At 47.4% G+C, this 142588-nt stretch overlaps 3 protein-coding genes and 2 pseudogenes across 6 annotated transcripts in view; 3 read left to right on the plus strand and 2 right to left on the minus strand.

The window, feature by feature from the left end:
* Positions 1-4963: 4963 nt before the first annotated feature.
* On the plus strand, positions 4964-66735 carry ACSS1 (acyl-CoA synthetase short chain family member 1). 2 transcript variants are annotated; one of them, XM_079785005.1, is made up of 14 exons: positions 4964-5349; positions 18077-18173; positions 45725-45924; positions 48732-48907; positions 49285-49437; positions 52781-52928; positions 53405-53542; positions 57274-57366; positions 58519-58631; positions 59175-59301; positions 60009-60136; positions 60235-60298; positions 63849-63967; positions 65091-66735. In XM_079785005.1, exons 1-14 carry the CDS (start codon positions 5049-5051, stop codon positions 65268-65270), a joined length of 2037 nt encoding a protein of 678 aa, XP_079641131.1. In that variant the 5' UTR covers positions 4964-5048; the 3' UTR covers positions 65271-66735. The 2 variants fall into 2 exon arrangements, with proteins under 2 accessions (XP_079641131.1, XP_079641132.1); XM_079785006.1 differs by having other exon boundaries at positions 60009-60121.
* LOC307107392 (FMR1-interacting protein NUFIP2-like) lies at positions 28358-42354 on the plus strand (annotated as a pseudogene). The gene is made up of 3 exons: positions 28358-28399; positions 41257-42074; positions 42332-42354. The product of its transcript is annotated as an FMR1-interacting protein NUFIP2-like (transcript).
* A 23415-nt stretch (positions 66736-90150) lies between the features above and the next one.
* Positions 90151-91543, minus strand: LOC307107436 (cytochrome b-c1 complex subunit 2, mitochondrial-like; annotated as a pseudogene). The gene has a single exon. The product of its transcript is annotated as a cytochrome b-c1 complex subunit 2, mitochondrial-like (transcript).
* Positions 91544-95948: 4405 nt separating this feature from the next.
* On the plus strand, positions 95949-138765 carry APMAP (adipocyte plasma membrane associated protein). Its single transcript, XM_079784741.1, has 9 exons — positions 95949-96136; positions 113253-113369; positions 118682-118797; positions 126049-126141; positions 127820-127936; positions 129520-129694; positions 130265-130399; positions 130847-131039; positions 136309-138765. Exons 1-9 carry the CDS (start codon positions 96045-96047, stop codon positions 136516-136518), a joined length of 1248 nt encoding a protein of 415 aa, XP_079640867.1. The 5' UTR covers positions 95949-96044; the 3' UTR covers positions 136519-138765.
* A 3571-nt stretch (positions 138766-142336) lies between these two features.
* CST7 (cystatin F) overlaps positions 142337-142588 on the minus strand; it is a gene marked incomplete at its 5' end in the record, with an annotated part of 7712 nt that continues 7460 nt past the window's right edge. Inside the window, one exon of the mRNA XM_079784599.1 lies at positions 142337-142434. Coding sequence (XP_079640725.1) covers positions 142357-142434 — 78 coding nt within the window. The 3' untranslated portion in view covers positions 142337-142356. The remainder of the gene's footprint in view (positions 142435-142588) is intronic.

Here is a 142588-nt window from a genome sequence, read left to right on the forward strand (position 1 = left end):
GGGGTTGGGGCAGACTGCTGGTGGGCACTGGGACATTGGGCTCAGAGTGTATGGACTGTATAGGCTTCTACCAGATGATGAACCCATAGGATGGACCATGAGGGCAAGTGGCCTTTTTGGCATATGTGGGAAATCCACATGCTTTTCAAGATGACTCTGTCATCTTGCTTCTCTGAGTAGTGCTGAACTTAGCCATCCCATCCCATTTGCCCTTTGGTGTATAGGCATCCTCCTCTCACCTCCCCACTGGGACTCCTCATTCAAACTCAAATTAAAGGACACTCCAGGACCTAGCTGAGAGCACCTTTCCTAGCTGCTCACCCCCTTGATTTTTCTCATTTTATGTAAGTCAAAATACAAAGCTTTCAAGCCAGAACTGTATGACATTCTTGGAAGCATGGGACCAGAATTCCGCCAAACCATTGATTCTTGGTTGCATTGAAGTGAAGGATGAAGTCAGTTCTAGGTGGTCCAGCTTTAAAAGAAAACCACAGAGGGTATTCCTGACTGCCTCACTCAGCTGTGAGCTTGGGCCCAAAAGTCCTGTGAGAAACAGTGGCTGGTCTGGGGGACTGCACCCATCCAGGTGGGGTGGGGCAATCTACTGAATTGGAAACAAAGAAAGGCAAGGAATAGGGGAGGGGGTTGGGCTTGAGCTCTCCAAAGCTGAAGTGAAACACTCCTCAAACACATCCATGGAGCCCTCACACTGGCATTAGCTGTGATCTAGGGAAACAGAAGGGACTTGGGTATTTAGTTTGACATACCCTTATTGGTATGAATGCAGCACTTGGAATTTTAGAGCTAACGGATTCAGAATTTGGCTCACATTTGTTCATTATACAGATGAGAAAACAGAGGCTTGGAGATATTGAGGGACTTACCCTGTGGTGGGCTGGGTCAGAACCGAGTGTCTAGTCCAGGTCGCCTGGCTCCCTGTTCAGCACTCTGTCCACTCAGTTTTCTCAGGTTATAAAGACAGGGTTTTATCCATGTGTGATGGTGGCCACTTACATCAGGCCTAGGGTAACTTGTGTCTGTGTGATCATCACTAATAATGCCAGTCTGGCCTTGAGTGAGAGCAGGAATAGGAGGTGCTGTCTCCCCAGCAAGGGTGTCTATTCAAGAGACCAAGAAGAGGGGATATGGGCTGAGAGTCCTGGTTCCCCTTGGCCCTGTGCAGGGGCAGTTAGGAGACTGGGTTCTTCCAGGTGTCAGTGAATAGCAGTCATAGGAGATGCTGTTGTCTTCTCTGATCATTCTCTTGACCACTATTGGCTAAGGGCATTTCATGGAGGCCACAAGCGAATCCAAAAGTGGAAGCAAGTTAAGAGTTTACAGGATTTGGTTTGATGGAATTTAATTAGCATATTGCTAGAGCTAATGGACCCTGCCATGAGGTCTGGCTGCTCCACAGTCGCATTGCCCTCAGATGGGGTCCCCCAGCTCCAGGGACCCGTCTGAGCACACCCAGCTGCCAGCCTGGCACCACCTGGCGTTGGTCCTGCTTTTCACCTCCTGTGTCTTCCTGCTCTTTGGTGGTGAACCTGCTCATCCTGGAGTTGCTATGCATTGTGGGGTAAGCCCCACAAGGATCGAGCCTGCAACTTACAAGACAGAGGTTTTGCTGCAGCTCAACAGCCCCCTCCCCCGCCCCCGCCCCGCTGAAGCAGATTACATAGCCTCCCACATGTCATTGCTACCACTGAGTTCATGGAACATCAGGAAATGGGAACTGGAAGGGAAGGTGAGCCCTTCACTCTCAGGGAACTACTCCCACACTCCCAGCCAATTGTGTCCTCTCCTCCCTCCAAACCCTTTCAAGGCTCTACTTGTGGATTTTTGTTTTGGATTTGCTTTGAATCTCTGTTATTTGAGCTGGTGTGTGTCTCTCCGTTCCTCCTCACACTCCTCCCCCAATCATCATCTTGAGTTCAAGGGCAGTGTTGGGTTCATCCTTGTTGAGCCGACAGCCTTTGTGGGCTGTGCACACAGAATGGGCTCCACAGATACTGCTTGTGTGTCATTGAAAAGAAGAAATGGGGGAATGAAGAGAGCAGGAAAAGGAAAAATATAGGGAAGAAGAAGCAGAGTGCTTGACAGGTGCATTGAAGGCACCAGACTACAGTGAACAGATCTGGTGACTCGATGTTAGGTCTTGCTGACTGGGGGCCGATGGGTCTCCCAGGGGATCTGTTAAAGCAAAGACTGGCATCCAAGTGCTGCAACTCTCTAAGTAATATTGGTTGTAGGACCTATGAAGACAAACGGCAAAAGCTGTTACAACTAGAAGCTTTGGCCCTGGCCGGTCTGGTTCCACAGTTAAAGCATCAGCCCATGCACCAAAGGTTTGTGGGCTTGATTCGTGGTCAAGGGCTTGTACCTGGGTCTCAGGTTTGATCCCATCCCCAGTCAGGACTGGTCCAGGAGACAACCAATTGATGTGTCTCTCTCAGATCGATGTTTCTCCCTCTCTTTCTCTCTCCCTCCCTCCCTCTCTTCCTTCCACTCTCTCTAAAAATCAATGGCAAAAATATCCTCAGTGAGGATTAACAAAAAACAAACAAACAAATGAACAAAATAAACTAGAAGCTGTGGAGGCAGAAAGCTAAGGCTCTACCACTTGCTAGCTGTGTGGCCTTGAGCATCTATCCTCTCTGTGCTTGTTTTCTTATATGTAAAGTGATGATCAAAGCATCTATCTGTAAGGATGGTGAGGGTCAGCAATTGTGCCTGTACTACCATCTCCAGTTAAACCTCAGGTCTGAGACATAAGGTTCCTTCAGGTCTGAGATATAAGGTTCCTGGAAGGCCCCAGAGGAAGGAAGAGGGATAGAGAGCCAGAAACATTGATGAGAGAGAAACATCCATCAGCTGCGTCCTGCACCCCCCTCCCCCCGCCCTCACTGGGGATGCGCCCACAACCAAGGCACATACCATTGACCAGAATCAAACCCAAGGACCCTTCAGTCCGCAGGCTGATGCTCTATCCACTGAGCCAAACTGGTCAGGGCCAATGTGTTCTTTAGTAAGTCGATTGATTCATTTGGTCTCAGTCTCCTCATTCGTTCCGGTAGAAGTTTATGATGGGCAGGAGTTGACAGCACTAAATACCTTTAAACAGTAAAAAAAATGCAGATCAAGCGCGGCACAGGTCAGGGCACATGTCTAGTGCTAGCTATTATCACTGGTTTTCCAGCCTTAAAATCCTCTCTTCTGTGGCAGGAAGCAGGTATTCAACATGGCCAGGGGCTAAAGGACAGCAGAATCTCCTTGGAATGGCAGGGACATTCCCTCTGCAAATCTCACAGTTAAGCGGGCAGAATCTTGCCTAAACCCAAAGAACTCAACCAACCAGTTTTCAAAAATCCCCTTTCCCATGTGCTTGCCTTCTTTATTATATGCTTACCTCTTGGGTGTTGAAACATTTAGGAAGCTGGTTGAGACAAGTTTCTATGAGTTCCCTTCTATCCTTCCTGGGTTGACAAGAAAAACACCATCTCTGCTATTAAGCTCCCAGGTGCTGATTCCAGGTGTGGACCTGAGAAAGAAGATACCCAATAAGATGGGCTCCTGGTGGCTAACTGGATTCAAACAAACAAAGACAGAGCCTAGCAGCCATTTCCACGCAGGGGTCTCTCATGCAAATGGCACTTCAGGGAGAAGCCTGCAAAAAGCTCCTGCCTCCTGCACTCAACTGAACTGTGTTCCTGCCATCTGGTCCAGCCCTTTATAAAGGAATTCCTGGAACCCTATTTCAACCAATAGGACTGAGACTTCCCCTTTCCAATGGGATCTGCAGGGGCATAACTCCCTCAACATCTTCACTGACCAATCAGAGAGGAACCATTCTGACCAACCCAGTGCCTCTTGGACCAATCAAACTGAGAGGATTTGGAGTCCTCATTTGCATCAGGGACCAGAGGCAGGGGCTTCTGTTTATATGTCAGCTCTCCTCTAGCTCTGGGAGCGCACTGTCCCTTTCCACCTTAAGACTTCCTTTCCCCAGAGCTGAAACACCAAAGATGTCTCTCTGGAGAGGGAGCAGAGCTGTCTAGCTGGAGAGGTGCTGCTGTTGCATAGTTGTGCTGTTATCACAATTGAGCTGTTTGCATTGACTAGTTTCCCTCAACCTCAAACTGGGGATTCCTATTGGCCTTTGACGCTTCCGACACAATCTCGTTTATTCTTCACTGTAGCAGGGGAGGGAGATATGACTCTCGTTTTCTACAGAAGTAAAATGAGACACAGAGAAGTTCAGGAACTTGCCCAAGACCACAGAGCTAGGAAATCCAGGGTTTGAACCCAGGCCACGGAGACTGAGGCAATTGGAGAGAACCCCCAAAGTTACACAATTCCAGACCAGGCAGTTGGGTGATAAAAGCAATGGACCCCAGGTCCCCACAGCCTCCTGACGGGGTGGGGGGGGGGGGGGGGCGCCTGATCAGCCCATTTAGCCCACAGGGGCTATTTGAGTTTGTGCGCGGACGTACAGACCGGTCTGGCATGAGGGGCGTGGGGGAGGCGGTTCTCTCTGAACAGCACAGAGATGAACAGGTAGACTTCAGCCTGAGACACGAACCGACCTGACAACGGTTCTCACGCCCACCTGTGCACTTCGCTGCGTTAGTCGATTGTTCTACGAGGCTCCTTTCCTGGGACCCGGAAGTCCCGGGCGCGGGCCCAGCCTGGACGCACGTGTCTCCGCAGTTCTGTCCGAACCTGACACTCAAACTGAAACTAAAACGGCCAAAGCCCCGCGGCCGGGCCGGAGCGCAGGGAGCGCAGGCGAGGGGGCCCGCCCTCAGCCTCGCCGGGGCGGGGACTCCCCAGCGCCCCTCCTCGGGCCGCTGTCCCTCCTCCTCCGCGGTCCCTTCTCTAGGCGGGGAGGGGGGTTCTGAAGGCAGCTTCAAGCCAGGAGGGGTCCCAGGAGTGGGTGGCGGCGGGAGGGCGGAGACGGGGCGGGCCCTTGGAGAGAGCGACACCCCCCTCCTCCCCACCGACTGGTAGTCCGGCTAGGGGTGCCGAGGCCTTGGGGCGTTGGGGAGATGGCGGCGCGCAGTGTGGGCTGCGGCGTCCGGCGGCTCCGGAGCGTCCTGCAGGGGCGCGCGGGACCCCGGGGGTGGCCGCCCGGCGGAGGTTGCGCGCCGCGCAGGGCGGCCTCTGGGCCCCCGCTGCCCGCCTCGTACCCCGCGCTGAGAGCGCTGGCGGAGCGGCAGCCCGACGCCTTCTGGGGGCCGCTGGCGCGCGACACGCTGGTGTGGGACACCCCCTTCCACACCGTCTGGGACTGTGACTTAAGCAGCGGCAAGATCGGCTGGTTCCTGGGAGGCCAGCTAAACGTGTCTGGTGAGTGGGCTGCGGGGACCAGGGCGCCCCCAGCTCAGACGTCCAGAGGCGACTCAGAACGCAGCCGTCAGGGACGGGTCGCTGGCCCGTGGGCCGGCACCTCCGGACCCGGAGGCCCCAGCCTCCCTATCCGCTGTCACTCTGCGTCCCCCCCCTCTTCCCCCCAACTTCCCCGGCTTCAGCCCGCGCCCGGGTGTCAGCTCGGGTCGCCCAGCTGCTGGCCCTGCCCTGCTGCCTCCTCCAATGGTGGACTCTCAAGTGTAACCACGGGAGCAGCAGTTGACACCTGGGGCGGGCTGGGGTGGTGGGTGCCGGGTGCACAGGAGCGGGGACTTCCCCGTACTCTGTGTTACCACCAGCTGCCTGCCCGGCGACTGGCCTGGGGAGATATGCTGCCCAAGTAAACAAACGGAGCGGTGGGAGGAGGAAGCCCAGGGCCCGCAGCTGGAATCACTTATCTCCCTGCTCCCTGGCGGTGCCTGTGGGAGGGAAGGAAAGAACGGGGCCTCCCAGCTCTCGGTTTCAGATGACCGTGCTCCTCCCAAGTACCCCCTCCCTCCCGCCCCCCAAAACACCTACCCATGGCTTGCTTTAGACCTGGTTCTGTTTGAGGTCCCAGAAACCAGCACCACCAGCCACTGGGTCCTTTGGTATCTGCTGAGATTGAGTCTACTACAGTTAGGATTTGGGATTTGGGTGGTGGGGTGAGTACACTGTGCCTGGAGGCAGCAAGGAGAGAAGGCCCAGGAACTGGAGGCAGTGGCCATCCAGGCAGGGTAGACTGGGGTGTGGGTAGCCTGGGGAGCAGGGGATTTACAGCCAGCTGAGGTCCTCAGGGGGGCTGCATGGCGAGGGAGGATGGGGTACCCCGTTAGGTGGAAGTGGGGTCTAGGGGATGTTTCTGGCGGGGGTGGGGGTGGGGGGTTGGGGAGGTGGGGACATGTAGATCTTAATGGCAGGGTCAGGTCCTGGCCAAGACCTGAACTTCATGGTAGGGTCTGGTGTTTGCACAACTCCACCATTTACTGGGCCTGTGACTTCTCCTCTGAGCCTGTCGCCTCATTTGTAAACCCGGGGCAGTAAGCCCTCCTGAAGGTTGATTGTGAGGACAGAGTGCTGGAGGTGTGGAGCAGGCCCAGCACTTATTGGTGACCAGTAAGTAATAGCAATTTTATCATATTTAGAAATAGCCATACAATTATAGGTAGTGTCTTGCAGTTCTTTTTCTTTTTTTTAAAAAATATATTTTTTTGTTAATCCTCACCTGAGGATATTTTTCCATTGATCTTTTGGAGAGAGTGGAAGAGAGAGGGAAGGACGGAGGGAAACATCGATGTGAGAGAAACACATCGATTGGTTGCCTTCTGCACTCACCCTGACCAGGGCCTGGGCCGAGGAGGAGCCTGCAACCAAGGTATGTGCCCTTTGACCGGGATCGAACCCGGGACCCTTTGGTCTGGAGGCCAACGCTCTGTCCATTGAGCCAAACCAGCCAGTGCTCTTGCAATTATTTTTCAAACAAAGAAACTTAGGGAAGAACTTTGGGCCAGATTTTTTTTTTTTCATTTTGTATACTACTTTGATGGTTTAATTAAAATGAATCACGAGATAAGTGTTTTCTTTAAAATTGAGTCAGCAGCAAGTGTCCTTGAACTCGTGGGTAAAAGAAGCACAAAACAAACCCTTAGGTTTGCAGAGTTACCCTTGAAGGGAGGAGAGCACTTACAGGAGAGAGCAGGACATGTAACGTGCAGCTCTTGTGCAAGCGACTGGGACTGTGGAGGCCCGAGGCCACTGGGGATGGTCAGGGTTGGCTCATGCACGCTTGTATCCTCTCACTCCCAGATCAGTCACTGGGGATGGACCTCAGGGGACAGGCAGGAAGGGCCTCTTGAGCCTCACTCAGTCAGGCTCAACATGTGGTTGGCCAGCAGAAGTGCCTCTTTTTCCTTCACTTATTTTGCCAGAAATTGAGCTTCAGAAACTGCCTTGTGGAAAAGCAGGTTTTCAGCAGCATTCTCCCCTTGAATGTGTATGTCCACCCTTTCGTCTGTCAGGAATATCTCTGCCTTTTGACAGTGTCTGCAAACCACAGAGGTGATGGTATGAAAAAGACCAGGCCAGGCCGTAGCTGCTCTGGGAGCCCCTTAGAAAGTTGTGGAATGGTGGGGATGCTTTGGGCTGATCTGTCTGTATGATAGTCACTGTAATGATGGCTTATTCCAAAGGAGTATCACTTTTGAAACTCCCATTACCCCTTCAGGAAAATCTGTACCACTCGTTCTCGAGACATGTAAGTTCTCGGGCCTCATCCTAGACCCTGGAATCTGAAGCCCTGAGGGTGGCGCTCTGCCATCTGTGTTTATAAGCTCTCCGGGTGCTCCTGAGGGACACACACAAGGTGGAGAACCACTGAGCTATAGGCCCCAAACTAGGGCAGACAAGACACTTCTAAATGGGCAGAATTGGGATTCGTGTCCTGGCGATGACGCTAGTAAGCAAACAGAAATGGCAGATGGGCGGTGCAGTACAGCTTAGTGGTTCTGGGTATGTCTTGAGAATTCCACCTGGGTCTGCATCCTTGCTTTCCCCTTACTGTTCTCTACATGGATCTCCTTGTCTGCACAATAAGACAGTCTGAATTGTGTTCTAGTTACTATTGTTGCATATCAAACAGCCCCCAGGAGTCTGTAGTACTCTCACCGTTCTGTGGGTCAGGACTTTGGACAGGGCCCCATGGGCATGGCTTGCTTCTGCTCCCCATTGATCAGTGTCTGAGGCTGTCATCACAAGTCTGGGGCCTTGACTGGGAGGACTCAGGCTGGCTCAGCTGGAACTGTGTCCTAAACCACTTACACAGGCCCAGGGAACATCGACCAGAGGTCACAGACACTACAGCAGAAGCTGCTAGGTTTCTTCTGGCCCGAAGTGGATGGCCTGGGGACACCAAGGGCTGTTGTTAGCATTAAATGAGAAAACACTTATAAAGTTCTCTGACTGTTCTTGACTCACACCCAGTCACTGGCCTTTGTTATCAATGAATGAATCCTGTGGGAGTAGGGAGCTGGGGGTGGCTAGGGGGCTGTGACATTGAGCCCGACCTTCAGCAGTGCTGTGTTTCTTCTCAACAGGACCACATGCGCTTGCGTCTGATCAGTCTGGACTAGGCTGGAAACGGGTCAGGAGGGTACGCAGGTGGTCAACAGGGCTCCAAAGATCTAAAAAGGATTCCTCCCAGACTTTGAGATCTGGCTCTGTCCTCCATATGGCTCAACCGATGTTTTGCTCTGTGCTGTATAAACGCAAGATGTCAGGAAGGTGCAAATGCAGAACTGGAGGGTAATAACGTATGTTGCTTTCAAAACACACAACCATACTCTCTTTTCTAAATACCAAATTCTGAGTCTGATTTTTTTTTTTTAAATGTGTGTATTCTTACTTTCAAGCAAGGGTATAGAGAAACTATTTTTAACCAAGCATTGAACACAGAGATTTCTGGATGCTTTTGGGGACATTCATTGCGGCAATGGGAACCATTTTGCTGTACCTTTCTTTTCTTTATGACGTGCCTCCAATAATTCAGAAGGCGGATACACTGACAATCGCAAGACACTATAGTCCTGTGCTTTGCTTATTTCTCAGCAATTGAAGTAACTTGTGTAAGGTCCTCCAAGGAACTTGAAATGAAAATGTAAACCCAGGTCTTAGAAGAAAGGTCCTCCAGAAGGGACTGAATTGTCCGTAGTTTTCAGAGGCCTCTCTTACTTACTTACTTACTTACTTACTTACTTTATTTATTTATTTATTTATTTATTTATTTATTTATTTATTTATTTTTATTAAGGTATTATATGTGTACATATCTTACCATTGCCCCCCCCTACCCCACTCCCATATATGCCCTCACCCCCCAGAGTTTTGCGTCCATTGGTTATGCTTATATGCATGCATACAAGTCCTTCGGTTGATCTCTTATCTTCCCCACCTCTCCCTAACCTTCCTGCTGTAATTTGACAGACTGTTTGATGCTTTACTGCCTCTGTATCTATCTTTTTGTTCAACAGTTTATAATGTTCTTTATTATCCATAAATGAGTGAGGTCATGTGGTATTTTTCTTTCATTGACTGGCTTATTTCACTCAGCATAAGGCCTCTCTTACTTTAAAGGGCAGATGCTTCTGGAAAGTTGGCAGGTACAATTTTTGTGACTGATGTAATATCTTACATCGTGCCAGGGAGATTTTCTATTTAAGGAAAACCCATTGTGAATCCTTTTGTGAATATTAACTCCCTTGTTTCTTCTGATTAAAATAGAATTTCTATATGTGGGTTTACTTCAAGTTGGGGAGGGGAAGGATGTATTTAAACAACTGACAGGAGTTCTTGAAAATTCCTGCATAAGTGTGTGCCATCTTTATAATGGATATTATAACCTCTTTTTTTAAAAAACAAAAACAAAAACAAAAACCCAAACCTATGTACCATCAACAGTCATTTGCTGAACTATTTGCAGAGCTGTGTTAGGCTCAATGGTAGACCTGCCTTGAGGTGAACATGATGGAGCCTCTTCTCATCTCATTGTCATGACACCAGTGTGAAGTGGTTGGTGGTCCCATTGTACAGATGTGGAAATAAAGGTTCCAACTCATGTAGAGTGATGAGCAGTGCAGAAAATGCCCCAGTGCCACTGAGTGCATTCTGATGAGGAGATGGATCACAAATCAGTAAATGAGCAAATCCACTCTAGGGTTACTTCCTTAAGGCGTTTACAGTTACTAAGGGAAGAATTATGATGTCAGCCCCCAATCCACACCCCCATGATATATGAATCTTAGGGACATGGTCCCTGCTCTCAGGGACCTTATGAATTAGACGGAGGAGAGTTTAGCAGAGACAGCATTGTGTCCCAGAATGGGAACACTGGGCAGAATAACTAAGTGTTATACGTTGTGGGCCACTGGGTGCTGGAGAGAAAGAGAGATCATTGCTGGGAAATTTGAGTTAGGAGGTGGGGTTTGAGCTGAGCCTTAAATTGCATTAGGGTCTTGCCCAACTCTTCCTGGCAATGCTTGTAAGCGGAATTTTCTTGTCCCACTGCTCAGTTCTATGGGTGGAGATGCTTTTTAAAATGTGGAGGAGTGAGAATTTCTTCCTTTTATCCTTGCTCTCTCCCTTCCTTCTTTGCTTTTCTCCCTGAAGTTGGAGCAATAGCAGGAACCATATGTATGTGTTAAATGCCAACAGATCCCATGCTGTTTTAGGGCCACTGTCACTCAGACCCTGCACTGTGCTTTCTCTAGGTGCCCATGTCAAATGAGTGTAAACCATGGCAGCTGAGAAACTGCCTATCCCTGGGAACACTGCACACAACCTGACCCTGTGACGGGAAACACTCCAATGGCATCTAATTCCTATTGTCACACCAAGAGTTAGGAACTGTTACCGCCATTTTGGATTAAGAAAGTGACATTTAGATTAAATAACAAGTGTGTCCTTTCTGCTTGATGAGTGTTTGGACAGGGATGGACTCTGGAGGGTGGGTTTGACCTGTGATGTAGGTGAGGGCATGGTCAGATGGCACTGTTTTTTAAAAAAATTTATTATTTTATTGTTGGCAGTATTACAGATGTCTACCATTTTCCCTGCCTTTGCCCCTCTCAACCCAGCCCCTGTTCCACCCAGGCCTCCACCACACTGTTGTCTGTGTCCAGGGGCTGTGCATATATGCATATATGTACTTTGGTTAATCTTTTCCCATCCCCTTCCCCACCCTCCCTTCTGAGATCTGTCAGTCTGTTTCATGTATCCATGCCTCCTCTAAACCTATTTTGTTCATCACTTTATTTTGTTCTTTAGATTCCATATATAAGTGAGATCATGTGATATTTGTCTTTCTCTGACTGGCTTATTTTGCTTAGCATAATCATCTCCAGGTCCATCCATGCTGTTGCAAAGGATAACAGAAAGATCCTTCATTTTTATAGCTTTATAGTATTCCATTGTGTAAATGTACCATAGCTTTTTTATCCACTCATCTACTGATGGGCACTTGGGCTGTTTCCAGATCTTAGGTATTATAAATAATGCTTCTATGAACATAGGGGTGCATATATTCTTTCTGATTGTTATTTCAGAATTCTTAGGATATATTCCCAGACATGAGATCACTGGGTCAAATAGCAGTTCTGTTTTTAATTTTTTGAGGAAACTCCATACTGTTTTCCACAGTCTGCATTCCCACCAGCTGGCTCAGCTGGAACTGTGTCCTAAACCACTTACATAGGCCCAGGGAACATTGACCAGAGGTCAGTGTACTAGGTTTCCCTTTTCTCCACATCCTTGCCAGTACTCATTGTTTGTTGATTTGTTGCTGGTGGTCATCCTGACAGGTGTGAGGTGGTACCTCATTGTAGTTTTAATTTACATCTCCCTGGTGATTAGTGATGTTGAGCATTTTTTTCATGTGTTTCTTGGTCATCTGTATGTCCTCTTTGGAAAAGTGTCTATTCAGGTCTTTTGCCTATTTTTTAATTGTATTGTTGAGCTATACAAGTTCTTTATATATTTTAGAAATTAATCCCTTATCAGGTGTATTGTTGGCAAATATGTTATCCCATACAGTGGGTTCCCTTTTCATCTGTTGATTGTTTCTTTTGCTGTGCAGAACATTTTTAGTTTGACATAGTCTGTTTGTTTATTCTTTCCTTTGTTTTTCTGGCCCTAGGAGATGTATTGGCAAAAATACTGCTACATGAGATATATGAGATTTTGCTGCCTATTTTCTTCTCAGATTTTTATGGTTTTGCGAAGTATATTTAAGTTGCTTATCCATTTTGAGTATATTCTTGTATATGGTATAAGTTGGTGGTCTGGTTTTATTTTTTTTCATGTACCTGTCCAGTTTTCTCAATACCATTTATTGAAGAGACTCTCTTTATTCCATTGTATGTGCTTGCCTCCTTTGTCAAATATTAATTGATCATAATAGCATGGGACAATTTCTGAACAGTCTCTGTTCTGTTCCATTAATCTATATGCCTGTTCTTGTGCCAGTACCAGGCTGTATTGATGACAATGGCCTTGTAGTATAGTTTGATATCTAGTATTGTGATCCCTCCAATTTTGTTCTTCTTCCTCAAGATTGCTAAGGCTATTTGGGGCCTTTATTATGTTCAAGTATAATCCTTCTGTTTCCACTTTGCTTAGAGTTTTTCTCAAAAATGGGTGCTGGATTTTGGAAAGAGGTTCTCTCTCACTTGCTCACTTTCTTCTCCCTCTGGTATCCCTATCAATGTTGTTACATTTCACACTGTGCCAAACTATCCTTAAACTGTCCTCTTGCTTTTTAATTATTCTTTCTTTTGCTGCTCTGACTGAGTGACTTATTTTCTATCTCACTGACCAACTCTCTGCTTGGTTCAGCCTACTAGTTATTCTTTCCAGTGTATTCTGTATTTCAGATACGACATTCTTAATTTTCGACCTATTATTTTTCATGGTTTCTATGTCATTTTTCGTGCTTTTGAGTATCCTTATAACCATTATTTTGAACTCTGTCTCTGATAAATTGCTTGCCTCCATTTCATTTAGCTCTTTTACTGGAGATTCCTCCTGCTTTTTCATTTGGGGCCTGTTTCTTTGTCTCCCCATTTTGGTTTTCTTTTTGTGTTTGATTCTGTGTATTAGATAGGACTGCTATGACTCCCAGTCTTCATGGGGTGGCCTTCTGTAGTAGGTGTCCTGTGGGACCCAGTGGTGCAATCTCCTTGATCTCCTGAGCTGGGTGCTCTAGGAATGTCTCTTGTGTTCGTTATTTGGGCCCTCCTATTGTAATTGGGTCTTGATTGATGTTGGCCCATTTGTGGGTGGGATCGACCTTCAGGCTGGCCGAATATGAAGCTCAACCCCACCCCTGGCATGCAAAGTGCTGGGCAGATACCATCTCGAGGTGTCTTGATGGGCTCAGAGGCACAGTCGTTAACCTTTCAGGCTGGGTGTCTATCAAGGTAAACCTTGATCACCATGAATGAGATGCTGTGCAGGGGCTGCCCCCCAAGGTGGGATTATTCCCAGCAGGGTCTGGAGCCTGCCAGGATTCCCCTTTGGATATGCCGTTTGTGTGGCTAACTGGATTGGCGTCTTGTGTGATTTGAGCTCTGTTTCTGATAAATTCAAAGCCAAACTCCTCAGTCTCTGTCAGAGACTCCAACTCTAGCCCCCCCTCTGGGGTCTCACTGCAGGTTCAGGCTGGGTACAGCCTGCAGTCTCCTCTTCAGTACCAGGTTCAGCCACCCTGGGCTCAGCGGGAGAGGTCAAGAGTCAAGAGTCTCCTGTTGAGGATGTCTGGGGCCCAGCCTGCAGGTGGGGACTCACACTTTGAATGACCTGCTGTGAGCTGCTCTCCCATCCCCCACAGAACTTCACCCAGCGGGGATATCCAGAACTTCACAGGCTGAACCAGGCAGTCTCCTGTTGGGAGTGGTGTCCGCAGCCTGCAGGAGTGGACGGGCACTGCCTCTCCTTCCTGGGTCTGGAGGTGAAACTCACAGGAAGCTCAGATCTGCCTCTCCACAGTGTAGTCACAGAGCTCAGCACTCGCCTGCTTGTCTCCCTGACAGAAGCCTCCTTTGGGGGGGATACAGTCCCCAAACCCCAGCTCCTCTGTGCCACCAAACCATGGAGGAGGGGCCAGGAAATCAGCCCTGCGCAGGACTCTGATCTCTCTGGGCGGCTGGTCTCCGCAAAGTGGGGCAGAAATTCCCAGCTCTGATTGGGCTGTGAACCCCGTAGTATGGGCCTAAAATCCCAGACCTGCACTGCTCCCCTGTGACCAGGTGGCTCCCACAGGTGGGTGAGGGGCTCCGGCCCTGTGCTCAATGTGGAAGAGACGTTCCTTCCCCCCACAAGCCACACAGATTAGTCACTGACGGGGGCTCTCTGCCCAGTGCCTTTCCAGAAAGTAGAGGGTCCCTCAAAGTCACTGCTGGGTGCAGCCCACAGACCCCTCCGCTGGACCCAAACACAGCCGCACAACCTCTCCAGCAGTCAGAGTCTGGAGCAAACTTCTCCGGCTGCGGCTGCTAACAGTAGGTGCGGTCCGAGTCTCCCAGGTGGACAGATCCCCCTGAATCCCTCTGCCCAATGCTACACAGACTCTTCCCGTCCCTGTTGCTCTGGGTTGGGGATCTCTGTGTGGGGTTGAGCCTCCACACTCCCAGGGGGAGGGAGCTTTTCAGCGGCAATATCTGTCCGGCCTGTCAGCCGCCACACCTGCTCGAGGGGGACTTTCCCTTTCTGCATCTCCATTCCTTATCAGTCTCTACGTGGCTTCTTCAGTGCTACCTAGGCACAGTATTTCAGATCAGCTACACTTCAGTTGGTTTTCAAGTTGATTGCTCTGTAGTTTAGCTGTAGATCTGGTCCATGGTTGGAAGAAAGTGCATGCAGTCTCCACTTTCATCTCCCTGGCAGTGTTTTTGATCACACCTGTCCCCGTAGGGAAAAGAAAGCCCCCTGGAACCGGGAATATACATACAAAGTAGAATGCGTGTAGAGGTACCCACGCATGTCTGTCTATGAGAGCCTGGGCCTGAACCAGCAGCAACGGCGTCACTGGGATCTGTTCGAGGGGAAATCTCAGGCCCGCCCAGATCTGCTCGCTCAGACTTCCAGTAGTTGTGGGCTCATAATCTGTGTGCTAAGAAGTCCTTTGGAGGTTCTGGGGGGGGGGATTTAGAAGTGCTGACTTAGTCCAACAAGAGAACTTCTTGAGGAACAAAGCCATGAAGACAGGAAGAGGTCTGTTCCCTCCCCTGGGCATGGGGCCAGCCTCGTGCCATTTAGACTCCATCATTGTCCTTTAGCTCAAGGGCTTGAATGGTCTGCCCACATCCAGAGCTGAGGTGCTTCTCTGCTCTGTGCTCTGGCTTAGGCTGCATGTATGCAAATATGAAGAGGACATCTGGCCCCTGCCCACAGAGGGACAGCAAGTGCAGACACCTCAATGAGTTAGAGGTCCAAGGGACGTGAAGTGCTCACTGCGAGCGTGAGAACGTGTAGGTCGGGACCTGCAGGAGAGTGGGCAGTAGGTGAGAGGCTGGGACACTGTGCCACAGAAAGGAAGAACCATGTGAAAGTCCCGAGGCTGGAAGGTGCTCACCAGAATCGGCACTGCCCTAGGGAGAGGCCGATCACTCGGGGTCTTGGTGGCCACTTGTCCAGCACCTCCGTATTCAAGGAAGGTACCCAGGGACACTGCACCTGGGCTCAGTGCCTTCCTGCCATTTGTCAGCCCTGGGAAGAGATGGACACAGGGCTTGTCTCGCTGGCCAGCCAGCAACACTCTGGGTGCTGTCCATCATGGGGCATGTCTTTCCCCTCCACCTTCTGCACCTTTGCCCTCCTGCTTGGCATAAAGCAGGCACAGGATGCCCTTCTTGGCTCCGTGGCACTGAGGGTCTAGGTTCGAAGTTGGACGGTCATGTGTTGGCAACCTTGGCTGCCATGGGAGCAGGTGATGTGGGTAGATGAGCCCCGGGTAAGGTGTTTTGAGGCCCTTCCTGTTGCTTCCTTGGCTCGGCCTTGGGCAGGTCACTGGACCACCTGTAGACTGTTTCCTAAGCTATACCTGAGCTGGCCACTTTCCAGGGTGACTCAGAAGGTCCACCTCAGGGCGGGAGAAGGTGTGTTGGAGCAGATTTCTCGGATAAGAGTGCACACCTGTCACCTGCAGTCTTCTCAGCACTGATCTGGGGTGGGGTTAAGGGTTTGCATCTGTGATGCCTGGAGCAGCCAGGGTCCAGCAAACACTCGTACGCATGGAAGCAACGCCCTGCTGCCGGACTCCTGCTCCGTGCGCAGCTTTAACTCGCCCTGTTTCTCCTCCAGCCCTTTCTCAGCATCTGTCCTCAGGTCAAGGAGCTGGGCATCCGAGGCTTGTCGTGACCTTCTTAGAGTCACTGCTTCCCACTCCATCAGGGCCGGGCAGTGGAGGGGGGACAGGACGCGCCCTTCTGAGGCATGGCTCCCGCCTTAGCTCCCAGGGGAGAGTGTGTCCTCAGCTGCTAATTGTTCAAGAGAAGTCAGAGATCCCTACCTTTAGTGGGAAAATTTGATTTATCAACTTCAGACCATTCTTTCTCTCTCTCTCTCTCTCTCTCTCTCTCTCTCTCTCTCTCTCTCTCTCTCTCTCTCACATTGATTTGGGCTTATTGTATAAATCCAGGTTCTACCACCAAGCCCCTTATTCTCAGTTTCTCATATTGTTTTTCCTCTTTTCTGTTTTTTTTTTAATTTCTTCTCTTCTATTTTTCTAATAATTCAAATAACTTTTCTGCACCAGTAATAGTATTAGTAACTTTTTTCCATGACATCTACCTCTTACTTAAGATTTTTGACATATAATTTGTATACCTGTCAGGAGCCAGGAAATTGAAATGAAATTTTTTTTATAAGAATAAAATAGCCCAAGAGGGGAAAATGTAATTCACACACACACACACACACACACACACACACACACACGCACACACAAACTAAACTGTGTAATATTTTCAAGTGAGTTCACCCTCTCAAGAATTATAGGAATCATATGATCTTTTGGTATCTCCCATAACTTTTGTCAGAACGGTTATCCCATTTAAAAGTCTCTAACTCATAGTATGGTATTTATCATTTGGCAATGTAGTACCTTATATTTATATAATGGTACTTGAACATTCAGTATTTCATTTGTTTCTGGTCATGGCCTCTTGCATTAGAGATAATAGCTCCCAGTTACTAGGAGGAGATTGATTTGAAGAAGATAAGTAACTGCCCCGAAGAGAAAAAACTCACACATTTTTATGCCTGGACATTGGGGTGACCTGAAGAGCAGGTGGACAGATGGCTGCTACCCCCAACAGCTATTTGTGATGTTCATTTCCCCTGCTGTTGGGGAGGTGAGCAACGAAAGGCTGGCTTCAAAGGCTGGCATTCCCAGCCACAGCTAAGCTCACCTTGAACAGGATGTCAGCAAATGAACATGATTTTACCAATCTTCAGGTTTACAGTAAACCGGAGGAACTGACCTCTTCTCTTTATGGGAAGGCATGTGACCTGAGCTTGAGTAAGAGCTGGGGGAGGGGAGCAGAGCCTTCCAGCAAACCGGCATTGCATTTCCCCATCATTGCAACACTCCTTGGAGCAGAGGCAGGTTTTAGGGTGCTGGCTGGACACCTGAGAAGGCATGTGGCTCCTTGGCCTGGACTGTGTGCATCTCTACCACACACGAGAGCCCCTTGCATGAACCTTGTGTTGCATCAGGAGCATCCCATCTGCATGAAATATTCTTTCCAGCAGCTCAGGCTGTGGTGCTCAGCCCCAGCTGCCCATTAGCACCACCCAGGGAGCCTTGAAACCACAAGGTCAACTGGGTCAGGGTCCCTGGGGGAGGCCCAGGTAACACCAATGCGTGGCTGGGCTTGAGACTACTGGTGTGAAGTACCTGCCTCAGATTGTCCACAGGGGATCACCCTAAACCTGTGAGATCGAATGTGTGTAGTTATTGTCTTGTTTTTTCCGGCTCTGACAATCACCCTTCTCCTTGCAAGGAAGTAGACACCTCACCTTTGATGCGGGAAGGGTCCACCTCATCAGCGAGGAGTGCAGGTCACAGCAAACCAGACCCTCCCCTGATTCAGACTCTGAGAACACCATGTCTGATGTTTGTTTACCTGTTTTTGTGCAGTCAACTGCTTGGATCAGCATGTTCAGAAGTCCCCGGAGAGTGTTGCCTTGATCTGGGAGCGAGACGAACCCGGAACTGAAGTGAGGATCACCTACAGGTACTGTGTGCTCCCTGACGGCAGGCATCTCGGTGCCCCCCGCCCCCCACGGGTCTCCTGGGCCTCTGTGTCTGCTGTAGACGCTGGCACCAGGTGCCTCTGCTGAGCTGTTTTCCAGAATTGCCCAGTTTGGAGGAGGCCTGGCTTTCCTGTTCACTTGGCAATGCTCATTGTCTTCAGATTCCCATAGAAGGAACTGGCTCTTTGGGAACAGCGATGATGAATGTCCAGGGCATTGGGGAGGCGGTTGGCACGGGTCTGTGAATGTGTGTCTGGTCCTGGGCAGGTGTCCCGGTTGTCTGAATATGAAGGAACATTGGGCATGTTCTCGCATCCCAGGAAAAGTAAGCATGAACGCGAGCTGAATGAAATACACGCTGACATAATTATTATAATTACTCTCAGTGCGCTCATAAGAGTGGGACCAAAAATAAAATCAAGACTTTTAAAGAGGGGATACACATGACATTTGTATTCTTTGGCTCCTTAAATTCTTCACATTTTCTTTTTTTTTTTTTTTTAAATTTCTTTATTGATTAAGGTGTCACATATTTGTCCTCATCCCCCCATTCCCATCCCACACCCCTCCCCATGGATGCCCCAACCCTCTGTTGAACTTAAGCATTGGTTAGGCTCATATGCATGCACACAAGACCTTTGGTTGATCTCTTCCCGCTCCCCCCACCCTCCCCTATCCTCCCTCTGAGGCCCGATAGTCCGATCGATGCCTCCTTGTTTCTGGTTCTGTTCTTGTTCATCAGTCTATGTTGTTCATCATTTCCCCTAGATGAGCGAGATCATGTGTCACTAGAGATGTACTTATAAGAATTGAATGTGCGACGAGCAATAATAGTTATGCTGACAGGCAAATGAATCAGTCTGTAGTGAGTTTCTTTCTGGTCCAACAGTTCTTTTGAGACCCAATATCAATGTCCACCAGTTCCTTATGAGTACATGTCAGCACTGACCCCTCAGCTCTGGATGGTGGACAAATGGTGGTAATGCAGGTCCGACTCCCTCTGGTTTGGTCTCGGCCAGATCCAGGGGCACGGCTTCACCCGGATCCAGGGGCCCACGGCCTCACCCGGACCCGGGATCCAGCCTCACCCGGATCTAGGGGCCCACGGCCTCACCCGGACCCGGGATCCAGCCTCACCCGGATCTAGGGGCACACGGCCTCGCCCAGACCCAGGGGCGCGTGGCCTCTCCCAGACCCAGGGTCGCGTGGCCTCACCCGGATCCAGGGGCCCACGGCCTCACCCGGACCCGGGACCCAGGCTCACCCGGATCCAGAGGCCCACGGCCTCACCCGGACCCGGGGCCAGGCTCACCCGGATCCAGGGGCCCACGGCCTCACCCGGACCCGGGACCCAGGCTCACCCGGATCCAGGGGCCCACGGCCTCACCCGGACCCGGGACCCAGGCTCACCCGGATCCAGGGGCCCACGGCCTCACCCGGACCCGGGACCCAGGCTCACCCGGATCCAGGGGCCCACGGCCTCACCCGGACCCGGGACCCAGGCTCACCCGGATCCAGGGGCCCACGGCCTCACCCGGATCCAGGGGCACACGGCCTCGCCCAGACCCAGGATTCAGCCTCACCCGGACCCAGGGGCGCATGGCCTTGCCCGGACCCAGGGGCACGTGGCCTCACCCGGACCCGGGGCCCAGCCTCACCCTGACCCAGTTCCCAGCCTCATCCGGACCCAGGGGCACGCGGCTTCACCCGGATCCGGGACCCAGCGGGGTTTCATCTTCTTGATCCCAATTCCTGTTGGTCAATTCCCTCTCAGCAATTCCTTCGGCCATTTTCTCAGAGTTCCAGGGCAGCCACCGCAGAACTCGTTGGGCGGCGGGCTCGGCGAAGCTCCGGTGTGCCCGGTGTGCGGCGGCGGGCTGGTCCGGGGTGGCTGCGTTGGCCCTTGGGTCTGCAGCGGTGGCCGGTCGCCGAGCGTGCGCACCTGGCCGCTTCCGGGGTGTTGAGATTCTTGAAGGACTCGGAGGTCAGCAAGCGCGTAGTCTCCCACCCCATGTCTCCCAGGGGCTCGTCTGTCCGTGCTCGGCAGCGAGTGAAGCCTTCCCCTCAGCCGGAGACCGCTGGGGGAACTGCGCCGAGCACGATCCAGGCCACCATTGTGTCGCCTGAGCCGTAGTTTTTAAAGTGTGGTCTTTGGGTCACCGGCATCAGCTTCATCCCGCGTACCCCTCTCTTTTATTCTAGTTGTAGAGCATCTGCTCAGTCAGCCCTCCGGTGGTTCTGGATGGTGTCTGCTCTGCTCTCCCGTTGTAGTCTCAAAATTGTTGTGGTAGGCAGCAATCAGGCTTCTGCCCTATGCCTCCATCTTGGTCCTTGTTTGTATAGTTAAGTCTTGATTGTTGTTGGTGTCACTGGGAGGAATTGTCCTCCAGGCCAATTGGTCGTGCGGACCCTCTGTGTCTATAAAGGAAGAGTTGCTGTGCGGGAGACACGTTTTTGGGCCGGGTCATGGTGCAGCAAGGCTTTGGCGCTCACTGCGTCTGCCTCTTGAATGTGTCCCTTATGGGAGTGGTTGAAATCTGGTGTCATCTCACACCGACCACTAGAAGCCTTCGTTTCTGGGTCTCCAATGGAGTGTAGGTCAGCTACTGCCTGTGGCCCCTCAGCATGAATTACAGCATCCCTTATATTCGTGACCTGTTTCGGTGTCTTCCCCTTTTGGCTGCCTCCCTATCGCTCAGCTTCCCCACTCTCCCTAGGTGGTCGCTCTTGATACTCCCCTTTGTGGGCTGAGTGCAAAGTCTTGGTGTTGTTAAGCCTTGATTGCTGTTGGTACATTGGGAGGATGTGACCTCCAGTCCAATTGGCTGTGAGGATCAGCTGTGTCTATGCCGGGAGACAGCCCCATTCAACTAGACTTGCAAAATTGTAAAAGCCTCTGTGTTCAGCTTGGATGGGGCGGAGTTACAGGGCGGAGCCTACCGCCTTGGCTTCCCATCAGCCCCGCCCTATGAGGTTCCTGTGTCCCTCTGTACTCCCAGCAAACACCTCTGAGAGAAAAGCGCCCTGGAGTTTCGCGCGCTGTCAAACAGTCTAGTCTCTCCCCCAATGAATCTGGATTCCCAGATTCTCGCCCGGAGCTGGGTTTCCGTGTAGTCAGAATTGGGGCTCACCGCAGTCTGGCGCTTTTGTCTCCTTCCCTCCAGGGTGACTCAGCGGCACAGTCAGCAGCCCATCCTCCGCGCACAATCCCCTGCGCGCCTCCGGTGCTCTGCTCTTCGCCGCCTCTCTGCACCTCTGCCCCACAGCCCAGCTTTCCCCAGTATGAGCCTGGCTTCCCCGGGTCTTTCCCGGAACTGGGGTTCAGTGCAGTTGGAACTGGGGGTTCAGCACAGTCCGGAGCCCTTGTCTCCCTCCCGCTAGGGCAATCCAGCGGCACAGGCAACAGACCCTCCTCTGCGCACATTCCCGTGCGCGGCTCCGGCGCAACTCCTCCGTGTCTCCGCCCCACAGCCCAGACTCCCCCAGCATGAGCCCGGCTTCCCAGGGTTTCGCCCGGAACTGGGGTTCAGTGCAGTCGGAGCTGGGGTTCAGCACAATCTGGCGCTTTTATCTCCTTCCCGCCAGAGAACGCCAGCCAGGCCGTCAGCCGCCCCTTCCTCTCCGGCTCCGTCTTCCCCGCACGCGCGCGGGCTCGTGTCTCCGCCCGTGTCTCCATACCTCAAGCTTTTACGGCTTCCCTGATTTTCCTTGTGGTCCTCTCTTTCCTTCTAATTGTGGGCATTTCAGTCAGCCAGCTTTCCTGTGGTTCTGGATGATGTCCGTTTTGATTTTTAGTTGTGTTTTTGAAATTGTTGTGCCCGGCTGTAGGTTAGGTGTTTAACCTATGCCGCCATCTTGGTTTCTCCAAATTCTTCACATTTTCTAAGTGCCAAGCACCCTTCTGGATATTGTGTGTGTGTGTTGAGGAGTTTGAACAAACCCGCTGTCCAGGAAGAGTACTGGCCTCCTGACAGAGCTGCCTCCTGTGGGGACAGCCTTGCCTGGGGTCTTTGTCCGTCACTGCAGGGCACTGGCTCTCCTTTCCCCGGGGGTAAATCCCTTTGGCTAAAGTCTCGAGGTCCCTCGGGTTCCCTGTACAGTACCGACGATGAATCTAAGTTGTGTCCTTTAAATCACCCCCACTCTCCACTCCCCATCAAGGAGTCACGAGCACGATGATGGTCCTGGTGGGTGTCCTACGGCTTTTTAAAAAAATATATTTTATTGATTTTTTACAGAGAGGAAAGGAGAGGGACAGAGAGCTAGAAACATGGATGAGAGAGAAACATCGACCAGCTGCCTCTTGCACACCTCCTACCAGGGATGTGCCCGCAACCAATGTACATGCCCTTGACCGGAATCGAACCTGGGACCTTTCAGTCCGCAGACCGACGCTCTATCCACTGAGCCAAACCGGTTTCGGCTGTCCTATGGCTTTTTATGTGCAATCATTCAGCACATTTCATCGTGTGCCACTGTACCACACAGTCCCCAAGCACAGAGCGGTGTGGCTGGGCGGTCTGAGGAGGTGACATTTAAGCTGAGGTCTATTGATGAGAAGCAGCAGCCATGCCCAACTGGCATGGCTCAGTGGTCAGAGCATGAACCAGGAGGTCACAGTTTGATTTCTGGTCCGGGCACATGCTCGGGTTGTGGGCTCGATCCCCAGTCGGGGGCATGCAGGAGGCAGCCGATCGATGATTCTCATTATTGATGTTTCTCTCTCTCTCTCCCTCTCCCTTCCTCTCTGAAATCAATAAAAAAAATATTTTTTTTGAAAGAAGCAGCAGCCATGAGAAGAATGGGGTAAGAACTTCCCAGGCCAATTCAGAACCCTGGGGGTCCTTATTCAGCGTAGGTCCCCGGGAACAGAAAGAAGGTGGCTGGGGTGATGGGATGGGGGAATGGGGTGGGAGGAAGGTTCGGAGAAGCAGGTCCAGACCCAGGGGCCTGAGAACAGCAGTTCCTCTCCTGCCACTTGGGTGACTGAGCAGAGGGGTGGGGGGGAGGCACTGGGCACCTCTAGTTTCCCGTTTGTTTCTTGAACTGGGGACTTATCACCAAAGATGGTAACATTTGCCAAAAATGGGATAAAACTACTCAGGTTGACCTTTGGGTGCAGCAAACTGACGTTTGTTAATCTGCTGCAGCTTCCAGTGGGCACTGCCCTACGGGTCCTCTCCTGTTTTTTTACCAAGACCCTCAGCAGCCACAGCCCCTCATGGCCTTTCCAGCCTCTGCATCGACCTGTCTCCCACGGGCCGAGCCGAGAGCCTAAACAGATAAATCTCAGGCCCCATCAGACAACTGAGGCAGGTCCCAGGACACGTGTGCACACTAGAGATTAGAGAGCGCTGCTCCAGTAGACAGATCGGCTCCACTGTTCTTTACCATTATTGGCCCATCTCGAGGGATGTGCGATTTGTTAGTAAAAAGAGCAAGGCTCTGTGGGTGGGGGTGGAGGAGCCTACCATGTGGATGCTGGAGATAAAGTGGTTCAGCCACAGACTGAATTCCTTCCATCGCTGCCTGAGGCGTGCCTGGATCCTGGGGCAGGGGCGGGTGGGCGAGGGGTCACATCTCCTGGCTGGGCATCGCCTGTGCACACACCGAGTGGGTGTTCAGCAGTGTTCGACAGTCTGAGAGCTGGGCTCAGGCTGGCCTTTGGAGATGTGTGGTTTAATTGTAAACCTCGGGGAATTTTCAGGACCGCAGCCAGCGTGTTAAAGCTGAGGATAACTTTAGTTCCACTTCACCAAAGTAACCTTGGGCAAGTGGCAAACTTATAAGTGCAGGCCACCTATTCTCTCTCCAAAAATATGGAGATTTAGCCCAGAACAGCTTTATATACTTTAGCTATCTTAGCACCAGATGGCTATTACTATTTACTGTTTGAGTAAAAAGTGTATGTACAGGTTGTCTAAAAGTGCAGCTAGTTTTTGAGAGACTTGGGTTATTGTTTTCCTGGTCATTTTTGACATAGGTTTTCTTTCTGTCCCCTCGGAGTAAAGCCACCTAGACCCTGGTGCTGGCTGACCTGCCAGCGTAAAAACTGCCACTAAAATAAAGTGCTCCCCGTGGTGGCACCCAGATGCCCCAGGATGGCCACAAGCCCAAAGATCAAGTTCTGGATTCATAGCCTGGGCCCTTAAGGAAACACGTGGGGGTTGCTGGTGGCAGTGCAGTTTCTTGGGGACCATGCCCACTTGTCGGCCTCAAGCTTGGGCGAATGTCTCATTCCTCAGGTGCCCAAAGCCTCTCACTCCTGAATTTTTTGGACGAGGCACATTTCTGAAGAATCATTGTAGAGTTTGTTAACAAACCAACAGCTCCTGCCCCAATAACTATTGGCAACACCTTTTTCCCACTCACGAGAATTGCCACTGTTTTCCATATGTGTGGGCAGACATACATGTACATGCCCACGTGTGTGTGTGTACACACACCACTTGTACTTGCACATATACATTTTAATCGTGCTCATTCTCCATTCTCCAAGTATGTTTTTGTTGTTGTTGTTAATCCTCACCTAAGGATATTTTTCCCTTTTTTTTAGAGAGAGTGAAAGGGGAGAGAGAGAGAGAGAGAGAGAGAGAGAGAGAGAGAGAGAGAGAGAGAGAGACATCTATTGATTGCCTCCTGCACACACCCAGACTGGGGCCGGGGATTGAACCTGCAACCCAGGTACAGGCCCTTGACTGGGAATAGAACCACGACCCTTGGTGCCTGGGCTGACGCCCTAACCACTGAGCCACATCGGCCAGGACGCCAGGTGTTTTTATAAGCTGCTCTTTGTGTCGAATGATCTGTCCTGGAAACATTCTCCAGGTTTCAGGCACAGCCTCCTGCTCTGTTAGTATTGCCTGTGATTACTTAGCTGTTGCCTTCCACTGTCTACTATTCTGAAGACGGGTTGTATTTGTCACCTTATCTCCCTCGGGTGGGAGAGGCCTGGCAGGTCAGCTTTGGGAACCGACCTGCCAGGAGGCCCCGTGTCCTATTCCTGCCCCCACCCCTCCTGCCCGTCAGGCCCTGCTTTCTGGGACACCGGCTGGCACCGGTTCCGAGGCACACCCTGCCGATGGGCCAAGGCTGCAGGAGGGGTGCTCCTCAGCAGTGCGCTAGGCCTGTGCTGCCATCTGCCTCTGGTAGGAGAGCCCCTCTGGCTGTGGTTTTCCGCGCTCCCTCCTGGAGAAGTATAGTGCTCGCTTCATTTCTGAAGTGAAGGGGCAGGAAGGCGTTGCTTGGCAGGGATCAGCCTGGGATAGTCCGCACACATCTCTCCCTCTCCCAGGAAAGCAAACCCCTCTTGCACTGCCTGAGGCTGGCCACAGGAGCTCTCCAGCCTGTGCCTGTTTTACACGATTGCCCTTCACCTGTAGTTCTGGTTGGCAGATTTCAGAGGCCCTGGGGGATGGGGATGTGGAGAAACACAGATCCGTTTTCTTCAGATCCGTTTTCTTCAGGACAGTCGTGGCGGGGTCTCAGGTAGATTCAGACCCATGGTGTGCGTGGGTGCCCAGAAACAGGAGAGAGCAGGCTGTGGGTGCCACGCTGAGAGTATTTACCAAAGCTTTTAACCAGCTCATCTTTTGCCTGAGGTTCTTTATTTTTATTTTTTAACATATTTTTATTGATTTCAGAGAGGCAGGGAGATGGAGAGAGAGAGAGAGAGAGAGAGAGAGAGAGAGAGAGAGAGAGAGAGAGAGAACATCAATGATGAGAGAGACCATTGATTGGCTGCCTCCTGCATGCCCCCCACTGGGGATTGAGCCTGCACCCAGGCATGTGACCGGAATCGAACCTGGGACCCTTCAGTCTGCAGGCCAACGCTCTATCCACTGAGCCAAACCAGCTAGGGCAGCCTGAGGTTCTTTAAAGAGGGCTCTGAGCTTGAACCCGAGTCCAGATGTGACCCTTGTAATTAGCTGTAACAGGTTTTAACACAGCATCCTCATCTGTCACACAGGGATTAGAGACCAGTCCCGTTCCGATGCTAGTGGGTGTGGGGCAGCGCATAGCGTCATGCCCAGTGTTGTAAAACACAGAGTAGCAGAGCTGGGCATCTATGCTGCTCCAGGCAGGGCAGGCGTCCTCTCGTGTGTCTGCCCCTCCCACCGCAGCACCCTCTCCCCCCCCCCCCCCCGCCCCCCCCCCCCCCCCCGCCCTGTAGAGCTGAGTGTAGTTTTCACTGCGAGTCAAGCCCCTGGAGAGGAGGATTTCTGTGGTTGTTCCATCGGGGCCTTTTTATTGGGGAGGGCCTCTCCACAGTGAGGAGCTGGGGGGCATAGGGCCCTCCTCCACCCTGCCTGCCTCAGAGCTCAGGTGCCCGGGGATGGCTTTCTCCCTGGCTGTGCTGGGCCAAGCATTGGGCACCATTGAGACGTGATGCAGCCCAGGGCTTAGTGCGGGGAGGGCCCAGGAATATCAGATGGGGCCTGGCCCTGTGGAGCGCCCCTCTGTCCGAGGCAGCTAGACCAGCACACATGGGCAGAAGGAGTGAACAGGCTTGCAGCCTAGAAGCACCTCCCCCAGAGGCTGGTTTGTGACCTTCCTGGGTGTCTTCAAACTTGGCCACTTATTAAGGTCACAGAAGTGGCCGGTCCTTGTGGGCGCCAGGGGAAGGAAGCAGGAAGTCTCACCATGATTGAGAAGGCTCTGGGGAAGTCCTGTGGAGGGCTGGGTTTTGGGAGGCAGAGGAAGGGGAGGCGTGATGGTGGAGGCAGAGTGGGTAGTGATATGCGAGCACACTGTTGGCTGAGGCAGCCAGCGTGGGTGGAGATGGGAGGCCTGTGTTCCGCGCGCTCCGTCCCCTGGCTGTGTGTGTGACCTTAAGCAAATCACTCCAGCTTTTTGACCCTCAGTTTTCTCATCTGGAAAATGGAAACACACTTCTCCTCCACTAGGTGGCTGAGTGTTAGCAGGACATGGGGGCTCAAAGCCCAGAACAGTATCTGGGAGGATGAGGGTCCGTTTAGCTGTAGGTTGGGGCCAGTTGAAGGGAGGTCAGCAGAGGATTTCAGATTTGACATTGGGGAGGGGACAGGGTGGCCCCATGGCTGCTGGAGCTGGGAGGATAGGGCTGCATTTCCAGGGCGAGGACTTCAACTCAGGAGAACAAGCACGCCAGCTAACAGGCTTCCCCTCCACCTTCTCCTGTGCCTGACCCTTGCACCTTGCTCTTCTTCTCACCCCCAAATAATTACCTCAGTAAGCAGATCCTTTATTAAAATATTGGGGCAATTGAGGGGAGGATCATAAACTGGCATAATGAGGTTGATGGGTGTGGTGACTGGTCACTTGTCGCACAGGTCAAAGTTGGTGTGTTCACTGGGCTCCCCTGGGTAGGGCAGAGAGGCCAGGGCTTCCGTCCGTATGGTGTCCCAGCTTCTAGCCTGAGAGGAAGCTGACCACCAGAATCCCGTAGAAACCGGTGTTCCTTGGGTCCTGCTGGCTTTAAAGACTTTCCTTAAGACTTTGGCTCCTGGTGTTGAAGTGGAAGTGTTTGAACCTTTCTGAACATGACCACTTTTTTTTCTTTGTCCCTCTTTTGGGCAAGCTAAGACCCCTGGAGTTTCTTATTTTAGAATGACCCACACCGAGGGAGTCTGTCTGCACGTCCTGGGAAACCTCCTTGAGGGACTTTCTGAGCACAGGGGGAGAGGCTCACTTGGGGGGAGCACACATCCCTTGGAACTGGATGCTTGCTTCTGTGAACCCCCTTCTTCCATCCGGTGGTGTTGGGGGTTGGTTGGGCTGTGGGAGGTGAAGGTGCACAGCCTGGTGAGGGGAGAACGCAGACTCTCGGGGTTGTTGGTGAGGGCTGGTGCCAGCCTTTGGGGGGGGTGGGGGTAGGATTGCCTGTGCTCCGGGGTGGGTGGGGAAGGGCACACGCTGTGCTGCAGCTGGCACCGGGAGCTAAGGCTTCCGGGACGGTGCTCTGTTGTTCCTGTTTGTGTGTCCCCTCTGCTCTGGAGGCTCAAGACAGTGGGGTTAGCTGTGCTGTGGGCCTCACTGTGGGTCACACCACCATGCCCTGTGCCTGGTCCCCATCAGGACCTGCCCGGGACCAGGGCCACCGGGAACGAATCTGGGGAAGGCTGCAGTAAAAACCTCGCAGCCAGGCTGGGAATAGGGCAGCCCAGCCCTTGGTGCTCCTGTAGCCATGGCTGACCCATTGGCCTGGGGGCAGCCCCTGGTCACCTGGGTAGGTGCTCACACTGATGATCTTAGTTCATATTCATGGTGGCCCTTGGTTTTAAAGCCCAGGACCTGACACCCAATGAGCTTCGGGAAATCTCAAGCTCACCCAGCTGGAAGGGTGAGAAGTAGGGTTTGAACTCAGCCTTGCCTGGCTTGTTGGCTGTGCTGAGGAACCTGAGTCTCCCAAGGAGCACTAACTTGGTGACAGGCTCCGAGGCCTGTGTGCAGAGCCTGAACCTGCTGTGTGCAGATAAAATGCCCTTTCACTGATCAGGGCGATGTGTTCCAGATGTTGCCCTCCCCTTCTCCCTCCCCGCCCTCCCCCCTGGAGAAGCAGACACACATGAAGTGTTAATACCAGCTCAGGAGGAGGGGGCTCACCAGCACGAGGGGCTCCAGGTCGCTGGGAGGAGGGACAAGGCATAGTGTAAGGAGGAGGCTGGGCTGTGGAGTCCTGGTGTTATAGTGGGACAGGGAGAAAGCACACATGCTCGAGTGGCATTGCACTTCGGGGTGCTTTGGAGGCAAGGGGGCATCGCTGTGGGCACCAGAGGAAGGGACAGTGGTGGGTGCTGCGTGCTCCTCAGGACAGGTGCTGTCCCTCTCTCGCTCCTCGCCATCCTTCTCCTGGCCCTCCCTGTGGCGGTCTTGGATCCCATCTGCTGTGGTGACAGCAGGGGTGGGTGAGAGGCTTGACAATTTCCTGTCAACAAACCCAGTTAAACTTCCCCTTAGAAATTTGGAGCGAGGTTTCTGGGCCGCTGGCACATGAGAGGATCCGCATGCTCCCTGTCTGGGCTGTCACAGCCCCTTTCCCCCTGCTGGTTCTTCTTGGAAGGCGGCTTGCGGGGAAGCCTTGATCGAGTTTATGCAGTGTGGACATGGAATTTAGAAAAGGGTGTAAGGGTCTTGCTGATGCAAACGTTTTCAGGAGTTCCCTGTGGTCTCCAAACACGCCGGAGCCTGAGTGACGTGTCCGTTCGGCAGGATCTGAAGCAGTGTGATCCAGCCCAGGTGTGCCCGAGTCTGCAACACCCAGACCCTGCTTGGGCCCTGAGCCAGGATCTCCTGGTGGGGCCTGGGGATTCGCATGTGCAAATGCATCTCTGGTCACATGGCGAGAAAGTATTTGTCAGGATTTAGTTGCAGAAAAGGGAAGTCACTGCCACTCTTTTAAGCAGAAACAGCATTTATACCAGGTGCTTACAAACCCACCAAGGAGCAGCATCTGGCAGACTCCAGCCCTTCCCTCTGGGGCAATCAGAATGGACTCACGAGACCCACAGACACTGCTGAGCTTTCAAACACATTGTTACGGCTTTGGTCTAAGGGTCAGGAAACCACGAGTAATGCTGGCTCAGTTGCCTCTTGCAGCCAGTGGAACCTCTCCAGGCAAAGCCCAGCCTCTCCTGATCACACTGGGTGGCAGCAAGACAGCAGCCAACCATGCAACTGCTCCTGCATGCAGCTACCTGGGGCAACCCGAGGCACCTGCACAGCTGGATGTGAGGCATCTGAGGTGGCGGATGCACCCCTGGGAGGCTGGCCTGGATGTAGAGAGAAGGCCATGGCAGTTGCAGGCAGGGTGGGTTTGTGGACCAATTCCAGCTGATGCCTGGGTGGTTGATGGTTGCAGTGCGGGGAAACCTCCTCGAGGGACTTTCTGAGCACAGGGGGAGAGGCTCACTTGGGGGACTGGGCCTGTACCTGCTCCGGTCCCAGGCTGCTTGGCCGGGGTCTGGTCATCCCTCCTCCCAGTGCAAGTGACGAACCCCTCCTTTGTGCACCACAGCTGTTCAAGTTCTGTTCTAACTACTAGGCTCCAGGCTTTACCTGTAACTAAATGCTTCCACCCAGGGTGGGTCAGTCACGATTTATACTTGTTGTAGGTGCATTGGCTGTTTTCCAAAAGGATTGTTTTTTTTTCCTCACATTACAACACCCATTATTTTTCTAACCCTTACACCTAAATTATGGATAGTTTTCCAGTCTAATGTTTCACACGAGGAAGTCTTAGTCATGTTAGCAGCTGGTGCAAATGAGGGCACTTTTGTGGAACTGCAAAAGGGTGGTGCAAGGCCTGGGAGCGCTCTGGAGTACGGGGAGCTAGTGCCCTGGAACCGGGCTGACCGAGCTGCACAGCCAGCTACAGTGGCCCAGGTGAAAGCCTGGCAGGGAGTGTACCTGAGAGTGCTTTCTGCTTCTGACCTGGAAGATGGGAGTGGAGCCTGTGGAAGCCCAATTTCAGTGCCTTAAGCCCAGGGACAGGGCCATGTGGCCTGGAAAAGAAGGTGACTTGTTATATAAATGTCTAATCATGCTTTTGTACATCTACAACTAATACGATATTGTATGTCAACTATAATCAAAAGTAAATTAAAAAAAAAGGTGTGGTGACTGGGAGTGGAATAAAAGAGGTATGCATTATGTTTCTCTTATTCCTTCCAAGTGAACAGTTTTCTTTTTAAATATATTCTTATTGATTTCAGAGAGGAAAGGAGAGAGAGAGAGAGAGAGAGAGAGAGAGAGAGAGAGAGAGAGAGATATCAATGATGGGAGAGGATCATCAATTGGCTGCCTGCTGCATGCCCCCTACTAGGGATTGAGCCCGCAACCAGGCATGTTCCTGATCAGGAATCCAACTTTGACTTCCTGTTCATAGGTCAACACTCAACTACTGAGTCACACCAGCGAGGCCAGTTTTCTTTTCTTTTTTTAACTAATTTTTTATCTTTGAGTTACAGTTGACATACAATATTATATTAATTTCAGTTATACAACATAGTGATTAGACATGTATATAACTTATGAGTGATCACTATGATAAATCTGGTATCCATCTGACATCATACATAGTCATTACATATTGACTATAGTCTCTATGCTGTACTTTACATCCGATGTCTATTTTGTTAACTACCAATTTGTACTTCTCAATCCGTTCACCTTTTTACCCCTCTCTCTACCCTTTCCTTTCCAGAAGCTATCAAAATGTTCTCTGTATCGCCCTAGCTGGTTTGGCTCAGTAGTTAGAGTGTCAGCCGGTGGACTGAAGGGTTGTGGGTTCGATTCCTGGTCAAGGGCACGCACCTCAGTTGCAGGCTCAATCCCTGGCCCTAGTTGGGGCGTGTGCAGGGATGCAAACAATCGATGTGTCTCTCTCACATCGATGTTTCCCTCTCTTTCCCCCTTCTCCCTCCCCTCCACTCTCTCTCTCAAAAAAAAAATAAAAAAATAATAATAAATAAATGGAAAAAAAAAATCCTGGGTTGAGGATTAAAAAAAAAAGAGGCCCCCTGTCTCACTCAACCACAGTCTCTGCTGGTTTTACAGCCAGAAGCTGTGGAGACTTCTCTTTTCAGCACCGAAACCCTGGGCTGGGGAGCTTGGGGTGGGGCTGGGACTCTTCTATCCTCAGGGGGGACCTCCACAGCTGAGATATCCCTGATTTCTTTTTAACTGCCCATTCCACATCTCTGCCCCTCCTACCAGTCTCTATGTGGCTGCTTCTGTGTGTTTTTAGTTATAGGGCTGCTGTTCAGCTAGACTTCCGGCAGTTCTCAATGATAGTTGTTTTGTAGTTTAGTTGTAATTTTGATGTGCTCGTGGGAGGAGGCAAGTATAGCATTTACCTACTTCGCCATTTTGACTGGAAGCCCAAACAACTGTTTTTTTTTATTAGCAATTATGTATTTATTATTAAATGAGTAATTATTAAATAAAGTGAATTAAATAATTAACAATGATTGTTTTTGTGAAGGAAGACATTGGTTGTAATGGCCTTTAGGGCCAGTCTCAGTGGGGAGTCACAGGCTGTGTTGGGGGCGCTGAAGGCCCACAGGATTGGATCTGGTGTTATAGGGGCTCCTCTTCCCAAGTCCTGGCTCAGTCATTCAGGAAGTCATGCTGGTAGCTGGAAATCGAACGTAGTGGGACTATTTACACGACGATAATTGGCAAATGCTAGAAATCAGGGCTTTCTTCCCTGGGAATGTTGGTTGTTAAACATTTGCTGGCACAACAGTGGACTACATGAGTCATTCTTGTTAGCAGTGTTGTGTTTCTCCAGGCTGCGACCCAAAGGCCAGGAAAACAACCTGGGCCAGAGGCGGTCACACTGAGTGTGCCCTCTGGACCCCCACCCACGTGGCTGTGCCTGCCAGAGCAAACTGGCCCTACTTACTTTCCTTCGGGGGTTCACTTCGAAGGCTCTGTGAATTCCCCTTAAAGCCTGAGAAATAGAGCCACCCCCATCTGTGTCTGTTCTGAAACTTTCCGTGTGAACCTGGTATCAGACGAAATGGGGGATCCTCTTCCCCACTGTGTGTTGGCGGGGGGGGGGGGGGGGAGGGTGGGCGGAAAGAGGGGCTAGCACTTCTTACGATATTCTGAGAAAAGAATTTTCTGGGACTCGCATGGGAGAACGAGTGACTTTTATTTGTGTGGAATTAAATCCCTGCATTTCCAAAGACCCATATCCCTTAGGTCGTCATAGAAGAAGTGTAGCTGGGGTTTCAACAAAGCTAGAAGCCAAGCCATTGTCCAGAGTGTCCTTTGCATGTGGGAGCCAGGTCCAGTTCAGCATCAGGCTAGCTGCTGTCCATTAGTCCATTGTGTGTGGGCCAATGCAGGCGAACAGGAGCAAAGGAGCCCACAAGCCCAGAGTCACATGACTTCCAAGAGAGCCAAGAGCACAAGAGAGCAAACTCCTTTGTTGATGGGGTTATAGATCCTGAATCTTCACACACACCTCCCCCGTGTGATTGACAGCAAACGCCTTCTTTAGTCCCCCCAACTTTACTGGGCATTCGTCTGTCTTCCTTTTGTCCAGTCTCCTTCCCCCAGTGTTTTGCAGGGAACTTGCTCATGTCTGGCCTGCCCTTTGCTCCTTTCCTGTTGCTAATAACTAGTTGATTACAACGGCATCAAGCCCACTTGCTCTGTTTTGTCGTTGCTGGTGTGGCCCAGTGGACTTGCATGGAGCAGTAGAGACCCACCAGATCGCACGTGGGCATGTAAACCTGGAGAGGGACCCGGACAACATTCTGTGGCATGTTTTCCTTTAACCACAGGGAAAAGTGCATGTATTTATTAAGTTAAAACCAACATCCTCTCTCATTTTCTGCCCGGGAAAGACCATCACGTCTGTGGCTTTCCTGGAAGGTAAACAAGCCTGCCGGGCAGGGGGTGAATGTCCGGCCAGGACACCAGCTGTTTTCCGGGCCGGGTTCCAGGCCAAGGTCCACCAGTGTCTCTTGTCCAGGCTGCCAGCCTGCAGGCGCCCCTGGAGCATGGGAACCTGGCTCCTCCTTCAAGTGATACGAGCGGGCTTTGCTCTAGAAAGGAAAGCACGTCTTTTCAGGGGACAAGACTCTGGTTGAAGGCCAGTTGCTGGGGTCAGAGGGGCCATGGGCCCAGCCGGAAATTAGGCATTAATTAGGGAGGAGGACAGAGCTTTTCTGAAGTCTTATGGTTACTTCCATTCCACAAGGCTTGTCCAGAGGCCAGTGACATGCTAGGCTGTGTCAGAGTAGGAGAGAAAGACGTGCGATGTGGCATTTGACCTGGACACGCCCTGGGAGGCAACCCTAGGACAGGTGGTCCTGAGTGTGGAACCGAACACTGAGTTATGAAGGAAAAGGCTACCCCCACCCCAGTTCTCCTTCCTCCTGATTACAAGGAAGGCTGGATGTGACTGCAGTTAGCAGACTTTTAACACTTCCTGATTTCCGTTTTGAATGGGTCAGCCTCAGGTTCAGAGCCTTTAGTTTATTCTGAAAATAAATTTACACAGCCCGGCCAGCGTGGCTAGTGGTTGAGCATCGACCTATGAACCAGGAGGTCACGGTTCGATTCCCGGTCAGGGAATGTGCCGGGTTGCGGGCTTGATCCCGGGTAGGGGGCGTGCCGGAGGCAGCCGATCAATGATTCTCTCTCATCATTGATATTTCTATCTTTCTCTCCCTCTCCCTTCCTCTCTGAAATCAATAAAAACATATTAAAACATAAATTTACATAAAAATACCCCCTCCAAGAGATAAACCAAAGAACTTATATACTTACATGCATAGCCCATGGACACGGACAATAGGGTAGGGAAGACCTGGGGGTGGGAAATAGGGACTGGGAGGAGGATATTAAAGGGGGGGGGGGCGATTGGAGATATCTGTAATACTATCAACAATAAAAAATATATTTTAAAAATGTCCCCCCCACACACACATACAATGTTACATATATAACAGGGGTGGCAGATGGCAAAAATCCTGAAGTCCAGCACCTTTGCCATAGAAAGTGAGCAGTTCTGATGCTGAGGGTTATAGAGGAACTGGTTGAGACAAGATCCTTGGAGCCAGGCCTAACCCTTTCAGCTGAAGAGCTGTGAGAAAGCCTGTGTGCCTCATCTGGAAACTGAGGGTGGGGTGATGACAGGCTGTTGTGAGGGTTAAATGGATGTGCAAAGGATTCAGAGCAGCACTGGGCACAGGACATGCACTTAATAGCAGTTACTGTTGTCATCCCATGAGCAGGAATTATGATGGGGGGTAGGCCGATAGGAGGAGGGTGCTCTGGATAGTAACACATGGGGGCCAGGGACGGAGCCAGCCCCCTCGATGCTGAGGAGGCCTGGAGAGGAGGTTTCTTGTGCTTTAGTGGGTGGCAGCTGTGGCTGGAGGAGGTGGGGTTGCAGATGGAGACTGTGGGGTGATGTGGTGGGTGATGGATGGGTGGGGTGCACAGAGCAGGGAGGGGAGGGTCTGTCTGTCTTCCCTCCAGCCTCTCAGAATCACAGGCCACAGGCTGAGTGAGTGCCAGGAACCTGCAGGCTGTGGATGATGTACCCTTTTCAGATCCACGCCCTCCCCAAGGTGAGGACTTCCCAGTAGCCCCTGCCACAGGGACACAGCAGGTGGGCCATGTAGGTGAGGGCTTCACGCATGGCATTCACATGCTCGTGAGGCTCATTCACTCTGAGTCAGTGAATAGCACAGATACAGTACTTGCAACGTACACAAAACCAAATGGGCATTTTCATCCTCCTCCTGAGGACAGGCACTGGAGGTGCCCACCTTCTATGAAGGAGGCACCGATTTTCACTACACTTCTTTTTCTGCCACTCTCTGCAATAACTGTGCCGGGGACCTCATATTTGATCCCTGTCTTCAGTCGGTTCCAGCTGCTATAACAAAGCACCACAGACTGGGGTCCTGTAAGTAGGAGAAACTCATTCCTCACAGTAGTGGAGTCTGGAAGTCCACGTTCAGGCGCCAGCATGGTGACATTCTGAAGCTCTCCTCCTGAATCACAGCCAGCACCTTTTCACTGCGTCCTTGCATGGTGGAAGGGGTAGGGGAGCTCTGGGGGACCTCTTTTATGGGGGCACTAATCCCACTCCTGAGGGCTCCACCTTCATGCCTAATTGCCTCCCAAAGGCCCCTCCTCCTGGTACCATCATCTTTGGGGGTTAAGGTTTCCACATGTAAATTTGGGGGGACACAGCAATTCAGACCATAGCAGTCCTCACAATCCCTCTGGAAGTGGGCCTTATCCTGAGGCCATTCGGTAGATAAGACAGCTAAGGCTCTAGGGATATGGGGAGCTGGAGTGGGGACCCCATCTCTGGTCAGATGTTTGGCCTGAGAGATAAACTCTGAGTCCAGTACTTTCTACAGAGCATAGCAAAGCCTCAAGGAAAATACATTTATTTTTTTCTAAGAAATTTAGAAAACAGGTTGCCCTAGTGATCCCCAATTCACTGGCTGACCCGGCATCACCAGTGGCAGTCTAGATCCTGGGTCCTGTGAAGCCTAAGTATGTCTGGGGCCTTCCTTGGAAAATAGCAGCTTTGGGAGCTTTTTGTTTTTCAGTGTGGTGACTGCTTTATATTTCACTGCAACTTTTGTTTACTAAAGGCCATTGTCATGAAGTGAAACAATGATGTGTGAGGAATTTGGTACTTGGTTTATGAGCCCATCCAGCTGAATTTCCTGAGCCTCTTCTATTCTCTCAGTAAATAGCAGAGTGAGCAGATTCCATCACCATTACATCAGATTTAGTGGCCACCGTAATGTTGGATCAGAGGAGTCTGCAGCAGGCAGGGAGTTCTGAGAGGCGATTCATGAGCCGTCTCCATGCCCTGCCTGGCCTTCCATGTTCTCCCTGTGTGCATTAGGTCCTTCCTCTGTGTTCTGCTTCCCCAAGCCAGTCCTTTCTTCTCTCACCACCATTGTCTTTCAGAAATGGTTTGCTGAAGAGAATAGCAAATTCTAGAGAAGTGTCCCGGGGGAAGATGAGCCAGTTCTTTCAATTGTTTGCATCTAGACTACCGAGTTAACCCTTCCCCTGTAAGCACTCGGCGTAGAGAAGAGAAATAACTGTCCATGAAGTGTTTTGTGTCTGTCACAGGCCTTCTACTCACATATCAACACAATGACCTGGGTCTAATTCTCTTATTGGCAGAAGAAAATGAAGAGAAAAGTAGCCGTGAGTTGGTTTATTAGTGGTGGTGGTCCTTTCTATTTGCTCTCTGAAAGGGGCAGGACATTTACCGGCCAGTGTGACACTGAGGTGATGGCAAACCTCGCCTGCCCGTTCTCGGTTCGGAAGGTGGAAGGCATCTGCAGGTGGACAGTGGTCATGGTTAGAGCACAAGCTCAAGTGACCCTGGGCCTGCCAGGCTCTTGTCGTTTCAGGCTTACCTGCTATTCCCATTACTTCAGCAAATACCTATAGAGTATCTTGAATGAGCTAGGCTCAGTTCTAGACACTGGGAAGGAGGCAATAAATCCCCAGTCTCTGCCTGAGTAAATTGTACTCAGTGGGTACATCAGAGGTAAATCAGATAACTGGTGTTTATTTAATGACCACTAAGAGCCAGAGTGATTTTAGAAAGTGAGCAAATCATGCATTTCCCTTAAATACAAGATCACACACATGGCTTATCTTAACTCCCTGGGCTGTCATCAGGAAAGAGCTAGGAAGGAAAGATACTTTCAAATAGTAATCATGAAAAAAAAAAAAAGCTTTATTTAAAAACAGATAAATAGATGCTGGTGTATTTCTTTCTCTTTCTTCTGAACTCCACTTCAGTGTGTCTTGCTTTGGACTTAGCTGGACCCGGGGTGCCTTTATACCACCTGAGCTGGGGCAGGTATCATACTGATTACAAATACTTATAGTCAAATTATGTCTTTAGGATAGGATGTTATTCCCAGTTGATGCTTAAGAGTTAGCTAAACAAGGTCTTATTCCTCCCCCCTAAGGCCAGTTGGCATTTTACTGGTGTTAAGCACCATGCACACAAGGCCACATTTGTGTATTTGGTGACATTATTTGCATATGCCCAGGTTGAATCCTTGGCCCCGAGGAGTCTACATGGCAGACAAGTTTAGATATCTTGCTTAGTACTTGGATAATAAGTGTCATATTTCTCTTTGCACTTGAAAATATAATTTTAAATCATTTTAGTGCGATCATTTCTCAGAAAGTTGTGCATAACCGTCCTTGGAAAGAGACCACAGGCGAGGAGGCAGCCAGTGCCTCCTGCAGCAGCAGCCCGAAGCTCTGGTCACTGAGCTGTGTTACCCTTCTGACACAGAAGCAGTAGCATTTCAGTTTGTGGAAGTCTTCGAGAAGGCAGGAGTATCCAAAAACATGCCTTTGAACAATCTTTGAGTACTTGGAATAACAAGATCATTTTAATAACTTTTTTTTTAATGTTTTGAAGACTTAGGTTCGCTCACCATATTTTCCAATGGGTTAAGTCTGGAGGCGATTGCTATTGAAAAGCAAAAGTTAAAAATGGAAAATCCAAGCTCAAAAAATAATGGGTTAGCTGGAAAGATGAGTAGAAATTGAAATAGAATTATATAGGGACAAATGGACAATCTGGAAGGTCTGCTTTAAAAGAATTCTCTAATCAATGTAGGAAAGCACTGGTTAAAGAGTAGCTGTTCCATGTATTGGGGGATGGGGGGGATTAGTGAACCCATTGAATTTGAGCTACCTGTGTCAGGTGTTAAAATATTAATATGCTCTTAATTTACATGGTTAAGTTAGAGTTGAGGTCAGGGATCTGGGTACCTAAATTCTGAGTACCATGGGCATATACCATGGAATGTGGGGTACACATGATAACCTGGAGGTATCTAGAGAGTGAAAGTGGGGTCATGGAGGACTGAATGAGAGAGCCTGGGAGATGAAAGGCTTCATGGGATAGTGGTGAGTATTCAGGATTTTAAAGGGCTATCATTGAATGACAAATTAGAATTATTCAGGCAGTATTAAAGGGTTGAGCCAGGACCAAGGGGTGGGATTTGAACAGCTACAAATCTTGGTCCAATTTTAGGAAGACTGTTTCTCTGCTGAAGTGACAAAGAGGCAGCCCTCTGAGGGTCTGACTCCCAGCAGTGTGGTGTTGAAGCAGAGGCTGGCCTGCTGTGATCAAGAATGTGACAGTGAGCCCTGGCTAGTGTTGTTCAGTGGTTGGAGCGTCCACCTTTGCACCAAAGGGTCGTGGGTTCAATTCCCTGGTCAAGGGCATGTTCTTGTGTTGCAGGTTCTATCCCCAGCCCTGGTCAGGGTACGTGTGGGAAGCAACCAATTGATGTATCTTTCTCATATTGATATTTCTTTCTCTCTCCCCTCCCCGCTTCCACTCTCTCTGAAGATCAAGGGAAAAAATATTCTCAGTGAGGATTAACAACAACAACAACAAAAAAGAATGTTACAATGAGATTTCTAAACCCCGGGGAGGCCACACCTTCTGACCTTCAAGGATTCCTTTGACGTTGAGGTTTATGGCTTTGGCAGAGTGGATAGGAAGGGGAGTGAGCTTAGAGATATACCTGGATCAAATTCTTGATCAGAAATTTCTCCTCTGGATGCAGCAGGATTGTGCCTCTCCCCCAGGCCCAGCTCCAGCTCCAGCCCCTGGGCACATGTTGAGTCCCCTTAACCCTCAGGGTGGTCTCCAGACCCTCCTCCAGGGCTATGGGTCAATTGCCCAGCTGTGACAGCCAGGCGGCATGTGCCCCTGTAGGGAACATTCACTCCTTCGTTTCCCCTTTGCTGCCTTGCTCCTCCTCCCTACAGCCAGGCTTTCCAGAAGGCTCTCCCTGCTGCCTCAGCGGTGTGTCACCACACTGAGATGGTAATGCGCGTCACACTCTCGTGCGTGTACCTTCATTTCCCCAGTCAGACTGTGCTCTTGGAGGAAACATTCCTTCTCATTTCCTTGTCTGATGCCCCACTCAGCGCATGATTTCTAGAAAGGAATTATTAACATCTTGGCAGTTCACTAAAGTGAGTTAGCTGATTTTAGTCATTTTAGAAAATGATTTCAAACAAAGATATCTGGTGGGAAAGATAATACCTACTGAAGGTTTGGCAGGGTCCCAGGTGGGTGATCCTTCTCATTAATGCTTGTGACAGTTACACAAGGTGGGTGGCGCCTGCTGCATCTCAGTTGAGAAAGGTAAGCTCCCGTGCTTGTGCAGTTGCTATAGAAACTAACGCAGGCTTCTCTGTTGGAACAGTTCACATTTGTTTCTTGACTGCAAACTGCTGCCTTTGGCCTGCAGGATGACTGGATCTCAGCACCAGTGATCTGTCACTCACACTCCGGCTCCATCTCCCTCGAGCACTGCCCAGAGCTATGGCCATAACCCCTGCCCTGAACCTGAGGTTACTCTCCGCGTCATTGGCCATAGTTGCCGCTTCAGCACTGTCGCAGGCCATCCCAGCCTCCTCCCCTGGATGTAGTCGGCGTGTCTCTGGCCCCTGGATTCTGGGGACTTCCGTGTTGGGAGATGTTGGGGTTCTCTTTCTTACATCATAACATTTGGCAAGTGGTGGGTGGGGTGCTAATGAAAGGTACCTTTGTCCTCCTTCCGCAAGCTTTAAGGAGAAAAGATGAAATCTCACAGAAGAGGCATGCCGGAGCCGCCTGGGCAGGAGTAGCTGGTCGTGGCGGCGGGGAGGGCGCTTGGGATCTGGTTCTCATCTGGTCTCCTGTATGATGGCTGTGGGAAGAAGCAAAAGCCCCTGGAGGTCCCTGCCCGTGGTGGGGACCTTTCATTTTCCTTCTGCTGTAGTTTCCTGCGCAGCCTCTTGTTGAGTTTTATCCTTCTCCGTAGCCCTTTCCTCGATGGCCCTTTGGACGGAGGGGAGCTGTGAAAATGTTTGTAGGGGCCTTGCAGAAAGAACTTGGAGGAGAGTCTGACCTCTGGCCCACTGCTGGTCGCGGAGGCCACCGCTGCCCTGCTCGGGGCCTCTCACAGCACCGCAGAGGGAAAGGGTGTGGTCCTGCCCCAGCCAGAGAGAGTGTCACCAAACCCTTGCCAGTGAGAGACCCCACAGTAGGGCCCTTCTGCCCAATGTTGCTCACAAAGGAAGAATCAGACTGTATTCCGTAAAGCAGAGCAGAAGCTTTGTTCTTCGATCGAGGCACAGAGAAGGGCAAGCTTATGCTCTAACAACACCTTCTCTCCGACTTGAAGAAAGTAGGAGAGTCTTACAGGGTTGGTGGCAGGTAGGTGGGTTCAGGGGGTGAGGATTTCTGAGAAAAGGGTGGAGAGAGCTAGGAATTGCAGGGGAGTAGGCACAGCTTCTAAACAGGCTGGGAACATGCCTGGCCCTACGTCACGTCTCATTCCTGTTAAGTCTCCACGCTGGGCATGATTTTTAGCACGCCAATGAAGGGGAGCTTGTCAAAAGGTCACTTGGGAAGGGGTTGCCAGTGCCATCTTGGATCTTTCCCATGCAGACCAGTTTCTTAACTGTGGTCTTGGGCCTTTTATGTGGTTCTTTCCTGTAGGCTTAGTTCCTCCTGGAATTTCCACCCTTTCCTGACTTGTTCAGTCAGCTCTTACTAGGGGATATGTTGGAGAATCAGAGAAAACAAGAAAGGCAAGCTCAGATCCTGATGGTACAGCAGCCCACAGCCTCAGCCAGGAGTCCCAGCCACAACCTCAACACCATCACAGCCACTACCATCTGCCCAACAGCAGCAGAAGTGGCTGTACCACCACCACCATTATTATTTCTACAGCCACAGCCACAACCGCCATCACCACCACCTTCACCTGCAGCCTCACTATTACCTGCAGCACAGATCCTAGCTGCCCCAACGCCCAGCTGAAGCAGCTGGAACATGAGCAGAAACACGCCCTGTAGCAGCACCAGGAAACACCAAAGAGGAATACAGGCTGTGGTGAACCAAATGGTAATGCTGGAGAAAGAGAAATATCTTTAAAGAAGCTGGGCTCTGATGTAGCTACCAACCCTATTGCCAGGGTCCTCGGTGGTGACCAGCAAGTTGTAGACACTAATCTGAAGCAGACGGTAAAAACCAGCACCTTTTGGAAAGCAGGAATGAAAACCAGAAATTTTATTCAGAAAAACAGTATAGACAAAAAAGAATGGAAAGACGTATGAAAAGAAATCTGAAGAGAACCACTCTGTAGATAAGAGTGATCTTGTAGTAATTCCAAATGGTGTTGTAACAAATAATTCCGGCTGTATTACTAATGGTTATATGGGCAAAGGAGCAGGTAATGGTGGTAGTGGATCTGAGAGTGGGTATACCATTCCTGACAAAAGGAAAGCTAGGCGCAATAGTGCCAAGGATTGTGAAAAACTTAATTTACTAGAGGACCAGTGCACGAAATTCTGCACAGGTAGGGTCCCTAGGTCTGGCCGGTGATCAGGGTCGATAGAGGCCTTCCTTCATTCCACGCCGTACCCTGGTGGTCAGCGCTCATTAAAGCGAGCAAGCGGTCGGTCCCCCGAGGGGACACTTTGCATATATATATATATATATATATATATATATATATATATATATATATATATTAGTATAAGACAAAATAATGCAACAAGAGACCAGTGTCTCAACCTTAAAACAGGGACTTGAAACTCTCAATCCTGATGACAGTGAGCAAGAGGGAAATCGAGTAGATGGTTTGAAGCCCATCTTGAAATATGAAACTGGGCCTGGAGGAACAAGTCGAGGAAAACCTGCTGTGGATGATATGTTGCAGAAAAACTGATATTAAACCTGGTGTGAGCAGAAAAAGTTTGATGATTGGCTCAGAGGAAAGCATGCTTCTGCAGTTGCCTCCAAAGAGGACTCTTGGGCCCTATTTAAACCTCCCCCAGTTTTTCCGGTGGACAACAGCAGGGCTAAAATAGTGCCTAAAATAAGTTATGCAACTAAAATTAAGGAAAACCTCAACAAAACTGTACAGAACTCTTCTGTGTCACCACATTCATCTTCATCCTCTTCATCCTCAACCCTGTCTTCAAGTTGGTTATCCCAGGTCCCTGTGTCAGTGCTGAAATCTGTTACCTTGGCCAGTTTTTCTAATAGCTCTGTTTTAGCAGGGACTGATGAAGTGTGCATTCTCCAGGGCTTCAGCCACTGCTAACTACGGTTGCTAATATGCTAACACTCATCTCCTCTGGGACTGATTCAGTTCTTCAAGACACGAGTCTAATTTCAGCAGCTGTTGAACAAATTAAGTCTAGCCTTTTCATCTACCCTTCAAATATGCAAACTGTGCTGTTGAGCACAGCACACGTGGATCTACCCTCTCAGACAGACCAGCATGACCTGAGGGATCTCTTCCAGAATCAGTGGGGTTTATTACTTATACATGAGCCCATTGCTGGCCCTGAGACTGTTACTAGGAAGTCATCCTCTCTAATAAAATGGTAATATGCAAATTAACCATCACTCTGCTACATAAACCACGCCCACCAGCCAAGCCACGCCCACCAACCAATCAGGGCGAGTATGCAAATTAACCCCCATCCAAGATGGCTACAGCCACAGAGAGCAAGGTTTCCCAGGTAACAGAGCAAGCCAAGCTTTCCAATAGCCGTTGCAGGCCTAAGCCTCCACTCAAGCTACAAAGTTTCAATTATAGAAGGTAAACAAATTCAAACAAATGGCGGCAGAATGGAGCTTGAGAGAGCAGGCCAGGGTTGCCGGCGGCAACAGGGGAAGCAAAACTTTCCGCACACCCTGGCCGGGCCCACCCACTTAAGGCTACAAAGTTTCAATTGTAGAAGGTGAATTAACTGCCACAGAAATGGCTGCCGCCCGGAGGGAGCAGCAGGAGGCTTGGCTCTGCTCCAGGCTACAAAGTTTCAATTGTCGAAGGAAAATAAATTCCAGATACCAGGCCTCCACTTGGGTTGCCAGGGGGCATGGCCGGCCTGCAAACCACCACAGACCCCTCGCTCAGGCCGCCCCACGCCCCAAGGGAACCCGACCCTGATCCAGGACACCCTTCAGGGCAAACCAGCTGGCCCCCACCCGTGCACCAGGCCTCTATCCTATCTAATAAAAGAGTAATATACAGATTGATCATCACTGCAACACACAATATAGCTGCCCCCATGTGGTCAAAGATCCTGCCCCCATGTGGACACAAGATGGCCAGCAGGGAAGGGCAGTTGGGAGGCACCCGGCCTGCAAGGGAGGGTAGTTGTGAGGGACCAGGCCTGCAAGGGAGGGCAGTTGAGAGGGACCAGGCTTGCAAGGGAGCGCAGTTGGAGGTGATCAACCCTGCAGGAGAGGGCAGTTGGGGGTGACCAGGCTGGCAGAGGAGGGAAGTTGGGGGCAAACAGGCTGGCAGGGGAGCAGTTAAGCATCAACCAGGCTGGCAGCGGAGTGGTTAGGGGGTGATCAGGCTAGCAGGCAGAAGCGGTTAGGGGCAATCAGGAAGGCAGGCAGGCAAGCAGTTGGGAGCCAGCAGTCCTGGATTGTGAGAGGGATGTCCGACTGCCCGTTTAGGCCCGATCCTGGTGGGATCAGGCCTAAACGGGCAGTCGGACATCCCTCCAGGAGTCCCAGATTGGAGAGGGTACAGGCTGGGCTGAGGGACAACCCCCCGCCGTGCACGAATTTCATGCACCGGGCTTCTAGTCAGATCATAAGTGATAGAGCTGAGATTTCAAGGGGAATGTCCTCCACTTTGGTTTCATGGGGCGCTGAAATAACCCCCTCAGGAACTGAGCATCCTGTGTTTCCCAAGGCGTCCGAGCTGGAAAAGTGGGCTAGTCCTCAAGTCTGGGTAGCATTCTAAAATCTGGGACCACTAGTGAGAGTGGAGCCTAATCCTTGGAACCCAGTCACATAGATGATATGGGAAACAGAGTTTATTCTTGTATTATCATTTATTGAAATATTTTCCATACCGACAACTATAAACCTACTTTTGCCTCACCCTGTATGTATGCATGTGCTTGTGTATGTGTATGTATATACCCACTGCTGCTTTTCTCCCATTTCCTGCTCTACTCCAGAAAAGTGGGAAGTCTGTGACTTCCATAGACTCTGATTGGGCTGGTTTAGGTCATGTGCTAACCCCTAAACCAATCAGTTTGTTCAAGGAGATACAGGGTTCTGATTGGCAGGCTGAGCTTCACAGTAAGCCTGGGAGTGGAGAGTGGGGTCATGTGTGGGAGGGGAGAGGTGTGGGCTAGTGGGCCCCTAGCACAGTCCCCATCCCGTTTAGCACTTAGCATGAGGAGAAATGGGGTGCTCTCACTACCCACCAACACTGCTTCGGGGCTGCGTGGAGGGTTACTGTCCTACCTTCCCTTCTGACTCACTGTGGGTTTACAGAGTTGGGGTCTGCTGCATGAGTTTGGGTTGGGACCTTGCCTGGCAAGAGCCTTCCTTGATGCGAGGGACTGTGTTGATTAAAAAGACGGGGTCTGCCCTGGCTGGCTTGGCTCAGTGGATAGAGCGTCGGCCTGCGGACTGAAGGGTCCCAGGTTCAATTCCAGCCAAGGGCACATGCCTGGGTTGTGGGCTCGATCCCCAGTGGGGGTGTGCAGGAGGCAGCCGATCAATGATTCTCTCTCATCATTGATGTTTCTATCTCTCTCCCCCTCTCCCTTCCTCTCTGAAATCAATAAAGAAATATATTTAAAAAAAAAAGACGGGGTCTTGCATTTTACCACTGTCTTACTTATGAAATCTTTATTTTGGAGGTGAATATTTTAAGAAGTCTCAGGGATATGATGATCTAGGCTTTGGATGCTTATAGTCTTTGAGAATCCATGCCCTACATGGACACAAGGTCAGTCGTTTTACCTCAGCAGTGTGTTAATGAATCTTTGTCAATACTAGTTTACAAGGTTAAAAACATTCTTTTCTAAAAACGACCTCACCATGCAATAAGTATTTGATTGCCTGCTATCCTCTAGGCACTGGCTGTGCGTGTATACAGTACTTGCAGAATGATTCCACTCCACATTTTCTGAGTTTTGGGCCTCCTCCATCTCTGATGGCCTTCTCTTCTCCGTGCCACAGGGAACTGTTGGAGACCACATGTCGCCTGGCTAACACATTGAAGAGGCATGGAGTTCGTCGAGGGGACCGTGTGGCCATCTACATGCCTGTGTCCCCACAGGTTGTGGCTGCAATGCTTGCCTGTGCCAGGATTGGAGCTGTCCACAATGTTGTCTTTGCTGGCTTCAGTGCAGAGTCCTTGGCTGGGAGGATCAATGATGGTAAGCGTGTGGGCTGGGGAGGTAGTGAGGGAGGAGACCAGAGTCCCCGGGTCCTTGTTCCTTGGACTTAGAGACAGACATTAATAAAAGTCACAAAGACAATTGACAGACACTACCACTCAATGAGCATTTGTTCTATGAGCTGAGATCCAAGCGTGATAGATTTAACCAGGTGAGGAAGGGAGGGAAGATTCCAGGTGGAGGGAACAGCATAGGTACCAGCTGCATGGTGAGAGGAGTACAGTGGAGAAGAGATGAGGCTGGGGAGGTACAGGTGAGGTCTCACAGGTCAATAGCTGGAAGCCTTCCAATGTGAAGTATGATGAGGGACCATCTCTGGATGCCTAGAGTCAGGTATGAGAGCTTGTGATGTATCTTTAAGGCTTTTGTCCGCAGGTGGGTCAGAATTTCCGGGACAGTGTGCAGAACAATAGCATCTCCTTCCTTTTTGGGTGTCAGAGTCTAGTGTTTGCATGGTGCCCCATGTCCATGCAGTCTGAACCCTGCTCCAGTGAGATTCTAGAGAGAGTCCTTGAGCTGGCTCCCCAAGGACGGTGCCATGTTCTGGGGGCCATTGGAGTTCTTACATTTTCATAACCATTTTAGGATCAACATTTTTGTTTCTGCCTTCCCTACATCACCCAGACTTCACTGCACATGCGCCCATCGTCCCCTTTGTTGGACCCTTTCCCCCAGTGATCTGCAGGGAATGGACTGGTGGGCAGGTGGACCGGGGAGTGTAACGTTGCAGCTCCCTAGTGAAGCTGCCCAGATGACCATGCTTACAATGTCTGGCCTCCACATTGCTTTCTTTCTATTTTAATTTTAGCTAGCTAATTATGACAATAACACCCTGACACATTGATTTTGGCCTTGAGACTCTTAAGACAGAACCCTGTGGAGCTCATCTGGACTGTAGAACTGTGAGCTAAAAAATTAGTGTTTGTGCCACTAAATTTATAGTAATTGGCTCTGGGAACCATAGAAAATTAATACAGATGCTGATACCTGCTCAAAACCCAAGAAGGTAAATTGAATCCTCTCAAAGCGTCAGGCTGATCCTGCCTGAGCCCCTGTGCTGTGCACTCCCCAGTACCTGTTGCCCAGCTATGGGGAACCACAAGGTGATATGTGCTCCCCACGCACCTCCTAGGGACCAAACCTGTGCACACAGGCTCCTGCCCTGCACACAAGTAGAGGCTTTGGACAAAGGAGCTCCAGGAGTGAGGCATGGGCCATGGGAGGCCGAGGAGGAGCTAAAACCCACATCACAGGATTGTAACATGTTGGATGGGGCAGGTCCATGTTTTCTCTTGAGGTGGGGGAGGTGGGGGGAAAGAGCGCTTATTTGAGAAGGATCCATTTGAACCTTCTGGGTCATCACCCTTCTTTTCCTGAAGGGAGCTCACCTGGACCAGTCCCAGCTTTGGGGGACGTAGGCTTGGAGAGTCTCTGACAGGTTCTATCCTACAGAATTTGTTTACACAAGGTGACTGATTGTGAAGGTTCAAAGAAGAGCGATGAGTCAGGATCTCTGATCCCTGTATAGACCCTGCTGAGTCATCCAGCTGCAAAGGCCCGTGTAGAGAATTCTCAGGTAGCCCTCAAGGCTATGTCATTTCTAGGGCTCTTGGGAGGAAGAAAGAATGTGGGTATATTGCTTGAAATTGCTTTTCAGACTGAAAAGCTGAGGGAGATTGGTGCCTTAGTTAGGGCTCCCCTGGAAGCAGACCCTGAGATGAGAGTTCAAGTTCATTTGGGAAGTGGTCCTGTATGGTGCTGTAGGACAGTGGGAGTGAGGCTTGGAAGAGGAATCAAATAAGAGCAACTTTCACAGTGCGTGCCCAGAGCTCAGTCCCACAGGGAAACCTTGTAATTTGATGCAACCACCTGTGTCAGGATAATCCCTCTACCCAGGGATGAGGGAGTGGGGTATTTATATTCCGGTTTTTGAGAGTCACTTGTTGAGGGCTGCTGGAGTCGGGGTTCTGCTTGTGGCTCCCAAAGAAGCCCTTGGTGCAGAGTGACTACAAGGTTAAAGTGATGTGCCTGGGGCCCCTCTAGCCAGTCCTACACTGGATGGTTGTTCCAGGTTCTTCCTTAGGGAAGTAAAACCCCACTGTAACCTGATTCCTCCAGGTCATCCACGTTAAGGGCGCAGTGCAAGGTTCATTTGTGGTCCTGAGGCCTGGTTGGTTTGTACATGATTCCCTGCTCTCCTCCTCCCCCCCCGCCCCCCTGCCCCAGGTTAACCATGGAAGCTCTGGTCAGTCCCGGCATTGCCACCGACCTGGCTGAGCCTGGCTGGGTCATTGAAGAGCACTTGTAAGCTTGGAGGGCCTTCCCTGAAGGTGAGGGTAGGGGCCAGCAGCTCCTGGCATTCACCTGGGGTGTGGTCTCTGTTCTCTGGCACTTTAGCCCTAGAAAGTGCACAGGGCATATTGGGGCTCGCTCTCTGGCTGCCCAGCTTTCTTGGTCTCTGCCTCATGGTGGCTGTGGCTGGGGGTGATGTGATGGCCTCTCGCCTAGGAAAGCTGCCGGGCAGGTGGAAGGCTGGGAGAGTTCAGCTTCCAAGTTACGTGTCTCCACTGACTTCCTGCTCCTCCTCAGAGCTGGGAAAAGGCCTGGAGCTTCTATATTCTGCACAAAGATTGCAAAGCAGGCACACCCTTTACTGTGTTGCTGACTCACTTACTCGATATTGGTCTTTATCACCCTCCTGCGCCTGGAATGTGTGTCTGCCGGTCTGGGCTGTGAGGGTCAAAGTGGAGAGGAAACTGATGAGAAATGTCTGTTGTCTCTGTCAGCAAAGTGCAAGGTGGTTATCACCTTCAACCAAGGACTGAGGGGAGGACGCGTGGTGGAGCTGAAGAAGATAGTGGATGAAGCCGTGAAGCACTGCCCAACGGTCCAGCATGTCCTGGTGGCTCACAGGACGGACAACAAGGTCCCCATGGGGAAGCTGGATGTGCCCCTTGAGGAGGTGGGTCCACCTCACTTTGTACAGTTTGATGAGGAGAAGTTATTGTTGGGTTATCTGGGTCTGAGTCTTGTCAGATTGTAGTTTTGAATCTGGGTCCCCCTGAGATGTTTCGGGTGGTATTGGATGGGCTTGCATCTGGTTGGGAAGATGGAACTCAAACACCACAAACAGTGAAACAGTTGATTAAACAGAAATGATTGGATCCATCCTTTTATTTTGCGTCTTCTCTGTATCTGGAATGGAACTAGGTTAGAGAAGATGAGCTCGGATCCTGTCCGCGGAGTCTCACAGCAGCGGGGAGAGGTGTTCTCAGGGGTGCTGAATGAAGGGAGAAGCTAACTGCCCTGGGTGGGGCTGTTTTTGTCTCCCCCTTACAGGCCATGGCCAAGGAGGACCCTGTGTGTGCCCCAGAGAGCATGGGCAGCGAGGACATGCTCTTCCTGCTGTACACCTCCGGGAGCACCGGGAAGCCCAAGGGGCTCGTGCACACCCAGGCGGGCTACCTGCTGTTTGCCGCCCTGACTCACAAGGTACGGCCTTGGTGGTGGGCAGAGCATTGGCAGTGCTCGCCTCCCTGGTGGGATAGGGCAGGGGCCAGGTGGGACTGGGTGTAGGGCTAGAACTCCTCCTGCTATAAATCAGTGCCCGTGGGCGTGAGGGGCTCCTGTGTTCCCGCAGTGAGTGTGCTCATGTGCAGGGCTACTATGATTCGTGGCACTTGGAAGGGGGAGCCATGCTCTGTTTTTGCTGAAAGAGTCCAGGCCTCAAACCTGGACTCACTGCTCGTGTTTAGCCCTTTGCACCTGTGCCTGTGTCGCCCATTGGCTCAAACGCCTGCAGGAATTGGGCCCTGGCCAGCTCTGACGTACTCGCTGGTGGGGCCACATTCTGATGCTCAGGCCCAAGACACTTTGGCCTTCCTGGGCCCCTTCCTCTATTAAATAAATGTCCAAATATATAATATATACTATTATATTTTAAAACTTCTTTTAAACTTAAAAGATCATATTTTTCTCCTGATTTTAAGAGAAAGTAAAACATTTTCATGGGCCCCTAAAACTATCGTGACCCGTCTAGACACTGCCCATTGGGACCATATTTTAAAAGTAAAAAATTTACTTTGATAAAGAAACTTAAATTTAGTATGTGGAAATTATAATATTACAGTGAGCCATCTTTAGGGGTTATAAAGCTAACTTGAGGACATGCTTTGTTATTCCAATAAATCAGTTTAGAAATCAGCACTCATTTAAATGTTGGCGGAGGATTGCAGTTTCACATGGCATCCCTGGTTGCCTTGGGAAGTGGCTGACATTTCCAGGTGGGATTGGGTTTCGATATACCATCTGTGGACCAGACTCTCTCGGTTGCAGAACCCAAACTCAGCTCCAGCAGGTGCCAGCAGCAAAGGGAAGCGTCTGGCCAAGTGACTAGAAAGCCCAGGCCCATCCAGTCAGGGCTTGGACACTGTCCTGGGTCGTGGTATCTTCCCTGCCTCAGCCCTCTTCGAGGTCCATGAGGTTCCCAAACAGGCTATCAACTTGGCTTCCCCAGGGGCCAGAGGGCGCCTCCACAATCCCAGTCACTGTGGTCAGGTTGGGGGTGGGGATGGGGGTGAAATATGCTGATTGGCCAGGCTGGGTCATGTAGAAGGCGAACTTCCTGGAATGAGAGTGGATGAGGAGCAGGTGCTGGGCAGCATGCACACAGCCTTCACGTGGCAATGTCCAGGTGCCACTGGTGGCCACTCACACCAACCGTAAGGATATGAAAGTGAGGCAGAAAGAGAGATGTGGTACAGAACCAGGCTGAGCATTCAATGTGTTACACTTAATGCAAATAGTAGTACTTATTAAAATAGCGGCCTCTGGCTGCTGGGTGACCTTGAGAATGTCACAGAACCTTTCTAGACCTTAATGTTCTCATCTGAAAAAACCCCACCCTTTCTCAGTTCTTGGTAGGGGAGTTATATCATGTAAGTAAAAATACTTTGGAAAATATAAACACAGATAAAATACCAAGAAAGTCACAGAATGAATCAAATTGTTTCCATCAACTTATAAAAAAACTAGAGGCCTAGCTTGCGGAATCGCGCGAGACCCAGACCTGCTTCGCTGCTGTAGGACCCCAGACCCACCACCGCGAGACCCATCAATGCACCTCCTTGTGACCGGTTGTTTGGTTGTTATGGTGTTACGGTGTTATGGCCACTGGCCTTTTATAATATAGATTAATATTAGGAAAGCTCAGGTGAGAGATTCATCTTTTTTTTGCATTTTTAAGGTGTTTTGCATTTCTAGGAAACTATCTACATGAACAAAAGAAGTGTGGGGATATAGGGACAAGCACCATCTTTTGAATTTTTTTTTTCAATACAATGAGATTTTTGGGGGAAGTATTAGTAATAGAACCTTTCAACCATCTGTAGATAAGTGTGTGTGTGTGTGTGTGTGTGTGTGTGTGTGTGTGTGTGTCTTATGTATGTGTGCACCTGTGTTTGTGTGTACATGCAGAGGATATTAGGGCAGTTAGTTTCTTCAGGGAAAAGGACAGCTGGCTCTGAAGGGATGATGGGAATGTGAACTGATTTTGGGAGTATAAAGTCTTAGAAGCTGATGATGCTTGAGGCATTTCTTGGCCTTTCATACTTTAATTTTTTGCAGTTTTTAAGGGTTTCAAAAAATTGTGGCATAACTTGCCCTGGCTGGGTAGCTCATCCCGATATGCCAAGGTTGTGGGTTCGATCCTAAGGTTATGGGTTCGATTTCTAGTTAAGGCATATACAAGAATCCTATCTAATGAAAGAATAATATGCAAATTGACCATCACTCCAACATGCAAGGTGGCTGCCCCCATGTGGACACAAGATGGCTGCCACAAGATGGCCAGCAGTGGAGGGCAGTTGGGAGGGATCAGGCCAGCAGGGGAGGGCAGTTGGGAGGGACCAGGCCTGCAAGGGAGGGCAGTTGGGGGCAATCAAACCTGCAGGGAAGGGCAGTTAGGGGTGAAAAGGCCGGCAGAGGAGGTAAGTTGGGGGCGACCAGGCCTGCAGGGAAGGGCAGTTGGGGGGGACCCAGACCTGCAGGGGAGGGCAGTTAGGGGCAATAGGCTGGCAGGGGAGCAGTTAGGCATCAATTAGGCTGGCAGGGGAGTGGTTAGGGGGTGATCAGGCTGGCAGGCAGAAGCGGTGAGGAGCAATCAGGAAGGCAGGAAGGCAGGCGAGCAGTTGGGAGCCAGCAGTCCTGGATTGTGAGAGGGCAGTCGGACATCCCTCCAGGGCTCCCAGATTGGAGAGGGTGCAGGCTGGGCTGAGGAACACCCCCACCCCCTTGCACGAATTTTGTGCACCAGGCCTCTAGTCTATCAATAAATGCAGAAATAAGTGGAACAACAAATCAATGTTTCTCTCTCCCCCCCTCCCTAAAATAAACAAATTTTAACAAAACTACATGTATTAAAAAATAATTTTTTAAATTGTGGTATAACAATGCAGAAAGATGCCCTTATACATACCACTTGGTAAAGTGTTCCCTGTGAGTACACACAAGCCTGGGGCACCTTCAGCCCCTGGAAAGCCCTGCCATGCCCCTCCCATGCAGTCCCCGAGCAAGACCAGCTCTAGTGTGACCTCTGCATGCAGATTGGCTTGGTCAAGCTGGGGCTTACACCGTGTGCACGCTGAGGGCTGGCCTCTTTCCCTGTCCCCTGCCAGAGTCAGTGTGTTGTTGCTTGTACTGTGCCAGTAACTCTGTCTTTTCACGTACCCCTCTGCTCTCTGTGGCCAATGGAGTGGCTACATTGTAGTTACAGAACAGTCTTAGTGATGCGTGGAACATGGGTCCTGGGCTCTGACAGCCTCTCCTGTTTCTGCAGCATGTGTTTGACTACCGGCCGGGAGACGTCTTCGGCTGCATGGCCGACATTGGCTGGATCACTGGGCACAGCTACGTGTTATATGGTCCCCTCTGCAATGGAGCGACCAGTGTCCTTTTTGAGAGCACTCCAGTATACCCTGATCCTGGTGAGGACTGGGAACCCAAATGGGGTCCCTGGGAGGGAGCACCCTGGGAGACACAAGCATTGGTGGCCTGTCCGCAGTATTCCAGGGGAAGCACCAGCTACCACTTTAGAGACCATTTAAATTCAACTGAACACGAGTTCTATATTAATGCTACCTGGCTGATATTTAAATTCACAGAAACATATTTTTAACTGATTCCTCACTATATCATATGGGGAACCCTATGGGGGGTGGAGCTGTCCAGAGCCAGGTGGAGGCTTTTTACAAATGGGCCAGCCTGCGGATGGGGGTGGGCCAGGGGTTGACTGCCACAGGGAACCCCTTCCCAGAGGTCTCCCTTCCCATCCCGGTGATGGGTGTTGAATGCAGGCTTGCATGTATCCAGTACCCAGTATTGCTGACTGATCTCTAAATTGGGTGAAAATAGATACTGTCTGGTGGGCTCTCAGATGGACTGAATTGGGGCCCTTTTGTAGGTCGGTATTGGGAGGTGGTGCAGAGGTTGAAGATCAATCAGTTCTATGGTGCCCCGACGGCTGTCCGGCTGTTGATAAAATACGGCGACACCTGGGTGAAGAAGTACGACCGCTCATCCCTGCGGACTCTGGGGTCAGGTGAGCACTGCTCTGTCACTGGAGAGGGTGTGTTGTCTGTCAGAGCCACTGCAGGCTTCTAGATGATTTTAATCACAAAAGCTACATGTCTATGTTCGTGGTGAATTCAAACAATGTCAGACCCCATCCAGTAGAAAGCAGAGGCCTGTCAGCCCCTCCCCAGAGCCCATAGTTGTTAACAATCTGGGCACAGCACTCCAGACACTTTCTGTACCCATCCTTGTTATGGGCTTTATTATTATTATATTATTATTATTATCACCACTGTACCTTTGAGATCTGTTTCAGTGCTGAAATATTTTTTTAAAAAAATATTTTTATTGATGTTTAGAGAGAGAGGAAGGGAGAGAGAGATAGAAACATCCATGAGAGCCGAAACCGGTTTGGCTCAGTGGATAGAGCGTCAGCCTGCAGACTCAAGGGTCCCAGGTTCGATTCCGGTCAAGGGCATGTACCTTGGTTGCGGGTGCATCCCCAGTGGGGGGTGTGCAGGAGGCAGCTGATGGATGTTTCTCTCTCATCGATGTTTCTAACTCTCTCTCTCCCTTCCTCTCTGTAAAAAAATCAATAAAATATATTTGTAAAAAGAAAAGAAACATCCATGAGAGAGAAACATCGGTTGGCTGCCTCATGCACACCCCCTACCGGGAATCGAGCCTGCAACCTGGGAATGTGCCCTGACCGGGAATTGAACCAGTGACCTCTTGGTGCATGGGTCAATGCTCAACCACTGAGCTACCCCAGCCAGGCGGACTTCATCCTTACTATGAGTCCTTACCAACGCTGTAAGGTAAGGGCCGAGCCGTTTCTTCAGTGGCTGCGTGGGACTGCCCCGGGGACTGCCCTGTGGAAGTCCGCTGCTGTTCCCTGAGCATTCCCATGATGCCGGGCGCCGGTTGTTCCCAAGCCCCGAGATAAAGGTCATTCCGTGCTGTGCACTGCTCTCACTCTGGATACTTCCATGCAAGTGGTTGCAGAGTACAGGTTATCTCCATTTTTAGTTTTAGCTGAGGTTGCCAAGGCACATGAAAGCTTTTGGGAAAGGATATGGGATTCATTCAGAGGGTAGCTCGGAGGCCCTGCCTGTTCTCTCTGCTTTTCCCTGATGCCCCTACACGTGCTGCCAGGTGTGGTCAGGAAGGAAAATAAGGGGGGAGGCCCCCCAGGCTCCGTGGTGAATACACACATGTGCTTGGTGGTTTTTCATGGGATGTGTCTTTCTGCCGCTTCTGTCCATGGAAGAGGTAGCTCGGTGATGGTGTGCACACGCTCCTTGTCCGCGATGCAGGTGAGCGGCGCTGGCACAGGACGGAGGGCCCTGGTTCACCCAGCGCCCCTTGCCTACAGTGTCCTGTTGCCCCCGCCAAGCTCAGGATGCCCACCCTCCCTCAAGGCCCCTCTCTGTGCTGCGCCTGGGGTTTCCGTGGCTGCTGTGGAACTTGGGCGGTCAGCTCTCGGGAAAATTGTATGTTTCATCCCTGGGCAGGGCCAGCTTGGTGCTGCCTCCTGCTGTGGTCATAGCTCAGGCCCCTTGTAGGTGGGATTAGCCCTCGCAGACCTCAGCCTTTGGTGTTTTGACTTCTTTTCATCTTACCAGTCAGCAGAATCTAGCTCACCCAAGACTTAGATTTCTTAAGAGAATTTTTTAACTTTAAATTTTATAAGTAACACAGGAATAATCTTACTATAAAAAGCAAAACTCGGTACTTTGCCATGAAAGCTGATGTCCTCTGTGAGTGCTGCCCCAGGGGACCCTGGTGCTTTGCATACCTTCTAGCATGTTCCTCAAAGGTATATTCCTGTGCAAAGACACAGCTCGGCTCTGAGATGACTTCTTTATCATGAGTCTCCTCACACTGTACTGTTATAACGTGACGTTTATTTTAACTCCACAATAGGCAGAGTTTTCCATGCGGCTCTGAAAACTTGCTCACACCCTCCTGTGGGGCTTGCCATGGTCTTGTAGTCACATCCACGTGGTTGGCTACTGGGGTTATTGGCAAGTTTCCCAGTATCACCCAGTGCTGCAGGTGGCATCTTTCTGCCTCCTTGTGGGCACACGTGAGTGCAGGGGCGATACACACAAAACCCAGCCCCCTGCGTGACCAGCATGGAAGACCCCAGGCAGGACTGGCCTTGGTTAGCTGCTGCATCGTGGGTGGTCCCAAGGAAGAGACAACCAGCATGAGAGTATTTCAGTATTTTAGCAAAAGTATGTCAGAACCTGCAAGTTCTGGCTGAATGCTAGTCTGGTGTGGGTGTTTCACTTGTGTAGTGTCTTAGCGTTAGGATTTCAGCATCAATTTGGGAGCATAAATTCAGACCCCAGCAGGTAGACACTGAGAATCAGCAATAGAGTCTTAGGCCATAAGCACTTCCCCCCTTTCTATTGCGGTATACAATATAGTGAAATACACAATGTCAGGTGTTCAGCTTCAGAACTGTTCGCATATATGTACAAATATTTTACCATGTGCAGATCAATCCATAGATATTTCCAGTCCCCAGAAGGCTCCCTTATGCCCCCTCCCAGTCAGAAGCCCTCAAATATGACCACTACTTCACGGTTCTCAGCGTGGATTGGTTTGCTTGTTCTTCAATCTCATATACATGGGCTTGTGCTGCATACATCACTCTTATGCCTGCTATAGTTGCTTGGGGCCGTGACTCTGGGGTTCATCCCTGCTGGTGTTGGGGGTAGTGGTGGCTTACTCAGTTTCATGCTGTATGGTATGGTATTTCACTGCATGAATCCGTCACATTTTATTTCTCCATTCCACTCTTGATGGATAGTGTTTTAGTTTTTGGCCACTGTGAACATTCTTGTTTGTGTCCATTTTTCGTGAACAGAGACACCTGTTTTTGTGGAGTGCGTGTCAGGAGTGACATCTACACTAATAAAAGAATAAGATGCAAATTGACCATACCTTCACGACACCCACAGCCAATCAGGAGTGTGTATGCAAATTAACCCAACAAAGATTGCAGGTTAATTTGCATACACAGGCGCTGAGTGGCTGGGGGCGGGGTGGAATGCAGGTGTTCCACACTGCCCCAGCTATTCCAGGCCTCTGGGCAGCATGGGAAGGCAGAAAGTCGGCTCCGGGCCTGAGCGATGGTGGTGCTGGCAGCCAGGGGAAGGAAGGCCCATTCTTGCACGAATCTTCATGCATCGGGCCTCTAGTTTCTACATAATAGAATAAACCTATATTAACTTTAATGTAATCTGCCCCAAACAGTTGACTAAAGGTGTATAGGATGTATGCAGTTTTAAATATTAAGAGAAGTTGGGGGGGGGGGTCAATTGGGGAAAAAGGAGACTTATGTAAAACTTTAGAATATATATATATATATATATATATATATATATATATATATATATAGAGAGAGAGAGAGAGAGAGAGAGAGAGAGAGAGAGAGAAGTACCCAAATTGCTCCCCAAAATTGCTGCACCAAATTACACCCCTAGTGTGCATGGAGTATTCCTTCCCCTACATTCTTGTTATTATTATTATTTTTTTAATTTTTGACCCTCCAGTGGTAAAAACACCTCATTTAACTTTTATTCCTTTGATGGCCATAATGTGACAGATCCCAGTGCTTTTTTAAACCTTCTTTTTATGCCCTTGAGGAAAATTACAGAGCTGTTTTCCCCTGAGCAATCTATTCCTTTTGGGTTCGGGTTTATTGAGGCCTGTTAATGTCTTTTTTTCTTTTGTGTGTGATTTCAGTGGGAGAACCAATCAACCATGAGGCCTGGGATTGGCTCCACAAAGTGGTGGGGGACAGCAGATGCACCCTGGTGGACACCTGGTGGCAGACAGGTGAGAGCGGCTCCCAGGAGGGGCGTCAAGGCCCCCGGGAACCTGTGCAGGGCTCACCACGTGGGCCATTCCTGCAGCAGCTGGGCTGTCCTGTTACTCCACGGAGAGCACGCGGCCGAGCGCTGAGTGTGGGGGCTCAGGCGTGAGGCGTGTGAATGTGGGATCAACACCACGAACGCCTCAGCCCTCCACATGGGTGGTTGTTGAAAACCTGGTGGCTGAAGCTCAGAGGTGGAGCCTGGCTTTGCAGCTGTAAGACTTGGGATGTGTAATGACTTCTCTGAGACTCAGTTTCCACATTTGTAAAATGGGGTGCTCCCTCCAGGCTCTGAATGAGGATGAAATGAAAGGATACCATGCACTCATGTTGCCCCAGGCCTGACATGCATAGGCACTCAGCTAAACGTTCACTCTCCTCATGAGGGCCCCTTTCTGCACGCGAGCGATGAGCATGAGCCCTGCTGTTTAAGGGACTCTAAGTCTCAATTGTAGTGGGGAAAGGCGTTTTCTGTGGCATTTGGTTTAGATTTGCCCCCTCGTCTCTGGAGTATCTGACTTATTAGGATGTTTGGGGCAGGAGACCACCACTGACGTAGCGGAGGGCTCGTCTTTCCGGAAGCCAGAAAACTGGGGCGTTCGAGTGGCTTAGTTCTCGTCCATTCGGGAGGGCACAGGACTAAGGTTACCGCTGAGTCCCGTGAGGTATCGCCATGCGGGCTGACAGAGGGAAGAGCAATAATGCGACACAGAATTGTGGGCTTCTGGCTTCGTTGTTTGGGGCTCTGGTCCAGGAGCGATTCTTCTTCTTCCTGTGCGAGTAGGTGGGCTCCACCTCTTCCACTGACGCGCGGGCGGGACCAGCGGGGCCTGGAGGAGGAGAGGAGCATCCTCGGGGCTGTGGAGCCACGGCACCTGGGCCGGAGCCCCTGCCGGGGCCCACTCCCAGTCCACAGCGGAGGAGACCAGGATCCAAGTCTAGTTTTGTCTCAGAGAAACGTCCTTGGGACAGCGGGGGCTGTTTCCTTGCCCCAAATCGGCAGTCCCACCCACTCTGTCCCAGCCAGTCTGTCCCAGATTCCTGATGGCTTGGCCTGGAGAAATGTGGCACTAGCCCCGCGGCCCATTGGCATTTCTTCCCTGTCATCCCCATAGAAACCGGCGGCATCTGCATCGCACCACGGCCCTCGGAAGAAGGGGCAGAAATCCTCCCCGCCATGGCGATGAGGCCCTTCTTTGGCATTATCCCGGTTCTCATGGATGATAAGGTGGGTAAGGGCCTCCCCTCCTCCACGCACACCCCACTGCGCTCCCCGGTGTTTCTTCCTGCCTTCCTGGCCTCCGTTGCCCACTCACCCTCATCACACATGCCCAGGGCCTGGCAGGGGGTGGAAGGAGCCGGTGTCCTCAGCAGCGTGCACTGCAGGCTCCTCGTGGACACGGCGGGTGCAGTCACCACGGGGGGCGAGCCCAGGTCCCTGCAGAAGCCCTCTCCAGAGGGTTCCTCGCGGAGCAAGAGGCTCTGGACAGTTCCTTTGGGGCACACTTGCTATCTTTCTTTTTTTTTCCTCTCTCTCTCTTTTTAATTGCTTTATTGATTAAGGTATTACATATGTGTCCTTATCTCCCCCCCCCCCACTCATGCCCTCACCCCCCTGTTGTCTGTGTCCATTGGTTAGGCTTACATGCATGACACTTGCTATCTTTCTGTCTCAAGCCAAGCAGCTAGGAGAATGATACTGATTGTCAGTTCTTTGCTTCTCAACCAGAATCTGTCCTTATTTTTAAATGCATGTCTCCCTGGTCTGCAGGGGAACATCGTGGAGGGCAACAATGTTTCCGGGGCTCTGTGCCTCTCACAGGCCTGGCCGGGCATGGCCAGGACCATCTACGGAGACCACCAGAGGTTCCTAGAGGCCTATTTCAAGGTTTACCCAGGTGAGCGGGTCCCTGTCCACACACTGCTGGAGCCCTGTTCTCAGAACATGCTTCTAAGGGGACGGTGCCTGTGAGCACCCCTAGTGCAGGTTCAGAGCAGGGGCTGTGAGGCCTGAATTTAAGTCCTGCTCCCTCCCCCGCTGCCTCCTGACTTTATGTCTAAAACGGAAGAGACTCACCTCGGGAACGTCCCGGGGTTCAGGGGGAGAGCGTGCAGACCCCGGAGCACATGGCCCATGGTGCGGACTCCGCAGGCTGTCAGGGAAGCTGTCAGGATGGCTGAACGTTTTCTGCTGGCCTGTTTTTCCCACAGGTGGCTTTGTGTCGTTGGTTGGAAGTTGGCATGTATAGTATAGCCGTTGGAACCCGTGGTCTTTAGTCTCGAGTCTATAAACGAGACTCACTTTTGGGGAAAGTTGAGTGCACTCCTCGTATGTCTTCTGCTCCTCAGGCGTTTGCAGTCTTGATTGCATTCAGTTGTGTCGGGGCCATCTGCCCTTTCGCTAGCACACAGCCGCACGGCACAGCAGACAGTGCCTCCTGCAGGGAGGGCCAGCAGGCAGGCGGCTGGCAGAGCGCAGGGCTTCGGAGCTTCCTTCTGTAGAGCTTGGCTGGAACACAGCCCCATTGTGTCCACGAAGGAAGGATGCGAGCTCTGCTGGGTCCTGGTTGGGAGGTGCTGGTCTGAATTCCCTACTGGGTTGCAGGCTACTACTTCACGGGAGACGGAGCTTACCGGACCGAGGGAGGCCATTACCAGATCACGGGGCGGATGGACGACGTCATCAACATCAGTGGCCACAGGCTGGGCACGGCGGAGGTCGAGGATGCCATCGTGAGCACAGGCCACGTTCGCCCGGCTGGGAGCTGTAATTTGAGGTGTCAGGTGTTCACCCTCCCACATATGTTGCCTTTTGCTTCTGTTCTGTGCAGGCGAGCCACCCCGCAGTGCCGGAGACCGCCGTCATTGGCTACCCCCACGACATCAAAGGAGAAGGTGAGACACGGGAGAAACTGGTCTGGCTCCCATCACAGCCCCTCTGTAAAGAGAACAGCGTCTGGAGGATGGTGGCAGGGTGTTTACGGGTGAAACCGTTGTTTTCTTCTATTTCAAGTGCAGATTCGGGGTGAGGAGGCTGAACAGTATGCCTGTTAGACTAAGGCCAGGTTTCTGAGACGCTCTGGCCCTGCTGTCCTTTAAGGACACGCATCCGCAAGCAGCCCTGAGCTCTTTGGCTCCAGCTGAGCCGGGGAGGTGGCTGCTCTGTGCGCGGTGACTGACAGCACCATCACGGAGGACTTAGGATGAAACGCCCTGCCTTGCTCACCGCGTCTCCTTGCACAGACCCAGTGCCAGCTCTGCAGCTACACTGCCGACCAGGCTGTGCCCGGCGGGCTCCTCTGGGACTCCTTTTAGAGGAATCTGACCTGTGGCACCTCTGCACAGCGTCACGCAGATGGGAATGCAGAACAAGTGATCAGAAACGTCTTCTTTTTGTTGTTGTTAATCCTCATCTGGGGATATTTTTCTATTGATTTTTAGAGAGAGTGGAAGGGAGGGGGAGAGAGAGGGAGAGAGACAGAGAGAGAACTATCCATGTGATAGACACAATGATTGATTGCCTCCCACATGTGCCCTGACCAGGGCCGGGGATCGAGCCTGCAACCGAGGTATGTGCCCTTGACCAGGAATCGAACCCACGACCCTTCAGTGTACAGCCTGATGCTCTATTCACTGAGCCACACCGGCTAGGGCCAGAATTGTCTTCTTTACCGTGGACATACTTTGTCCCAAAGTCTGCTGGTTTCTAAGCAGGTGGGAAGGTGCAGGGTCACCTGAGTGTTGTAATGCCAGGGGCACAGTGACCTGGAGATCCACTGACCCCGTGCTGCACTGCTGGGCGGGCTGACCTCAGCTGCCTGCCGAGTGGTCTGGCCTGGGCGCTCTTCGTCCTGCCGTCAGAGACAGTCTGCGTCGTGTGTCCCGGAGGTCACCTCCTCCCTTCCATGTGTGCCACTGCTCCGTTATTTGCTCAGCACTTGCTCTAAATTGGCCCTTTGTAAAAATTAATATTTATTTCAGTTGCCATGAGAAGGCTGTGCCCCTGAGGCTGCCTTCCCTTTGTTAACAGGAGTTTGGGCTGAGGGGAGCTCTTAGGGACCAGAGGGCGTGGAGGTGGGAGCAGGTCTTCATGTGTGACTCTCAAGGCCTCGGGCACTTCACGCTCCCGTAAGCAGCTCTCAGCACTGCTCCCTGGCATCCTAAGCGACGGCTATTGCCAAGTCTTTTAATGTCTGCCAGGCTAGTGGGGGAGAATTGTACATAAGGAGTATGATGATATGAATTTTCCCGATTTCTTACAAAATTGAGCATCTGTCCATTTGTAGTACATAACCCATTAACTGCTCTTGCGAAAGCTTTTGTGCATTTATTTGTGCCCATGCTCTCTGTCTGTGCTTCATCTCACCACTGTGCCGTGCTTCTGCCATCGGCCTGGCTCACTAGTCCCTGAGGTCAGCCTTGCACGCCTCCTCCGGGCTTGCAGCCGACTCCTCCTCCCATGTCCAGGCTTTCCTGACCCATCTCTGCTCAGAATTCACCAATCCAGGCTCAGTTTATTGCCATCTCGTTACAGATACAAGTGACTGGCAGGGAAGGGTGCCAATTAGAGACAAGGGGGCACATGGCCGCATGTCCAGTGTGATCCCACCAGGGTCTAAAAGATGGCACCATATACCCAGGAGTTAGCTTTAAAATTTGTGTTTGGGGACAGCAGCCAGAGCCCCTGAGAACCTCCTCCTTGTGGGTTTTGTCACCATTTAATCCTGACGCAGCCACGAGGCAGGTACTGTTAGCTCCCCAGGTCCCAGGTAGAAACCTGTGCCATAGCGTGGCTAAGTGACTTCCTCACAGGCAGCAAGTGGCAGAGCCAGAATATGGAGCAAGAACAGTCTCTCCTAATCATAATTCTGCTCTGCCTTTAAGGGGTGGAGTGAAGGGAGAGAGCCAGGAGGGGAGGTATAGTTTTATTTTATATATTTCTACTGTGTTTTAATTTTGGTAATCAGTGTGTGTTGCTTTGGTAGTTTTAAAATTTTAATTAAATCCACAATAAACATCTCTCAGTGGGCCTACCCAGACAGCTCAGGTGTTAGCTTTGTGCCTTTCCTCTGAGCTCCAGTGGTTTGGGCCTAGACTGTTTGGAATTTCAAATACCAAAAGGAGATAAAAGTGCAGCTCTTCCCCTCAAAGATCTCACAACCTAGTGCGGTGGGCATGGGGACCAACAGCTGTTCACACATAGCAAGTGCCACAGCTGCATTCATGGACAGAGTCAGGAACAGCTTCCCAGAGTCCAAGGTAGCTGAACTGGGTCTTGAGGGATGAATAGGAGTTTGCCAGGTGGAAATGGGAGGAGGCTTTCAGGGAAAGGCTGTAAGTCTCTACAGATTGTAGCTTATTCAGGAAAGTCATTCATTGATGCATTTGACAAACACTTGTTGAGCACCTACTATATTCCAGGCACAGCTGTAGATACTGAGACACAGCAGAAAGTGAAAGAGATACAAGTTCCTGCTCCCTAGAGCTGTCGTGCTGTAGTGGTTAGAGATTAAAGGGGAGAGAAAGACATAAACAATAAACATGATCAATGAGGAAATTACATAGTATGTTAGGTGATATGTGCCAGAATGAGAATTCATTAGGATAGGGTGGAATTGGTATAGGAATAAAATACAAATAAACAATAAGGAAGGCTGCACATACATATATATAAACTTTGTGTATGAGAGAGGAGGACATTGCCGGTCAGTGAGGCGAAGGACAGACTGTCCAAGATGGTGCTGGGACAAGTGACTAATCAAATGGACAAAATATTGAATTAGATCCTGATATCATACCATATACAAGATTATCCCAGATAAATTAAAAAGGAATGCATGTATTTGCAGTAGCCGTGGGAGCTCCGGTAAAGCTTTTCTGGAATGTGGTAGGATATTGACAAAGTGTCTGTGCTCAAGTATGGGATGGCCGTTGCCGCCCAGCAGACTCTGCCATGATGGAGCTGTCCATCATGGGGTTCATGTAACCAAGGAACTACATTTTTTACTTATATTTTTATTTAGCTATCCACTGTGGCTGGTGCTTACCATGTTGGACACATACCCACAAAGTTGGTGCCATGTGCAGTACTACCTCACGGGAGCTGAGAAGAAACTTCCTATGAGCCAATGTCATAGGCTATTTCCCAGGTGCAAGGACAGTGAGAGAGGATAAGTTCTGTGTTCAAGGTCACACACACAGCCAGTCAACACCAGAGCCATGGTGCCAAGCTCTCACCCAACCATGCCCACCCACCTGGGACATTCAGAGGAACTGACAGAATCACTTCCTTTTTTAATGAAGACGATAATGCATCTTTAGGGATGCAACTAAAGAAACCAGCTGCTACAAGATCATCAACATAGGATTGGAAATCCTTTGAATTTATGGTGATTTGTGTACAACACTCTGGCTAACACATCCTAAAATTTTGCTCTCCTTCCAGCTGCATTTGCCTTCATTGTGTTGAAAGATAAAGCAGGTGACGCGGATGCAGTGATGAGTGAGCTCAGGTCCACAGTGGCCACCAAGATTGCCAAGTACGCTGTGCCCGATGAGATTCTGGTGAGTGGACTTATGGCCTCAGGTTGGACTGCACTGTTCATCTACACCTTCTTCTCCTCTTCACACAACTAACATCACAACAAAACCGACACCAGCTGATTGGTTTCCTGGGTGGTAGGTGAGGGTGGCGGATGGCTGTATTGTCGGAGAGAGAGGGAGAGGGGCAGGGAGATGTAGCGGCATCAGTTTGCACAGCTTGCCTGTTCGGGGGGTAGTGCTGAGCAAGACGAGATGCTCTCTTACTTTGGCATTTGGGGGCTGGTTACAAGGAGAAGAAAATTAGGGAGAAATGGAGAAACATGTGGAAAGTACCAGAGTTTTTCAGCCCCTGGGTGGTTTCTGAACACCTTTCCCAGTGCCAGCAAAGGAGATGCCGCAGAGCCTATATGAGGGAGCCTATGTTGGAGTAGTTTAGTGGAAGAATTGGGCCCCCCTCTCAGCCCCTTTAGCGTTTCATTCCTTCCTTTGTTACATTTTCCCCATGGTGTTCCTTCGCATGGAAGTGGCCCTCTGAAGCACCTCTTGGTGTGGCACAAGGTCAAGCTGTTGGCCTGGGGACCAGAGTTTCAGGGAGACCTGAACTCTCCTTGCAGGAACTGAACTCTTTCAAAAAATAGGTCATTAATAACGAGCCCAAATACAGCTCCTAAGGTACTGCCATTGACCGTGAATGGGTCGCGGCTTTTGGAAAATGTGAAATGCTAAATTTCTACACACTAGCAAGACAACGTTCTTTTCTCTTAAGTAGCTCTCACCTCATACATAAGACAAAACCAACCCAGACCCAGGCCAGTGGATAGAGACAAGCTGCTGTGGCACGGGTTTGGTCCTGTTGCTGCCCGGGGGCCCCCGCTAATGTAGCTTGTGGGAGAAACAGGTGTCAGCAGTGCGGCGAACACAGGTACAGGGGAACCCGGGCCTGGTGGGGGCTTCGGCAGGACTCGCAGTTGAGTCCGCCCTTTGGGTTGATACAGCGTCAGGTCCAGATTGTAGGTGGGTGAAACCAGAGACCGTGGGCCTCACGATCCCCTGGGAAGAGCCCTTCTTTCCTCAATGCAGTCGGACGCTGGCTGGGGATGCGGGCACCACCTGAGATTCTAATATTGCACCCCTTCCTTGCCAGGTAGTGAAACGTCTTCCAAAAACTCGGTCTGGAAAAGTCATGCGGAGGCTCCTGAGGAAGATCATCACGGACAAAGCTCAGAGTCTGGGGGACACCACCACCCTGGAGGACCCCAGCATCATCACGGAAATACTGAGTGCCTACCAGGAGCACAAAGACAAGAAGGCTGCTCGCCAGTGATGGGCTGTGACCAAGCCCCAGCGCCCAAGCCCCTAACTTGTCCTTCTAGGACATAGCTCTCCGTTGGCTTGTTTTTAGATGTCCCAGAGTAGTGTCCTCCCAGCACATAACCCACACCGCCCCTCATGTAAAGTTCGTGCTAAAATCCCATCTCCTTTGTGTTGGAGAACCCATGCGAGGATTCTGTAAAATTGGTTAGGGTCTGTTCTACTTGTCCTGAATTTGGTTTCCTTTAATTGAAAAGTCCCTGTTGACTCTGTTTCTGTGCCCGCGCCAGACTGCACAGGAAGGTGAAAAACCTGGTGAAGTGTGCCTGCTCAGATGACTGAGAAGTAGAAGCAGGTAGTTTTTTTCCAGATGTTTCTAGATATAAAAGGTGGATGTGTTATTTTTATACTTTTATATTTTGGAAGAATAACATGCAAACATGTGGAATGTGTGGGTTTGCTTGTACATGCTCTTTGTAACACCTAGAGTTATGAAAATCTTCTTGTCTGCCTTCGCTCGTGGGGAAACAGGGAGAGGGTCGGGGTGCACTTGTAATGATGGTTTGGCATAGTTGGATATCTGAATTGGAAGTGTTTGTACCTCAGTCTAAACACAGCTCTCTTGAGAATGCTCGAGCCTGCAGCATCCTTTTTTTGGTGTAAATTTCTACTTCTCTTGGTTTGTGTACAATGAAACTCAGCTTGTAAAGTGGTGGCACGGATGTGCTCACCTTTTAGTTCTAAAGCTGCTCCAGTCACACGTTCTGTTTCTCCAAGCTGTGATCTGGGAAGACTTCCCTCTCCCCACCTTGGATACCTCTTGGTAGGAGGTCAGCATGCTCCAAATTTGTGGGGTGGTTCAGGGAAGCCAGCGAAAACTCAGGTAACTGAGAGCATGAATTTGGCTAGAACTCTGTCTTCATTCTGTCGTTGGGGCACAAGAACCACAGAGGCCCAGGGATGAGGGCAGGAGCCCTCAATCAAGTTTCTCCCTTTCAATGTGCCTTAAGTCCCTTAAGGTTAGCATGATGATGTAATCATCAAGTCAGAAAGTGTTTATTTATTAGCCAAGCATGCCAGGGACGATGGTGTGGAGTACAGGGGCAGGTGGGCCTGGAGGACAGGAAAGGTTATCCTTGTCGTTACCTCACAGTCCATAGTACCTTGCACCTGTGTAGGTGTTCAAGGAGTGTCTGGGGGTACTGGATACTTACTGTGGGCTGTAGCTGTGCTGGCCTCTGGGGTGATTAGGCAAGTACACCTGTGGCACCAATGGAGTGGCCATTGGCTATAGCACACAGATATGACGGTCTGTTAGCCACAGAGGACCATACGCCTGGACCTGTCACGTGTGGTGCACTGAGAAGACTGTAGTGATGGTGCTATTTATGAAATGGCTTAGATGTAAGCTTGCACAGTGACCAGGGCCTCAGAGTGATCTGCAGGGCAGCTCTAATAAAGCTTTATTTTGTTCATTCTCTTCTGTTTGTGGTGATGTTCTTGATCAAATAATGTTGCTGAAAATAATCCCAAGAACGAAATTGGAAGGGGCCTATTCACTCAAAAGAGAACACACACACACACACACACACACACACACGCACGCACACACACACACACACAATCTATCGTCTGTTAGGGAGGAACTACACAATAACAGGTCACCCACCTTAGACTTAAGTTTACCTGTCTTTATTTTATTTTATTTTATTTTATTTTATAAAATATATTTTATTGATTTTTCTACAGAGAGGAAGGGAGAGGGATAGAGAGCTAGAAACATCGATGAGAGAGAAACATCAATCAGCTGCCTCTTGCACACCCCTACTGGGGATGTGCCCACAACCAAGGTACATGCCCTTGACCGGAATCGAACCTGGGACCCTTGAGTCTGCAGGCCGACGCTCTATCCACTGAGCCAAACCGGTTTCGGCAAGTTTACCTGTCTTTAGATGATTGTGCTGTCCAATACACTAGTCACATGTGGCTAGTTAAATATAAATAAAAACAACAGAATAGAATAGAAAACAGAACAGAATAGGATATTCAGTTCCTCCATGGCAGTAGCCACTGTTCAAGTGCTTAGTAGCCACACGTGGTCAGTAGCTGCCAGATCGGACATGTGGATGAGAACATTCCAGTCATCACGCAGTGTCTGGTAGTGAGTGCTGATCTAGAACATAGATGAGATTTAGGACACAAAAAGACCGCTAGGCAGCTGAGTCAACAGCACAGACTGCATACAGGAGAAGCACAGCCTTGCCGGTGAGACATCCCATATAGCCCAGGTTGTCTTTTCACTAGATGTGGGTGGATGAGGTTTCCCGTGTCCTTCACTAGACAGAGAAACAGAAGGACACATTGAACTGGTGCCATGAGAGGTGAGATGTGAAAGGCTAATTTGGCTCCCCCAAAACCCGAACCCACTGTTGCCTCTAAAGCAGGAGCTGCGAGTGGCTGTCCCCAGGACGGTGATAGTTCTTGTGTCTCAGGAACGGGGGAAGGGAAGCTGGGGGGATTGTCAGGCGCCCACCTGAGGTGGTCTGGATGCATAGAAAGGCAACTCACTGGGAAACACACACTTGTACACCTCTGGGTGCTGTGGGAAGTCACAGCAGGACTGCTTTTTTCCGGAATAGTCTGTATCCACCCCCTGCCAGGAGGGGCATTGTAAGAGGCTTACAGATAGACTGTTAACAGGCTAGGTTGTCCTTACTGCCCTTCTCTGGTAAAGCCATCCTGATTGATTTTGGGCCCCAACTTGTCCCCTACATTTTCAGGGATCCACCCTGGCTGCTAGGGGGTTTGTGATGGTTATTCCCAGAATCTCAGTCCCTGGCCTAAGTGGCAAGTTCATGCCTGACCATTCAACACTATCAGGGCCCCTCAGAAGCAGACACAAAGACATGAGCAGTACGCACAAGACAAGACACAGAGATGAGCTACAGTAGCCGTTTAGTCACCACAGGGCAGGGCCTGCCTGGGAACAGGGAAGTGCAGAAGACATGGAGCCCAGGAGAGATGCATGGAGGCCTGGCCAAGCTGCACCAGGCCCACTCTACCCCCAGAATTCACTTCCTACTTTGGCTTTTCTATCTTAACTAAAACATCCTGGCAAAAACCTAAGTCAGTGTACTGAGAAGCAGAGAGAAGATCCGACAGCTGTAGCAAAAGCAGAGGGGGAGACATGTGATGGTGTGGAAGCACACAGAGGCTGGACGTATTAGACCAAGTTTAGAGACAGCTAATCTGAACATTAAGTAGATCTCAGGATGGCATGAGATTACATTCATAATAACCATTAAGTTCCCAAGGGAAATTATATTCATACTCAGAAAAGCAGTAGACAGTGCCTGTTAAGAATAACTCTCTTGCCCGGCGGGTGTGGCTCAGTGGTTGAGCATTGACCTATGAACCAGGAGGTCATGGTTTGATTCCCCGTCAGGGCACATGCCCAGGTTGTGGGCTCCATCCCCAGTGGGGGGCATGCAGGAGGCAGCCAATCAATGATTCTTTCTCATCACTGATCTTTCTCTCTCTCTCTTTTCCTTTCCCTTCCTCTTTGAAATCAATAAAAATATATTTTAAAAAAGAGTAATTCTCTTTTAAAGTGGCTAAAAAACACACAAATGTCATGTCAAAGGGAAAATTCAACTTTCAACATGATTAATTCCCAAGGGGAAATATGTTCCTATTAATTAGAAAAAAGAAATCATGGCTAAGGTTCATGGTTTGCACAACATTTATCTAAAAGTAAGTCATAAGGTGATTCAGGCACACACTTGTCCCAGGTTCACACACAGCAGCTGAATTTGTGGGGAAGAAAACAGAATTCTCATCCCATTTCCTCAGCTTGATTGAGGAGTGGAGATTTGGCTGTGCATTGTTATCATAGGAAGCTAGATATTAATGAAGAGAGCAAAGGGATTTAGACATTAAGCCTAATAAACTAGGGAGCTGAGTCAAATATTGGGCCTGCTTTGCTAGGAAGCTGTAGCATTCATAGGCACCTCACATAAGGATGGCAGTATTGCTGGAACAGGGGGATTAATACCCCTCCCTCCCCATGTAGGGAGAAAAGACTGGATTTCCAGTCTCTCCAGGGTACAACTGGTCCATTTCTCCAAACTACAGGGGGAGGAATAAGCAATAAAGGGGACATTTCTTTATTGGGTGCATGCTCAGTGGAAGCCTAGATGGTGCAGGGGGAGGTGGTTCTTCGATAATGCGTTCACAATAGGAACTAAGATGGCAACCATAAAGGGGAGGAGCCTAGCCTGGGGAAAGGATCAGATTGGATAGGGGACACGGAACCCTGGAAGATCTAGGAAATGGATTGGTTAGGGGAAGGACCCAATGCAAGCCTGTAAAGGATTGAGAAACTGATTGGTTAGTTTGAAAGAGTGCCCAGTCCTTCCCAAACTTAACAAAGCTCTCTCTCGCCGGGTAACGTGCGTTTGCTGGGTTTGTTCATACACTCTCTCCGTAGCAACCATGGGGGCCTAGCAGCCACCTGGGGTCCAGCAGCCACACAGACTAGAAGTGTGGGCTCCAAGATGAACCTGGGCACTGCACCAGCCAAAGCACAGCTGGAACACACTAAGCTAGCCAGATGGGGACAGAGACTAATCTGGACTAAGTCTTCACATGGCACAGGATTTCTAGACTCTGGCCCCATGTCTGGGTCTGATGAAGGAAAGGCTGGACTTTTCCCACAGTGGGACAGAGCTGAGCCCAGGATAGTCCTGTGTGTTTGCTTCAGCTTCAATATGCCTTACCTAAGGTGACCAGACGTCCCGCTTTTGGCGGGACAGTCCCGATTTTTAACAATTTGTCCCGCGTCCCGCGGCGTTTTAAAAAAGTCCCGATTTTTGGAAAGAATGCACGACAAGCTAGGGAACGGCGGGAGAACGGGAAGGGAATATACGGTTTTCGGCGGCCATGTGGCTATTTAGCCAGGATATGAGTTTTATATTATTTTTGTTCATTTTATAATGTTAAACTTTAATAATAACAAATAATTGTTGAGAACTGATTATCGAGAACTGCTTATCAAAGTTCGCATTGCTGATCAGTTGTTAGAATTCGACCACCATTGTTTGGACTTAATGAACAATGGCATTTTTTGGGGATTGGAAACGACGAAAACATTTTGTAACTGTCTCTCAGACGATACACATCGTACTGCGTGCTAGTAAGCTAGTTAAACAAGTGATGTCATTACAAATCAGCTATTCAGATAATTTAGGTAAGTAATTTATGTATTTATTTCATAAATACATAAATGTTCTTGAATTTAGCAGACAGTACTCGTATTATTTATATTTTATAGTGGCGGCAAAAAGTCTAGTGCCGGCCTTGAAAGTGACACTCACTACTTACGTTACGGCAAATTCAGAGGAAAAATTATACAAGTTAGTATTGTTATTATTTAGAAAGAAATATAGGATTAAAATAATTTTTAAAATATAGTTACTTTATAACAATCAAATTAATTTAATTTATAAACTAACAATAAAATATGTTCATGTAATTATGTACCTACTTACTGTGTTTTTAAGCAATATGCATATAATAATTTATAATATAATTTTAAATTATTTTTTTTAGATTTTTAACATAATGAGTAAGAAAAGAGGATGCAAATTCAACGATGATCTAAGAAGTGAATTTCCTTTTATTAAAAAAAACACAAAAGCGATTACAATATAGACCAAATTTTTAATCAAGACCCCTCCCCCCCCCCCCCCCTCAACCCGGGCCGAAACCGGTTTGGCTCAGTGAATAGAGCATCGGCCTGCGGACTCAAGGGTCCCAGGTTTGATTCTGGTCAAGGGCATGTACCTTGGCTGCGGGCACATCCCCAGTAGGGAGTGTGCAAGAGGCAGCTGATTGATGTTTCTCATCGATGTTTCTAACTCTCTATCCCTCTCTCTTCCTCTCTGTAAAAAATCAATAAAATATATTTAAAAAAAAAGACCCCCCCCCCTCCCCAGTCAATGGTGTCCCGCTTTACCAATGTTAAAATCTGGTCACCTTAGCCTTACCACACCTCAATTTACCATGTGTGGGTCCCCAGAAATGCTTTTTTTATGACCCCATGAAAGGACCCCCCTTTCCACCGGCAACAGAATCACCATAAGCTGTGCTAGTCCTTGCAGAGCTGATTTTGACCACTACCCTCAAGACAGCCAATATTGTGAATGAGGACAGAAGTGCTTACATTACTGAGTGCTATATGCAAGGAGGTTTTGAGCAGGTTCTCAATTCCATCATCCATTTCATTCTTACACCTTCCAGGGCAGTGTGGATGAAAAAGGGGCAACATACTAAACCTGCATGGTGGGCCTGACGAACTCAGAGACCTAGCCCTGACTGAGTAGCTCAGTTGGTTAGAGCATCATCCTGATACACAGCAAAGTTGTGAGTTCTATCCCGGATCAGGGCACAAACAAGAATCAACTAATGAATGCATAAATAAGTGAAACAAATCAACGTTTCTCTCCCTCTCATTCTCTACCCCTTCCTCTCTCTCTCTAAAATCAATAATTTAAAAAAAAATTAAAAACAACAACTCAGAGACCTAACGTAACCACACAGGATGGTCTAAAATTAAAACTTTCTAACTGAAAGCCAGTCATGGCTGGTAGTTATGTCCTAGACTGGTATCTTTCCTGACAAAGGTCAGTCTTTACTTTAACTGAGCCTGTCTAGTGTTATTGTTGTTTTGCATGTACAGTAACATACCTTTGGAATGTCAGGATAATTTCCTCTTTCCAGACCCCTTAGGGCACAATCTCCCACCAGAGCAGGAGAACTCAGAGTCCCTCATTGCTATTGTTATCATGCTACATGTTAGCTATTAACTATCCTATACCCACCTATATAAGAGAAGTATGTGTCTATTTCTTTTACTTTTTATCCAATCCCAGAGATTTCCCCACTTTGCTTTCTTCCCTCTCCCTAAAGTATTGCCAGTGGATTTCATGTAACCCCTTATGCCTCCTCCTTTGATTGTAATAAAATAAGGTGCACAACAGCCATTCTCTGGAGTATTTTCTCAATCTGTTGAGATTTTTGCTTCCTGGCAATTGTCCTCAGTTTGGCTCAAATAAGCTCATAAAAATTCTCTACAGGTTTAAACGTTTCTTACATTGACATTTACTTGGCATAGTGCAACAGCTGGAATCCTGTTGGACCAGCTTGAAGACCTCGACTTATGCTAGCTTCTTGCTTTGCATCAGGTGAACTTGGATGAGTTTTTCTCAAAATTCCAGACTTCCCCGTTTTAAGGTAAGAGGCCTGACTTTATTTGAGCTGTTTAAAAAGATTTCTTCAGGTGGAGCTAAAGGGTAAGTGTTGAGAGAACCTAAGTTAAAGATAAGAGTTGAAAACTCAGGTTGGAGTTGGGATGGGTGGCTCATTTCAATTTTGGCTTTTCAATTGGAATTACTTATTGAGAGTTTGAACAAAACCTTTTGCTGGATAAATGAAAGTCTGAACTCTTTCAGCTCTGAAATTAAATGGGTACTTCCTCCCTTCAGCTGGAATCTTGGGTAGTCTTAGGTGACTAAGAATCTCTGTGGAGGTATCAGAGGGCATCCCTCATGATGTGCAGGAGCCCCATAGGAAATTCCAACTCAATTATTTAATAAAATAATTCTGGAAACACACACAATAATGTTGGTTTGCTAGTGCTCCAAGTCCTCCAGCTGTATTAGACAGCCAGAAGAGAAACCGAGACATAGAAGAGGGATTGGTGCAACTTGGGAGGTTACAGCCTCTTGGATCTCAACTCATAAGCAGCACACTTCAACCTACCACACAATATCCCTAGAAATTTGTTCAGATTGTGCAAACTAAAATTAACATGGGAAATTGTGCCTCCACGCTGAAAAATTCCAGCCCCAGCCCCTATTAATACTTCCACAGATATACAATAAATAGGAAGCCTTTACTTGCAAGTAGTCACAGAAATGGGACTATTTAACTAGAAGTGATAGCAACTTAAGATGGCCAAATGGAACTCTTTTGATGCCTAAATTAAAAAAAAATTTTTTTTGCATACAAAATTAGAAAAAGCTGGCCCTAAAGTGAAACTGAGTAAATGGGAAGCATATCTTGATTGGAAATTAGAAGAATCTAGGAGAAGCACAGATAAAATCTCTTCTCTATAAGAAGTTGATAAGACATTTTAGAGACAGTCTCTGAAGTAAGGAAGGCTTCTGAAGCTAATAAATGCCAACAACCCATTCTCCCCGCTACTGCAGCTCCTCCATCATATCCTTTGCTTTCTTGTTTGGTCTTGCCCTCACCTCACTTCTTTCCCTTCTATCTTCTCTATATCTCCTCCACTGTCACTCCCTATTAACTTAAGGAAAAATGAGAATAGAAATTCTGACAAGGGTAATCCAAACATTCTATCAGTTCCTTTCAGGGAAAAGCCAGCCTCCGGCAGGGGGAACCAATGATTGTATATACTAGTATTCCTTGGACTAGAACAGATTTAAGGAATCTACCTAAAGATTTCTCCGATTTTCTTTGGGACCCTGATGGGTTCACAAAATAATTTAACTTACCTGTTAGAACATGTGGTTCTGGCTATTCTGACCTATTCTAATTAATATACCTACTGGTTTCTGGGAGCAAAGCAACAGAATTACTAAGTAAGGTTTGCTGGGAAACTCCTGTTGAGGAATCTGTTCGCCTTCAGAAGGGGTATAGAAAACTAAAATGGGATTTAGAAAGAGGAAAGAGACAGAAGCAAGCGTACTGATACGGGAATTTTGGACTGGAAACACGCAATGTTTCCCTGGGCAGGATGGTCTCCTGGGCTCTTGTTGAAGAATGAAACCACGGACAAAAGGTGGTGCTATAGCAAAGGTGGAAATTTATTGAAGAACAAGTACAGACTCCCACATGGGGCAGGGGAAAGAGTCCCACAGCACAGACTCCCATATGGGGAAGGGGAAAGAGTCCCAATGAGTCCCCCGCCTGCCCCCCCCCACCCCTTTATAAAGGCTGCAGTTTTTTGTGCCTCGATATCCCCTCTGATTGGCCACTATTCCCCTTTGATTTGATCACTATAGCAACTCCTGAGCTCAAAGGTCAAACCTCACACAGGACAACATGCGAGGCCCTCCTTTATTATGTAAATATAGACCTTTTGCTACTCCCAGTTCCCTTGTCTTATGGAAATGTAATTGTTGCCTCTCCCAACTCCCTTGTCTTATGGAAATGTACCCTTTTGCAGCTTTGTAGCTTGTGCTTTTTCCATGGACTCCCTTAATTTTTTAAAAAATTCCCTAAACCTGCCTATTTCACCCCTAAAAATTCCCATTTCAATATGGTTGCTCTGAGGACTATGAAACGGCATTTTTCCTTCTGTTTACAATAGTTTAAGATAAACTGAAATTACCATTAAGGGAAATTACTAAGGCCCTAGTAGATACTTAGGCTACTTTATCTGTTCTTAACCATACCCAGTTAAGTTGCCTTCTCCCTCAGAGTTAAGCTTCTGTGAAAATAGTAGGGATATGTGATCACCAATGAGTGTTCTTAAATCAGAACCAGTCTCCTTCCAACTAAGGAATGTTATAGGGCAACATATATTTTTACTGGTCAAATTGGCCTTAATTCACCTAATAAGGAGACATTTCCTTGAAACCCATGGCACTTGCATATCCTTTTCCAAGAAGGGTGAAATGCATTTAGAACTAAGTAAATCAGATACTGAACCAATTGGGAAAATAATGATTTTAAAAGAACTTCTACAAGAGAAAACTAATCTTGAGATGGACTGAACATTCGTTACAGGATATTCCAATACGACTCCAGTCACTGATATTCTTTATGCTCAAGAATTGAGCCCAATATACAAGATCACTTTTTAAAAGGGTCTTATAATTCCAAGTACAAGCCCCTGTAATTCTTCTATCCTTCCAGTAAGGAAAGTCAATGGGAACTGATGGAGATTTGTACAGAAGCTCAGAGCTAGAAATAAGATCATTATCCCCAGATATCCTGTGGTTCCAAATCCACGTTCCTTATTATCAGCCATTCCTGTGGACTGCCATAATTTTCAGTAATAGATTTCTGTAGTGTCTTTTTTTCTTTTTTGCATTCCAGTAGAAAAATATAGTCAATATCTCCTATATTCACCTGGGAAGACTGCTAATTTACTTGGACAATAATGCTCCAGGGATATACAGATTGCCCCAGCTATTTCTCCCAGATATTAAAGGCTGATTTAAATAATGTCAAATTTCCTAGAGATTCTACTCTAATCTAACATGTGGATGATTTACTTTTATGCTCTAGGACATTACTAGACTACCCAAAGGACACAATTTGCCTATTACAACAGCTAGCTGTAAAAGGACATATGGTCTCAAAGGATAAGCTTCAATTTTGCTTACTTCAAATAAAATACCTTGGCCATCTCATACCTAAAGATGGGCTACTGATTAACCCTGAGAGACTCAGAGAAATCTTATCTTTTCCTCTTACAAAAACAAGAAATAGCTTAGAGGATTCCTGTGTTTGACTGGATCTTGTCTCAATTGGGTTCCAAATTTTTTATTAATGGCCCAGCCTCTACATGTCCTATTAAAGTCAAATGGACCTGATCCAATTCAGTAGAACCCAGAAGGGAAAGAAGCTGTAAAATCTCTAAAGAATTATCTAAAGTTCCTGCTCTGGGACAACTAATTATAAACTTTCTAAATTTTTATGAATAAAAGTAAAGGAAATGCTTTGGAAGTTTTAACTCAGAAACATGGAGATCATTATAGACCTACTAGAGGCCTGGTGCACGAAATTCATGCACGGGGGCGGTGTCCCTCAGCCCAGCCTACATCCCTCTCACAATCCGGGACTGCTGGCTCCTAACCACTCGCCTGCCTGCCTGCCTGCCTGATTGCCCCTAACCACTCTGCCTGCCAGCCTGATAGCCCCCTAACTGCTCCCCTGCTGGCCTGATTGATGCCTAACGGCTCGCCTGCCAGCGTGATCGTCTCCAACTGCCTTCCCCTGTGGGGCTGAGGGGACTGGGGGACTCCAGCTGGATGAGGCGGGGCTGAGGGGACTGGGTGCCGCCATCTTGTGGCCATGGGCGCCACCATCTTGTGAGGGCATGATAGATAGGATAGGATATTAGTCAGCAACTAGATTCAGTAGCAAAAGGCTCCCTCCTTGTATGAGGGCCATCTCTGCTACAGCCATGTTGTATAAACAAACAGAAGAGATAGTTATGAGCTCTCCTTTGGTTATGTTCCTCCTTCTGTTGAATCTCCACTGAATTCTCATCATGTTAAACACTACTGTCAACTGACTGGCTCTTACTTTCTGCACCTAATCTTACTTTAACTCGATGTAATCATCTTAACCCTACAATTTTGTTACCCTTTTTACAGGATGAAGACACCCACAATTGTGTTTTGCTTATTGACCACCTAGGAATGATTTACAAGAAACTCCTATTGATAATGCTGACTTAATTTGGTTTATAGATGAATCTTATCTGAAAGATGAACAGGGACATTACCGAACTGGATATGCAATAACTTTTGTGGTGTGCATAATTGAAAGTCTTTATCTACCTGAAATAAGACCTGCCCAACAAGCTGAACTAATTGCTCTGATTCAGGCTTGTCAATTGGGCAAAGATCAAGTAGCCAATATTTACACTGATAGTTACTATGCATTTGGTGTAGCTCATGACTTAGGAATGTTATTAAGCAGTGAGGCTTTTTAACTTCCTCAGGGCAGCCTTAAAAAATGGAAAATAGGTTGCAGAATTATTATATGTCATACAGAAGTGAAAATAATTGACAGTTATAAATATTTTAAGACATTCCAAAGCTACAACCACAGAAGCAAAAAGAAATCATTTAGCCAATGCTGCAGCTAGGCAGGTGGCATTAAACAGTAATTATCCAAACCCAAGAATGCTCCTTGCTTTCTTGTTTATCAATAAAAGACTATCTTTTGCAGTTCCAATAGACAGCTGCAGAAGAAGGAAAGAGGATATGGCAACAAAAAGAAGGAACCTTTGATCCAGAAATGGTATGAATCAGAAGCCAATTTTACCTATAGGGAATTGATGAGCTATACGTTAACATGTACATGCGCTAACACATTGGGGTCCTGAAAATAAGATTTCATGAAATAAACAATATTACTGGAAACCTTCTGCTGTAGCTCGTACAGTGTATAGCAGATGTTCTATCTGTCCAAATATAACCCTGGAAAATCATTCCATGTGTCCCAAGGCCATTTCCCACATCCTTTCAATTCATTTGAAGTATGGTAATTGGATTTTATCCAATGCCACCATCTAAAGAATACAAATATGTGTTAGTTATGATTTGTATATATATTTTTTCACTGGGATGATGCATTTGCTTGCAGGATAGCAATAGCCTTAACAGTAGGTAAGTTATTATTTGCAAAAATTATTCCCAGTTGGGGAATTTCCTCTGAGTTAGTGATTGAGGGATTAATTTCACTGGGAAAATAATTCAATCCATTTGTAATATTTGACCTACTCTACAGTATTTTCCTTGTGCCTATCACCCCAGTTGTCTGGATCATGAATATGGTACAATTAAAAGTCAACTAAGTAAATTTTCAGAAGCTTTTAATGGCCCTAGGCCAAAGCTTTTCTTATGGTGCTCCTCAACCTGAAATTTACTTCTTTTAGTAAACACATATATTATATCCTCATTAAATAGTCACTGGTCACCCTATGCATCTGGATGAAGGGACATATAAAATCAGCCTTCCTAGAAGAAGACATTCTGCATTATTATCAAGAACTTATTAACCAGATTATAGGGACTGATAAATTAGTGACATTCATTTCACAAGTGCGCTTCGGGGAGATGAAGACTTCAAAGACCACGACTTACAACCAGAAGATTTTGTCCATTGGAAAGGACATTGATTAAAGACTCTTTCCCTTTGTTGGACGGGACCTTATCAGGTCCCAAACTTCAAATGGACATCTACCCTGGTCTCTGATTCTTGCCTCCACCTACAGTGGAGATCAAAGACTTCTTGAGGATGAGAAGTTGCTGACATCAGAGAAAGACATCTTTCTCAAAACATTGACAAGGCCTGTATACCTACAAATTGATGTTGAACTTTATTAATTTGACTAGCGTTCCCGTTGCAGGAAAAATCCTGCAATAGGGTTTCCTGCTGCACTCTACCCCGCCTTGCCTGCTCTCCTCCCTTGCCCCCGACCTGCGTTCTACGCCAGCCCCCCTGCTCTTCTAACTTCTCCGCTAGCCCGCTCTCCTTCCTTCTCCCCTGGCCCCGCCTCCGCTCCTCCCTTCTCCCCCGGCCCGCCTTCTCTGCCAGCCCGCCTGCTTTTCCCTTCTCCCCCGGCCCCGCCTCAGCTCTTCCCTTCTCCCCCGGCCCCGCCTCCACTCCTCCCTTCTCCCCCGGCCCCGCCCCTTCTCCCCCGGCCCCGCCTGCTCAACTTCCTTCTCCCCCGGCCCCGCCCCTTCTCCCCCGGCCCCGCCTCCGCTCCTCCCTTCTCCCCCGGCCCCGCCCCTTCTCCCCCGGCCCAGCCTGCTCAACTTTCTTCTCCCCCGGCCCCGCCTCTGCTCCGCCCTTCTCCCCCAGCCCCGCCCGCTCTCCTTCCTTCTCCCGCGGCCCCGCCTGTTCAACTTCCTTCTCCCCCGGCCCCGCCTCCGCTCCTCCCTTCTCCCCCAGCCCCGCCCCTTCTCCCCCGGCCCAGCCTGTTCAACTTCCTTGTCCCCCGGCCCCGCCTCTGCTCCTCCCTTCTCCCGCGGCCCCGCCCACTCTCCTTCCTTCTCCCGCGGCCCCGCCTCCGCTCCTCCCTTCTCCTCCCCCCGGCTTGCTTGCTTCTCTGCAGCTTTGCTCCCTTCTGCAGCTCTTGGCTTCTTTCTACGCTGTCGTGATATGCAAATTAGCCGCCATCTTTGTTGGGGTAATTTGCATATTCGTCCTGATTGGTTGGTGGGCGTGGCTTGGCTGGTGGGCATAGCTTGGGCGTAGCGAAGGTGCGGTCAATTTGCATATTTGTCTATTATTAGATAGGATTATCTATACCTGTCTGTTAATATTAGTCATAATAATAATTATACTTGTTCTTTGGGCTTTTCTCAAACCTTGTGTACATAATCCAACTGTTAATAATTGCTAAAGGTGTATAAGATTACATTTCTATTATCAATAATGCTCTTTTTATGGTTTCTCTTTTGAAATTTAGAAGGACTGCTATAGCAAAAAGAAGGAAAGGGATATATATGTTTTTAAGAGAAGTTAAAAGTAAGTAGTTTGTCCTAATAAGTTGGTTTTCTTTGAATGAGTAAGAGAAAAACTAAGAAGAATAAGGCAAGTTGTAGAAGGTTAGTGGCAAATAAATATTAAGAAAGAAATTTTATGTATAAATTCTAGAACCTAATTATGAAAATGTACTTACACCCTAACCCAACAAAAACTACTAATTATATTAATTCAAATGGAAGCTAAAGTGGCTATAAAAACATGGCCCTCTATAACTGCTGCTAAGGCATAGAAAATTTACTTGTGAAACTTACTGTCCTTCTGGCCTCTGGAATTTTTAGCTGGTAATTGTAATTTACAGCGTTGTGTTCTTACAGCTTGGTTCCTGAGTAAATCTTTAGGTTATAATTCCCAGTTGCACAACTAGCAGGAATCAGATTAATAATGGACAGCACTTGAGGGTTTCCAATGGGAAACCAATGGGCCATAGTAAATGGAAACCCATCTCATGGTCAGACTGTGAAAATTGGAGGTATATGGTGTGCCCTCAAACTATAAGTAAATATACTAGATGCAAAATACAGAGAAGGAAGACAGCAAAACCTGGATCATGATAGCTAGTAGGTTAGAAATGATCCAGAGTGTTTTTCTTTTTTAAAAAATATATATTTTACTGATTTTTTACAGAGAAGAAGGGTGAGGGATAGAGAGTTAGAAATATTCATGAGAGAGAAACATCGATCAGCTGCCACCTGCACACCCCCTACTGGGTATGTGCCCGCAACCAAGGTACATGCCCTTGACCGGAATCGAACCTGGGACCCTTGAGTCGGTAGGCTGACACTCTATCCACTGAGCCAAACAGGGCCAGAGTGTTGTTCTTAATGAAGGCTCTTAGACTTGACTGCCTCCCATATACCTGCTCTTCACTTTTGAGAAAAATTTGGCCTTGACTTCTATCCAAGGTCACAGTCTTGCCCTTTCCTCAGTGGTTGATCATTCAGCAAGACAAACACTGACACTAATAATTTCTAGGAATGAGCCTTCTTAGCACAGTGGGACCACATTATCCAATCCAAAATTTGTCATTAATGCATCCTCTGGATTGATTTATGACCAAAAGGGGAAAATGTGGACAAAAAGGGGCCACATACTAAACCTGATAAGCTCAGGGGAGGCCTGTATGGCAGCTTTACAACTCAGAGACCTAAAGTCACCAGCTAGGATAGTCTGAAATTAAAACTTTCTAACTGAAAGTGAGTAAATGGCTGGTAGTCATGTGCTAAGCTAGTATTGTAACAGTGGAAAATTGTAACCCACCTCACCAGTCTTTTGACATTGTTTCTGTAAATGCTGACTCTGAATATGTAGCTTATAGATAAATGGCATGTTTGTATAAGAATTCTAGGAACTAACTTCAGAAGATACAGACTCTGACCTTCAGTCATCCCAGTTCTGGGAGATTTGCTGACCTTCAACCATAGAACCAGGATGACATAAAACCAGGATGACTGATGCACACCAGACTATCACTTGTCCAGTTCTGAGGTCCTTATCGGAATGGCGTGTGCTGGACTGCACATAGAGAACTGTTCACCCCCCTCTCCTTGATTACTTTGTTCTGCTAGAAGAACAGGAGGAAACTCCAGAAAAAGAGCTAAATGAAATGGAGGCAAGCAATTTATCAGAAACAGAATATAAAATAATGATTTTTAGAATGCTCAATAGTATGAAAAAGCACATAGAAGCCATGCACAAGAACCAGTCGGAAATGAAAAAAAATGACATAGATGAGAAATAAAGAAAACCATGGAAGGAATAAACAGTAGGTTAGAGGAAGCAGAGGGTTGAATCAAAGACTTAGAAGACAAGAAATAGCATAAAATGTAACAACATCCGCATCGTAAGGGTACCAGATGGGGAGGAACTTGAGCAAGGCATAAAGAACCTGTATGAAGAAATAATGACCAAAAACTTCCTTAATCTGATGAAGGAAAAAGTCACACAAGTTCAGGAAGGACAGAGAGTCCCAATCAAGATGAACACAAAGAAACCGACACCAGGAAACATCATAATTAAAATGGCTAACATTAAAGACAAAGACAGGATCTTAAGGGTATCAAGAGAAAGACAGTCAGTTACTTATAAGGAAGCCCCCATAAGACTCAGCTGATTTCTCAACAGAAACCTTACAGGCCAGAAGGGAATGATATGTATAAGTATTCAAAATAATGAAAAGCAAGGATCTGAAACCAAGACTACTTTATCCAGCAAGGCTATCATTTAAAATTGAAGGTGAAATAGAGAGCATCTCAGAATTTTTAAGAAGGCTAATGGAGTTTATTACCACCAAACCAGCATTGCAAGAAAGGCTAATTGGACTGTGTGAGAAGAAGAAATGGAGAGAGAGAGAGGAACATAGGCCTAAAAAATAAATATGCCAATAAATAAATGCCTATCCTCTCTAATAAAATGGTAATATGCAAATTAACCATCACTCCGCTACACAAGCCACGCCCACCAGCCAAGCCACACCCACCAGCCAATCAGGGCGAGTATGCAAATTAACCCCAATCCAAGATGGCTATAGCCACAGAGAGCAAGGTTTCCCAGGTAACAGAGCAAGCCAAGCTTTCCATAGCCGTTGCAGGCCTAAGCCTCCACTCAAGCTACAAAGCTTCAGTTATAGAAGGTAAACAAATTGAAACAAATGGCGGCAGAATGGAGCTTGAGAGAGCAGGCCAGGGTTGCTGGCGGCAACAGGGGAAGCAAAGCTTTCCGCACACCCTGGCCGGGCTCACCCGCTTAAGGCTACAAAGTTTCAATTGTAGAAGGTGAATTAACTGCCACAGAAATGGCTGCCGGAGCCCCAGGCTTGGCTCCGCTCCAGGCTACAAAGTTTCAATTGTAGAAGGAAAATAAATTCCAGATACCAGGGCCTCCCCTTGGGTTGCCAGGGGGCGTGGCCGGCCTGCAAACCACCACAGGCCCCTCGCTCAGGCCGCCCCACACCCCAAGGGAACCCCCACCCTTATCTGTGACACCCTTCAGGGCAAACCAGCTGGCCCCCACCCGTGCACCAGGCCTCTATCCTATCTAATAAAAGATTGATCATCACTGCAACACACAATATAGCTGCCCCCATGTGGTCAAAGATCCTGCCCCCATGTGGACACAAGATGGCCACCACAAGATGGCCAGCAGGAGAGGGCAGTTGGGAGGCACCCAGCCTGCAAAGGAGGGCAGTTGTGAGGGACCAGGCCTGCAAGGGAGGGCAGTTGAGAGGGACCAGGTTTGCAAGGGAGGGCAGTTGGAGGTAATCAACCCTGCAGGAGAGGGCAGTTAGGGGTGACCAGGCTGGCACAAGAGGGAAGTTGGGGGCAAACAGGCTGGCAGGGGAGCAGTTAAGCATCAACCAGGCTGGCAGCAGAGTGGTTAGGGGGTGATCAGGCTGGCAGGCAGAAGCGGTTAGGGGCAATCAGGAAGGCAGGCAGGCAAGCAGTTGGGAGCCAGCAGTCCTGGATTGTGAGAGGGATGTCCGACTGCCCATTTAGGCCCGATCCAGGAGGGATGTCCGACTGCCCGTTTAGGCCCGATCCTGGATCGGGCCTAAACGGGCAGTCGGACATCCCTCCAGGAGTCCCAGATTGGAGAGGGTACAGGCTGGGCTGAGGGACAACCCCCTGCCGTGCATGAATTTCATGCACCGGGCTTCTAGTCAATAATAACCTTAAATGTAAATGGATTAAATGCTCCAACCAAAAGGCATAGAGTACCTAAATACAAAAGCATGATCCATATATATATACTGTCTACAAGTGACCTATCTCAGAACAAAATATTCACACAGGATGTAAGTGAAGGGATGGAAAAAATATTCCATGTGAATGGAAATGAAAAAAAAAAAAAAGCTGGAGTAGCAATACTTATATCTGACAAAATAGACTTCAAAACAAAGGCCATAAAAGAGACAAAAAAGGTCACTACATAATACTAAATGAGTTAATTAAACAAGAGGATATAACCCTTGTGAACATATCTTCACCTAAATAGGAGCACAGAAATCTATTTAAAAATTCCTAAAGGAATTTAAGAGGAGACAGCAATACAGTCATAGTGGTGGAACTTAACACCTCACTGACATCACTGGATTGATCATCCAGACAAGGAAAAGAGTGATCTTAAACCACACAATAGATCAGATGGATTTAATTGATATTACAGAGCATTTAATCCCAGAGCTGCAGAATATACATTCTTCTCAAGTGTCTATGGAACATTTTCAAAGACAGACCACAGGTTAGGAGACAAAATAAGTCTTAATAAAGTTCAAGAAAATTGAAATCATGTCAAGCATCTTCTTAAGATCACAATGGAATGAAAATAGAAACCAACTACAATAAAAATACTCAAAAACATTCAAACACACAGAGGCTAAATATATTATTGAACAGTGAATGAGTTACCATTGAGATAAAAAAAGAAATAAAAAACTTGCTGGAAACAAGTGAAAAAGAACACACAATAACCCCAAATCTGTGGCACACAATGATATCAGTCCAGAAAGGAAAGTTGATAGCATTGCAGGCATACTTCCAGAAACAAGAAAAATCTCAAATAAATGATCTTACCCTACAACTAAAAGAATAAAAAAGAGAACAAGAAAAACCCAGAGTAAGCAGAAGGAGGGAAATAATAAAGATCAGAATGGAAATAAATGAAGTAGAGACTAAAAATAAATAAATAAAAAATACAACAGATTTAAAAAAACCAAAAAACTGGGAAGAACCAAGATGGCAGTGTAGGTAAATGTCGGTATTCACCGCCTCCCACAACCACATCAAAATTATAACTAAAATACAGAACAACCACCATTTAGAATCACCTGAGATCTGGCTGAATGGAAGTCCTACAACTAGAGAAGTAAAGAAGAAAGCACATTGAGACTGGTAGAAGGGGCAGAGGCACGGAATGGACTGGTCTGGCACCCACATGTGGCGTCTTGTTTTTTTGTTTTTAAATGGAGAGATATCGTGGCTGTGGAGACCTCCCATGAGGAGCAAGGGGTCCCAGCCCCACACCAGATCCCCAGCCTAGGGTTCCAGGGTTGGGAAGAGAAGTCCCTGTAACTTCAGGATGTCAAAACCAGCGGGGATTGTGGCTGATTGACACAGATGCTGCTGGAGACCCAGGCACATGGACTTACGCAGACTTGATTCCTCTGGGCTCCAGTGCTGGGGCGGTGGCTTGAGAGAAACTTGAGACAATCGGGGAGGAACTGGATTGTCTGGCATCAGGGCAAGAACTTGGGGGTGGCTTTCTCCCAGACAGGGGTGCTCGCAGGGGTCATTGTTCCTGTGCTGGGACTGCCCCCCTCATAGAGCCGACTGGCAGCCATATCTGAGTTTCCATTAGCTTGGCTCACACTGTTCACTCTGCCCTGGTGATTCCCTGAGAATTGCGAGCTTGGTTCTCAGGAGGTTGGGGTCTAGGGATCTAGGATTTTAATAATTTCCAGTTGTTTTGCACAGCTAGCCAGGCCCTGGCGACTAGCTTTTGGGGATCACTGATCAAGCCCAACACTAAATGTATTTCCTTCTATTTCAATGTAAGAAAGTGACCTAGATAGATCTTTCAAGGCAGGCAATAATATTTTTCTTTTATTTTTGGTGAAGTGTAACAAACAAATAGAAATGCGGGCAAAAATCCAATGTACAAATTAACATAAAACAAAAATCCAGGTAACCCTCACCAAGGTCATGACATGAAACATTGCCAGCATGTTGGAAGTTACCCTCTACCCATTGCTCATCAAAATTTGTGCTCCCACTGCCAGGTCACAGACCCTCAGGGTCCCAGTCCAAAGAAGGGTTGTTTTATCAGGGTTCTGCCTAAGTCTTCTCCACCCCCACCTCTCTCAGCCGAGAGCTATCTCCCAGATGTTTCTTGTGGATAGGCAGTCAGTCCTTCAGGTTGTTGGTGGGGGTGATTCTCCAAGCCTCCAATCTTAGGGACACTGGATTCAAATTCTATCCCTCCCACAAACTGGATTGCTATATAGACTTCCCTAGTTCCTGTTTCCTCTGCAAGCAGCAATGTTCAACTTTGGCTTTTAAAAGTACCTGGAAGCACTTTAAGCTTCTGATGCCCAAGCCACACCCCAGACTAATTGCATCAGAATTCCTGGGGTAGGGTGCTGACATCATCATAGTTTAAATAGCTTCCCATGTACAAAGTACTGTCTTATCACGATGACCAGTTGAAGTATTTGCCAGTGTTGCATAGTGTACATGTTTAGTTTCACTTTGATGTAATGTCTTTGAGTTCAGTCATTGCCACTGTGAAGGTCACAGCACGTCTGTGACGGTAACTAACCACTGGGATGGTCCTCCTGGAATAGTTGACTTAAGAGGAAGCAAATTGGCTACCAAGCAGGAAGGGCAGGAAGAAGTGCTAATCTGCTTGGTGTTGTCCCTAAAGAGGTGAAAAGCCAGAGGGCAAGAATCCTACTCTGAATAAACCCAGAAGTAGAAAAGGGAAGAAAGCTGGATTTTGGCTGTCCCAGTACAGTATTAACAAACCAGTAAGTACTAAGGAGTTCAGAAGACATATTGGAATAATCAGTTTGCCAACTTCTCTTGCAACAGGGTAAAACTTTCTGGGTAAGAGCCATTAACTGGGTAATCCTGAGTTGTCTAGTCTTCCTGCTCCGGCAGATCCAAACTTCTGCTAGCAGCCTTCTGAATGAACAGACACACCAGTGGCCAATTCCTTTCCTAAAGGACATCACTTCACCCAATCACACATCCCTTTATTCCTGAGAATCAAGGAAACCTTTAATGCTTACAGGTATGCATATGTTTATTCAAAAAGGCAGAGCAGAAATAGGACAAAGGGCAATGATTAGTTGCTTTCAAGAAATGGTTTCTGGCTGTAATGAGTGACTCATGCCAACCGTGAAATGTCAGTTTAAGCGTCCCACGGGAACAAGGAACAGCTGAGCTCACTTTTCAACAGAGACAGCAAACATGAACATCATGCCCATGGCAAAAGACTGCTGAACGTCTTTCCTACTGAATACCTTTTCCTTTCGAGTCTGTGTTGAGCTTAAGAATCTTCCTCATTAGGGCTATTGAGGCCTTTTTCTCCTGTTAGCCTCTTTATAGTCCTCACCTCTACCCCTGCCTGCTTTCTTTTCACTGGGACCAACATAATTCCATGTGACAGTTCTACCCTACTCATGCTGACACTGTCTAGTCCAGTGGTCACCAACTGGTGGTCCGCAGACTACTGGTTTCTGTGAGGTCCGAAAGGTTGGTGACCACTGGTCTAGACTGGTTCCCATGGAATGGTGGGTTATGGGATCCTATCTTCTAACACAGATAATCATCCAGGCTCTGGTACCTCACTGAAGTTGGGAACACCAGATTCTCAGATCAGGAATCTGGACATTGCACAGAGACTGTTAATTAGTGTGGGATACATCATCTTACAATGCACATGACAGCTTCTCTCCCACTCCCAACCCCCAACAAAAAATCATCTGGCCCCAAATGTCAATAGTGTTGAGAAACAAAGCACAGCTATCAAAGTGTATCTCACCAAGACTCACAAACAAACAAATGATAGAAACAAGGTATAGGGATCTAAGCTCAGATCATTTAACTCAGTGGTCGGCAAACTCATTAGTCAACAGACCCAAATATCAACAGTACAACGATTGAAATTTCTTTTGAGAGCCAAATTTTTTAAACTTAAACTTCTTCTAATGCCACTTCTTCAAAATAGACTTGCCCAGGCCGTGGTATTTTGTGGAAGAGCCACACTCAAGGGGTCAAAGAGCCGCATGTGGCTCGTGAGCCGCAGTTTGCCGACCACGGGTTTAACTCATTTAGCTCATTCAGACCATCTGCTCCAAGACTGACTCCTTCCAGTGACTCTGCTCCTTTACAAATTCTGACCGATCCCTGACAAGGCCATCTGTGACTACATCAGCTCTCACATTCCAAGAGGACCTTCCATAACTCCACTGTTTTGAGGAGCCTCACGGGGCCTCTGGTGCATTTCTTGGTTGCAGCAAGTTCAATAAAACTAACGTGTTATTTTTTTAAACTGAGGAATAATTGACATCTAACATTACATTAGTGTTAGGTATACAACATAATTGTTCAACATTTGTGAGAGGATCACAAATCCAGTTAACATCCATCACCATACATAGTTACAGATTATTTTTTGTGATAAAGACTAAGATTTATTATCATAGCAACTTTCAAATTTGCAATATAGTATTATTAACCAGTCAGTACGCTAATCTATATATATAAAAGGCTAAGCGATTGTCTGACTGTCACCTATGATGCCCAATGACCACCAGGGGGCAGACGCTCAACGCAGGAGCTGCTGAGCTGTGGTGACTTGGCAGCAGTGGTTCTCGGGTGATGCATCCCAGAACCAGAGAGGAGGGAGCCTGATTTAGGGGTGCATCACCCGAGAACCGCCCTCTTGTACTCTGGGACTCCTCGGGGATATTGGAGAGCCGGTTTCAGCCCAATCCCTGCAGGCCAGGCTGAGGTAACCCACCTGCCAGAGGGACCCTGCTCACTCTGCAGATGCCCTTCGAGCCACGGCACCACCCCAGATGTGGCTGGCAGGGGAGGGACTGTGGGAGGTTGGCTCCAGGGCATGTCTGGCCCATCTTACCCAGTCCCGCCCCACTGGCCACCTTCTAATTAATTTCCTTTCAATGTGCACAAATCCGTGCACTGGGGCAGTAGTATTATTATAATTTTTTTTTCAGATATGATCCTGGTTGCTTTTGGTTGGAGGGCTTAAACACTGGGCATGGAATATAAATAATTCCAATGCAGGGGACTAAGTCCTTTAATTCAGGCATGTTCAAAGTGTCTTAGAAACAAAGAAATGTTCTGCTTGAGAAATTAGAGGAATGATTTTCAGTAAAGATACTTGACGTAGGTCCTGAATAATAAAAATGGTTTTGGTGAAGTGGAAGTGAAGGAAAGCTTTATCACAGGGAGAGGAGTAATATGGACAAAGGCAGGGAGGCATGGAATTAGAATTAGCAAGCAATTCTGAGTGTCTGAAACATGGGATTCAGGGCAGGAAAAATAATCTAGACAGGCAGGAAGGGCCAGATCATGCAGTACTATTAAAGGTGTCCCTGATATAATAGCTACACTGGTTGTATTTAACAGGGAATGTAGTAAAATGTGACCAATGCCTGAATTTTAACCTGGGATCCCTGCAGACCTGGATTTGTAGAACTTTTTACTTCCTTCATGCTAGTTCTTTATCTCTTTTCTTATGGAATAGTCATGTGGGACTCTAGTGCCATCTAGCACTAAGAAAGGTAAAGGCACATTTCCATCAGGAAAGCCTTTGAGTGCAATGGGGAAATTAATTCTTAATATTTAATTTTGTATATGCCTTTTCTAGTGATGATATATAGTAACAGGACTTGGTTTCCTCTGCGTGGAAATCCTCTTCTCTTTCCCTTCACCAAATCCTATTAATCTTTCAGCATTTTTATCTGTCAAATGTTCTCACAAAATCATCCTATTCCACTTTAATGCAATTATTACATTTAAAAATTTAGCTCAGCTGGCACATGGCTCAATGGTTGAATGTTGACCTATGAACCAAGAGATCACAGTTTGATTCCAGGTTAGGGCACATGCCTAGGTTGTGGGCTTGAACCCTAGTTTGAGATGTGCAGGAGGCAGCCAATCAATGATTCTCTCTCATCATTGATGTTTCTATCTCTCCTTCTTCCTTCCTCTCTGAAATAAATAAAAATATATTTGAAATTTTACATTTATTATGGTGAGCTGATTAAAGTTGTCTCTCTCTTAAATACCCATAAGTGAGCAAGTTTGTCTTTGGTTTGCTCACCATTATCTTCCAGCACTCAGCACTGGCTCATTAAAATAGCATAAATGAACAAACCGATGATGTCATGCTTTTTACACTTTGTTGTTATTTACACCCTGCCTTTATAATTCCAAGGGTAACCTTTTGATATGCTAACTAAAATTTTTTAACATCTACTGAAATCGGCCCCAATGATCCTCAGTTTCTTTTGCCTGCGGCATAAAGCCAAACACAAGACACAGGTACTCCTAGAAGGAAAGTGATTTATTCAGGTGCTGACTTCCTGAGTAGATGGCAGGCTCAGGCCTTAACAACCATCTTAACATCTCAGGGTAGGCAAAGGGCTTGTATAGAGGGATCATGGAAGGAGGGAATTAAGGAATTTTGGTCATTTGCAGTTTCACATTCCAGCTCTTGGGTGCTTTTGATACTTTTATGTGTGTCAGTGTCTGGTGTTTTGTTTTGTTTTTCTCTCGGCAGTTTTTATTTCTCGGGATAGGATGTTGCAGGCCTGGCCACCCATCAGCATCTGATACACTCCTGTGGTTGAGGCCAGTGAAAAGGGGACTCCTGGAACTTCTGTTGCCTGTAACATGCTTACATATGAAACTATTAATATTTTAGGCTATAAGTTTTTTTTACACTTAGAATATTTTATTGACTTTAGGTAAGCAGGGAACAATTTCTTGCATTTATACTTTTTAAGATATTTCACCTCACTGAAAACCAAGACAGATGTTACATTACGGACGTGGAACTTTCATGTGTTTGCTGCTCTCGGTTGAGAAAATGTCCAGCTCTTTCCTACAATGTGTTTCAGGTTTACAGCTCATAACAAAAGGTGTATGCCCCAAATTTCCACTTGCTGCCATTGACTTCTGGCCAGAAACAAACTTCTTTGCAGCATTTAGACATCAGCGTCTGCTACTGAGTTAATCTGCTGAAGGACTGTGGATGGTGGCACGTAGGAGCCAGCAACGAGAGCATGAGACCCAACTTCATCCAGGAAACCTTCAGAAGAAGACTCCACTGAAATTAGGTACCCAGCTTTCAGCTTGTTCTTGGCAGCCTGGACATCTGTGCTGGAAAGGTTTCCTTGAGCAATTGCTTTGACTTGGTTGTAGGCAGCCTTGATAACATCTTCAGCAGCTGCAGCCTGCGAGATAGTACAAATCCCAAAAGCCCAGAATCCGAGTAACTGGCATTAAAAGCAGAAACGTCACATGGCTTGGCAACAGCTTGGTACAGAGAGCTGGTGGTGTTGCTGCCCCGCCTGACATGTGGTCCGGCGCCAAGGACATGCTGGAAAACACTAAATGCATTTGCTTCTGCACTTCCTGTGGCAGCACTCTCTGCTACAAAGGCTGCATGAACAAGACTGTCTCCATTCTGCTTCCGAATTTCACCTCCACGGTATCTGGCCTTTGCACCTGATAAACCAAGCCCAACCCTCATGTTCAGAAACCGTTCAGCAACTTGCTTCAGAACAGGATGACTCACAACAAGTCCAAACAAAGCCATTCTTGCACTTGTAAAATGATTCTGAACATAGTGATGATACTCATCTGGTGTCACTTTTCCAATCCTATAATCAGGACAATACAAGGAATTAGCCCAGGCATTTCGGTAAGCTGCAGCATGCAGATTTTCAATGATATGAGCCTGTGGATTCTGAAGAGCCACAGCTTTGTCAGTCCTCAGCTGAGACTGAAGGGCTGCCACCTCCCAACGATGAAATTCAGGTGCTGTGGTGACACTGAGCAGGAACTCCATTAGAATTTCCATGTCATCCCGCAGGCATTCCAGTGTAGGCCATGTTTTCTCTTGTGGAAGTCACACTTAATTTACCACTAATGGCTTCAATTCCACGGGTTATCTTAAAAGATGACGCTCTCTTTGTAGTCAGACTAGATGCAAGATGAAGGAAATGAGAGGTTCCTCAGTTGTTAAAATCCTTCTACCGACTGCCAGCTTTAACGAACAAACCAATTCTTGATGCAGGAGCATAGTTTTCCAGAGACTCAATCACTACACCATTTGGTAATTTGGTAAACTCAAGGTCCTGGCTTTCACTTTGGGAGCAACTTTGAGGGAATAAAATCTCGAGAAGGACCCGGCTCTGCTTAGCAGATTCATGGCCCCAAATTCCTCTGAGCCATGGTCACCGGCTGAAAGGCCTAGGCTATAAGTTTTTTGTTAGTATATTCTTATTTTTAATTCTTGGCTAGTTAGATAATTAAATGTGAGTTATTGTTGTTTTAAATATTCTATACCTTGTTACACCACAGCTGAAAGTCTTTTTGTAAGTAAGGTTTTATTGAGCCAAAAGTGCTAGCCAAAAGATAGGTCTTGGGGCATAGAATCTAAACCAACAGGGTTAGCAGTGGAAGTGGGGTTCTTGGGTTACTGCTGGAATAAGCATTTCTGGAGACCCCTGTGGGAGGATGAGATATGGTAGAAAGCTTTATTTCCGTGGAATTACATCCCTTCAGTAAAGCTAGAAGCAGAGTCAGAGTCTAGTTTCCTTTCCATGTTGCGGCTGGGTCCAGGACACCATCAAGCTAGTTGTAGTCCACTAGTCCATTGTGTGTAGGGCAGTGGTCGGCAAACTGCGGCGGCTCGTGAGCCAAGGTTTGCCGCTCTGTTGACTAATGAGTTTGCCGACCACTGGTGTAGGGGTTCACATGGCCATAGGCCACACAGGAGAATACAGGAGGGTGTGCCCCAAGCCACAAGGGTACCAAAGGTCCTGAAAGCACAGGAGCACAAGAGCATAACAGAGTGAGTTTCTTTGTTTAGGGGATTAAATCTTATTGCGTTTGCAGTGGCCACCCCCATTTTGGCCAATTGATACTGTTGTAATTAACCTATCTTACCTAATAATAGACAAACATGTAAATTGACTGTACCTCCTCTATGTCCACAGCCAATCAGGAGTGAGTATGCAAGTTAACATGACAAAGATGGTGGTTTAATTTGCATATGCATGCACGGAGCAGCCAGGCGGGGTGGGATGCCTGCTATGAGGGGGAGAGTGGAGCGGAGGGAACTACAGGAGCGGTGATCTGGCTGGGAGCGGGGACTAGGTGGCTCCTGGGCGGCCCGGGAGTGGGGACTTGCAGGCTCCCGGGCGGCCGGGAGTGAAGCCAGGGAAAGGAAGGCCTATTCTTGCACGAATATAGTGCAACGGGCCTCTAGTTTATTAATAACAGGAAGGGAGAGGCCAAATGTTATATGTCATTTAGGCAGCTTCACCAGGAAGCTAAAGTTTTACACTCCCCAGGGAACCATCAGTACATTCCCCACAGATCCCTGGGGGAAGGGACTGGACAGGGAGAAGAATAGACGCATGCCCAGTAAAGTTGGGGTGACCTTGGGAAGGTACTTGCCTGTCAGTCCCACTTGGGAACAGGTCATTGGTCAGAATGGTCACTGCAAGGGTGTGAAATTTGGGATATTTAATCCCCTAAATAAAGGAGTTTGCCCTCCTGCTTTCTCTTATGCTCTTGGCGCATTGTGCTTGACTCCTGGCTTGTAGGGCTCTCTTGCCCCTGCTTCCTGGCATTCTCCCAAGTGGCCATGAGCCATGTGGACCTCCCAGCCCGCCCCCCCCCCCCCCCCACACACACACATACATTGGACTAATGGACTACAACCAACTTGATGCTGAACTGGACCTGGCTGCCACATGGAATGGAAACTGTGGACACTGGCGTTGCTTCCGGCTCTACTGAAACCCAGCTGCACTTCCTCTATAACTGGACTAAGGGAAATGGGACATTAGAAATGCAGATTTAATTCTGTGCAAACAAAGATCACTCATCCTCCTGGGCTAGTCTCAGAACATTCTTTTTCTGAAGGTATCATAAGGACCCCACCCCCAGCACCTAGTGAGGAAGAGTTTACCCCAATTTCTCCAATAACACAATGACCTCTGTTCCCAGGTGTGATTGGCAGTAAGCACCTTCGCTAGTCCCCTGAACTTTATTGGGCATGCATCTATCTTCTCTTTGCTCCTTTCCTGTTATTAATAACTAGGTTAATTACCAGCAGCATGGCTAGGTAGAAAAGACAGCTTCTCGGTGGTCCCAGAGTTTTGTAAGCATTTTATACATCAAGTAGGGGGAAGGGAGAAGTAAGTGGTAATATGAAAGAATTCACATGAGTTATAGGCAGTGAAGTTGGGGAAGGTGAAACGGGCCAGCCCTGGGATAGTTGCAGAGATGGAATAAAGAAATGTCTGCTCTTGTAGATTGGTTGGGGGTAGCAGACTGAAAAGCCCTCCCGTAAACAAGTGGGACTCCTGGAGTTAGATGTATGAATGAAAAAAAGGGGCCAAATACTACGCCTGACAAGCTCAGGGGAGGCCTGTGTGTCAGCCTTACAAACTCAGAGCCTTATAGTAACCACACAGGATGGTCTGAAAGGAAAACTTTCTTTTAAAAAAATATATTTTATTGATTTTACAGAGAGGAAGGGAGAGGGATAGAGAGTTAGAAACATCGATCAGCTGCCTCCTGCACGCCCCCTACTGGGGATGTGCCCGACACTAAGGTACATGCCCTTGACTGGAATCGAACCTGGGACCCTTTAGTCCACAGGCCAGCACTCTACCCACTGAGCCAAACTTATTAGGGCTGAAACGAAAACTTTTTAATTAAAAGAGGTTCATGGTGGTAGTCATGTCATAAGGCAATATTTTTCCCTAACAAAGGTCAATTAACTAAGCCTGCCTATTGTCTTTTTGTATCTAGGGTAACATACCTGATAAATATGCCTTTGCAATAACAGAGTAATTTTCCTTTTGCTGGACCCCTCAAAGCACAGGCACTGAACCTGCAGAGTGGAGACCAGAAATCCCCTCATTGTATGGTTATGCTAATTGCTGACTGCTAACTATCCTGTACCCACCTATGTAAAAGAAGTATGTGTCTATCATTTTACTTTTTATCCAATCCCAGAGGTTCCCCCACCCATTCTCCTTAATCAATCACCAATGGATTTCATGTAACCCACTTAACATCTTTTCTTTTTATTGTAATGCATAAAATAAGGTGCAAAACTACCATTTTTTTCTGAAGCATTTTCTCAATCTGTTGAGGTTTTGTTCACCAGCAATTGTCCTCAGTTTGGCTCAAATAAACTCATAGAAATCTCTATACATTTGAACGTTTCTTATGTTTCTTATTGGTGCCTGGCTAAAATAACCTGTGGAAATATCCACCTGGAAATCAATCTGCAATTCCAACAGGCAAAACAGGGATGTGAGAAGTGTTTTTGCTAACTGGTCAGCATCCATTAACAGACTAGCAGTTCTGTCTCTTTCACTCTCCTGCTGTAATTTAATTTAGAATTTTTTTTCTTATCACTTTCATAAACTTTATCAAATGTCTGTTGTAATCATCACAAAAAGATTTTAACGCTCAACATCTGGCCTTAACCATATGGACATTTTCCAGCCTATTTTCCCCTTAACCAGATCTGTTCAGACAAAGTATAATTTTTAGGTGAGGGTTGTTGCCCTGCTGTATCCTGTTACAGGGCAGTGAAAAGCTAGGGAAATTTCAGGACAAGAAGAATAGGGAAACCGAGACAGGAAAGTTAAAACAAGGCCAACCAGTGTGTGCAATTTGCAGCTGGCTTGTAAATAACAAGCCATTATCTTCCCCAAAACAAGGACACTTGGGAGCTAATGGTTAAAAGCCTCTCTAACCAGAGACTACAGAAAAGGAGGGGAAAAGGAGAGAGGAAAAAGGGCAGTTTTACTCCCTAAGCAGAAAAGCCAGCAGCAGTCTCAAGGCTTGGTAGGATAAAATTGCCAGGTGCTTCTCATGAATTCTGGGAAGGCCATAACAAAGTAAAAAGGGACCTTGAGAATTAATGTGTACCAAAATATTCAGCAGAGGAATTCTGAAACCTATAGACAGGAAGGTATATAACGCTTTGGACCCCCACCCACCTTGCTCTTCGGGTAAGCCGAGAGCCCACCTGCGCTTTACAAACCAGAAGTCTTTGCTTGCTTCTGTAATAAATTTGCTTGCTTTAATAAAATTGGCTTCATCACAGCGCAATCACCTGGCGTTTTCTCATTTAAATTCATTTATATGAGAAGACAAGAATTGAGATTGGGGACAGCCCTCTCCCAGTGACTCAGGTGTCTGTGAGAGGTGCCTCTAACATCTCCAAGAATATGAAGTTACTTTTTACGCTGCCTGTAGGAACCCCCGTCTTTGACATCCAATAAGCTGCACCAGCCTCTTTACCGACACAAACCACCACCACCTCACTGCCCACGTGCACAGCAATTATTGTCATTCACCATCAGAAACGAAAAGAAATGAAAGCAGGCAGCGCAGGGGCTGCACCAGGCGGCGGGCGTTTGGGCTCCAGAAGCCCGAGGCCAAGGCGCTCCCTCTGGACCGCAAACCCCCAGGAGGCGGGGAACCGGCACGCGGGCCGCTGGAAAGCGCCGGGAAGGCCCACTGAGTGACAGCCAGCAGACAGGAAGGGGCGGGGCCAGAGTGCGTAGCTTGGGCGCGCGGGCCAGGAAGGGGCGGGGCGCGGGCGCCCTCGGAGCCGGCGTTTTGGCGTTTTTCCGTTTCGGTGCCGGCGGTCAGGCGGCGGTGACAGTTCCAAAATGAGCGAGGCGGCTGGGCTCCGGCAGCGCCGGCCCCCGCGGCCGCCCGTCGTCACGGACGACAGCCAGACCCCGGAGGCCCAGGATGGCAGGTAGGCCCGGCCCCCAAGCGTGATGAGGGCCGTGACAGCCGCAGGGCAAATGCGGTGCCAACGCGCGGCTTGGCGCCCCGCGTCCTGCAGTCCCCTCGGCAAAACTCGTCTTACGGGGAGGAAACCAGGCTCCGTCCAGGCGGATGCCCCTGCCGGGTCCTGGAGGCTTTGGGCCCCCTCTGCGCTCAGTCACTGCAGTGTCCCAGGCTCCGGGTTCGAGGCCGCCACGCACCGCACCGACCCCTCCGGCCCCCGCTTCCAGAGCGGTGGCTTCCTCGCCTTCCCCTCACTCTCCCTTCCTCTGCGCGCTGTCCTTCCCGCTGGCTCACCCGGTCCCCGGGGAGAGCCGCCCGGCCCCTGCCCTGCGTCTTCCCGGGCCCGCGCTCGCACCGTCCCGAAGGGAGGTCCGAAAAGATGTCAGGTCGCCGCTGGAGATCCAGCTCCGGAGCGCTGCCCTCGGCGCCTGGCCCTTCTCGCAGGCCACCAGCCCTCGCCGAGGCTTTCCGGAAAGAGGAGAGCTCACAAGTGACTCTGTTCGGCAATTTTTGTGAGAATTCAGCTTTGCACATTTCCCCTGATACGGACACAGAAGCATAGGAAACGGTAGTTGTTGATGCCTGATGAAAGAAATATCAGATTTTTGGCCTTTGCTTCTTCTCTCAACCTTCTAGAATTTAAGTATGCCGTGTTTTGTTAGCTTTAACAACTGAAGCACGGTCCTCAGACATCTATTTTAATATACAATAAACTTCCGTTTTTAATTTTGTGTCCCGAGTCTCATGGCTTTGAATATTTTGGTATCCAGGCGGCTCTACACAGACCAAGCTCAATGCCGTGGAACTGATTGATTTATAGGTTGAGAGAAATAATGGAAATATTTATTGGTGTGCCAAGGGGTGTGGTACGTACTGAATGAGGGACAGGTTTGGCTGGGACAGACGGAATTTATTCACTGATGATCGTGAGAGGAACACCTTGGAGGGAGAGCTATAGCAGAGAGGACTGTTTGGGCTCTAAAAAGGCAATTCGATGAGACGACTTTCTGGTAACGTCTGACTTCTGGGCTCAGTGGAAAATATAATAGAGTTCTGACCGTAGCGTCACTAACCATCCTGGTTTTCCCCGGACTCATACGTCCAAGGACGCAGGACTTTCAGTGCTAATCTTGGCAGATCAGGACACGTTGGCCACCCCATTGAATGTGGACATAGAGAAGCCATCCTCTGCTGATGACCGAGGGGCCTATTAGAATGGTCATGCAAGGACGGGCAGCACTTTACCAGAGAAACCGTATATATCTGTAATGGTCTCTTTCATAGTGAGTTTTTGTCAGCCATCTTCCTTTCTACATTTATTATCATAATACTATAGTGTTTTTTAAAATATATATTTTATTGATTTTTTTACAGAGAGGAAGGGAGAGAGAGAGAGTTAGAAACATCGATGAGAGAGAAACATCGATCAGCTGCCTCCTGCACACCCCCTACTGGGGATGTGCCCACAATCAAGGTACATGCCCTTGACCGGAATCGAACCTGGAACCCTTCAGTCAGCAGGCTGACGCTCTATCCACTGAGCCAAACCGGTCAGGGCTATAGTTGTTTTTTTTTTTTAAATTGTTTTTGTCATGTAATTCTCCTCTGTTTTTTGTTTCTTTTGTGATCATTTTTAATAGTTCATCTAATTGTCTTCTTGATTACCTTAAATGTTGACTATTCATCATAAGACAAAAAAGCATTGAGTATAATGGGTAAAAGTAAAGGGATCTGAAGGAAGTAGAAATGTGACAGCTATAATATAAACTTTATATGTGCTAAACAGGATAAAGAAAGCCTCGGAAGATACATTATTCAATGAACAGAAGTAGGACAGTAGATTTTAGTGGATGGGACATCTAGCAATACCTTGGCTAACTCCTGATTCTTGGCATGAAAGGTGATGTTAGTTCTTTCACTGATGAGGTAGGTCATTGAGGTCTGTGTGAGTGAAATGGTTTACATAAAGTTACAGAGTATTGGAGTCAAAAGAAATGAAAATGAATGAAGAAGGATAGAATTGGCAGCTGTGCAATGATTGACAAGCATATTCTGTGTTTGAACTATAATGGGGAATGCAGTCATTAAATCCATTTATTCAGAGTGGAACATAGCACTTTAAAGTTCCATTGCTAAGCACTTTACCATTGCAAGCTTATAATTAGTATTATTTGGCATCAATTTCTCCAGGTGCTTTAGAAACTTTATTGTTAGAATGATTGTAACACTGAAAATATTCCTTCCCTTTTGAAACATATTTCTGTCTGGGAAGAGAGAATAGCTGTTTCATGTCCAAAAATAACTGTTTAGGACTGAAGAGTGAATACATTGAAAATTTAATAGCCGTTTTTATTTTTATAGGTTTTTCTTTTTTTAGAATATATTTTTATTGGTTTCAGAGAGGAAGGGAGAGGGAGAGAGAGATGGAAACATCAATGATGAGAGAGAATCATTGATTGCTTGCCTCCTGTATGCCCCCCACTGAGGATCAAACCCGCAACCTGGGCATGTGCCCTTGACCGGAATTGAACCTGGGCTCAATCGCTTTTCCTAAACGATTTTTAAACGAATTACATACCTCTACTTGGTCAATTTTCCTTTTTCCTTTTTAAGACTGAAGAGTGAGCCTGGCCCGTGGGGCTAAGTGGTTGAGCGTCAACCCATGCACCAAGAGGTCACTGGTTCAATTCCCGATCAGGGTATATGCCCGGGTTGCAGGCTCGATCCCCAGTAGGGAGCGTGCAGGAGGCAGCCAATTTATATTTCTCATTGATGCTTCTATATCTCTATTCATCTTCCTTCCTCTCTCTCAAATCAATAAAAACATATTTTTAAAAAAATGACTGAAGAGTGAGAGAAGCAGTGTGGAGAAATAGATAGGGCTGTCATAAAGTCATGAAGCCATGAGGATTTAGGAATCTGAAGTTTTCTTCTCAGCATTGTGTCCATAAGTGTTTTCAAAGGGCTTTTATAAGTTCTTTGTTATTTTCAATGCTAATATGAAGACATCTATAGTCTAGGAGCAGTAGTATAAAGGAATGTGAAAAATAAACATATTTGAGGTGCAGTCACTCAAACAGACAGACTTTGTTGCTGTTTGACTTTCTCAGTTCCCAGAGATCACTTTGACACCTGGCGTTCTGGTCCCGCATAGATTTGGGGCTCACAGGTTTCCCACAAAAATCACGGGTTGTTTTTATTCTCACAGGGTCAGTGTGTCAGGACTTCAGTCCATGACTCGAGGCTCTGATGTCCTGTGTGCAGAAGGGCTTAGAGAACGCCTTTCATATTTGGCTGGTGAAAGTACAGGATTGTGTAAATTGTGGTCGAGCCAACAGAAATTGCATTACCGTAATCGTTCTCTGGCACTTAAAGACTGTAGGAAATTTCAGGCTCAAGAGATTGGGGCAAACAAGTTGATTTCCCAAACTGTACCTGGGAAGGAAATTGTCAGCTCTCCTGAGTGTGTCAGCACACACAGAGAAGGGGAGTATGATGGGTTTCGGCAGTAGAAATGGATGGGGATAAGTGGGCGTCCTTTATTTAAGTTACCATAATGAAGGAGTGCAGAGGCCAGGGGCACACCTGGAGGAAAGGCAGAATTGTAGTTGACTGTGAGTTTGCAGGAACCAGTGAGATGGATCTGTCAAAAAGTTAATGAACCTGGGGATAAAGTAGGTGTGCCTAGAGCAGTGGTCGGCAAACGGGAGCCGCCGCGGTTTGCCGCTCTGTTGACTAATGAGTTTGCCGACCACTGGCCTAGAGCATGGGTACAGAAACCACTGCAAGGAACTCTGCACCAGTCAGGGACTCAGATGCCTCCAGGGAGCTGCAGTCCTGGTACCTTCCATTTTCTGAGAGCTTTTTGTGTTCCAAGCCTTGGTCTTAGCATCAGTCACAATGGTTCTTGTACCAACCGGATGTGGTACTGTCTGCAGCAAGTGTGAGGCTGGGGAGAGCAGTGTGTGCTTGTCTGAAGATTGGACACCTGTGCGGCCACCCTGCAACTTTGGGTTTCTTAGGGCCAGATCTGCCGCTTTTTCAAGAGAAGCTGGAAACCATATTTTTCTGTGAAATCCTTTACTTTTTAGTTTTGTCAGCTAAAGCCATTTTGTGGAGTGATAATTTTTGGTTAAATTAGAGCTTTGCCTTGAGTTGTGGGAACCACATTTTATGGGGGACGTTGACAAACTCTGAACCAATGAGAAAAGAGAATGTTCTGTAAGCCCCACCATCTGAGGAGCTCCAGTAGGACTGGGGATGCCTTGCTTGGAGACGAGAGAACTGAGGATGGTGTGACTTCAGACATCAGTTCTAGGGAGGGCTGTCTAGGAGGGCAAGGGTTTGTTGCTCCCCAGAGTAGAACTGCGACCAACAAGTGTAAGCAAGGGGAAAGTGTGTTTCTCAGAACGTGTTGCATGAGATGACATGAGCTGCGAAGGTCCCTGAGCCAAAGGACTAGGGAGATGCTCTCTGTTCTGCCTTTGGACATTGACCATGCATGCTGGCAGATACTTCTCTGGTCTGCAGGGTTCTGTGGGATCTGCCCCTGGCAGTGGCCTGACCTGTTCGAGCAGCTTCCTCTAACTCACTCTGCCTCAAACTCCCTGTTTTGGTTATTGTGGTCAAGGCTTGGGAATGGAGGCTTTAAGTTAACGCCTAAAGCATGTATGCTTTACTCACATGCCGAGTGCTTATTGGGTGCTACTGTGTTTCCTTTGCTTGCATTGCTTTGTCCCAGACACTGTGGAACCTCAGTTTTGAAACTTAATTTGTTCTGCAAGGCAGAACTACAGCTGTTAGGTGAGGTTTCACAGAGTATGTAGCAGGCAAGCTCTAAATGGCTGAAAATTTGCTTGTTTGGGCTATATTTAAAAGTGATTGGATATGTAAAAATTGGAGTTTGGCATTGGAGGGCTTTTTGAGCTAATGGGTCTCACAGCCTGCAGTGAAGAAATACACAATTCAGGGGCTGACACACAGAGATGGTCTTTGGATCATTCATATAACCTGCTAGCCCCATTTCAAGTGCTCAGTAGCCGCACATGACTAGTGGCTGCTGTATTTCTATCACTGCAGAAAGTTACATTGGATAGCATTGTCAAGGAGTTTAAGTTTAAGGTGCTATATCTAAAATGTGACCACAGAACTTTTTTTTTATTATTGACAGTATTGTAGATGTACCCAATTTCCTACTTCTATGCCCCCCTTCACCCAACTCCTGCCCCACCCCAGACCTTCACATTATTGTTTGTGTCTATGGGCTAAGCATATCTATATATATAAAAGCCTAAATGACTGAACGACCGGTCAACCAGTCGCTATGATGTGCACTGACCACCAGGGGGCAGATGCTCAACGCAGGAGCTGCCCCCTGGTGGTCAGTGTGCTTCCACAGTGGGAGCCACCACTCAGCTGACCGATGGGTGCCAGATGCCGGGCTCACGGCTGGCAAGCGCAGCTGTGGTGGCGTGAGCCTCTCCTGTCTCCGTGGCAGAGCTACTGAGTGGCAGCAGCAGGCACAGCGGGGCCGGGATGAGTGGGAGTGGCGGGGTGCCCAGCCTGAGCTCCAGCTCCTCCCCGCTGCCTGCCACTTCATGCACTACTACATCCCTTGGGGGCGGGGATCAGCTAAAACCTGCAGTCCAACATCCCCTGAGGGGTCCTGGATTGCGAGAGGGTGCAGGCCAGGCTGAGGGATCCAGGCCTCTAGTCTAATCTAATAATAGACGAATATGCAAATTGACCGCACCTTCGCTATGTCAAAGCCACGCCCACCAGCCAAGCCACGCCCATCAACCAATCAGGACGAGCATGCAAATTGACCCAACAAAGATGGCGGCTAATTGGCATATCAAGACAGCGCCAAAGAACCCAAGAGCTGCAGAAGGGAGTAAAGCTTCGGAGAAGCAAGCAAGCCGGGGGGAGGAGAAGGGAGGAGCGAAGGCAGGGCCGGGGGTGAAGGGAAAAGCAGGCGGGCTGGCGGAGAAGGCGGGGCGGGCGACAAGGGAGGAGTGGAGGCGGGGCCGGGGGCGAAGGGAAAAGCAGGCGGGCTGGCCGAGAAGGCGGGGCGGGCGACAAGGGAGGAGCGGAGGCGGGGTAGAGTGCAGCAGGAAATCCTATTGCAGGATTTTTCCTGCAACGGGAACGCTAGTATGTATATAAGTTCTTTGGTTAATCTCCAATTTCTTCCATCCTTCTCCCTTCTGAGATCTGTCAGTCTGTTCCAAGTACTGTATCCATGTCTCTGGTCCTATTTTGTTCGTCAGTTTATTTTGTTCATTAGATTCCACATATAAGTGAGATCAGGTGATATTTATTTTTCTCTGACTGGTTTATTTTGCTTAGCATAATAATCTCCAGGTCCTTCCATGCTGTCGGAAAGCATAAGAGAGGGAGAGAGAGAGAGAGAACCTTCTTTTTTTATAGCTGTATAGTATTCCATTGTGTAGATGTATCTCAGCTTTTTCATCCATTTATCTACTGATACGCACTTGGGCTATTTCCAGATCTTGGATACTGTAAACAACGCTGCTTCAAACATAGGGCAGCATATGTTTTTTTCTGATTGGTGTTTTGGAATTCTTAGGATATATTCCCAAAAGTGGAATTGCTGGGTCAAAAGTCAGTTCTATTTTTAATTTTTTTAAAAAATATTTTTTTATTGATTTCAGAGAGGATGGGAGAGGGAGAGAAAGAAACATCAATGATGAGAGAGAATCATAGATTGGCTGCCTCCCACATGCCCCCTACTGGGGATCGTGCCCATAAGCCAGGCATATGCCATGACTGGGAATTGGCTCAACCACTGAGCCATAAAAATAGCCGGGCTATTTTTAATTTTTTAGGAAACTCCATACTGTTTTCCACAGTGGCTGCACCAATAGTTCACTAGGGTTCCCTTTTCTCCATATCCTCGCCAACACTTGTTGTTTGTTGATTTATTGATGACCGCCCTAGGAGATGTATTGGTGAAAATACCATTATGTGAGATGTCTGAGGTTTTACTGCCTATGTTTTCTTCTAGGATTTTTTTTTTTATGGTTTTGCCAATGATACATCTGATAAGGGGTTAATATCCAAAATATATAAAGAGCTTATTCAACTCAACTCCAAGAAGACAAACAAGCCAATTGAAAAATGGGCAAAGGACCTGAAAATAGACACTTCTCCAAAGAGGACATACAGATGGCAACTAGACACATTAAAAAAATGTTCAACATCACTAATCATCAGAGAGATGCAAATTAAAACATCATACCTGTCTATGTGTATTCTGCAGCTTTGTGATGAAATAATCTATAAATATCAATTAAATCCATCTGATCCAGTATGTTGTTTAAGGTCACTAGTTTCTTTTTTTTAAAACTATATTTTATTGATTTTTTACAGAGAGGAAGGGAAAGGGATAGAGAGTTAGAAACATCGATGAGAGGGAAACATCGATCAGCTGTCTCCTGCACACTCCCTACTGGGTATGTGCCCGCAACCGAGGTACATGCCCTTGACTGGAATTGAACCTGGGACCCTTGAGTCCACAGGCTTTATCCACTGAGCAAAACCGGTTAGGGCTTCCTTTTTTTTTTGGGGGGGGGGGGTCTGGATAATCTATCCAGTGATGTCAGTGGGGTAGTCCCCTACTATGACTGTATTGCTGTCTCTCCCTCAAAGTCCTCCAAGAGTTTCTGTTACATACTTAGGTTTTCCTATACCAGGTACTTATATGTTTACTAGGGTTATATCCTCTTTTTGGATTGTTCCCTTTAGTAATACATAGTGACCTTTTTTTGTCTCTTTTATGGCCTTTGTTTTGAAGTCTATTTGTCAGGTATAAGTATTGTTACCCAGCTTTTCTTTTGTTTCCATTTTCATGGAAAATTTTTTTCCATCCCGTGTGAGTGTTTTGTTCTGAAGTGGGTCTCTTATAGATAGCATATATATAGGTCATGTTTTCTTATCCATCCAGGTACCATATGTCTTTTGGTTGAAGCATTTAATTCATTCACATTTATGGTTATTATTGATAGGTACTATGTTCCTTTCTAGAGGTAATTAGCTTCCTTTACCCTTTTTTTTTTTTTTTTTGCCTAGGAAGCTATTTCACCTTCAATTTTGAATGATAGCCTTCTTGGATAGAGTAGTCTTGGTTTCAGATCCTTGCTTTTCATTACTTTGAATAGTTCATTCCATTCCTTTCTGGCCTGTAGTCTTTCTGTTGAGAAATTAGTTGACAGCCTTATGGGAGCTTCCTTGTGGGTAACTGACTTTAGCTGCCTTTAAGACTTTTTCTTTGTCTTTAGCCTTTTCCATTTTTTAAAATATATATATTTCTTTATTGATTTCAGAGAGGAAGGGAGAGGGAGAGATAGAAACATCAATGATGAGAGATAATCATTGTTCAGCTGCCTCCTGCACGCCCCCTAGTGGGGATCGAGCTCACAACCTGGGCATGTGTCCTTGGTCGGAATTGAACCCAGGACCCCCCAGTCCGCAGGCCGACGCTCTATCCGCTGAGCCAAACCAGCTAGGGCTAGCCTTTTCCATTTTAACCTTTTGCACTCGGATGTCGAGTGTGACTCGACACGGTTAGCATTAGAATAAAGGAATCAAGAAAAAAGCAAGCGAGTGCAAAGGGTTAATTATGTATTGTTTTGGTGTGGGTTTTGTTTGGTTCATCTTAATTCGGACTCTCTGCTTTCCGAACTTGTGTGACTATTTCCTTCACCAGGTTAGGGAAGTTTTCTCATTATTACTTCAAACATGTTCTGTATCTCTTGCTCACTTTCTTCTCTCTCTGGCACCCCTATGATACAGATTTTGTTACGTTTCATGGTGTCCCAAAGTTCCCTTAACCTTTTGCACTCAGATGTCGAGTGTGACTCGACATGGTTAGCATTAGAATAAAGGAATCGAGAAAAAAGCAAGCGAGTGTAAAGGGTTAAAACTGTCCTCATGCTTTAAAAAAAAGTATTTTTCTGCTCTAATTGAGTGATTTTTTTTGCCTTGTTTTCTAATTATCTAATTTGATCCTCTGTTTCCTCTAACCTACTGTTTATTCTTTCCAGTGTATTCTTTACTTCAAATATGTCATTGTTCATTTCTGACTGGTTGTTTTTAATGGTTTCTCTATCCTTTTTCATGCTGTTGAACATTCTTAAAACCATTACTTTATACTCCTTTTCTGATGAATTCCTTGCCTCCATTTCATTTAGCTCTTTTTCAAGGGATTCCTTCTGTTCTGTCATTTCAGGCTTGTTTCTTTGTTTCCCCATTTTTGCTTTTTCTTTGGATTTATTTATATGCATTGTATAGTTTTGGTCCCCAATCTTGGTGGTTTGGTTCTCTGTCCTGGGTGTCTTGTGGGATGCAGAGGTTTAATCTCCTTGATCTTCTGAGCTGGGTGCTCTAGAAATGTCCCTTGTGTGGGTTACATGGACCCTCCTGTTATAATTAGGTATTAATTGTTGTTGCTCAGCCCTTGGCCTGGTTGACTGAGGCTTAACCTTAACACATCATGCCAACTGTTATACAGGAGCTGACAGAACAAAATAACACAAAACAAGACTAACCCAAAAACAACATGAAAAAACAACAAACCACCACCACCAAAACAATAAAAAAGAATAAGAAAACAGATGACAAACAAACAGAACAAAAATAATACTAAGTGACAAGAGACCAAAAGAATTAGAGAAGAAAAAACCCCACAAAAAATAGAATATCAAAGAAAGGAAGACAAGAAAAGAAAAAAAAAAGAATAAAAAAGTAAAGAAAAAAAATAAATGAACTAGTAATAAATTTAAAAAAGTAACAATAATGAATAAAGTAAAATATAAAATAGGAAAAGAAAAATGGGAAACAAAATAAAAAGAAAAGGAAAATAGAATAAGATAAGGAAAGAGAGAAATAAGAGATGTGAAAGAAAATAGAAGAAAAATTAAAAATCCTATCTAATAAAAGAGTAATATGCAAATTGACTGTCACTCCAACACACAAGATGGCCGCCCCAGGTGGTCAAAGATGGCTGCCCCCATGTAGACACAAGATGGCCGCCACAAGATGGCCGGCAGGGGAGGGCAGTTGTGGGTGATCAGGCCAGCAGGGGAGAGCAGTTGGGAGGGACCAGACCTGCAAGGGAGGGCAGTTTGGGGCGACCAGACCTGCAGGGGAGGGCAGTTGGGGGGAATCAGGCCAGCAGGGGAGGGAAGTTGGGGGGGACCAGGCCTGCAGGGGAGGACAGTTGGGGGTGACCAGGCCTGCAGTGGCGGACAGTTAGGGGCGACCAGGCTGGCAAGGGAGGGCAGTTAGGGGTTACCAGGCCAGCAGGGGAGGGCAGTTGGGGGCGACCAGGCCTGCAGGCAAAGACAGTTAGGGGCGACCAGGCTGGCAGGGGAGGGCAGTTAGGGGTGACCAGGTCAGCAGGGGAGGGCAGTTAGGGGCAATTGGGCCACTAGGGGAGCAGTTAGATGTTGATCAGCCTGGCACGGGAGTGGTTAGGGGGTAATCAGGCTGGCAGGCAGAAGCAGTTAGGGGCAATCAGGCAGGCAGGCAGGCGAGTAGTTGGGAGCCATCAATCCTGGATTGTGAGAGGGATGTCCCAGATTGGAGAGGGTGCAGGCTGGGCTGAGGGACCCCACCCACCCCCGTGCATGAATTTCGTGCACCAGGCCTCTAGTATGAAATAAGAAAAGAAAGGAAATTAAAAGTAACACACATATACAAACATACACACCACCCACAAAAATGGAGTTCTTCTTTGCATTTTAATGCCTACTGTATTTGCCCTTTGGATCTGCTATTTTGGGAGGTCACTGGATTTTGCTCTAGTGTTGCCTGAAGCTGGGTACTTGTTATGCCAGGCTGGGGCCTCCTAGCAGGTTCTCTGGTGCAGGCAATTGTCAGTTGCTGTCCCTGCCTGGCCTTTGGTAACCTGTCTGAAGCTTAGCAGGAATGAAGCCCCAAGCCGCCCCAAGCCATCTGGCAGGTGGGGCCTCTGGAGCCCAAGGGCTGGGTCTATCTGGGGTCACGCCCCTTGAATGTCCCTGCTCTGAGTTGGTCTCCCTTCTCCCACAGAACTGCACTCTGTGGAGGCAGTTTAATCAGGCTAAGATTGGAGATAGTAACCTTAACCTATAGACAGGGTTGTGGGTGCTTCTCCTCCTTTCCAGGGCTGAGCTGGCTGAACTCCCTGGGGAGGTTGAATGGACCTGCTTCCCCACAATGCAGCCATAGCTGCACATGTCTGTCTATCTCCAGATAGAAGCCCATCTGAAAGACAGTCTCAGTATCTCAGCTCTGGCTCCCTGGCACCCCTTGCTGCCACACCAAGTATAGGGGATAAAAAAAAAAAATCAGCTCTGCTTGGCACTCCATTCTCTTGCATGGCCAGCCTGGCGCTGGGCAGAGCCTCTAGCCAGACTCCAACTGGGCCAAATATCCAAGACTCTGCACTATCATACTGAACAGTACAGGCTCAGATTTCCAGCCCAGCACTGCTCCCCTTTGCCTTGGATCACAGGATGGGGCAGACTGAAGAGCTCTGCGCATGTTGGGAGTAGTGTCGCCATGCTTTCTCGGTGGGCAAGACCAATCCTCTTTCCTAAGCCACCAGCCCCTGCCTAGCTCTCTGCCCAAAGTTCTTCCAGAGAATAGAGGGCCCCCTCAGTGTCACTTTTGGGTGTACTAATCAGACCCCTCTGCTGGCCCCAAGCTCTGCTGCTCGGCTCTAGTAGTCCTCGATTGGAGCGAACTTTCAGGCTGGTGTTGTAACAAAGAAATCACTCTTTGCCTGTTATGGTGCGGTCTGGGTCTCCTAGGTGTACTGAATCTCCACTGATTCCCACTTTCAACACTACGCAGGCTCCCCCGCCCTTCTCTTGTCACTCTGGATTGGGGATACTTGTCACTCTGGATTGGGGATACTTGTGAGACCCCACACTTCCAGGGGATGGAGCTGCGCTTTTGCTTCCTGTTGTGTACCTGTGCAAGCTGGCTCACCCTCTCCCCATCTCCTTCTATCTTTTCTCTGAGTTCCCTGCTCTCAGTATTCAGATCAGCTACATGTCATCTGTTTTTTTCTGGATGAACACTGCAATTTAGCTACAAGTCTGGTTTGGTGTTGGGAGCAAGCGGATGAAGCTTCCAGCTACTCTGCAGCCATCTTCCAGAACTTTTCAAGAGAGGCTAGCTTATGGTTAGCCAGTGGGGTGTTGATAGACTTCTCTCACTGGGGAGGGAGTTAGATAAAGTTGGTGGTGACCAGTTAGTTGCACCATTAAGAGGTTATTACCTAGATCTCTGGCAAGGATGGGCCATGTGGGACACAGGTCATCATCCCAGACCTCTGGTTGCCTTTCTAATTATAAGCACTGTTGCTTTCAGTCCTGGCTTGACTTTTCTTTCGTTCTTTCTTTTTTTTTTGGGAGATAGTGAGCCTTTTACCATTGTATGAAGGGGCAACCAAATATTTAAGCAGGGTGTCACAAGCTTTAAATCAGATTACTACTAAATTTAGATTAAAAAGATGTAAACTACAGTGTGGTAAAGGACAGTTAACTACAGGAGTCTAAGACAAATGACAGGATTCTGTTTTATGTAGAATCATTTTAGGCAAGGAAAAGGTAAAATAGCCCTATGGTGACATTGCACAATGCAGCTTCCCCCAAGCGACTGTTCCTCTGCTAGGATGGGGAAGGGTGATTACATTAGCCTCCTTTACGGACAGGGACCCTACCAGAATGCCCATGTGGTCAGCACTCACCTCTGACAGGTACCTATCTCTACTATTTGTTTCTCTTTAGGGAGTCTGATTTTTTTAAGAGAAAAGTATTTTTATTGATTTCAGAGAGGAAGGGAAAGGGAGAGAGAGATAGAAAACATCAACAATTTGAGAGAATCATTGATTGGCTGCCTTCTGCACCCCCCCCTATTGGGGATCCAGCCTGCAACCTGGCCTTGACCGAGAATCAAACTTTGACTTCCTGGTTCATAGATCGATGCTCAACCAGGCAGGGATTCTGCTTTTAAAAGAACCACACAAAGTCTTTGCTGTCATTTTTACTTATAAGTAGTTATTTCCATTGTGTTGAAAGACTTTAGGCCACTTAAAGAAAATCACTTGAACCCTGGCTGGGTGACTCAGTTGGTTGGAGCATTTCCCATACACTAAAAGGTTGTGGATTTGATTCCTGCTCGGGACACATACTCAGATTGCAAGTTTGATCCCTGGTCAAGATGTGTACAGAAGTCAACCGATCAATGTTTTCCTCTCACATTAATATCCCTCCCTTCCTCCCTCCCTCCCTCCCTCCCTCCCTCCCTCCCTCCCTCCCTCCCTCCCTCCCTCTTTCCCTCCTTTCCACCCTCTCCTTTCTTTCCTCCCTTTCTCCCTCCCTTCCTCTCTATCTCTCAAATAAATAAATATCCTTGGGCGAGGACTAAAAAAAAAAAAAAGGAGAGAAAATCACTTGAGTTACAGATTGTCCCAGCCTCTGTAGTGGCAGTTTGCATAGTTGAGTCATTGACTTTAAAAGAAATACAATTTTTATTGATTTCAGAGAGGAAAGGAGAGGAGAGAAAGAGATAGAACCATCAATGATGAGAGAGAATCATTGGTCAAGCCTACAACCTGACCGGGAATCGAACCAGGGACCTCTTGGTTCATGGGTTGACACTCAACCACCGAGCCACACTGGCTGGGCTGTTTTTTGTTTGTTTTTTTTTAAACCTCTCTGAGATATAATTCACATACCATAAAAATCTACCCATTTAAATTGTTTAACGGTTTTTAGTACAGCCACAGAGTTTTGCAATAAGCATTACAATCTAAGTTTAGAACATTTTCATCACTGTTAACCTTTCAAAAAAATTGAGGTGAAATTTACATAATGTAAAGTTACCTTCAAAGTGTTCAGTTCAGTGATGTTTAGTGTTGGACAATCACCAGCTCTCTAGTTTCAAAACTTTTTCATCACCCCATAAGAACACCTTACACCCATTAAGTAATCACTCCCCATTTCCCCTTCCCACCAGAATGTCCATCAGCAGATGGAAAATTGTTGAGTCATATAAAAAGGAAAGAAGTTCTGATATATACTGCAACTTGGGTGGACATTGTAGCATTCTGAGTGAAGTAAATCAGTCATGAAAGGTCAAATATTGTATGATCTCATTTGATCCCATAATATGAAATGTTCAGAATAGGCAAATCACCATTAACTTTTGCAGAGAGTGTTTCAGACCTTGACTCTGAGGGCTCTAGGTCTGGGTATCCTCTCCCTGCCTTCCTGTCCTTGTCAGGCAGTGTTGCTAATGGTGACGGCAGGCTTAGAATCAGACCTGGCACTCAGTCGTGTTCTTCCAGTTCTGTCAGTGATCTGCGGGCAAGCTCCTCGTGCTTCTCTGTCCACTTCTCTTGTTTGTAAAGTTGAGGGATACACAATTCCACCTAGTTACCCATGTAGAGCACATTGCACGACACGTCCTTATTATCGTTTATCATTACTTTTGTCACGGTCCTTACTCTTTTCCTGCTGAGGACCTCTCAGGTTGCATTAGCCTGCTGTTGTATGGGTTCATAGCTGATCTGTGCCGGACATGCATTTTCACGCACTGTGTAATCTTGTACCCTTGGTTGGCATCAAACAGTCACCTTAGAAGAAGGTTGTGTGGCCCTTCTTCTAAGAAGGTTTGGAGACAGGGCTGGGAGAGAGGGGTTATCTGCTTTTTGTCCTTCCTGGAGTCTGGGTTCTTTCGGCCTCTCCCTACTGGGTCGATAGGACTGGACCACCTCCTTTCCCAGCTAGCAAAAGGGATAAAGGCCGACAACTTGGCATCTTACCTGGCCAGGGTGAGTTCTGAATCCTGTATGACTGAAGAGAAGGAAGTTAGGAACAAAATTTTTATTAGAAGGAAAATAGACACAGATTAGGAATCTCATTAGCAAAGGGGAAATATCAAAAGGAAAAAAGAACTGGATAGCACTGTGCCCTAAGCTGTTCTGCTCTGGGAGAGAAAGTAGCAAGAAGAAACCAGGCTGCACCTTCAACTTTGCTTGGAAATGTTCTCAGCTAGATGTCCTGGTTCATCATTTACAAGTTCTGCTTTTCACATCACTGCAGGAAACAATCCAACCAAGCGTTCTGCCACCGTTTAACAAGGACCTGCTTCCCTCCAGCTTCCAACTTATTTCTGACATCCTTTGGAGCCATCACCAGCAGTGCCTCCAATGTCCATATTTCTGCCAACAGTCTATTATTGACAATTTAGGTATTCTCTAATATGATATATGTTTCTCTACCATGCTCCTCACTCACTTCTTTCTGAGCACTTGCTAGCCGGGTCTTTAGCATCCATGTTTCTACTACCAGTGTCTTTAAGAAAATATAGACTTTTTCTGTCCTGCTTCTCAGAATTCTTCTATCCTCTACCCATAGCCCACTTCCAAAGCTACTTCCACATTTTAGGTATTTGTTATAGCAGCATCTCATTTCCAGATAATAAAATTAGTTTAATGAGAAAAATGTATTAGTTTTCTATGGCTCTGGTGACAAATGACCACATACTTAGTGACTTAAACAACACATTGGTTATCTTATAGTTCTGGAGGTCACAAGGCCTGGGCAGGTCACCTTGCTGAAATCAAAGTGCTGCAGGGCCGTTCTCCTTTGTGGAGGCTCTAGGGGGTAACCTGTTTCCTGCCACTCAGATTGTTGGCAGGATTCAAACACTTTTCAGTTGTGTTGTTCCAAATGTCTGCAAGGAGCCTTTCCTTCGCTCCTCCTTTTTCTTTTATTCCCTTTGCTTTTTATTTCCACCTATCCCCTATAGAAACAGAACGGCTTATTTCATTTTCTGCATTTAATAAAATCATGCATGTTCAGAATTGGGCAAGACTTTGAGGTTTCCCGCCCCAATACCCCATTACACAGAGGGGAGCCCATGGGCTTTGGGTGAAGAAACTCACATATAATGGCTTGGCTGGTTGTTGGGGAGTTAGGACTGGCATCCAGGCACCCACATTTCTACAGGTTTGTACAGCAGATTATCCTGTCAAAATCAAGCAAAATACTCCCCTTAAATCATTTGTTAAGTGTGAGTCTTGATTTTAACTCACTTTTTTTTTAATAGAAAAAAATTCTCCATCTAGGAGCTCATGATTTTATTTGCTTTAAGTTAATATTAACATCAAGTGTTTAGTAAATTTGAATGCACTTAAGAAAATAATGATTTTTTAAAGTTTATTTAGTAGCAAGAGGCTAAATGTGCTCACTTTTTTACCAAATGAATAATGATGTATGTGAGGATCGTTTGAGAGACATTTTAATCACTGTTGATCATTTGTCCAAAAACTTAATGCAGGATTCCCAAGGCAGCTTTCAGATCTTCCCAGGGCTTTAGGAGTGCTTCCTTGGACTTGCAATTTTATAGATTCTTTGTAAATAACTGTCAGTATCTGTCAGACTCTTTAGGGTGGAAGAGCTGGGATTACCTTTTCAGTTCTTAAAAATATGATCAGCAAATGACTGGGGAATTGGATGCTCAGGAAATTGTTTTCCTTCTTCTCCTTCATGAATTTGTTTCTGTTTCTTTTATTCACAGAACATGAAAATCTTAGGGATACCGTACTGAGTGTTGCTGCTTTGAATCCATGCACCAGGAAATAGTGGCTTTTGGGAAACACTTGTCTTCTCTGTGTCTCCCTTCCTTTATTGGAAGGGATGAGTGTGTCTCCCTTCCATTATTGCAACTCTGTATTCCCAGTACTTTTTGTGTTCATCAATGCTGCACGTTTTCCTTCTTTAAAACTGCCAGATGACTCAAGATACAGCCTATCTTACTATCTGGAAAATAACTGATAAGAGTGCCTCAGACATCTGGGGAAAAAAAGAAACAGCAAAAGCATGTTTGTCAATCCTGGTAAACAGTACTGAAGTTTCATCACAGGCCATAGAAGTCAAGGGCCTCGTGGTGGGGACACTGGGTGAGAGGCTCGCCCCTGCTGAAAGGACTTTAAAACCAGCCGAGCTGGTCACTGTCTGCGCCTCTGCTGATTGCCTTTGTATATATTTCATTTCTGGCAGCTCCTTTAGCGGCAGAGTTTTCCGAGTGACCTTTTTGATGCTGGCTGTTTCCTTCACCGTTCCCCTGCTCGGAGCCATGATGCTGCTGGATTCCCCCATAGACCCACAGCCTCTCAGGTGAGCTGCCCCAGCAATTTTTGGGAGGGATTTCTCAGCAAAATATAATAGGCTGGGATGATTTCTAGAGTAACTAAACCAGTCTGATCCGAAAGGTAAGTTATTATGAGAAATAGAAATTTGTGATTTTTTTTTGGCCTCCATTCTATGTTGAATTAGATGTTTCACCGGATATATGCATGGTATTGCCCAATGTTATTGTTTCAAAAATAAAACTGTACAAACCAAAAACAAAAATCAGGAAAACCCCAAATGAGAGGAGCTTAAGTATTAGACACAGTTAGTCTGAATTCATATGAAGTGGCAAAGGCACACACACAAACAAAGGTTAAGTTTAAGTTGCCTTAAGTTTTATAAATAACTTATTTAAAAAAACAACTTGTATTTAGTCACCTTTTTTTCCTAAGTTCCCTTTCATCTTTGGGGATCTGTGAATAATGCAGTCCATTATAACTTGAAAAAATAGTGTATACCTGGGGAGTCGCATGAAATGTATTCACATTTTTAATTATAGTAATACTGAGCCAGGCTCCTGTTGATGTGATTGATGATGTTGATGTCAAGGTGGTGTAAGAGGGTTGTGCAGTCTGGTTCAATAAGTTTCTTTTTTCCCTTGCAACTGCCCAGAGGGTTGAGCTTTCTGAAGTTTATTTTAACTGAGCTAGGCAATGTAAGATTTTTAAAACTTCAGAAAGAACCACATCTTACTATAGAGTAAATATAACATATATAACTGGGTAATGTGTTGGTGTTTTGTAAATAAAACTTAAGGTTTTATTTTGAATTCAGTTCACTAAAAACATATTCAGCACTAGTATGCTAGAGGTGGGTATCAGATACAAAGAGGACACAGTTTTGACCTTATATTGACATATGTGTAGAAGAGTCAACTTTTTGTTATTGGATTTAGGATTGGTAAAGGTACACGGTGTTGTTAAAACACAGGTAGCTTGCATAAGATTGAGAATGGGGGAGGCTGGACACTGTAGACCCATAAGTATGTTTGCTCTGTAATTCCTGGTGTGCCAGTGTTTCCTTGCACATGCCTTCCTCCCAAGGGCATGCTGGGTGTTCTCTCTAAGGGGGTTCTGGGACACTTTGAGGGGAGGCGCCTCTTTCTTGCTAACCCCTCTCAACATGTGGAAGGATATGGCTCAGCCCACCCCAAATAGAAACTGACCTGACTTTATTTGGTTGGCAAGGCGAGAAAATGAACTGTGTCCACAGTGGGGATCAAAGTCTGGGCTGGGGAGCTAGTCTTGGGAAAGAGGAGGAAAGTGGAGAGAGCAGGTAAAGATGGAGTTTCTGAGTTGGAGTGGGAGGGATGGAGCTTAAGTGACTGAAGACCTTTAATCTCCATAAAGGTGAATTTAGGTGTGGAAAGAGTGGTGAAGAAATTCAGAGGACTGGTGTGTATTCATGCCCAGAAACTGAAAGGAAACATGGCCCAATAAGGATCTGAAGTTGTGTAAGTGAGTCCTGCCTGTGGAGTAGACAGGCCTGATGAGGAAGGGAGGAGAAACTAATGAAATCGCTGTGGTGAACAGGATCTCTCCCACAGACTCAGATTTGGGAATGACTTACTCAAAAATTGAAAGCATGGGCCCCAAAGTGCAGAACAAAAGCAGGAGAGTGGCAGAGATTGTAAGAACAGAAATAAACCGAGGTTTGGGAAAAATGCTAATGACAACAGCAAAAAAGCTTTTTTAAACTCTCTTTAGAGCAAAAGGAGCAAGGAAGGGAGAGACCCACTGTCTGAGTGAGTGAGGACAGTCATCTCCCAGCCAAGGGGGCGCCATGGTCAATGGGATCAGCCCTACTGGCAGGGTGGGAGGCCAGCAATAGCAGTGCCTTTTGTTATCAGATGAAGTGGGGCGTCCTCTTCCCCACTGTGTGCTGCTGGAGGTGGAGTCCTTATGATAACGCAAGAAAAAGAATTTTCTGAGGCTCACACAGGAGAACAAGTGATTTTTATTTGTGTAGAGTTAAATTCCTGGGTTTCCATAGAAGATGTGTCGCTGGGGTTTCAGTAAACCTAGAAACAAAGCCAGTGTCCAGAGTTCCCATTCCAGGTTGCAGCTGGGTCCAGTAGAGCATTAGGCTGGCTGCAGTCCATTGGTCCATGGTGTGTGGGTATCCTCATGGTGTGGGCCACATGGGCGAATGCAGGAGAGTGCACTCCAAGCAACAAGAGTCCCAAGGGTCCTGAAAGCACAGAGAGCAAATTCCTTGGTTCAGGGGATTAAATATCCAGGATCTTCGATCCCTTGCAGCGGTCACGCCCAAACTGGCCTACCACCTCTCTCTCCAGATGTGATTGACAGCAAGCACCTTCCCTATGTCACCCCAACTTTATTGGGCACAGGTCTAACTTCCTTGTCCAGGCCCCTGGAGGAGTGTTAAGTTGTAGCTTCCTGGTGCAGCTGTCCAAATGACATGCCTCTAAGGGCTGGCTTCCCCCTTTGCCCCTTTCCTGTTATAATAACTAGGTTAATTCCAACGGTATCACTTTGAGGGTGCTCAATGACCTCTGTGTGAGCTTAGACAATGGCTAGAAATCCAAGGACAGACAGACCAGGGACAAGGAAGGGTGGAACCCTTCCAGGGCAGGTTGTTAGGCAGTTAGTTTCAGTTCTAGGGAGTCAAGTCGCCTGGAAGGCTGCAGGGCTTTGGCAAACACCCTCCATGCAAAACCACTTTCTTTTTTTTTTTGGAAGATTGGAGGCCTATTGCAAACACAACAATGTGACATCCTGATTTCTGGAGGATGTTTACCAGTGTCTTTCAGCATACATTTGACACATGGAGTTAGCAGGAGTTAGTGGGGATTGATATGAGTTAACAGGAGTTGATGAGTTAACAGAAGGTCAGTGGCCTTAATCAGAGTCCATGTAGCCTGGCTGGCTGTGAGTGTTGATTTGGGCTTCCTGGGGCCACTCTTCCTTGGCACTTCTGCTGCCCAGCTGCAGGAGTGGGGACCCTCTCTTGCCCATCCTTTGCATTTTCTCAGATAAGTGTTCTTCTTGTCTCCTTATTGAGATAACTAGTAGCCCATTTGCAGGAAAATCCTGCAAGAGACTGTTGCGGCCACGTGCGCTGCCGTTGCAGCCACCGTGCCTGCGCCCGCTCGCCACTGCCGCCCGCCCTGCTCCGCCCCGTTTCACCCCACCCCGCCGGGGCTTTCCCTCTGGCAGCCACCTTGCTTTCCGCTTTTCCTCCCTCTTCCTTCTAAGTTGTCTTCAGTCTTCACTCCTCCCTCTCTCAGCGTATGCAAATTAACCGCCATCTTTGTTGGGTAATTTGCATACTCGCCCTGATTGGCTGGTGGGTGTGGCTTTGGCTGGTGGGCGTGGCTCGGGTGTAGCGAAGGTGTGGTCAATTTGCATATTACTATTTTATTAGGTAGGCTACTCAGGCTCATTGTGGGCAGGGACAGTGTGTGATTTACTGATTAGTTTGATTCGGCAAATATTTCTGGAGGACTTCCTGTGTATAGGGAATTAGGCAAGGTCCAAGGACTGGGTGGGAGGGCTGATGTCAGGTATACCCTCCTCTATCCCTGGGCTTTATGGATGTATTAGCATTGTTCAATCTTCACATATACCGTTGGGAAGTATGACCTTACCAAGGTCAGAATTTGAAAGCAGATGTGCCCAACTCTATAGCCCAGGCTTTTTTCACCAAATATGCATGTTGTAATCCTACTCTTCCTTTGGAACTAAAACTAGTAAAGTCAAGAATGTTTTTATAAGCAGGTTGAAAGTCATAGTGGGGCAATTTAATTTGGGGAAAGTTGTGCTGTGGCCTGCAGAGTTACCTCAGAAGGGGTGGCAAAGGTGAAGTACTTTGCCAGCAATGTAGAGAGCTTGTCCATCATTCCACATCCTCAGCTACCACCTCCCCCTTGGTTCTCCCACTCTGATGGGCTGGCTAGGAAACTGCCTTGGTGGAGGGCAGGGTGGGGAGGGAATTGGGAGATAACAACTCCTTCCCACACTCCCCACCCTCTCACTCCTGTAGTGTTCATTAGGAGCCTCCTGTGTGCCAGGTGCTTGGGATATAGCAGTGAAAACCACAGGACAAATCCCTGGTCTCATGTGCTCAGGTGGGGATAGGCTGACAATAAACAACAGAAGTGAGAAGCTGAAAAGGGCTAGAGTGGGGGGAGCTGTGCTTTTGGGGGAGCTGTTGAATATTAAATTGGATGGTCAGAGCAGGCCTCACTGAGAAGATGAGGGTGGAAGGAACAGCCAGCATGAAGGACTTAGGATGGAAGATGCCTGGTACAGTCAAGAACCAGCAGGGAATGGCTGGTGTAGAGGGGCAGAGTGAACTACTAGGAGAGGAGGAGAGAGAGGTGACAGGCCAGATGAGAGGAGGAGAGAGAGGTGATAGGCCAGATGGTGTGGAGCTAAGAGCCACAGCAAGGACTTAGGCTCTGGGTGAGATGGGGCCGTCACAGGGCTTTAAGCAGATAAATGGTGTGTTCAGACTATTGTGCTCACATGGGCTGCAGGGTTGAGAATGGACTGTAGGGGACAGGGAGGAAGCAGGAAAGAGAAGATGGTGGCCTGGAGCAGGGTGGTAGCAATGGACATGGGTGAAGGTGTTCAATGATGTCTGTCTTTTGGAGGTGGCATCAGCATGATTTGCTGGTAGATTGGGAGAAAGTGTATTTGCATGTGGGTCAGAAGGATCTAGGAAGAGGGCAGAGTTCCCGAAGCCCAGTCTGAGTGAAGGGAGGGAGGCAGGGCCCAGTGGAGGCTGTCTTCAGAGAAGTCAGGTGGGTCCTGAGGGGGCGGTTCTTATATTGGACGATGGGAGGCAGAGCCAGTTCCTGGACTGCTTCCTCTCGTTTCTTCTGTCTTCTCCATGAAGGAAGGTCATAAATTGTGAGAGGTCAACAGGACTCCCTCCATCTCCATTGGACTTTAGTGGGAGGGCAACCACTGGGAGTATAAATGCCAGGGTGTGTGAATCAGAGGGTGTGAGAAGGTCTAACCTGCTGTGAGGCATTGGACCGGTGATGAGAAGTTCAGGTGAGTGGAGGCCCTGGGGTGCTTTTAGATGGCAAGTGATTGCAAAAGTTCTTGCATTAGCTGTATTTATATTTTCATTTTTATTTAATACTATGACCTTTTCTAATATTCTAAGCCAGTTTTTTTTCTTAACCTTTGTGTTTCTGGAAAATACGGATATTATTGGAATGAACCCTCTTTATCAAATGGAATTATGCATGTCATAGGTCCTCAGTAAATACGTTCTAAATGTATTTTCTGTAGACAGATCCCTATAATTGCACTATTTTGCAGCTTCAAAGAACCCCCTCTCTTGCATGGTGTTCTGCAACCAAATACGAAGTTACGACAGGCGGAAAGACTATATGAAAATCAACTTATTGGGCCAGAGTCCATAGCAAATATTGGGGGTAAGTAAACCCCTGGAACTGTGGAGTCTGACTGGGTGCCTTCAAGGCTGTCTGTTGCTTGAATGGGGGCTTTGTAGGAGCAGCCACCTTGGAGGAGCTTTCGACTTCGTTAGCTGTGGATGTGGGATGTGCATGTGCTTGTTGAGCAGACACCCCGCGGGAGCATCTCGGCTCTCTGAGTTGTGGGCCATTTTAGTCCTGGGTGATTTGAGTTCACGTCTATGGAATACTTTATTCTACTCAAAGTATATGACCCATTAAAATGGAAGGAAAAATGAAAAATGCAAACATTGATGTTTAGTTCATTTATCAAAGTTAAGTAGGTATTTCTTGACAGGACATTGTTTCTTAGCTTGGTTTCTCTTTGTATCAGTTTCATTTTTGAAAAGAATATAAATGATTCTCAATATTTCCACCAAACCTAAGAATTAGAATTGGGTCTAGTTCTAATACTTGAGTATTAAGCTTTGGAATCAGTCAGTGAAAGATAAATACCACATGATCTCACTCATTTGTGGAATATAAAGAACATTATAAACTGATGAACAAAAATAGATACAGAGGCAAAGAAGCATCGAACAGACTGTCAAACTACAGTGGGAATGCAGGGGAGGTTTGGGGGGGAGGGTAAGAGATCAACCGAAGGATTTGTATGCATGCATATAAGCATAACCAATGGACACAAGACACTGTGGGGTGGGGGTGGGGGGGGAGGATGTGAGGGTATGTGCCAGTGGGTAGGGGAGGTCAATGGGGAAAAAAAGAGACATATGTACTACTATTTGTAATACTTTAAACAAAATAAAATTTAAAAAAAGATAAAGGAAAAGATGCTATATTTAAAATGGTGTGCGAATTTCTGAGCAGCTGAACTAAGCACTCTGCTCCTCATTCCAAAGTCCGATATGTTTTCTGCGAAGTAGTTGTGGACATTGCATTGGGGGTGCTCCTCTGTTTTGTTTTGAAGGCAGGTCAGAGCCGCTTCTCACATGACATTGACTGCTTGTCTTTCCCAGACCTGCTGTTTGATGCAGGAGCCCAAGACTGGTGCATTTTTTTTTCAGTATATTTTCATTGACTTCAGAGAGGAAGGGAGAGGGAGAGAGAGAGAGAAACATCAATGATGAGTGAGAATCATTGATTGGCTGCCTCCTGCACACCCCACACTGGGGATTGAGCCTGCAACCTGGCCATGTGCCCTGACTGGAATCAAACCGTGATCTCCTGGTTCATAGGTCGACACTCAACCACAGAGCCACACTGGCCAGGCAAGACTGGTTTATTTTTGCAATTGTTTGTTTGACTTGAAAGTCAAAATTGTTTCAAGAGTGATAGGTACTTCATGGTAGAACTTCATATTTCCTCTAAAAATATATTGTTTATTATTAATACATATTACAAGTTTTGTGGGGTTTTTTTTGGGGAGAAAAATCAAATATTGGAGATCAAATCTGGAACTGGGAGGAGTTAAAGTGATTTTTTTAAAACTTTCAAAGAGAATGCTTTTCTTGCTTTTCCCCTTTTCACTTGGGCTAGCATCTCATTGTATTCTGTCACCAGATAAAGGAGCTGGTTATCTTCTTGGTGACAGCTCTGGTTAGGTACAGAGGGGCCTATCTAGTTAGCCTCCTGCAGGTGTGAACCCCAGGGAGGCTCCCAGGGACTCGTTGCTGCTGCCTCACTTGGAAGTTATCCTGAGGGATGGCTGGCGTGTTGCTGACATTGGAGGGAGGCATCAGCCCCAGGAGGTACTTAGTAATCAATCACCAATTAATGTGTTTTAATAAAAAAAAAAAGGTTTTATTTTTTAGAGCAGTTTTAGGCTCACAGTAAAATGAAGAGGAAGTACAGAAATATTCCATATGTCCCCTCCCCCCACATATGCACAGCTTCCCCCATTATTAGCATTTCATACCAGATGGTATATTTGTTATAGTTAACACATTATCATCACCCAAAGTTCATAGTTTACATTGGGCTTCACTCTTGGTGTTGAATATTCTGTGGTTTTGGACAAATGTATAATGACATGCATTCATTATTTTAGTAGCATACAGAGTAGTTTCACTGTCCTAAGAAATCCTCTGTGTTCTGCCTAGTTATCCTCCCTTCCCTCAACTTGTCCTGGCAACCACTGATCTTTTTACTGCTTTTATAGTTTTTGTCTTCCAGAATTTTATATAGTTGGAATCATACAGCAGGGAGCTTTTCAGATTGGCCTCTTTCACTTAGTCATATGCATTTAAGGTTCCTCTATGTCTTTTCATGCCTTCATAGCTCTTTCCTTTTTATTCCTGAATAAAATTCAATTTCCTAGACATATTACAGTTTATTTATCTGTTCACTGATTGAAGGACGTCTTGGTTGCTTCCAAGTTTTGGCAGTTATTAATAAAGCTGTTATAAATATCTGCATGTAGATGTTTGTGTGGACATGTTTTCAACTCATCTGAGTAAGTGCCAAAGATCATAGTTGCTAGGTCTTGTGGTAGGAATATATTTCATTTTGTAATAAACCACCAAACTGTCTTCCAAAGTGGCTGTCTTAAAAGTCAAGTAGTGACAGTCCTCTGTTCTTCAGTATAGTGTTGGCTATTCTGGATCTTTTGCTTTTCTATATTTAAACTTTATAATCAGATTGTAGATATGTATATTAAAAACTTGCTGGGATTTTTATTGGAATTACTTTGAATATGTAAATCAAGTTAGGAAGAACTGACATGTTGACAATATTGAATCTTCATATCCATAAACATGGGATATCTCTCCATTTATGTATTTTTTTGGTCTTTCATTAGAGTTTTATAGTTTTTCTCATATAGATCTTCTAGATATTTTATTATATTTAGACCTCTACATTTCATTCTTTTGGATGCTAATGTAAATAGTATCCTGTTTTTAATTTCAAATTTTACTTATTCACTGCTGGTATATATAAGAAAGTGATTGACTTGTATATTATCCTTGTATCCTACAACTGTGCTATAATTGCTTATTAGTTCTAGGAGGTTTTGTTGTTGATTCTTTTGGATTTTCTACATAGAGAATTTTGTCATCTGTGAACAAAGACAATTTTATTTTTTCCTTCCCAATTAGTATCAATTTTCTTTTTTTTTTTCCTTGTCTTATTTCATGAGCTAAGACTTTGCCGCAGTTCTTGTTCCAGCATTACAAAGGGTTCAGCAATCTGGAGAAAGGCTGTGCTAAATAAGAGTCCAAAGACGAAAGATAATTTTGAAAGGCATTGGGGGTCAGAGGAGCTTCAGCTAAAGGAGCTAAAGTTCTAAGTTCCCCTTGTCTCAGGACCCTTGCTTTTTATTAACACAACTAGAGGCCCAGTGCATGAAATTCATGCACGGGGGCGGGGTGTGTGTGTGTGTCCCTCAGCCCAGCCTGTACCCTCTCCAATCTGGGACCCCTTGAGGGATGTCCGACTGCCCGTTTAGGCTTGATCCTAATGGGATCGGGCCTAAACGGGCAGTCGGACATCCCTCTCACAATCCAGGACTGCTGGCTCCCAACTGCTTGCCTGCCTGCCTTCCTGATTGCCCCTAACCGCTTCTGCCTGCCAGCTTGATCACCCCCTAACCACTCCCCTGCCAGCTTGACTGATGCCAAACTGCTCCCCTGCCAGCCTGTTTGCCCCTAACTACCCTCCCCTGCTGGCCTAGTTCCCCCCCCCCCAACTGCCCTTCCCTGCAGGCCTGGTCGCCCCCAACTTCCCTCCTCTGCTGGCCTGGTCACCCCTAACTGCTCTTCCCTGCAGGCTTGATCGCCTCCAACTGCCCTCCCTTGCAGGCCTGGTCCCTCCCAACTGTCCTCCCCTGCTGGCCATCTTGTGGTGGCCATCTTGTGTCCACATGGGGGCAGCCATATTTGACCACATGGGGGCAGCCATCTTGTGTGTTGGAGTGATGGTCAATTTGCATATTACTCTTTTATTAGATAGGATTTGTCCTAAGGCAAGGTGGAGATAATACACTTCAAAGGGTAGGGTACAGAAGCATTGTCAGATTGGGGAATACCCTACGGCTGTTCAGGTGTTTGGCCAACAGGAGGCAATAACATGTAGATTAAGATGCTGTGAGCTGTCTGGCAGCAAATAATCATCCTATTCAGGTTTGGGGGAAGTGCCTTTCAGCCATTCCAACAGGTGATTACATATGTGACTCAGCCCTTGTTGAGCCCCCAATTTTTATCAATCTTTTGATGAAACTCTTGTAATTATGACATGCTAGAATTGGCTCCTGGAAAGACTTCTAATACAATATTGTAAGTGAAGGTGAGAGGGGACATCCTTGTTTTAATCCTTATCTCAGTGGGAAAGCTTTTAGTTTGACACCATTAAGGATGTTAGCTGTAGTTGTTGTTGTTGTTTTAATAGAAGCTCTTTATCAAGTTAAAGAAGTTCCCCTCTATTCCTAATTTGCTGAAAGTTTTATCATGAATAGCTGTTGGATTTTGTCAGATGCTTTTTCTGCATCTACTGATATGTGATTTTTCTTTAGCCTGTTGATGTTGTGGGTTACTTAATTGATTTTCAAATGCTGTCCAAGGTGTGTGAGGCTAGTTCAGCATTTGAAAATCAATTAAGTAACCCACATTCTACAAATTTTGATAAATTGCCTTTTATTCTATTTAGTTCAGTTGTTTGGGTATATAATTCTTATTTTTATTTTTATTGATTTCAGAGAGGCAGGGAGAGGGAGCAAGAGATAGAAATATCAATGATGAGAGAGAATCATTTATGACTGCCTCCTGCATGCCCCCTACTGGGAATCGAGCCCGCAACCCAGGCTTGTGCCCTTGACTTGAATCGAACCTGGGAGCCTTCAGTCAGCAGGCTGACGCTCTATCCAATGAGCCAATCCAGCTAGGACTGGGTGAATAATTCTTTTTACACACTGTTGGATTAGATTTGCTAATATTTTGTTGAGGATTTTTGTTTCTTTGTTTATGAGAAATATTGGTTTATAGTTTTCTTATAATGACTTTGGTTTGGGTATTAGGGCAATGCTGGCTTCAAAGAATGAATTAGGAAGTATTCCCTCTGTTTCTGTCTTCTGGAAGAGATTATAGAGAATTTGTACCATTTCTTCCTTAAATTTTTGGCAGTAGTATTCACTGGTGAACCCATCTTAGTCTGGTGTTTTCTGTTTTGGAAGGTTATTAATTATTGATTCTTTTCTCTAATAGATATAGGCTTAATCAAATGATCTTATTTCTTCTTGTATGAGTTTGGGCAGATTGTGTCTTTCAAGGAATTGGTTCATTTTATCTAGATGACCAAATTTTGGGGCATAGGGTTGTTCATAATATTTCTTTATTATCTTTTTAATGTCTTTGGGGTCTGTAGCGATGTTCCCTCTTTCATTTCTGAAATTGATAATTTGCATTTGCTCTTTTTTGTTCTTATTTTGGCTAGAAGATTATCAATATTATTGATCTTTTCAAAGAACTAGTTTTTAGTTTTATTGATTTTCCGTATTGATTTTGTTTTTAATTTTATTGATATTTGCTCTAATTTTTATTTCTTCTGTTTATATTATTTATTTATATTTATATTATTTATATTTATTTATTTTTTTGTTTCCTAAGATGGAAGTTTAGATGGTTGATTTTAGGTATCTCTTCTAATAATGCATTTGGTACTGAAAATTTCAAATGACTGCTTTTACTGCATTCTACAAATTTTGATAAATTGCCTTTTATTTTATTTAGTTCAAAAAATTTAAAATTTCTCTTGAGATTTCTTCTTTGACCCATGTGTTATATAGAAGTTTATGTTATTTAATTTCTAAGTATTTGGGGATTTTTCCAGATATCTTTCTGTTGTTTTAGTTTAATTTCATTGTGATCTGAGAATAGGTATTATGTAATTTCTAGCTTTTTAAATTTGTTAAGGTATGTTTGTTATTCCCCCAAATGTGTTCTAATTTGATGAATGTTTCATGTGAGCTTGAGAGGAATGTATATTCTGGTATGCTTGATAGGTATTAATTATATCCAATTGATCAATGGTGCTGTTTAGTTCATCTATAGCTTTACTGATTTTCTGTGTGCTGGACCTCTCCATTTCTGATAGAGGGATGCTAAAGTCTCCGACTCTAATAGTGGATTAATCTATTTCTCCTTGTAGTCCTATCAGTTTTACCTCATGTATTTTGACAGTTTATTATTAGGCACATACACAAGTTATTAAAGATAACTTCATGGAGAATTGACCCTTTATCATTATAATGTCATTCCCCCCCTCCCCCTTGACAACTTCCTTGCTCTGAAGTTGGCTGTCTGAAATTAATATAGTTATTCTAGATTTTGTTTGTTTAGTGTTAGCATGATACATCTTTCTTCAGTCCTCTGTTTTTAACTTACATGTGTCTTTATATTTAAAGTGAGTTTCTTATAGACAAGGTATAGTTGAGTACTTTACTTTTTTTTTTTAATCTACTTTGACTTAAAAGTCTCTGTCTTTTATTTGGCATATTGAGACCACTGATGTTTAAAGTACAAATTGGTGCAGTTGGATTAGTAGCTACCATATTTGTTACTGCTTTCTATTCATTGACCTTATTTTTTGTTCCTAAGTTTGTCTTCTACTCTCTACCTTTTGTAGTTTTCAAGGTTCATTCTATTTTCTGTTTTTTTCCTTAGCATATTAGTTACTGTTATAGTTTTTTTAGTGGTTGCCCTAGAGTTTATAATAAATATTTAAAACGATGTAATGTTTCATGAATTTGCATGTCATCCTTGTGTGCGGCCGTGCTAATCTCTGTATTTTTCTAATTTTAGAGTATGTGCTGTGGAAGTGAGCACCTATTGTGCTTTAATCTTACCCTGAGGGACCTCCTAGCAATTATTCTCTTTTAGTTGGATCTGATCACCTCAACAGCAGACACTGATGTGAGGCAGACATGAACATGTGCCCCTGAGTGCTAGCCCACGAGCCTGTACTCTTCTGAAAGTAGAAAATCCTCATGGTTTTATCACTGCCTGGTGTCTGCTGCACCCTTGCTTCAGTGTTAGGTTCAAACCCACAGGCAGATGCCTCAAAACCCCACAATTATACTGCTGCACATTTTAAGGACTTTTTGTTCCCAGACATCACTTCTCCTTCATCTTCAGAAATGCTTTTTCTTCTCTGGAGGCGAAAATGGCCAATAAGCCACATATGTTTTAGAAGAAGGTAATATGATCACAGTTCTTAGGCGAACCCAGTAACACTCTTATTCTTTTTATTTTTTTTAAACAGATGTGATATTTACTGGTACTGCAGATGGCCGGATCATAAAAATTGAAAACGGTGAAGTAGATACTATCGCCCGGTTTGGGTCGGGCCCATGCAGTAAGTAGTCACAGTCCTCCCCATGTATGTCTCGTCCCGTCATTTAGAAAGGTGCCAAATAGCCTTGTGTAAGTCAGGTTCACCCTCGGAGAAAAAGAGCCCTGATCATATGGCGGTAGGCTGATCTGAGTGTTATCAGGTGCTCTTCATTTGCTGGTGGTCCTTGGACCTCATGGTGTCCGGTTGTCACCCTTCATTGCAGTTTCCCAGCGAGGCAGTGGCCATGGCACCTGCCGCTTACTCTTAGCTCCACCCCTCTCCATTCTGCAGAGGCCCGTGCTCACTTTTGAGGTAACTTGAAAATAAATAGGTTTGTTGGAGTGCTACCTAGCAAAGCAGTCGGCTTTGTCATTACTCGGATACTTAAATGTGATTCCTGCATTAGCTTCTTAGGAATTTCAGCAGTGTCATTCAAAGTGAAGTCACTGGAATTTTAGAAAACTAGAGTAGAAAAATCTTACTGTTTAAACATTGGTAGTCCTGATTTCTTCTTATCATTTTTTAATAGCTGAAAAATTTTTTAAATGATGCATTTTCATTGTGAAATGCAAATAACACAAAAATACAAAGAAGAAAGTAAAAATCACCCCAGAGTCTTCTCAGATATAGTTGTTATTAACATTTTAGTGAATCACTTTTCAGATATCTTTCTGTTCATGGATACTCACAGCCACCCATGGTTATATGGGGTGGACTCACTTTACATTTGGTTCTTTAATCTGCCTTTTTCCACTCCATATTTTGGCTGTAAGTGTCCTCTGGTAAGCACCCTGCAGTAACCACCCCTCCTCCTGTTGTAACCGCCTCTGCAGTGAACACTCTGCAGTAAGCACCTTGTAGTAAGCATCCTGTTGTAAGCACTCCTGCAGTGAACGTCTGCTGTTAGCACGCCATTGTAAGCACCCCACAGTGGGTACCCTGCAGTAAATATGCATTGCCACAGTTTTTTTAAAATCCTCACCTGATGATATGTTTTACTGATTTTAGAGAGAGAAGGGAGGGGCGGGGGAGAGAAAGAGAAACATCCATGTGAGAGAGAAACCTTGATCAGCTGCCTCCCGCATACGCCCGGACCGGGGATCAAACCTGCAACCTAGGCATGTGCCCTGACCAGGAATAGAACCTGCAACCTTTTTGGTGCAAGGGACGGCACTCAACCAACTGAGCCACACCAGCTAGGGCCCCAAAGGTTTTAAAAGAGTGTAGGTAGTAGAGCAAGTGAGTTAATCTAAGGAATAAAATAGAACTCTCCCTTTATGCCAGGTGGAGAGAAAACCATCATGCTACTAGATGGGCAGGGTATTCAGATCAGCCGTTGGGATGAACCTCCCAGCTCCTGAGGTTCTGTGGGGATTCTGGAATCGAGGCCTGGGTCCTAATGACATTCCTGTGTTAACTATTCAAGTCTTGGGATGCTGATGTGAACATGATTCTTGGGTACCAGTTGCTGTATATATGTACAGATTTAGATTCTCAGGTGGTCCATCTGGACATGCTGGACAATTGTCCTAAATTCTAGGTGCTGGAATACTGGGGTGTGGGTCTGTATCCCATGGCATGTTATATAGAACTATGCATAAATTTAGGAAGGGATGGTGGGATGAGGTGCTTGTACACTAATGCGGGCACAGACAGAATCTTAGACCAGCCACTGATTCCTGTCCATTTGTTTCCCTAGAAACCCGAGACGACGAGCCTACTTGTGGAAGACCCCTGGGCATCCGGGTGGGGCCCAATGGGACCCTTTTTGTGGTTGATGCATACAAGGGACTATTTGAAGTAAATCCCTGGACACGTATGTGACAATATCTTATTTCCTTCTGGGATGATTTCAGATTTTTTAAACAATATGTACATAAGTGAACTTAATAGAAATTGTTCAATACAGTCAGCTGGAGACTCTGATATTTCTTACTCATTGAATAATACTGCAAGCATCGCCTTACAAATATCAGCTAGTATAAACAATCACACAAATCCTTACTTGTGTGCATTTAGTCAGTACCCTAATTTCCTCCAGTGTTTGTGTTTTAGCCACAGGTCTCAAGAGGACTTATTTTGCAGATATTAGACTTCCTCCATCCATCTTTATATTTCTGTCTCTCTTTTTTAAAAAATAGTATTTTTATTGATTTCAGAGAGGAAGGCAGAGGGAGAGAAAGGTAGAAACATCAATGATGAGAGAGAATCATTGATCGGCTGCCTCCTGCATGCCCCACACTGGGGATCGAGCCTGCAACCTAGGCATGTGCCCTGACTGGGAATCGAACTGTGACTTCCTGATTCATAGGTCGACCCTCAACCACTGAGCCATGCTGGCTGGGCTTTTTGTGTTTCTCTTGACGTATTGTCTTCTTGTTTGTTTTCTGTCTCTCAGTCTTCTTTTATCCTTATCCTTCGTCTATGTCTTTTCATTTTCTTTCTCTAGCTTCTCCTCCCATTCCTTTCCCCTGACTGGTCATGATGTTATCTTGACCAGTGGTATAACATTCGCTGTATGTGCTTTGGCAGGGGAGGGACGTACCATGGAGGAGTTTATTTTCATGGGTGGTGCGTTGGGCCCTGGGTCCAGGCACTGCAGACCAACTGCATGGGTCTGCCATGCCATTGGCTGGCTGTGCGACTATGCAATTTACTTAGTCTCTCTGTGCACACATTCCTCATCTATGATAGGGATAATGTAGTAGCCTGCCTTGTGGGATTGTTGTGAGGATTTAAATGATATACACTCAATAAATGTTCTACTATTTAAAAAACCTACTACTTTCTTTTAAAAAAAATAGTTTTTTTATTGATTTAGAGAGAGAAGTAGGGAGAGGGAAAAAGAGAGATAGAAACATTGGTGAGAGAGAAATATTGATTAGCTGCCTCCTGCACACCCCTACTGGGGATCAAGTCCGCAACCCGGGCATGTGCCCTGACCGGGAATTGAACCGGTGACCTCTTGGTGCATAGGATGACGCTCAATCCACTGAGCCTCACCAACCGGGCTACTCTTATTTCTTTATTTAAAAGCAGATGAGTAGAACATTTTGTATTTCTCTCAAACAAACAAATCGAATGTTGCCTTTTACCTAAACTTTTAAGTCAGTTGGTCTCAATAAAAGAAAGTTCCTCATCCTCAGAGGGTTTTGCTTCAATGTAGTTTAAAAATATTCATCAGCTAACTGATGAAAGAAAGGAAAACACTTTATTGTAAGAAGGAATACATCTTTTGACATATGGCATGGGGAAGTTCATTTTAGTTTTTCTTTTTAAATCAGGCTAATTAATATTTCAAAATTATTGTGATAAGAGTTCTTAGAACGAAAGCAAGTCACTCTCTTCTTTCCTCCCTTCCTTCCTTTCCTTTTTTCCTTTTCTTCTTTGCTACTTCAGGTGAAGTGAAACTGTTGCTGTCCTCTGACACACCCATCGAGGGGCGGAAAATGGCCTTTGTGAATGACCTTACAATAACTCGGGATGGGAGGAAGATTTATTTTACGGATTCCAGCAGCAAATGGCAAAGACGAGATTTTCTGCTTCTGGTTATGGAGGGAACGGATGATGGGCGGTGAGTGTGTATTTCACATCTGCTCAGTGAGATCATCAGTCAGGCAGGGTAGCTTTAGCAGAGCGGATTGTGTTTCTGAGCACAATATTTTAGCATTTCAGATAGGACCTTAATGGCTTCTGGAAATGGGTGATGGATGCAACAGAATCGAGCAAGGTGACCTTACTTTCTCTTTGATGCGATGAATAAAAATAGGCCTGTCCGTGTGAGGATGTGGTCTAGGCAGTCTGGGAGAGACCTACAAGCAGGCCTGGGTTTTAGGTCATCTCTCTAAAGGGGACTCAGGTGAGGCTGGAGCCATGGTGGCCCTGTGGTGTTGAGCCAGCTTCCAGTCAGTGAGAGAATGACTGGGGGATGTCTGAACAGGATGCCTGGGGCTACCGTGGGTGGGGAAGGACTCCTAGGGGTTAGCCTGGGACCAGGTCTGAGCAGGGGACCACCAGGGGCCTTGTCACTCCAGTGTGAGGCTGAGTCCCTTTCCGCAGGCCCCTGCCCAGAGGTGAGCCAGGCTCCAACCCAGCAGGGGGTGTGTGGACTCCCGGTGTGACCCTTTGCTGTTGGCACCCACAGCCTGCTGGAGTACGATACTGAGACCAAAGAAGTAAAGGTGTTACTGGACCAGTTGCGGTTCCCTAACGGAGTGCAGCTTTCTCCTGAAGAGGACTTCGTCCTGGTGGCAGAGACGACCATGGCCAGGATAAGGAGGTGCGTGTGGCGTCGCTGAGTGGTCCGTGTTCACCAGAGAGCCTTGTGCCCAGGGTGGGTGTGGAGGTGTCAATTGAGAAAATTTGAGAATCGACAGGGCACCTTCTCCTTTGTGTAATAATGACAAACATCACACTCAAGGGTGTGTTTTCTTTTCCCCATGTCTCAGCCTACTTGAGTGTCGCAGTGTGGGAGAGTCTTAATTTAATGCTGATGCACATCCCACGTGCCTTCCCTGTCAGTGGGTCTTGGCCCACCAACTTTTCCCTAACTGCATCTAGCTGGGCCCAGTGCTCGAGTGCCTCTTTCTGCAGCTGCACTTTTGTTCATAATGGACATATAGTTGTTTCCATAAACTTATTGGAACCAAGACTAATTTTGTGGTTGGCTAAAATTTTTTCTTAAATTGGGGGCTGCTGCTCATATCTACTTGGGTGAATTTTTCAGAGTCTACGTGTCTGGCCTGACGAAGGGAGGGGTCGACCTGTTCGTGGAGAACCTGCCTGGACTCCCAGACAACATCCGGCCCAGCAGCTCCGGGGGTTACTGGGTCTGCATGTCAACCATTCGCTCCAACCCTGGGTTTTCAATGTTGGATTTCTTATCCGAGAGACCTTATATTAAAAGAATGATTTTTAAGGTAACTGAAAACTATAATTCTAAGATCCAAAACTAGAATTAGAAGATGCATCTCATTATGATCTAGTTTGATTTATAGCTCTAAAATTCTAGTTCTGCTTATAATATTTAGTACTTTTGGTGATTTCTTTAAAACACTTTTTATTCTTCAGCATGACATGAAGCTTAACCATTTGGACCCTTTGATTTTTTTTTTTCTGGTTTTCTGGTCTAGACGTTTTTATCATCACCCTCACCATCATGACCTTTTGGTGTCTCTACCCTGCCTGTCAACCTCCCTCTTTCTGCTCTGAGATGGCTTTTTAAGGCCTCCCTTCTCCTCCAAACCCTGGATCCCGGCCTTCCCCTCCGTGTCAGCAGCTAGCACTGCTTCTCCTCTAAGGGTTACCAGGTGCCTCTTCCTGTGGCCATACGTGTAACTCACCCATCTTGGACCCATGCTGCCCTGCTCCCTCCTCCCTTCTGGGAACCTCCTGCCAGTCACCCCTCTCTGTAGGATTTTGCCCTTTGACATCTTAGCACACCGGATTCTTCCCCATTTAAAACAAATCATTCACCCTTGCCAACGGCCAGCAGACCATTCAACACAGCCTTTAAATGTTCATCATCCTACCCTTTCTTCCAGTGGCTTCCATGAAATGCCCCGAATGTAAAACACATTTTACAATGGGGACGAGTCACTTGCTGATACAGGTACTTCCTTCCTATAGAAATTTTATTTTCTGAAAAGCTTCTTTTTACAGGCTGAATAGTATTTGAAATTGATATTGAATATTTGCATAGATATGAAAATATTTATAACTTAAAGTCCTGAAAGGTAGCAGGCAGCAGTTACTGAGGCCATGTGGTGCCAGGCCCTGTGTTTGGGCCCCAGTGAGGGGCTGCATACACCTGCTCGGTCAGGCTGTTCCATGGCCTTCAGTGTTGTTCTGAGTTTAGTGGTCAATGTAGCAAATCCTGATCTGTTCAGAAGTAACACATCCTCCTCTATGTATGGTTGGCTTCAGAGCCAACATCTGTTTCCATTGGAATCTAGGAGGAGGCAGAAGGGTAGGGTGGCAAGAAGAAGAGTTCTGAAGATCACACCAGCTGACCAGATGTGGTCTCTGCTTCAGTTTCTCCATCTGTCAAGTGGGAAGAATAATAGCATTTCAGTACGTGCTGAAAACATATAATGTGAATATACACATAATGCCCTTAGCTGAGTGTAGTAAGTGTTCAGTTTCTGGCCCCCTTAGCTTTTCTTCAGCCAGGATGTGGCCCCTTGGTGGTGCGTGATAGAATGTGTGCTTCATCAGAGCAGGTACTTTTTCTGTTTAGTTTACTCCTTTATCCTCAGCACCGAGAACAGTGTCTGGCACACAGTAGATACTCAGAAGTTTCTGTTGAATAAATGAGTGATTAGAGAGCTGAGACCATAGTATGAGATGAGCTGGAGCAGTGGGATGTGTTCCTGGTGACAGAGAACATGGTTGGGGTTCCTGGGGCAGGAGAGCTCAGCATCTTTGTGTGACCTGAGACATGACAGACGGATAGCAGGTGGGAGAAGCGGGTGAGGATCCCAGCCTTGTAGGAGGTTAGATTTTATTCAAAATGGGATCAAAGTCATTGGGGATTCTTTATTTTTGATACAATATTGGACATAGAAAAGTAGCAAGAAAGGTATAAAGAACTTTTTTCAAGAACTGTTTGCAAGTAAGTTGTTGCCTGATGCCCCTCAGATACTTAGTGTATTTCCTACAACAAGGACACTCTCCCTCAAGACCACCTGCCCAGACAGGAAAGTTACATGAACACCTGCCACTGTCCAACCACGCAGCCCATTCAGGTTGCTCCGGTTGCCCCAGGGATGTCCTTTAGTAATTCAGCCCAGGATCAGACGTGGCCTCCAGTCAACACACCTCCTTATTCTCCTGCGGTCTGGAGCAGCTTCTCAGTTTTGACCTGTTGGAAGGTTATGGGCCAGTTATATTTCAGGGTGCCCCTCCATTTGGGCTGCCAGGTGGTTAGAGTCAGGGTATGCCTCTCTGGCAGAGAGACCACAGAGTGCAGCTGGGTTTTCAGTGTGTCCTGCAGGAGGGGGTGATGCCACCATGTCCCATGCTGGTAGTGCAGCGTTCATCACTGATTCGGGGGTGAATGCCAGCTTCTCCCCTGTGAAGCCTCCCTTTTCCCCTTTGTAATTAATGAGTATTTTGTGGGGAGGCCTTTACTTTTTTAAATTGTATTTTAATTAATATTATTTAATTTATTTATTGTGGGGAGGCACTTTATAACTAAGTAAATATCAGTATTATCTCATGGTTACCTATTTTACTCAGTGGGTTATATAATCTGTTACTATCATTATTTATTTGTTATTTCAGAGAGAGGAAGGGAGATGGAGAGAGAGAAACGTCAATGATGAAAGAGCATCATTGATCGGCTGCCTCCTGCATGCCCCCTACTGAGGATCGAGCCCGCAACCCCAGCATGTGCTCTGACCAGGAATTGAACCATCCTGGTTCATGGGTTGGCGCTCAACCACTGAGCAACACTGGCCGGGCTATCATTATTTACTGTGATACTTTGATTGTCCAGCTGTGGCCACTGAGAGCCCTTCAGTGTGGCTCCTTGGCCTTTGGACATGCACCTATCATTCTTGGGGTGGTTCCTCACTTCCTGGCACCACATGTTCAGGCTCATCTCATCCTTTTTCCACCCTAGCTCTGGAATCAGCCACTTCCTCAAGGACCTGGTTCCTTCTAGAGGAGATCTGGGGCTAAGTGGGCACATACTGCTCCCAGGCCCCCTCATGGACAAAGCAGGGAATGTATTTTGCATGTGTAGTCATACGTGTATACACATATATGTACAATGTACATACACACATTTACACCTACGTTTACTTATCATCTGTTTATTTAAATTGAAAACCATAAGTAATGCTGGTATCTCTACTTCCAGCTTAATACCACATCTATTCTAGTTTTCTCCCTTTCTTATTTGTACTTCCTTTTTCTATTAGTGAGAAACCTGGATCCCCTTATCCTTCATACCTATTTGATCAGATTCCCCAAATGTCACCAATTTGTAGCCATTGTCCCCTGTCCCATGGTCTCTGCTAGGGCTCTAGCACCACCCTGGGCCTTCTCCCTCCTCGTGGCCATGTTATGGGGCCAGCCTTTCTCCTGAGGGGCTTTGACACCTGCACAAGCTCCCCAGGTAAACACCCTCCTGCTTGAGCTCTGACACCCCACTCCGCGTCACTGTCCTCTCCCTTCCCTCAGTGTGGACTCCGCCTCACCTTGTTCAGACTGACTCTCTGGACCAGGCCACTGGGGTTCCCCCACCCTCTGCACACACCTGCCTCACTTGCCCCGCAAGCTGCTTCTTGACCGAACTGTTTGAGAGGGGAGTAATGTGTTACAAAGAAGGCTGGGAAAGATAACTGTAGCTGCTGTGTGGAGAACAGTCTGTAGCAGGGTCCCACTGCTTGGGGAGCCCGTGTGGAGGTGGTGAGCGTGGCCAGAGCCCAGGGAGGGGCTGGTAATGCACAACAGATGACAATACCCCTGGGTGCTGGCTTGTAGGCTGGAGAGAGGGATTAAGTGTGAGGGCTGAGTTCCTGGCTTCAGCAGCTGGTGTCAGGAGCCCCATCTCCTGAGCTGGGGAGTCTGTTGAGTTTGAAGAGCTGTTAGAAAGTCCAGGTGGAGATGGGTCCCAGGTAGTGAGGAATTTAGCTCTGGGCATTGGACATGGAGGCAGAGATTTGAGAGCTTCCTGGGAAAGTGACTAGTTAAACTAACGAGAAGGGATGAGATCTCTTAGGTTCAAGTTGGAGAGAGGAGGACCTATGGCTGAAGGGAGGTGGGATTACATGGGTCCTGGAAAGCCTTATGGAATATTTTGAGCTATAATGCAACTTGATCTATCGCTATAGAACCTTCTAGACCACAGTCGATTTGTATGTCTATTTGAACATTTCCAGTGACTAGGAGACATTATTCATTGGACATTTGTAATTGTGTGACTATTTCCCCTTATATTAGAAGGCAGAACTTTGCTATTGATTTTCATTTGCTGTTCTTATGCAGTGGTGTCCTTTGTCATCATTTTCTACATGTTATCCTTCTGCTCTGCCAGAAATTTATGTATCTCATCATGTTTTTCCTTGCTAAAACCTTTCAATAGCTCCATGAGCCTCTTGGCCCGGCCGAGCCACGGGCTAGGCTCCTGGAGGTGCCTGCTCAGCGTGGGAGTGTTTGATCTCTGCACTGGCTGCAGGAGAGCCTAGAGCTGCCTCATGTCTCATAGGGCAGGGACTGTTCATGTGACCTGCTGAGGTTTTTGTCTTTAACATGAACTGCTTCCAGATCTCCATCATTTGCACCTCGCACAGTTGAAATATCTTAAATATAATCAGGGCTTGGCATTTAGTCCAGTCGGGCTGTGCTGGTTTTAACCTGGCATTCTGGGGTTGATGGCATGCTAAGTCTCGGCCTCATGTTGTATCTTCCTCATACGTGATTTGTGCTTTTGTGTTCAGCCAAGGCATCCAGAGACACCTACATTGCAGGATTGGGGGGTATTGAATAAGGGCTGTTGGATAGCCACTGTCCTCATGCCGGGTTAGCCTTGCCTCTTGTACGCAAGTAACAGGAGGCGCCTTGGCCTAATCTGCTCCGGGGAAGGGGCAAGGCTGGGGGAGACCTGCTGTGGGACAGGCCCTGTGCTGGGAGTAGGGAACTGGTTTGACCTGGCTCTGCCCTATGTGGCTTCCTCGTTACTGGAGGAGCTGGGCCCTTTCTGGATAGTGAGGGGTTGTGGGGTCTGTTAAACAATAAAATTCAACTGAATAAATTTTAAAGAGCTTATTGGCTTTTTTTCAATGATTCATGAACTGGGCAGCATGCATTCTAACAGATAAAAATCAGCTCCAAGAAGCTGTACAAAATGAGAGACTTTCATAGGTAGAAGGGAACAGGAGTAAGGATGTCACACTAAGGAAAAATCATGTTGGTGGCTGCAAGGTCACTTTCCTGTAGGGGGCGCAGGGGCGGTCAGGCAGATGACCTAACTAGTCCTCATCAGGGGACTGATTCCTGACTGACTGGCTTAAGATTCCATTTCTGGGGGAGCCTAAACGGTACATAAATTAAGTCTTGGTTTGGTGATGTGGGCTTACTCTCAGCGATTCCATTGGGGGCCTGTTGTCTTGTTTTTAAAAGGTCAAATCTGCTCACATTCTTATAGTCAGTAGGTCAGCTCACACTGTGCTTCCCTTCCAGCTGTTTAGTCAGGAGACGGTGATGAAGTTTGTGCCACGGTATAGCCTCGCCCTGGAACTCAGCAGCAGTGGCACCTTCCAGAGGAGCCTGCACGATCCTGATGGGCAGGTGGCCACCTACATCAGCGAAGCGCACGAGCACGACGGGCACCTCTACCTGGGCTCCTTCCGGTCCCCCTTCCTCTGCAGACTCAGCCTTCAGTCTCTTTAGCCACCCCGATGGCAGCCCTGATCGTGGCTGTGCCAGGAGTTGGCACATGGCACCACCTGGTCCAGGAGGCACCATGGACACAGCCCTTTTCACCTGTAGCACTGTTCCTTGGAAGTGTGGTGTGACCCTGGGGATGTATGTGCCCCTGTAGGACAGACTCACCTGGGTTTGACTTTGCACTTAGAGGGAAGCATAGCATATGCCATTGGAAGATACGTTCATGGAAAGCCATTTTCTCTAAAAAAATTCTAAGTACGGCAATTCTTTAGGACTTGGGGGACATCATGCACTTTTAGCAGACCTCAGGGTTTTGATGGGTAGAGCAGTAGATGAGTTGTCCAGGCACTTGTTTTAGCTACTGGCTCTGTCCTGCCAGCCTCAGTATCTTCATTATGAAACAGGGTAATGCCTGCTTATGGGGAGGAGCAAAGGAAGGGCCAGGAGTGCTCAGTGCAGAAAGTGCCTGTGCAAGCACTGACCTCAGCACGACTTCTCCAGAGCTGTGCGGGGCACGGCCTCCTCCCTCCCCCGCACCCCCCCCCGCGACTCCCCCCGCTTTCCCCCGCCTTCTCCTCCCATTGCTTCCAACCCCAGCCTCCAGCTCATAACAGGGTTTTTAAAAAAACTCCTGAGTCCCATCATATAAAGGCAGGGGCCTGAGTAAGTGCATAGGAGAAGCATGTTGATTTCAAAAGCTCCAAGGGGCCCACCCGGGTCAGTCTCTGAACAACCTACCACACAAATGAATGACCCAGCAGCGGGGTGAGTTTAGGGCAGACCTATTTACACCTTTGTTCCTCACCTCTAGACCCATAGGTGTGAATAGTACAGGTGTTAATGTCCTATTTGCTTCAGTGTCAAAAGCCCAAAAGTTGCTGTATGTCTACACACTGGTCATAATTTTGTCAGGGAGACCTCTGTAGTGACGATAATTAAATAAACTTTTATGTCGATTAGCCGTTTGTGATGGTGTTGCCTAGGAGTTTCTTCTCTACTTTAAATATAATTATCAGTGACTGGAATCTGACTCCATCCTGTGCTGATGTGAGGATTGTTTTGGCTGGGATCATGTTTAGGGTCAAGCAGTTCCTCTGGGTTGCTCAGGACCTCTCAGGGGCAGCATCGGCCTCCGGCCATTGCCTCCCGGCCTCCATTCATTCTTGGGTAAGTTGATAGATAGTACACTGCTCCCTATTTTCCAACCTACAAAGTGGGGCTAATATCTGTTTCTGAAGACATGTCCTGAAGGACAGTTTGGGCTTCTGGGAGTTTTTAAGAACTGGACTAGACAGTATTTTAAATAGGTAATGATACAATTCAGAGGGCATTGAGAGCTGTGGTAAAATCTGAACCTTGGTGTCTTGTCACACTGGCTGGCCTCCAACCCCTCCCCTCCCTTTTCCAGTGCAGCTCCCTCCACTCCATGCCCTCCCTGGTCAGCCTGATTTTGGGGGAAGGAAGTCCGGAGTCTAGCGGTGGACTCATCTCGTGTCACCCTCCTCCGGCTGGCTTTATGTGCAGCAACTGTAGAACCGAGTCAAAGACTGGCTTCAGTCTAGTTGGTGCAACCCGTATCGTCTCAGATGAACGACTTACTATTTATGTAACTTTATAGGAAAGGAAATTGAGTAGTGATTAGTAAATATTTTAAATAGATAATGTTGTACCCCATATAGTAAGTATATAAGAATAATAGGGTAAAACCCCATCATTCTGCCACAAAAATCAATTTAAATGTTTGGGGCCTAAATAAGTAGACATCTTTTAAAAAAATTTTAAAAATTGATTTTAGAGAGAGAGGAAGGGGGAGGGATAGAGAGATAGAAACATCAAAGAGAGACACATCGATCAGCTGCCTCAAGCATACCCCCCACTGGGAATCAAACTGGGAACTCTTGGTTCATGGGTTGGCACTCAACCACTGAGCCACACCAGCCGGGTGTAAGTAGACTTCTTGATTGAGAAGAAAGGGCTTTGCTTTTAGTGCTTAATTTTTACTGTTACAAAGAAGCTGGTAGATTGCTTTTCACAGTTTTCAGCAAAGGAGTCTTGATTTGATTTAGGTGTTGATTTTTTGTCTCAAAGTGTCATTTCCTGTATTTTATTTGGTAGTTTGCCACGGTGAGGTGCAAAATATAACCTTATTAGGTTTGAATATGTGATACGCTTTTATTGTAAACAAAATTTGGATTTGCTCTAATGTGAATTACTAACATGGTTTTAAAATTAAATCAAGTTGTTCATTCACTGTGTGCCTCTTTATTATCTATCATAAAAACTCCATTACGGTTCATTACTGCTTTTTATAGGACAGAAGACCCATTTTGATATTTTTATTATGACTATACACTTGCAGAATGTGTTTAGAAAGTGTTTTCATGTACTCAGACCAAGGAGACATGGCCTCATTTTACAGGTAGGAGCTGAGGCTGGTGTGTAAATGACAGTCACAGCCAGCACACAGCTGAGCCAGGATCTGTTCTGTGACTGGAATCTGCTGGGGAAGCTGGGAGAGAGGCTGGGTGGCGTGAGGACCTGGCTCTGCGGTGGCCACCACCCAGCCCGAGGGTCAGATCCTGACTGCACATCAGAGTTCCCTGGGCTGCCCAGCTCCCTGAGGTGGGCTGGGCATTATTGTGGTTTAAACTTTCAGAGGTGGTCACCATGGCCAATGGTGAGACTTCCATCACAGTCTGAGCTTATCTGCAACCTCAAGAGGGCCCAGGCTGCGTGAATGTCTAGAGCTGGGGGTGCCTGAGGAGGAGGGTGGAGGGCCGTGGCCAGGGAAAGCTAGGTCACTTAGGACATGAATGACAGAATTTTGATGGTTTTGAGAAAGTGTTTCTTTTTGGTCATAGTTCTAGTGTGTCTTAGAATACTGGGCACTTAACTTGGCATGTTCTCCATGACAATAACATCAGGTGATGGTACAGCTTCCCTCTGAGGCAGAGTAAAGCTGATGAGTTTTTAAAAACAGAGTTGGGTTTGCAATTCAGGACTTGAGGTCATCACTGGTTGACATCCGCCACCTGCGGTCAGGTACACTGTCTCCATGTGGGGCTTGGTTTCCTCTGTTTGAACCCAGGGCTCACTGGCTCCTTCCCCGGTGGGGCTTTGGTGTGCTGAGTCCCGAGAGAACAGTCTTTCACCGTGGTCAGAGTTAGGAGGATGGGAACATTGGGCGGAGCCCACACAGCCAGTGCACGCAGCGCCTGCTCTCCAGAAAGCTGGGGCAAATGTCTACGGGGGTTTGTTTAGTGGACACATCTCTGCAGAGGACAAAGGTACGCCAGCTGCTGATTTCCAAATTACAAGGCAGCTTCACCCTGGCTTGCCACCCAGCCCCTTTCCTTCTGGTGTCATGATGGAAGGTTTAAGAGTTATCTGAAGTCAAGCAATTACTTCTGTGAGGGACACTGCATAAAACAGATGGGGATTGGGGGTGATAGAACTGTGGGTGCATTATAAAGTAGAGCCCCTTTCTACCTGGAATTCGGTCCTGAGGACCTCAGGGAGGGAGGTTTTGCAGAAGCCCGAGGCCGGGGTACATAGTCCACTGGCTTCTGTCTTGGCTGGTTTGCCATAGTTCTAAGACTTTGTCAACTTACAGGAGGCAATAAATTCCTGGACCCAAGTAGTGGTGTGAAAATCGTGGGTATACATTAGGGTTCAAAGAGAGTTCTGAGATGGGGTTTGAGGCTTTCCCTTCCCTGCCAGGAGGGAAGGTTAGCCCATAGCCTTCTGGCTGGGCAGGGGCGGTGGTGGGTGGGGAGGCGGGGAAAGAGGGTTCAAATGCAGCTCCCAGCAGGGGTGCTGTGAGGCTGCGAGGCAGCTCTCCCCGACAGCTTCCCTCCTGTGAATTCTCATTTCTGACCTGCCTGTAAGGCCAGTGGCGTGGGGCTGTCTGGAGGTCTGAGTAATTTTGGGACAGGCCTGGCCTTGATGAGCTCTGGTCTGTACTTACGTGTAAGTGAGGACTGACTGGGAGCTCAGAATCTGGGGTCCTCCTCATTTGCTGCATTATCTTGCATAAGTCACAAAGGCCCCCGTGAGCCGTGTCCTGAAGCCGCCCTGCTTACACTCCTGGGGTTGGTGCTCCTGCCATCTTGTTTATGTAGGGGGTCAACAGCACGGAGTGAACTCGCTTATCTTTATGAAAGGACTGCCTTCAGGGGCCTTTGGAATCATAGGATAAATTAAATGTCTGGTGTCATAGTTGCTACCCCTGTCCCTGAATTAAATGACCAGAAGGAGGTGAATCAAGGCAGCAAAAAACATTGAGGATTTGGAATTACAGTTTTCCGTCATCACTGAAGGAAGCTGTGGGTCATTCATTTTGGTTATTCACGTTGATCAAGTTTATGACGTGTGCTAAATTGCCATACGTATTTAATGCGGATTTCCTTTTTCCTGTGAATGATCAGGTCCATATATATTTTTAAAGGCAGCAACATATTTTGTACCAGCCCATAGTTTGAAGAGGGCCTCGGGAGGAAGAATTCCAGAGGGGGGCCTGCATCTCCACCAGGCTTACTGGCGTGGGGTGTCTGGGGACATCTCTGAGCGAAGCCTCGGGGCTCTCAGCCTTTGGCATCTCCTGGGCTTCTGCTCTGGGGTCCAATCTTACACCCATCCAGGGCAAGCGCGAGGCCTGTCTTACACGGACCCTGGGTGGTCTCCTCCTGTGCCCCAGTGCAGCATGTCCACCCTACCTTGTCTTCCTTCTCCTGGGTGAGTCTGTGTGTGGGTGCTCCCTCTCCTGGGTGAGTCTGTGTGTGGGTGCTCCCTCTCCTGGGTGAGTCTGTGTGTGGGTGCTCCCTCTCCTGGGTGAGTCTGTGTGTGGGTGCTCCCTTTCCTGGGTGGGTCTGTGTGTGGGTGCTCCCTCTCCTGGGTGAGTCTGTGTGTGGGGGTCTCCCTCTCCTGGTGGGTCTGTGTGTGGGGGTGCTCCCTCTCCTGGGGGGGGTGTCTGTGTGGGGGGGGTCTCCCTCTCCTGGACGGGTCTATGTGGGGAGGTGCTCTCTCTCCTGGTTGGGTCTGTATGGGTGCGGGTGCACCCTCTCTTAGGTGAATCTCTGTGGGGGCTGTTAACCCAGCACCCTATCGTACCCACTTGTCCAGACACAGCTGTGCGTTTGCTGAGTCTCGAAGGCAGCTGAGAGGATTGAGTGGGCACCCCCGTCAGAAGGAAGCACACCTGGCAGGTGGACGCCCTCTGTGGGGTGTCCCTCCCCTGCCAGTTCATGGGATGGACATAGGCTGGCCTGTTTCTGCTCTCTGGTCTCCAGTATGTTGTGTTCATGGACTAAAGGCTGGGAAGCCCTGGGCGCTTTGTGGAAGTCACCTGGACCGGTCAGGCCCTCCGTGAGGGACCCCTCACCGCCCACCTCACTTCCGGAGTCCCCCTGTAGCAGGTAAAGCAGCAGCCATTGCTTTGAGATGGTCAGTTCTCATTCATGTTTATTTATAACTTCATCCATGAGAGGCCAAGATGCTCAATAGCAGCTGAATCCCTTCGTCCAGTGCTGCAAGTATTCGGACGAAAGGCCAGATCTCGGGCTGGCATCGGGGACCCAGGGCCTGGGTGGGAGGGGCTCCTTCCGGAGTTGAGAACCCAACATTTCCATTGGAGGATTCAGTCCTGTGTGTTCACGCTCTGAATCCAGGCACACAGCATCAGTAGCATTAGCTTGGAAGAGAATTCGAAGTGTTTCTTTTAACTGTGGGCTGGTCACGCTTCCATCCCAGTGACGCTGTAATGAACCCGTGGGCACTGCCTTTCTGCTTGCCGGGAGACTCTACTTCCAAAGTGACAGCAGCTGTGGCATTGCTGAGAGGCAGTCAGTGACAGTGGAGAACGGGCACCTCGAACCTCCGGAGCCAGGGGATGACCCAGACTTCAGAGTAGCAACTGAGAATCTGAAACAAAGAAGGGCACCCTAAGAATCGTGCTGCCTGCCGCAGGGGCCACCCTCTTGCCGAGGCTGCCACTTGCAGCTCTGCAGTTTCCAGTGTTGCTGCCTGTGTGTGCATGCACGTGTGTGCGTGCACATGTGTGTGTGCGCACGTGTGT

The sequence above is a fragment of the Cnephaeus nilssonii genome, assembly GCF_951640355.1.
Source record: "Cnephaeus nilssonii genome assembly, chromosome: 11".
NCBI lineage: Eukaryota > Metazoa > Chordata > Mammalia > Chiroptera > Vespertilionidae > Cnephaeus > Cnephaeus nilssonii.

Coding starts and splice junctions, on each gene's coding strand:
- ACSS1 (XM_079785005.1), top strand. CDS start 5,049: ATGGCGGCGCGCAGTGTGGGCTGCGGCGTCCGGCGGCTCCGGAGCGTC. Junction 48,908..49,284: donor TGGATGTGCCCCTTGAGGAG/GTGGGTCCACCT, acceptor TCCCCCTTACAG/GCCATGGCCAAGGAGGACCC. Junction 59,302..60,008: donor CTATTTCAAGGTTTACCCAG/GTGAGCGGGTCC, acceptor ACTGGGTTGCAG/GCTACTACTTCACGGGAGAC.
- APMAP (XM_079784741.1), top strand. CDS start 96,045: ATGAGCGAGGCGGCTGGGCTCCGGCAGCGCCGGCCCCCGCGGCCGCCC. Junction 127,937..129,519: donor TGAAGTAAATCCCTGGACAC/GTATGTGACAAT, acceptor TTGCTACTTCAG/GTGAAGTGAAACTGTTGCTG. Junction 131,040..136,308: donor TTAAAAGAATGATTTTTAAG/GTAACTGAAAAC, acceptor CTTCCCTTCCAG/CTGTTTAGTCAGGAGACGGT.